The sequence below is a fragment of the Delphinus delphis genome, chromosome 10 (assembly GCF_949987515.2).
Source record: "Delphinus delphis chromosome 10, mDelDel1.2, whole genome shotgun sequence".
In the NCBI taxonomy this organism is placed as follows: Eukaryota; Metazoa; Chordata; class Mammalia; order Artiodactyla; family Delphinidae; genus Delphinus; species Delphinus delphis.
The window spans coordinates 8,646,509-8,790,687 of NC_082692.2; the positions used below are offsets into that span (position 1 = coordinate 8,646,509).

Consider the following 144,179-nt stretch of genomic DNA (forward strand, 5'->3'; position numbering starts at 1 on the left):
GCTCAGTAGTTGTGGCGCACGGGCTTAGTTGCTCCACGGCATGTGGGATCTTCCCGGACCAGGGCCCGAACCCGTGTCCCCTGCGTTGGCAGGCGGATTCTTAACCTCTGCGCCACCAGGGAAGTCCCACAATATCTTTCAAACAATAGGATAGAAAATAATAGGATAGAAAATAAAGTGGTCTATCACACGTGTTAAAAGTGTGTGTGTGTGTGTGTGTGTATGGTGTGTGTGTGTGTGTGTGTGTGTGTGTGTGTGTGTGTGTGTTTCTGCTGAGCCATGATGTAAAATGTATTTCTGAAGGCATCAGAAGCTCTTCAGGAGCCAATGGAATCTATTTTTCTCTTTGCTGTCTCCTCTCTTCTTAGGTATGGTGACAACCCAACAGTAACTTCTCTCCCCAGCCATAAAGCAGGTTTAAATTCTTGTAGTGCCAGCTAGTTAGTCAAGACTGGAATCATAAAGTGTGGCATGTCACAGCTGTGCCTCCTCTTTCCACTCCTATAAAGGGATGCAGAATTTTGCTGACCCATCAGTGGCTAAGATCACTGTCTATTCTATATTGCGGTACTCTAACCATAGATTAGCTCTCTTAGGGAGGGGTGAGAGTCAAGACACACATACCTAGCCATTTCTTGGCAGCCACGTGGTAAAACACTGTGAACTCGGTAAGGTTTGTCCTCCAAGTCTGCAGCTGACCCTTTCTGTACCGTTGCTTTTCTTACAATATCCCCATTTTTATTCTTCCAAGCATGCTTCCTCCCATATTAATACTTGCTTTTAAATAATCAAATAACAGGTATCATCTGTGAGGAAGGGGTTAGCAGGCACCTAAAGGAAAATAAATTCAGGTCTAAACGAGATTTTAAAGATCAGTCTCCCTGATTTAGACCCTAGTGGCCTATAGGCTCTCCTTGGGGTAATCAGGGTCATTCTAATAGTCCAATCTGGAGTGTCACCTGCATGCAGTCTTTATTCTGCAGGCCTTCCCTCATCTTTTTTTTTTTAATCAAAATTTATTTTTCCTGTGTCCCATTCTATCAGTATGCTTTCCACTGCTGGATCACATGAAATTATAATATGATCATCATTGTCAGTAGGATCCTGGGATTTAAGATGGAGAGAGTATCTTAAATGAAACAGTGAGTCTCATGTTGGGAATCTCAGCTTCTGGGAAAGGAGGAAGCTATTTGGTGATTACGCCTGTAAAATTAATAAGTTGTTAGTAATTCTCAAGTCAGCCTGTATGTATTTTCATTGCTTCCTAATGGTATGGAGTTAGGCGTTATTGGGGATACAGACAACTACCTGGCCTCAAGGAGTTTGCAGTTAAGCAAGTGGAATGGGGAATCTTGGATGCCAAGCACTTGCATCCATCACTTTAAATAATATTATTTAATCGCAGTAGGGATTATCTTATGACTTTAAGGAACCAAGGCTAAGAAACGTAAACTGTTTTCCCCAGGTTCTATGTAAATAGTGAGTGGTGGAGTCAGGATTTAAATTCAGATCTGGTCTGGTTCTGATGCCTGTGTTCTTTTCAGCATTCCACATTGTTATGGACACAGAAGCCAAGAGGGAGAGGTGAAGAGAGCAATAGAAGTCTGTGTGGGGTGGATGTGGCCTCCTATGGGAGTTTAGAGGAGGAAGAGCCCAATGCCCTGGACCAGTAAGAGAAAACTTTTTAGGAGAACTGGGAAGTGGCACTCAGATAGGGCCAGAAGCCATGAAGGACAACTTATTTGATAGTAGCTGGAAGAAGAGAGGTCTTTCCAGGTAGGATGACCAATAAAGGAAAGGCTTGGGAGTAGGAATAAGAATGTGCTGAAGAACAGAAGCGGGGGAGATCTGATTAAGGGAATGAAAATTATTCATGTGGGCTGCCTTCTCTTTTACTGTATCTTAATTCAGTTGAGTGAGGGGGAGTCATCGCGGGAGATGGTTTCCCTCTAAAGGACAGGAGCTCAGGAAGCTCAGCCTTCCACACAGTCTTACCTGGAACCACTGCCTCTGAGAAGGATGTTCCGGGTCCCCAAGGAGAGGGGCCTTTCTCTAAAGTCCCTGATGATGCAAGTGGTGAGCTTCCAGGGAGCCAGGGCAAGGGAGCCAGGTGTTTCTTTCTTCCCTTTTTTGGAATCCAGGCCAGTTTCAATTTACATTACACAGCTTAATCCACAGAAACAGGAGCCAGAGGCTGGTTCTTTCTCTCTCTCTCTCTTTTTTTTTTCTTCTCTCCAAGACACAGAAACCTTTATTTTCTCCCTACACCACAAACCAGTGCTGTTAAATAATATTGGATAATTGCACCTGTCGTACTCCCCATATTGTGCTGAAGAAAAATAATTGCTGGTTTTCTGCTTTGCAGTTTAGCTGTGACTCCATCATTTGACTTGGAGCATGTCATTTTCTCCCATTTTAGACTGTGTACAGTCAAACTGTGTGAAAGGACTCATAGATAGCGGCCCTGGGTGTGTGAGTGGGCGTGGGCCTCATTCAGCAATGATTTCTAATTTATACAGCATTGAAAATCCACAGCTATAAATAAACAGTTCTGACTGGCTTTGCTGCCTACTCAAATGCTTTATTAAAAAAAAAAAAAAGGAAGCACCAACTGCATGAGAATGGGAAATAATATCTGGATATGGAATCTGGTTGCTGATACTTGTGCCCTCGCAGGGGGGATACCCAGACTTGGGATGGGTTCAGCACTCATCCAGGCAGCCTTCTGGGAGGCCCAGCCTTCCCACTCTTTCCTTGCCCCGCCTCACACTCCCCATGTGCAGGCGTAGCGTGTTTGGGGATTACAGTATATGAAACTGACTTCCTGTTATGACAAGTATTGCAAGCGAGTAGGTGCAGAGGACCCAAAAATAGCTTGAGAAATGTATGACCCATTTGCAGGGAACATGGGGCTAATGTATTGTTTAGGCAAACAAGGTAAGTCTTCTCTCCAAACTCAAAATTGGTGTCACATGTGAGATAGCAACTCCAGAATATAAGCACAGGTATGGACCAGTCCATGAAGCAGTAGTGTAGCTCCCCCTGCCTGTATGGGTGAGAGTTTCCACCAAGTTGGGGTCCCTAACCCCTTCTTTTGTGTAACCTTGCAGATGTACATACATTTTTGCTTTTGAAAATAAAGGCTTCCAGATGCTCAGTTCCTGCTTTGTTCTGTAATAAAGAGGAAGGAAGGTGGGCTTGGGAATCAACCATCTTTGTGACCTTGGATCGGTTTTTTTCCCTTTCTCTGAACCCAGTAGTATGCTGGAGAGAGTTTGTACAGGCTCACAAGGATTCAGTGGTTCTGTGTCTCTCTTCCCAACTCTGCGTTCACTGACATGTTGGTAGCTTGAAAAAGGTCATGTTGGAGTGTTTACACCATGGCAATGGGCAAACTATAAATCAGGGCCTTAAAGTTTTCTTTTTTCCAGAGAGTTGGATTTTAAACGTTTACAGCACACCAACATCAGAAACTCAGTTTGCTCATTTGTAAAATGAGGACATAATATATTTTCTACTTTTAAGACTTTTGTGAAGATAAAACGAGGTCATGGAGGTGAGAGTGGCTCTAAATTACATGACACTGTACAAGTATTATTGCTGGTTTTCTCATCATTTGGTTTGTATTGTTGTTTTCTAACCACTAAGGGCCAAACATAGCCTTATGTAGGCAGGTAATACTGTCTCCCTTTTAATGAATGTTTAGTCAGTGTTCATTACAGGTGTTTTGTTGCTTCTCCTTTCTTAAGCTATACCAGCACCAAGGAAGCACTGTGTGCTTACGTATACACTCAATGGGAAATGGTTCTGAGGTGTTTCTGGTGTTGGAATAGATATTGCACAGTGGCCAGTCATGCAGCAACCACAGTTTAATTTGCTCCTGGGGATAGTGAAACCACAGATAGAAATCTGCAGGCTCATCACAGCCAAGAGCTTACTATGACTCTGAGAAGTAGGCAGCCCGAGTCATCTTTGGGGTGTGGAAAATTGGGGTGATCCCCTGCGGGCTTCACATTTGGAGAATTTCCACTGTGACAACTGCTTCTGGGCTCCTGCTGAGACAGGTGCTAGGAGCAGTCAAGAAGCAGCAGGTGTGGGAAAAGAGGTGGTGTTCCCAGCTCAATCCAAAGACTTGAGGCTCATATTTGTATAACTGTAGAGGAGTAGGTTTCAAGCAGTTTGCTTGGTGCCTGTCCTAGTCTTGCCTTGGACTACCTGCCCTGTTGGGATAGTCTGCTCTCTTCTCTACGCCTATCAGACTGCCCTTGGTGTCCATTTCAACCAGATTTCTCCTCCATAATGTTAGGTTGGGAAGCCCAAGTACAATTTACTCTGGTGCCCACACCCAACCCACATGGGCCTGTTGACCCATCGATGGACTTGAACATGTTTACCTACTACCAGTCATTTGTGTTCTTTACGGAATGTGTCTGTAAATAAAGACCGAGAAAAATCCTCTAGGAAAATTAAAGCAGGTTCATGAATGTGCTTGTTAATCATCTGACGGTCAGCTTTGTTAAACCGTAAACTATCACAGCAAAGTGCTTTGTACTTACAGCAGTCTCAGCAGTCATCATAATCATATCACCTCCCATCCAGATTATTCCCCAAGTGAAATGTACACTTATTTGACAAATTAATCAATATACCAATGGAAGAGATTTTGACAATATCACTGTGTTCAATGTCTACCTGCCCCAAATACTTGCTCACAAGAGGGACAGATTTACCAATATTTTTTATAACTTATTTTCTCATTGCCCCAGTTAATTTGCTATTATACTAGGTAGACAGACAACTTCAGAAGCAGCCATCTCCCTACGTTTCCATTTAGACTGAGAAAAAAATAGATGAGAAATCCATGAAAATAACTAGCTTATGAAAGTGCCTCTTTTTAGGAAAATTGGGATTTTTCAAAAATGGCCCAGCACTGGGAGTTAGAAGATATGGGAGACAAAAGCTTTTATTTGGGTCCTGACGCTAATTCTTTGGCCTCATGCAGGTAACTTCTCATCTAGGTCCTTAGCATCGTCCTCTGTGAAGTGAATAGTTTGAGTGATCCTAAGTTCCTTTCTCTCTCTAAACATTCTCTAACACCACATTTACGTGAGTTTTTTTTGCTTTTGGCCAGGTGTTGACCACAGACTATCCTCCACAGAGGTCAGACGGATGTAACAAATTCTGTGACAGCAGGAATTGTTTTGGGTGTGTCCAGCAAAAGTTTTAAAAAGACAAGAGTCCTCAAATTCAGCTACCTTCATAACTCTCTTACGAAATTTAAATATCATTCCCTGTCCTTTTTACTTTCCTGTGTTGCTCCACCACCTCCCTGCTCCAGGAAGAAAAAAAGATGAAAAAAACTCTCCTGTTTTCTTCTTCCTTAGTTCTTGGAAGATGGTGTCTAATCACTTCCTCTTCTTCCTTGGCTGCATCCTGTCACCTGCACAAATAAGAACAGAAAGAGACCTTAGCCTTCACGGTTTCCCTAAGGGTATTCTTCTGTGGGTGGACATTCACCCTGACTTGGGACAGTGGAAAGTTGAGGAAGCTTTTCCGAAGGCAAGATGATGTATTTTAAAGAGCTCTGGAAAACCACCAGCACCGCCGCAAGGGCAAGAAGGGGCATCTTGCTGTCCTACTTGGTGCCTGGCTCACAGCCACCCGGCTGACCAGCGGTGCAGTTCGTATCGCGTGGCTCTGAATATGTCCTGTGAACCACTGATGGCTGTTGCTTTTGGCCATGTGTTTGTAGGCTGCACACCGTTCGTCAACAAACTTTGAGACTTTGCAGATGGAGATGAACAAACCGCATCAAATGAGAGAGGAAAGAGAAGAATGGATATTCACCTAACTAGGGGCCATTCTGTGACCTCTCACCAAATCAGTTTATTGGGCTGGGTACTGGCCCAATAAAGAAAAGTACTGGCATATTGATTTAGTTTTTAGTAAGTTTATTACTAATTGTCATAAGTAATAAGCTTATTACTAATTAGGAATTACTAATTACCAATCTAATTGTAGCATTAGATTTCTAGAATGACTTCCGTTTAGCCAACCATGGGTACCTCCATATTTAATGATCACAAATCTTTACATAAACTTTGAAACTTTGAAAACTTCATTAACTCATTGTCCTTCCTGTCTGTTGCCAAATGCAGTCTTTTTTCAGCTCAGCCTCTTCTCATCCATTCTGGAAGTTACAGCCCTATTACTTCTGGCTCGGTATTACCATAGCAATCTCAGCTCCCAAGGCCATGCTTTATGCTTCAGACCCTGCTCCCTCCATCAGTTATATCTTTAATAGTAAATTTTAAATATCTTATAATTTTATTTGCTGGAACTCCCCTTCTCAGAGGCTTTAGTGACTGATGACTTGAAGTCCTCCTGTGGCCCCCTCATCACACTGATTTTCTAGGGCAGACAGCTCCTAATCACACGGCCCCCGTGGCCACACTTGAATTCATGTCTCTCAACATTTTTAGGCACAGTCCTCTCCTTCCTTCTACTCCTCATCAATCCATACTATATCCAGTCACTCCAGTGAAGCCTAGCTGATTTATCCAGCTTTACATGCTTCGTGTTCTTTTCATTTATGCTTCCACTTGTTTTTCATTTTTCCCCAGTTAGGTCTTCTCTACATTGGGTCTATAAGGACAAACACAGTATCTTCTCTTTTCTGAAGTATACACTTAGGACTTTTAATGAATCAGTTTTCAGATAAATAACACATTAATTCTCCTGTGTTCAAGAGCTTGGTCAGTATAAACTTCTCAAAGTTGTTCCCTCTGTGGTCACTCTGAAGGCACCTAAAACTTTGTTTATCCATGTTGCTACCAACCCTCAACACTTTGAATCTAACTGTAATCAAAACCTCACTTCTTCAACCCAGGGTTCCAAGGATTGGAGATTCCTTCTCCAGTTAGGAAACACAACAGAACATGATGGCTTAGAGAGAAACAGCAGAAGCAGGTGCAGAAGTGGTGGTGGGAAGTTCCCCTGGGGGAGGAGAGCAGATGGCTCCTTCCAGTGGATCCAGGGCTCCCCTGTCCAACACCATGAAGCTAGATGGAGCACCAAGGAATTCCCACATGCCCACCTGTGTGCTAGAGAAGGCGCCATCCCCAGATGTGTCTCTGTGTGGAGCTCTAACAGTCATTTCATTCTGTAGAGACTTACACAGTGTGACTATCACAGAAATCACGTTTTTCTTTTTGTTTCTAGCAGGTGGGGATGGTTCCTTAGTCCTAAATTCTTATGAGGCTGCGCAGTCTCTAGACTTCTTCGAGTCTTCAGAATTTATCTCTGACCGTGTTTCCCCAGTGCATGGCTGGAGATGAGGGAATTGTTGACTTCGTAATGGAGCATATTATCTTACCCAGAGTTCACAAAATGCATTTCAAACTGGTTGAGAAATAATGTTCCTTGTTATCACTCTTTTCCTCATTGAAGGGAGTCTTTCCCAGTGGAATACCTCCTAGTTGGTGGTTAGGGGGTTAGGTCCACCCTGATTTCGTTTGTTTTAGTTTTTGTTTTACTGAAGTATATTTGATTTACAATGTTATATTAGTTTTAGGTATACAACATAGTGATTCAATATTTTTATAGATTATACTTCATTCAAAATTATTATGAAATATTGGTTATATTTCCTGCGCTGTACACTACATCCTTGTATCTTATTTATTTTATACATAGTAGTTTGTACCTCTTAATCTCCTTCCCCTTTCTCCTCCCCCACCCCTTTCCCCACTGGTAACCACTAGTTTGTCTTGTGTATCTATGAGTCTTTTTCTGTTTTATTATATTCATTCATTTTATTTTTCAGAGTCCACATATAAGTAAAAATATACAGTATTTGTCTTCTTTGTCTGACTTACTTCACTAATTGTAATACCCTCCAGGTCCATCCATGTTGCTGTAAATGGAAAAATTTCATTCTTTTCTCTGGCCGAGTAATAGTCATATGTTGTCTTCTTTATCCATTCGTCTGATGATGGACACTTAGGTTGCTTCCATATCTTGGCTATTGTAAATAGTGCTTCTATAAATTTTGGGGTGCATATATCTTTTCAAATTAGTGTTTTCCTTTTCTTTGGATGTATACCTAGGAGTGGAATTGCTGGGTCATACGGTAGTTCTATTTTTAATTTTTTGAGGAACCAATTTACATTCTCACCAGTGTGTACTAGGGTTGCCTTTTCTCTCTATCCTTGCCAGCATTTATTATTATTTGTCTTTTTGACAATAATAGCTGTTCTAACAGGTGTGAGGTGATATCTCACTATGGTTTTGATTAGCATTTCCCTGATGATTAGTGATGCTGAGCATCTTTTCATGTGCTGGTTGGCCATCTGTATAACTTCTTTGGAAAAAAGTCTATTCAGGTCTTCTGCCCATTTTTTAATTGGATTGTTTGTTTTCTTGACATTGAGTCGTATGAGCTCTTTAATATTTTGGATATTAACCTGTTATCAGACATATCATTTGCAATTATCTTCACTCATTCAGTAGGTTGTCTTTTCATGTTGTTGTTGGTTTCCTTCACTGTGCAAAAGCTTTCAAGTTTAATTTGATGTAGTCTTATTTATCTATTTTTGCTTTTGTTTCTCTTGCCTGCAGAGACAGATCCAAAAAAAATATTGCTAAGATTTATGTCAAGGAATGTACTGCCTGTGTTTTCTTCTAGGAATTTTATGGTTTCCGGTCTTACATTTAGGTCTTTAATCCATTTTGAGTTTATTTTTCTGTATGGTGTGAGAAAATGTTCTAATTTCATTCTTTCACGTATACCTGTCCAGTTTTCGCAACACCACTTACTGAAGAGACTGTCTTTTTCCCACTTTATATTTTTGCTCCTTTGTTGTAGATTAATTGGCCATATGTGCATGGGCTTATTTCTGGGCTCTTTATTCTGTTCCATTGATCTGTGTGTCTGTTTTTGTGCCAGTATCATACTGTTTTGATGACTGTAGTTTTGTAGTATAGTCTGAAGTCTGGGAGCATTATGCTTCCAGATTTGTTCTTTTTTTCTCAACGATTACTTTGGCTCTTCAGGGACTTTTGTTCTTCCATACAAATTTTGGGAATTTTTGTTCTAGTTCTGTGAAAATGTCATGTGAGTGTTTCGATAGGGATTGTATTGAATCTGTAGATTGCTTTGGGCAGTATGGACATTTTAACAATATTAATCCATGAACACAGAATCTTTCCATTTAATAGTATCATCTTCAGTTTCTTTTATCAGTGCCTTATGTTTTTAGGGTATAGGTCTTTCACTTCACTGGGTGAGTTTATTCCTAGATATTTTATTGTTTTTGATGTGATTGTAAATGGGATGATTTCTTACTTTCTCTGTCTGATAGTTCATTATTTGTGTATAGAAAAGCAACAGATTTCTGTATTAATCTTGTATCCTGAAACTTTAGTGAATTCATTTATTTGTTCTAATAGGTTTTTTTTGGTGGAGACTGTAGTGTTTTCTATATATAGTATCATGTCATCTGCAGATAGTAACAGTTTGACTTCTTCCATTCCAATTTGAATGCCTTTTAATTCTTTTTCTTGTCTGAGTGCTGTGGCTAGGACTTCCAATACTATGTTAAATAGAAATGGTGAGAGTGGGCATCCTTGTCTTGATCCTAATTGTAGAGGAAAAACTTTGCTTTCCACTGTTGTATATGATGTTAGCTGTGGGCCTTTATTATGTTGAGATATGTTCCCTCTGTACCAACTTTGTTGAGAGTTTTAATTGTGAATGAGTGTTGAATTTTGTCAGATGCTTTTGTTTTTGCATCTATTGAGGTTATCATGTGATTTTTATCCTTCATTTTGTTAATGTGGTATATCACATTGATTGATTTGCAGATATTGAATCATTCTTGCATCCCTGGAATAAATCCCACCTGATTATGGTGTATGATCCTTTGTATATGTTATTGAATTCAGTTTGCTAATATTTTGTTGAGAGTTTTTGTGTCTATATTTATCAGGAGTATTGGCCTGTAATTTTCTTTTTGTGTAGTGTCTTTGTCTAGTTTTGGTATCAGAGTAATGGTGGCCTCATAGAATGAATTTGGGAGTGTTCCCTCCTCTTCAATTTTCTGGAATAGTTTGAGAAGGATAGGTATTAACTCTTGTTTATATGTTTGGTAGAATTCCACTGTGAAGTTGTCCAGTCCTGGACTTTTGTTTGTTTTGGGAGTATTTTGATTCCTGATTCAATTACAGTACTAGTAATCAGTCTGTTCAGATGATCTATTTCTTCCTGATTTTGTCTTGGAAGATTGTATGTTTCTAGGAATTTATCCATTTCTTCTACATTGTCCAGTTTGTTGGCATACAACTGTTTGTAGTGATTTCTTCTGGTTTTTTGTATCTCTGTGATATAGTTTGTTATTTCTCCTCTTTCGTTTCTTATTTTATTTGGGTCTTTTCTATTTTCTTGATGAGTCTAGCTAAAAGCTTATAAATTTTGTTTATCTTCTCAAAAACCATCTTTTGCTTTTATCAATCTTTTCTATTTTTTAATCTCTATTTTATTTTCTCTCTGATCTTTATTATTTCTTTCCTTCTGCTGATTTTGGGCTCTTTGTTCTTTGTCTGATCCCTTCAGATGGTAGATTAGGTTGTTTGAGATTTTTTGTTTGTTTCTTTCTTGAGGTATGCCTGTATCACTGTTAACTTTCCTCTTAGGACTGCTTTTGCTGTGTCCCATAGATTTTGGAAAGTTGTTTTTATTTTCATTTGTCTCCAGGCATTTTCTGATTTCCTCTTCAGTTTTTTTGTTGACCCCTTGGGTTTTCAGCAGCATGTTGTTTAGCCTCCATGTGTTTGTGTTTTTCTAAGTTTTCTTCCTGTAATTGGTGTCTAGTTTCATACTGCTGTGGTCAGAAAGGATGCTTGATACAATTTCTATCCTCTTAAATTTTTTTGAGACTCGTTTTGTGACCTGGAATGTGATCTATCCTGGAGTATACTCTATGTGCACTTAAAAGGAATGTGTATTCTGCTTTTTTGGATGGAATGTCCTGTAGTTATAAGTCCAACTACTCTAATGTGTCACTTCAGTCTACTGTTCCCTCATTGATTTTCTTTCTGGATGATCTGTCCATTGATGTACGTGGGATGTTGAAGTCCCCTATTATTGTAATATTGTCAATTTCTCTTTTTATGTCTGTTAATATTTGCTTTATAAATTTAGGTGCTCCTATACTAGATGCATATATGTTTATGAACATTATAGCTTCTTCTTGTATTGATCCCTTTATCATTATGTAATGCTCTTCTTTGTCTTTTATTACAGACTTTGTTTTAAAGTCTACTTTGTCTGATATGAGCATTGCTACCCCAGCTTTCTATTCATTTCCATTTGCATGCAATATCTTTTTCCATCCCCTAACTTGCAGTGTGTGTGTCCTTAGTTCTGAAGTGAGTCTCCTGTAGGCAGCATGTTTTTTTATTCAGTCAGCCACCTATGTCTTGATTGGAGCATTTAGTGCATTTTTATTTAAAGTGATTGTTAATAGGTATGTACTTAATGCCATTTTGTTATTTGTTTTCTGATTGTTTTTGTAGTTCTTCTCTATTCTTTTCTTCTTCTTATGGTCTCTTCCCTTGTGAGTTGATGATTTTCTTTAATGTTATGTTTATGTTCCTTTCTAGTTTTTGTATATATATTGTAGTTTTTTGACTTGTGGTTATCATGCAGTTCATATATATTGATCTATAAGTATATCTATTTATTTTTAACTAGTAGTCCTTTAAGTTCAAACACATTCTAAAAGGTCTACATTTTTTCTCTGCCCCCCCCGCCATGTTTTGTATTTTTGATGTAATATTTTACATCTTCATGTCTGTCCCTTACCTGTTTATTGTAGTTACAGTTGATTTTACATTTTTGTCTTTTAACCTTCATATGAACTTATTTCAGTGGTTGATCCACAGTCTTTACTAGTAGGATTTTTGTCTAGTCTTTACTAGTAGGATATTTGTCTTTACTAGTAGGATTTTCCCTTCCTATAATTTATCTCTTGATATAGCCTTTTCATTTTCATTTAAAGACTCCTTAACACTTCTTGTAAGATTGGTTTAGTATTGATGAATGTTAGTTTTTGCTTGTCTGAGAAACTCTTTATCTCTCCTTCAGTTCTGAATGTTAACCTTGCTGGGAGGAGTATCCCAGGTTGTAAATTTTTTCCTTTCAGCACTTTATCTATATCATGCCACTCCCTTCTAGCCTGCAAAGTTTCTGCTGCAAAATCAGTTGATAGCCTTATGGGGGTTCCCTTGTATGTGACTCTTTGTTTTTCTCTTGCCGCCTTTAGAATTCTCTTTTTATCTTTAACTTTTGCCATTTTAATTATGATTATGTCTTGGTGTGGGTCTCTTTGAGTTCATCTTGTTTGGAACTCTCTGTGCTTCTTGTACCTGGATATCTGTTTCCTTCTTCAGGTTTGGGAAGTTTTGAGTCACAGTTTTATCAAATACATTTTCTACCCTTTATTCTCTCTCTTCTCCTTTTGGGAACGCTATAAGTCAAATGTTAGTACGATTGATGTTGTCCCAGAGGTCCCTTAGACCATTCTCATTTTTTAAAATTTGTTTTCCTTTTTGCTGTTCTGATTGGGTGACTTCCATTATTCTGTCTTTCAGATTGCTTATGCATTGTTCTATATCACCTAATCTGCTGTTCATGACATCTAGTGTATTTTTCATTTCAGTTATTGTGTTCTTCAACTCTGACTGGTTCTTTCCTGTATTTTCTAGTTCTCTGTTGAATTCTCATCGTGTTCATCTATTCTTTTCCCCAGTTCAGTTAATATTTTCATTACTATTTCTTTGTACTCTTTTTCTTTTTTAAGATGTTGGGGGTAGGAGTTTATTAATTTATTTTTGCTGTGTTGGGTCTTCATTTCTGTGCGAGGGCTTTCTCTAGTTGTGGCAAGCGGGGGCCACTCTTATTCGCGGTGCGCGGGCCTCTCACTATCGTGGCCTCTCTTGTTGTGGAGCACAGGCTCCAGACGCGCAGACTCAGTAGTTGTGGCTCATGGGCCCAGTTGCTCCGTGTCATGTGGGATCGTCCCAGACCAGGGCTCGAACCCATGTCCCCTGCATTGGCAGGCAGATTCTCAACCACTGCGCCACCAGGGAAGCCCTCTTTGTACTCTTTGTCAGATAAATTATTTATCTCTGTTTCATTAGCATTTTTTCAGGTATTTTTTTCTTGTTTCATTTTGTCTTCCCATTTTGTTTAACTTTCTTCACCTGTGTGAAATCAGGTGAAACAGTTGCCTGTCCTAGTCTTGATGTCACGTCCTCGTGTGGGACCATTCCTGTGCAGTCTGCGTGAGCCCAGTGGCTTTGGTGGGAGAGCTGGATTTGGGGTGAGCGTGATCTGCATCTTCCCCCAGGCTGTGCTGGTAGCCACTGCCTTGGTGGGAGGTAGGCCTGGAGTTGGAGGGGCTAGAGCCAGAGCCGGATGCAAGCCAGGGTTGTTGCTGTGCTCGATGACTGTCACTGCTCTGTTGGGGGTGAGAGTGAGGGCAGAGGGGCTGGAGCCAGAGCCCTGAGGGAGCTGGGTTTCTCTTGGGTATGATGGCAGTCTCCATCTTGGTTTGGGACAAGGTCAGGGCCTAAGGTCTTGGGGCTGCACTCCTGTGCTGGTTTCACTTTTTCCCCAGTGTGTGCCCTCAGTTAGAGGCTGGGTCAGGGCTGGAGGGGTTAGTGCCATGCCACTGAGCTGCCCCCACCCCTCCTCCCCCAAGTGTGCACAGAGATCTGTGCTCCAGCGATGGCACTCTCCATCCGAGTGTGAGCAGGGATTTGTGAGCTGGTAATGGTTGCCTCTACCCTGGTCAGAGGCAGGGCCAGGGTTCAAGCCAGCTCCGTTCCCTCCAAGTGTGCATATTCTCCTGGGCAGTGGCAGCCTCTGCCTTAGTGGAGAGCAGTGCTGGAGCAAGAGGGGCTGCAGCAGGAGCCTGGGGAAGGCTGGGGTCACACTGGGACGGTCCCTAGGCATTTTTCAGTCAGCTGCCTCTTTGCTGTCATCGGGAGTAAGCAGATCTGTGCGTGTGCTCTTCAAGAGTGGAGTCTCAGTTCCTCACAGCCCTTATTAGTAAATCCCACTGGTTTTCAAGCCAGCCAAGGGGGCTCGTCTTCCCCATGTCAGACCCAAGGGCTGAGGTGCCTAATACATGGCTCGCACCCCTTGTTCCCCAGGGAGGATCCCTTAGCTTGTGATAGCCCCCTCCTCCTCTGTGTCCCCCACCAGCAGTGTGGCTGCTGGCCAGATCGCTTCTTCTCCCTGCCTGCTCAGCTCCGTGTGGGTCTTCCTTCACAGCCTTGGCTGTAGAAGAGCTATTCTGCTAGTCCCCGGGTCAGTTTCAGTGAGAGAAGCTCTATATGCAGTTGTAGTTTTGATGTGTTCATGAGGGAAGGTGAGCCCAGTGTCGTCCTACTACACCATTTTGATCTCCTCCCACCCTGGATTATTTTAGTCCTTTCTTTATCCTATGTTAGTACCAAGGAGTAGAGGTATTTTAGGCCAGACACTTAATGCTCGTCTCGGACGAGATTCAAACATTTTCTGCTGGCATGGTAAGGGAAACCATTCCTTTAGTCCACATCACTATGGATACATATGTAATTATACACCTTATTATTCCAATAGTTGGGACACAGGATAAGTAAAAGCATATTATTAAAAAAAAAAGATTTACACCTATGTATCTACCATCACAAAAGCTACTGCTAGACTTTGAACTGAAAATTTGAAGAACATTTGCCTGGTTTTAGAGGCTTGGCTTGGAAAAGGGTGAGAAGGCAGATTGTTGGGGGGGACATGAGGTGTTAGAAGAATGAGATTTGAACATAGTGAGTACAAGTGAGTACAAGATTTGAATGTAGTTGAGTACAAGAACATGACTACAAGTCACAGTGCAGAAGTAGTAGAAGGAGATGGAGTTGAGAGCTGGCCAGAGAAACCCTAGTGGGAAAAGAGGCTGAGGAAGAGGGAGAAGTGATAATCCCTCGTGGACTCTCTTGGAGCTTAGGGAGATGAAGTTAGGACAAGAAATGCAAAAGGGAGATGTATTTTTCTAATGGACTAAATGATGCCCAGTGAGGCCATGCTTTATAAATACACGTGGAGTCAACTCATGATAAGATTTTTTTTTATGAAATGATTAGGGACAACATGGAAGATAGACCTTATAATAAATTTCTTCATGGGTAAAACTAAGGAGGTAAACTAGATGGCCTCTAAGCAGCTTTCAACAATAAAATCTCCTTTAAATAAATCTGATCTGTAGGAAATAGTATTAAAGGAAGGTTTTAATATCATTCTGTCCAAGGCACTGTCACAAGGTCACTTGGCCAGATTGGAATTTTCAGCTTATAAACTATCCTGGGTGAGAAGGATCTGTGGTTTTGGGCCCTGACAAAGGATACCCCTGGCATATATCCCTCAGTGAATGTAAGGAGAGGGGCCATGGGCCACAGGTAAGCTGACTGCCTCTCCAGCTACACCTACATATAAGAGGCCCTCCATTTTGTCCTGGAGACACTTAGCCCCTTTCAGTGCCTGGTAGATCTTGTAGATTGGGTTTCTCTTCCTGATGGACTTGTGTCCTGGTGTCGGCATCCTTATGTCTTATCAAGAAGGAAAAAAAAAAAGAGAAAATTAAGTAGTTAAGTGGCAGAGAAGGAGGCCTATACTGGGACCCCCTGACAGCCCCTTTCTCCCATTCAGAGTGGAAATAATCTGTCTGGAGTATCCCTAGATGCTCAGACATGGTGAGCCAAGTTTTCAGTGATCTACCAAAGACTGCTTCCCCCTGCTGGCTTCCATCATTGTTTGAAATCAGTGTTTCACCTATAGCTCTGCCTGAAAAGTAGAAATGGGCTCTTTCCTGGTGGGTATCTGGTCCCAGTAACTGACTCAGTGCTTGCCCACCCTTCTGTTCCGTGACACCGAAAAGCTAGCACAGGTCAGGAAATGAGATGCTGTCAGGTCAAGCAGGGTGGCCCTCTGGAACCTCTTGAGAGCTTTTTGAAGGCCAGAAGGACCTCCTGAGGGCTTGACCACAGTTGTCTCCCTGGCGCACAGGGTCAGCTCTCTGCATCTGTATACCCCTGGAGAATGTCACACACTTTCCAAGTCTACATCTGATTCCTGGTATCACTCCTTGTTATTGCCCTTCTCAATCTCTTCTTCACCTTCACCCACTGACATGACACACGAGGAGGTAGAAAGTGGGTAGATGTGACCATCATTTCCAACACCCTTCTCAGCCAAGCAGCTGACTTGGGAGAACACCACATCAGACAAGGATGCTTGTAGGCATAACTGTTTAAACTGAAAGGAGTCCAGGGTCCTGTGGCACATAGGGCCTTGCTCTCAGACTAGCAGTGTCAGTCTCTCTGGGGCACATGTTGGAAGGGCAGAATCCCAAGCTGTCCTCCAGATCTACTGAATGAGAAGCTACATTTTAACAAGATCCTGATTTTAACAAGATTTGCAGGCACATACAAGTTTGAGAAGCGCTGTTCTGTGACAGTGGTTCTTGACCCTGACTGCAAATTCAAATAACTGGGAAGCTTTTAAAAATACTAGTGCTGAGTCCCCATCTCCATAGATAGATTTAATTGGTCTGGGGTGGACCTGGGAGTTAGTATTCTTAAAGTTCCCCTAGTGATTTTGTAATGTGCAGTCAAGATCGAGCATTACTGCTAGAGAGATACTTGCATATTACCTGGGTCTTGACTGATACTTCTTGATCACTTGGTTAGTTGGCTGGTGACTCCCAACCGGGCCACAGTGTGGCTCAGAAATTTCAGAAGCAGAGATTCTAATCAGTTCTAATCTCAATTAGCCTAACCTATTTCACTCTGTAAGTCCTTCAGGAACTACACCACCTCTGTCAGTTTGCACTCAGTTAGGTGGTTGTTACTTTTAATCACCTTCGGCTGGGGAAACTGGTAATTTATGCGTGAAGTTGAAGGGGATGATTGGAATATCCACATAGAAAAGAAGGTTAGTGATTTTTCCTTGGAAAGAATGAAATTAACAGCAGTAGTGACTAACCCTGTGTGCCAGACTCTATACTTGGCAGTTGACACTTCCTAAGTCATTTATGATCCTCCAGAATCCCAGGAGGAGGGTGCTAATATTGTCTCCATGATGTGTAAGAGAAAACTGGAACACGAAGACATTGAGTGCCTCGCCCAGTGAAACAGGTCTATAAGTGGTAAGGCCAAGGTAGGAACCCAGGCAATCAGGCACAGAACTTTTCTCCCAACCGCGGCCGCCCACTGCATCACTAAAGCACTCCTTTGAATTGCTGCTCTCATCCAAGGAAGCTCAGGCTGTGGGAAAAGGTGAGAAAGTAGAATTAGCCCTGAATCTGGACAGAGTAGGTGGCCACTTACATGTTTCCATAGATCCAGAACAGAGGGTTTAGAGAGGGACTCAGAGACAGAGGGACCGCACAATGTGTTGTCCAAGCCTAGGCAATGTAAAATTCTGTTCACACTGGCACAGCAGGCATTAACCAGGACTGTCCTAGGCAAACTGAGCTGTGCAATTGCCTTTCTTATAGGTCATCTCATCAGCGAGGAGTTGAAGTCCATTAGTACAGGATACATGGTTGGTTTGTGGCCGGGTGAAGGACACACCCTAGTTTTCTTGATTCCTGTTCCGATGCCCTTCTCCTGTTTTGTATTGCCTGCCCTAATTTTCATCTCTTTTTCGCCGACTCTCTCACCAGTGTACCATATCATACCCTCCTATGCTCCTAAACTCCCTGTCCAACACTTTAAAACCAACCAGTAGAGTCACTTCTTGACCGCTGTCTCCAGAACAACTTTGCACAAAGTCCCATTTAATGCCTAGAGAGAAGAGGCCTTGAATATTCTCTGTTTGTGTTGATTGATCCATTTAATATTGGGGAAGCTAATGGAAATGGGGGATTCAAAGATGGATAAGACATACTTCTACCCCTTAAGAAACTCAGGGTCTAGTGTAAAAACAAATCTCGGGGCAGACCAGGGGAGGCTTCCTAGAAGAGGTGAGTTGAAATGAATGAGTGGGTGTGAGACAGGCAAAGACTGGGGGAAGTGAGAGAGCCCTTGGAGGTGAGAAACATCAATGTGTACGGAAAACAAGCGGTTCTGTGCTGCTGGGACACAAGTTTAGAAGAAGGAGAGTAAGAGTCAAGGCAGGGACTGGGTCACAGTGTGCCATTCCAAGGGCTTGGATTTTCATCTGACGAGGGAAGCCTTACAGTGCTTTCAGCGGAATAGGACACGGGATAATGTGCTCACATATATAGCTCTGTTTGGTTTTAGGTGATTTAAGTGTTCACTGCCACTGGAATTTTAAATGATCTAATTTCTCTTTTTAATTTCTTAGTTAACCATCTATAATTAAGATCAGTTCAGAATTTAACACATTTATGATCCTATTCTGATGCTATATAGAACTTTCTACCCATTCTATTCTTAAGGTGTTAAAAATCTAGAGAGAAGAGAGAGACGCATAGCCACTGACGGTAGTGTCCGTCGTTCACATGAACATTCACATATGCATGATGCAAATGAGGGTCCACATGCTGATGCCAGCCTGTTTGCTCATTGGGATCCAACTGTAGTGGAAAATTGGATATAGCACTTAAACAATGAAGCTTATTAAAAAGAGCTTTGTGTTGAAAATAGTATTGATTTAAAAAGTTATTGTTCTCTAAGCACTGAGTAATCACTTTTTTTCTCTGCACACTTTCTGCCAAGTTTTAAATGGATTAGTGTCTTGCTTTCTTTCTTTCTTTCTTTCTTTTTAGTATAGACTTGGGGACGCCATCAACAATCTACCCAGAACTTCAAGGAGCCAAAACTAGTTAGAATTAGATGTCAGCACATCTGAAATGTCAACACATTTTTTTCTGGATAATTTCCTGTGATTTGAAATCCTGATTTTTTGAGTCATTTTTAGTATTCCATTTTTTAAGTGTTTGCTTTCAAGGAGGATATTGCCTCTGAGGCTTTCTCAACCAGTTAAATTCTCCAAGAGCAGAAAATATGTGAAAAAGCCAAGTTGCATGCTTATTTCTCCAGGGTCTCAGTCTCCTCTCAGAAATACAGACTCTTTTACTGAACCTTCTGAAACTGTCGGTTTTTTTGCATACACAGGCTTATGTTTTCACACCAGTTCATAGATTGGGCGGAAGATGCCACTTCTATTTTAATAGAACAGAATGGCATGTGGGTGTGTGATGTGGGGGACTGTGTGTGACTCTTGCCTTCCTTATATACAAAATCAGAGTGGAGTTCCTGCACTTCTCCTTGGATAGGTAAAAAAAATCCTGGATATTTTGCAACCTGACTTTTTCATGGTTACTTTTCTGACAGAAAATATTCTGGAGGTGAGGGCAGTAGGAGAAGCAGGGAGAGAATAAAATCTTCCACTTTGAAATCAACTAAGTTAAGATTGCTTTTTTTCTATGAAGAAGAGACGTGGCTCTGCCTACCTATAATTAGAAAGCTTAGCTTACTGGCATATTCACGTTGCCTAAAACCCCAAGTGAGAATTTCAGTCTCAAGTACAGGGTGTGATTCCACCTGGTGAACACTTTACTAAAGGTTGAGAAGCAACCTCGTGAGAGAGGGATGGGAACACATCAGGGAAGGCACTGCTGAGGGTGGAGGAGCTGAGAGGGTCATCTGGATCCATTTCTTTCAAAGAGGAATTCTTGGCATTTAATAACTTGTGAACCTCAAGTCCTCACTTAAGGGAGGGAGAGACCTTGAGTCCGCTTTTTCATGCAGGGGTTGGTGATACCCGTGCTCTCTGGGTCCTAAGCTCTCTACACAAGATGATTTTTAGCCTTAAAGCTAAATGAGGTGTTGTTTGGAGGAGGCGGGGAGATAATTTGATGGGGTCCTTTGAGAAAGTATGAACTTCCCCCAGGCTTTTCCTTTGCCTGCTCTGGACAAAAGCATCAAACATCACTGCCTTCTGCTTTCCTGGTTTCTCCTTCTGTTTCCAGGAGGAGTCAAGAGAGCATAACAAAGAAGTGTTTCTGTAGGTAAGAGAAATGAACTGACCCCATTTCCAGTGGTTGAGCTTCTCTCCAAATAGGTAGATGCCGACGCTAAAGATGTAGCTGAGCGAGAAGAAGGCTGCTAGACCCACTGGGCTGAGTTTGGCAAACACGGGATACACCCATGTACCCGTCTCAGAGTAGATCCATAGAACCCTGCAGAAAATGACAAATCACAGTGATTAGGGCAGCAGGGGAGAAAGCCATAGTCCCTTCAAGGTCACGGGGGTTCTGGAGTCCAGGCAGAGGAAGCGAAGCCACAGGGGACGCTTAACAGCCGAGGTGTTTCCCGAACCTACAGAAGTGAGGATTTTCTGGATAAATAGACTGATTCATTGAGACATTCTGTTTCAGGCGCTGGGCTTGGCTATTTTACCTAATCCATTAAAACTCAGTGATGGTTAAAGAACATGGGAGAACACTGAACACATCATTAACCAAACAAAATGTATAAGAACGTGAATTATTTCTTTCCCTGAAAGACATGACCTGCTGAGACATTGAACTTGCTAAGGTGGTGCCCATTTGCTCACTCTCAGCCAGACAAGTGGGGTTTGCTTTTCTGTGCCTAAGTGTTAAGTATAGCTTTCCATTAGCTCTCCAAGCCTGTTGGGGTAGGAGAGGCAGAGACTGAGCATTATTACTATAATACAGTAGACCTGGGGTTTAATTATGGGCCTAGATTTCAGCTCGTGGAAATAGCCACGGATAGAGTATTAAGTAGGAATAGATGGATCTCCGGGAGGCTCAGATCCTTCTCATGTGAGGATAGAATATAAATCATTTCTGTCAGCCAAGAGAAGGAAAAGAAATGCTAGGAGAGGAGCCACAATGTCTAAGTGAAGCCTAAAAATGCAGTTTGCTGGAAACAAACTGCACCGGAAGATGCCAAAGTCTGAAATAACTTTTAAAATTAAATACGGGGAAGATGATGTATCAGCTACAGTTTATAATCGGTTAAGAGTATGGAATATGGAACCAGGCTTCTGTGATTTGAATCCTAGTTGTGCTACCTACTAGCTGTGTTACCTTCACTAATTTATTCAACTTTTCTCTCCCCCTACCCTCATGTATAAAATAGGGGTACAAACAGCATACAGCTTATAAGGCTATTGTAAAGATTAAGGGAGTTAATTTAGCACATGTAAATTACATAGAACAGTGCCTGGCAGATTGTAATCATTTTATAAGAGTTTAAAAGCTTCTCTCCTCTGAGGGAATACACAGTGGGTGTCGCCTCAGCAATCTTTCTTTGAGGCTATTCATCTCTTATAAAAATTAGGATAGCCTCGGTTATGCTTCAGAAACAACGTTCATATTTGGATATCCCAGGTTGTCAAAGGAGTTCAGATGGAAGAATGAAATTCTGTGCTTAATGAAACTTTCAGAACCCAAGTGCAATCTTGGTTGTTTCAGATCCTTTAAGTTTGTCAAATGCTTTGTTGGAAGAGAGGGGCTAACGTCAGGGCCAAGACTAGGGTGAGGCAAGGGAGGCACCTATGGCATAAAATTTAAGAAGTCATCTCTGTGCATCAAAGGACACCGTCAACAGAATAAAAAGGCAACTTATAGAATGGGGAAAATATTTGCAAATCATGCATCTGATATGGGATTATTATCCAGAATATATAAAGAACTCCTAGAGCTCAACAACAAAAAATAAACAATCCAATTAAAAATGGACACAAGACTTGAAGAGACATTTCTGTGAAGAAGATATACAAGTGACCAACAAACACATGAAAAGATACTTAGTGTCACTAATCGTTAGGGAAATGTGAATCAAAACTATAATGAGATACCACTTCACACCTATTAGGGTATCTTCTATCAAAAAACCCCCAGAGAATATCAAGTGTTGAAGAGGGTGTGGAGAAATTGGAACCCCTGTGCACTGTTGGTAGGAATGTAAGATGGTGTAACTGCTGTGGAAAACAGTATAGCAGTTCCTCAAAAAATTAAACCTAGAATTACCATATGGTCCAGCAATTCCATTTCTGGGTACATACTCCAAAGAATTAAAAGCAAAGACTCAAAGAGATATTTGTACTCTCATGTTCATAGCAGCATTATTCACAGTAGTTAAAATATGAGAGCAACCCAAGTGTCCATTTAAGGACGAACAGATAAATAAAATGTGGTACAGTTATATACACACAATGGAATATTATGCAACCTTTAAAAGGAAGGAAATCCTGGGACTTCCCTGGTGGTGCAGTGGTTAAGAATCGCCTGCCAATGCAGGGGACATGGGTTTGAGCCCTGGTCCGGGAAGATCCCACATGCCACGGAGCAACTAAGCCCGTGCGCCACAACTACTGAGCCTGTGCTCTAGGACCTGCATGCCACAACTCCTGAGCCCACATGCTGCAACTACTGAAGCCTGTGTGCCTAGAGCCCGTGCTCAGCAGCAAGAGAAGCCAGCACACCTCAACGAAGAGTAGCCCCTGCTCGCCGCAACTAGAGAAAGCCCATGCACAGCAACGAAGACCCAACGCAGCCAAAAATAAATTAAAAAAAAAAAAAAAAAAAAAGGAAGGAAATCCTGACATATGCTATAACTTGAATGAAACTTGAGGATATTATGTTAGGTAAAATAAGCCAGTCACAAAAGGACAAATACTGTATGATTTCACTTATATGAAGTACTTAGACTCATCAGATTCATAGAGACAAAGTAGAATGGAGCTGGGGTGAAGGGGCAAGTGGGGAGTTTGGGAAGAAAAACATTCTGGAGAAGGATAGTGGTGATGGCTGCACAACAGTGTTAACATCCTTAATGCCACTAAACTGTACACTTAAAAACTGTAAATTTTATGTTACGTGTATTTTACCACAATAAAAAAGAAAATTTAAGGAGGCGTCAGTCTCAGGGTTCTGCATGTGTAGTATTTATTGTCCCTTGGGCCCTAGTCCTGGCCCTGCTGGTATCACTCTGCTGCCCCAGACTTGTCTAGATGCTACTCTCATGTACTCAAAACTGCACTAGACTGAAAACAAGTAATGATTGTTATCATGGTTACTAATATTAGAGTTCTGTGAGATGTGCATCCACGGGTGCATTTTAGAAGGATGTCCACAGCACTTCTTTCCTGCATGGCTGTCTCTCATGACAGGCCGGAGGAAGTATAAGGGACAGAAAGTAAATATCCTCAGGTAGCTAAGGCCAGGAGTTTGGGGTCAGCGAGGAGATCTAAATACGCTCCAAACGGGTGGCGTTAATTAGTTCACTTTGTTTTCTTTATATACTTGAAATTAGGGCTTCCTAGTTTCCATGCACATTTATGTAAGATAGTCTACAAATAAGGACATTTCTCTGGAAGCCTGGAAAGTTTCTGTTTATTTACTTCATTTTTGTTTCCTCCAGCGTAAGGTTTGTAAAGGGAAGTTCCTGAAGTAAGCTAATGAAGTCTGCACTTTCACGGAGAAGGTGCAAAGAAAGTTATAGGTGTGTTAACTGACAGTGGGAAAATTACTGCAAATACAATTAGAGCGTGAGGCATGATTGCAGTCATTTAATGAAGGGCAGTCAGCAGAGAGGCCTGAGTGCAGAGATAGTCATGGTCAGGTGCTATCACCTCTTTACGGCTTCTGGAATATATGTTAAAAGGGGAGAGAGAGAGAGAGGGAAGGGGAGAAGGAAGGAGGGGGGGAAAGAAGGAAGGGAGTGGGGGAGGGAGAGAGGGAAAGGCACTCAGCACGTGTGCAGCTGAACTGTCCTTGTCCTCCATCTCAGTCAATGTCAGCTCTTCCCTAGCTGCCATATATGATCCCATGGAATCATATTTAAATATTTCTGCAGTGGGGGCTTCCCTGGTGGCGCAGTGGTTGAGAGTCCGCCTGCGGACACAGGGCACACGGGTTCGTGCCCCGGTCCGGGAAGATCCCACGTGCCGCGGAGCAGCTGGGCCCGTGAGCCATGGCCGCTGAGCCTGCGTGTCCGGAGCCTGTGCTCCGCAGCGGGAGAGGCCACAACAGTGAGAGGGCTGCGTACAGCAAAAAAAAAAAAAAAAAAAAAATTTCTGCAGTGCACTCATTTCATGATCTCAATCCAGGCTCCTTCATCTCCTATAGGTTTCTATAATCGTCTGCTCACTGGGCTTTCTTGCTCACATCAATCCACTTTCCACAATGCAGTAACCCAATAATCTCTCTAAAAGAAAAAAATCGTTCATGGTGCTCCCCTGCTTCCAGTGGATCCACGTTGCTTTAGAAAATACCCTAGCTCCTTCCCCTGGCCTACCTGGCCCTGCCCTGCCCACCCATCCACCCTTCCAGTCTCAGATCTGCAGTCTAACCCTTTCTGTTTCTTGAATGAACCCAGCTCTGCAGCTTCTGGTCTTCACCCATGCTGTTGTCTCTGCTTGGAACACCTCTGCCTTTACCCTTCCTAGGACATACTTCCTGCTCTGTCCCTGGCTGAATCTTACTCATGCTTTGAATTTCAGCTTAAAAGTTAATTTCTCCAGAAAAAATTTCCTGACCATTCTTCCCACAACCCACATTTGGTTAGGTTGTTATGTGCTTCCCCTACCATGAGTTTACCCTTGTTGCATAGCTGACTGTCTTTCTCCAGAGCTTCTGGAAGCTCTGTAAGGACTGGGATTTTATCTATTATGTGCATCTGTTTCCCAAATGCTAGGAACATCGCAGGTTCTTTAGTTTTAAATAAACGTCTGTTTGGGTGGCACTACCAGCACCTATGGTTCCTTTTAACTGCTGTTAGCTGTGGCTTCTATAGACAGGTCTCAGCTGCCTGACCCGCCAAGAACACTGCAGCCTCTGAAAACTGGAACGTGTAACCAGTAGCCTTCCAAACTGTAGTTAATCGGATGCTCACATTAATGGAATCACCATCTTCCCAATCCACCAGCTGAAAATTCTGAGAATTATCCTTGATGTTCCCTTTTCATTTGCCCACTACACACCAATTAATCCATAAAACCTATTCTGTTACACCAACAATGTGTCTCAGGTATGTCCCTCATTCCTAATTGTACAGCTATATCCCTCTGCAGGCTCTTCTTATTTCTAACTTGTGTAACAGGCATTTTGGGTAGCTGAGATTTGGGCAGGAAGGATGAAAAGTGTAGATAAGCATTTCCATTCTTAGCCCTCCACCTCCACCCCTCTTCAGTTTGCATGCTGGCTGGCCTGGACCCCAGATACTGATAATAGGGGAAGTTGTGTGGCATCTTCATGTTTATTTTCATATATTAATTTACATGAGGACTAGGGAGTCCTTCTGTGGAAAATGAGGCTGGGGTTCTGATCCTCACTAAGATTTTAGGTTGTAAGACAATGGTGCCATCTAGATGGTCCCAGACTAAGGTCATATTTCAGGAAAGGGCAACAGTGGCTCTGGGGGTGAATTCATATAGTGCGCTAGCGGTAGTAGGAGAGGGTTGTTGGTACCGCATGTAACAAGGTGTCTGGTCCTGGAACTCAGCTGAATCTGCCCCTCTGGCAGTTTCTAATGGCTTCTGGGCGTAAGATGTGTATATGTGTAAGTGTGCATGTGTAAACGGGTGCACGAATTTAGAGGGTTATTACACTTGGGGTGTCCAGGCAGCTTTGCTCTGGGGCCTCACCTGAGTGAGCATAGAATAGAAGAAAGAAATCATCTCTCTTGCCCCATTGGAACTGCTATCGAGAGGTGACTTTAAAAATATCTTTCCCCAGGCTGGGTTACAGCTGTATATCTGTATGATACTTGCACTTGGCATGCAATACCTTACACGCTAGCAGAGACAAATACAGCATCAGCTGATTTCTGGTCTACCAAGAGCAAGGCGGTGGTGCACTGCAGGCCAACTGGGGCTGTTGCAATAGCCAGTAGCATTGTTCTACTTGCACCAACGTAGGAGACTAATGGGCAGTGGCATTGTTGGCAGTGACAGCAGCGGGGGAGGCATGCTAACCTTAAAGCAAGCCCCGTGGAGGTGCTGGAGCCAGGAGACTGGGTATTGTGGCTTTACAGTCTGTGTGGGAGAGTGATTCTCAGGACTGTGTACTACATGGGCATGTGTGAGCACTCACTGGATTATTAGAATATTTTAGAGATGGAGGTCCTGGCGGACTGGACCACCTGCAGAAGGGTGTTCCAAGCATCCAGATATGGGATGACACTGGAGCTATGAAATATCCGTGGATGAAGAATAAACCATTGTGATTGAACTAGATGACTTACGAGCATCCCGGCTAACCTTTATTCGTGTGTTGCTTTATTCTGTTGTGCTTCCCATGTCTTGCCACTTCAATCTATTTTAAGCACTATTGTCAAGATAGTCATTTTAAAGCATAATTGTCTGGCCATGTTACTAAGAATTCTCACTCCTACCTCCATGGCAAACAAACAACAGCAGCAAACACACCTCACATTGTCTGTACCATGTCCAGCCTCCTCCAGCCTGCTGCCTGCAGGACTCTGTGAGCGGGCAGTTTCAGGGTGATTTCCTGTTCGTCTCTTTCACTAGTAGGTCCAGCTAAAGTGAATTGCTAGCCATTGCTTCAACGTGATGTGTGCCCCCTGGCTTTGCGATTGTGCAGTGTTCGCTTTCTCCCAGTTTTTGCTGCTCCAATCCAGCCAGTCCTTCAGGGCCCAGATCCAATGACACCTTTCATGAAGTCCTTCCCACGCTGCCCAGTCAGATGTAACTGCTTCCTCCTTGTGTTCCCTTTGGCACCTCGTATTTGTTATGACATTTTATTCCTTCCCATCTCGTGTTCTTATAATTTGTATGCATGGCTCATCTCCACTTACGAGGTACAAACCCCCTACGGGCTGGGGCTTGGCCTTATATAACTTTGCTTTTCCCAGCAGGACCAGCCCTGTGTTAGGGGAAATATTTGTTCAATAAAAGAATGAGTAAGAGCCAGCAGTAGGAACGTTTCTATTTTCCTGCTCCTTAGGAAGAGCTAGGCGATGTGTTTTGGGGTGAGAGAGAAGCGGGGAGTAAGTGAGCTACCATATATATAGATGACTAATGCTTTCCAAAGGAAACGAAAGATTTACAGTTATTACTACTTTGCAAAGCTTTATTTTCCCGCTTAGGGGCCAGCCCTCCAATTTTGCAATCTGATAAATAATAAAAAGCAAGTGCCACATATGAGGCGGTCCCCATGGTCTCGGTGGATATTTTTAGGTCACTGTAACATGGTTCCAGCAGTGAAGTACTTCTCCAGCTCAGGGTTATTGCCGTTTTTTTGACTCATGTTTGTTTCTCACGCTCTCTGTGGCCCGGGACTGTATTCTTTACCTCATTCCTGCTATGCTGTTTCCCCATTTGAGCATCCAAACTGGCACGCCTAACAGCTGACCTATAGCCGCTTCCCTAAAATATCTCCATGGACATCCCCAGCTTGTGGAACTTGTTGCTGACCATCCGTGGCCATGAAGGTGCCTGTGCCCCCAGAGTATTGTGTAAGGGTAGAGGCAGCTGGCAGCAAGGAGTCTGAGCTCCCCTAATTAGGCAACGGACAGGGAGGGAAGCTTCAATCAATAGGGCAGCATAAAACGCCTGCGTACAGGTGTATTTGCTTCACTCCAGCAAACATGAGGCCCTACTGGACAGAACGCTGACTCTGTACTTCACTAGTGATAAGAAAGTCCAAATCCCAAACCACTTCAGCTCCCTGCCAGGGTCTACCCAGTCACATTCCTGCTAGTGATAGGTCTCCATCCCTTCCCTTCATTTGCCCCATTACATCACTGTAACATACAATCAGAGCACAGAGCTGGAAGGAGCAACATGGTGAAAGCATTTAGACTGTAGAGATCATGGTAAAGCTGTTTTGCGTTCTCACCCCTTCAGCATTCAGCAGAGTGTGTTTTACACAAACAGGGAGCTGAACAAATACCTGACCATCTGAATACATGGAAAAGAGAACTGGATTTGGAAATAGAAGTCCTTGAGTTAAGTCTCAGCTTTCATTTTCCCCGGCCACGTGACCTTGGACACGTCATTTAGCCCAGTGGGGCTTCAGGTCTCCGAAGCTGGATGACCTCTGAGTTGCCTTCCACCACCCACCCTCTCTGACTCTTTGCAGATTGATTGATATTGTCATCTGTGGACCAACATCAACTCTCTTGAGTTACCACAAATGCCACCAACTGATCTCCCTGTCTGATTCCTCTTTAATTTCCGTACTTCAGCCAGCATCATCTTTCTAATCATCTTTCTTACATAAGCCATGTTATTTCACTTCTCTGCTTATAACTTTTGCATAGAAAAGCCCTCATTTTCAAAGTCCAAATTCACTAACTTCTCCCCGTCCTACAGTTCAGCCACGCCCTCAGCTCCTCCAGCCTTTCACAGATGCTATTCCCTCTGCCTGAAGGTCTTTTCCATATCTCTTTTGACTTATTTCTACTTATTCTTTGCATCTCAGCTTAGACACCACTTCCTTTAAGAAGCCAGTCCTCCACATCGCCCAGCACCCTGCGCTTATCCCCGTTAGAGTCTCACCACCCTGTCTTCCCATTGTTTCTGTACTTTCCTCTCTCCCAGGCAGTCCCTAAAGGCAGCATGGTGTCTTGTACATCTCTATATCCTCATACCTTAGCACAGTGCCTGGCACTGAGGAATAATTGACTGGACGTGTGATGTGTTCACTCCTGACCATCTTGCTGCACTTCCTTTCTCCAGCACCCCAGTTCCCTGCATTGTCAGAGCTCACGCCCAGGCACCAATGAGCCAGACCCTCTCGACCACTACTTTTCATCCTTATGGGTACCACAATTTTCCCCCAATACCAGTCACCTTAGGTGCTCTGTTACCTTCTTGGTTTCTGAGGAGGAAAAGAGCAAGGGTAGATATGAGGATTGATGATCAACTTCCAAGTCCTTAGGTAGAAGAAAATTAATAGACCAAAAGTGCTATCTCATATATGAACTCTGAAAGTTATACTTGGCAAGAAAGAATAAATCAGATTAAAGCCCACCAAAAACACAGAGTATGGAAATTCATGTGCATAATCAACCAGCTACCACCCTGCTTCTCCTCAACACATACAAGAGGAAAAAAATATATCTTTTGTGTATATCTTACCCGACCCCAGGTCCTAGATATTCTGTCTTTAGGGATTTATTCCTTTGGGTTAAGCCAGACTTGGAATATACATGGCGCATGTCCCACCACTCTCCATTCACATGCTAAAGGCAGATATTGCTAAATGATAGCACAACTCTTTTGGTAGGGCCACAGAATCTTCTCAACACAGTGCTCCAGACCTCAACTACCAGTAGGTCCCCAATTTATGCCTTATTCTCTAAAAGTGTCCTTTGTTAAAATGCAAAGGCCCCAGGCTAGTGAACAGTGTAAATCAATTGAGTCTTGGGGTGGATTTACTGAACAAGTGCTTTCTTTTAAGACAGGTGAAACTCAAACGACTTTAGGCACTCGGGGAAAGAAGGGTGCAGAAGGGTGGGAGGAACATACCTTGCAAAAGGGAAGGAAAGGCTAGGCAGGAACCATCACCTGAGCTCTGGGCACAAAGGTTACTGGCTCTAAGACAGAGGCTGCTGAAGCACATGAAGCAGGCACCGCTGGAGACCAGTCCTTTGGAATGCGTTCTTTTCCTGGGTTCTGTCTCCTGCAGAGCACTGCCCTGAGTGAAACTACCCCTCACATAGGGAGTGGGGGATTATCCGGATTGGCAGATGTGAAAAGCTTATGTGAGGCTAGGCTAGAGTAGGAACATCATGATTCGCTTCCAACTGCAGGTATTATGCTTGGCATGCCCCTCCCAGTAGAGCAAGAGCATGCTGTAGGGGTGAAGGCTGTAGAGTAGAAAGGGGGGGTTCTCCAGTTGCTAGGTGGAAGGCCAAGCACTTTCCCTTGATTACAGACATTGGGCACAATTCCAGAGAATTAGTGTCACCAGGTGGTTGAATGATGAAATCTAGGCCAGCTACTTAAATTCTCTCTCATGCCTCCAGTTAGGCTGTTCTACAGGCCCCTGGGCAATTGCCCAAATGCCCTTTCAGGGCTCCAGTGCCAGATGTTGATGCAACTAAGCCCATAATAATACAGGCAACAGGAATGAACCAAACCTTGCCTGATCAGCCTGTCAAGTGCCCTTTTAGATGGAATATATTTAGATGCCTTAGATCATTCAGCCATTCAAACATGTTAATTACAAATGAAACCAAAGATTAATGTTTTCCTAGGGAAAGTAACATGTGTAGCTTTACAACGATTAATTCTTCATGAGAGGGAGGGGGAACTCATGACTTGCTCTGTGTGTGCACGCATACCTGTGTATTCTTGGGCATTTGATGTTTCTATGAGTATCAAAAGGAAACACTAAGGTTCCTTTTTTCCTGAAATTTAAAGATGGCAAAATCCCTGTTAACCCAAGATAAAGGCACTCTTATAGAGCAGTGCGCTTCTTCTGGAATATTCCTCAGAGTCTGGAATGACAAGTCTAAGTTGATTTTCTCTCTGCAACTCTTACCTGCTGACATAAGCAAGGCTAGCAACAGCCAACAAGGTGAGTCCTTTCTTCTTCAGTGGATAGCAGTGTGGCCTGAGGATGACTTCAGCCAGAGAGAAGGGCAATATAGATGTGTGCTGCAGGAGAAAAGATGACAAATCATCAATCCAACGTGCCCCGGCTGCCTCCAGCACCCCTAATTCTCTCTTCCCCTCCAGTCTACCTTCTTACACAAATACCAGATGAAACTTTCCAAAACCTGGCTTGGATCGTACTCCTTGGATGCCAAGCACCTACAGCAGGTCCCTACTGCCTACCATATTGATCCAGACTCCTTTGTCTGGCTACCAAGGCTCTTTATAATATGCTCTCACCCCCTTCCTAACACACACACACTCACACACACACTCACACACACACACACACACACACACTCCTTCATAGAACAAGGCTGTCTCCTTCATTCTTTGCACTTGGCATGTTTGCTCCCCCTTCACACTTCTGTTCATGCTTCGACTGTATGGAGTGTGTCTTTTCTCCCTGTATTCACATGGTCCATGGTGTTCACAGCCAGTACAATCTTCCATGATGCTGTCTCTGTATTTTCCTCTTGCTAATTTCTCCCACTCAGTTCTGCTGCATTTATATCCTGTGCCATGTAGTCTAACACTCACGGTGCGTATTGGTAAGCTCGGTGCGGGGAGAGGCCGAGGACACATTTAGCGGTGCACTTGGCACCGTGGAACTGTCCTGTCGACAGGTGATGGGTGCTGTAGGGGCTGTGAGAGTCTCCCTCTGAAACCTCTGTGTTCTCCCCCACTTCCTTCCCTGCTTCACCTCCTTCTTTATAACCATCTGTTTTCTCACATCTTTCAGACTCTTAACACTAGATTTTTTGCAAATGACATAATCAAGGAATAGTGGTGTTTTTGGGTGTGAAGACTTCTGAGTCCCACTCCTCTCTTGGTTCTGGGAACTGATCTGGCAAAGGTGAATTGAGTCTCTTTGCAATGTCCTTTCCTTTCTTAAACACATTTATTAAGTTCCTCTGCCACACTCTGTGCTTATTGGTAACATCTCATAGTGTTAGTATTTTATACTTTTTACGTTTACATCATTCCTCTTTCATCCCTGCTCCGCAGTTTCCTTAGCTCTTGGAAGCCTCTTGCATCCATAGCTTCCACTTGCAAGCTCCTTCCCAGTCCCATTCTTGAGCCCCGAGACAGCTGTGTCAGCACCTCAATTACAATAGGGGCTGGGGCTTAGGAATGTCACAGTGCCCACGTCACCATGCTCCCATGCCCAGCTGTGCTGCTGGAACCCTGGGTACTGACTCTGGCTGGCCTTTGCTGTCAGTCATACCAGTCTGGTGCTCAGAGGCATCCAAGGAGGTGGAAGCTTCTTCTTGCTCTACCTGTGCTAGCTTGGGTCCAGTCAGGAGATCAGAACCCTCTGATGACAAGAAATGCGACAAGTTTTAATGGAGCAGGGGTGGGATGAGGAAGCACAGGTCTTAAATATAGGGCAGTACTGGGCAGAGGGAGCCTGCAGTTCAGTGGCACAGAGCAGTCAGGCTTCTTGAAGGCCCTGGGTACCCACATTTTAGAAGCAAAGCTCGGAGGAAGAGCATTGTGGACAAACCACAGCTTTTACAGACTTTCTACAAGGTTGGTCCTGAATATACTGACTGGTTGACCACACAATGGAAAGACTTCCAGGCCCACTGTCATATCCTGCATCTTTCTTTGGCCTAATTTTAGGGATCAAAGTCTCCAGTTTCTCTGTCTCTCCCTCCAGTAAAGGAGCGTGGTGTGTAAGGGCACGTATTTTTGAATCTGACCCTGGACTAGTTACTCAATCTGTCTGAACTTCAGCCTCCTCGGTTGTAAAACGTGGCAGTAAATAGTACACGTGTCACAGAGGTACTACCCCGAGGATTGGGATTAGTGCATGTAAAGGGCTTAATGCTTAGCCCAGGAGAGCGTCCAGTGAGCATTAGCTGTGATGATCACTGTTGTTCTTGATTCTCATCCTTCCCCTCATTGGTGGCCCAGTGTGGAGTGGGGTGAGGCAAGCGGCTGGGGTGTCCACAGCACCAGGTGTCTGTTTGCACCCTTGCCTGTGGCCTGCAGGCGGCTGGAGTGTGGGAGCAGGGCCATCCCCGTGGCCGTCCCATGGGTCCCTCTCCCGCCCACAGCTGGTGCCTACGCTCCCGGTGGTGGCCACCTCAGAGCCCTAGCAATACCCTGTGACAGACACTGACGCTCCTTTAATCCAGAGGCCACTTCAGGAGGCCAGGGAGGGGGCTGTCTACCCAGTACAGCTGCCTGCCTTTCTGCCCACCGTCGCTCTATCAGGAAGGTCCGACTTCTGTCAGGAACCACTAACAGCCCCATTATGCTGGCCATTGACCTGACAGACTCTATTATCCCTGCTCACAGCAGCTTCCGTTCTCTACATTAATGATCATTGGGAACAGAATTCCTGTGGAATAGTGTAGCGCGTTTGCATTAGGAGCAAATGAGTTCACAGTGATTAATGCTTTTATAACAAATAACTCAGGAATGCATGACGGGTCACCTCTTCTAGGAGCCTGCCCTTTGCAAGTGACATTCAGTTGCGTTTCCAAATGAATTCTCCCTGATGGCTTCTGGGAAGTTTACTTCAGTGATGTCATTAGTGATGGGCCATATACTGTGGCTTAATACCAGCTAAAAGGTCTCTAAAAGAATCACATTGTTTTGGCCAGGGCTGGGGGTACGAATGAGGAAAGGAGGAAGATTGTATTCTGTGAGGTTTCTAAATGTTGAGCTACTGTGAAGAGCCAAGCATGACACAGTGAACCCCCTGGTATTTCAAACCTGCTGGTATTTCACCTCACGTTGATATAAATTATATAACCTTTGTCAGGCAGCACATATTTTTCAAAAGAGGAGGAAAAATTTAGTAAGAGGAAAATCAAATATGCTTTCTGCTTCCAAAAAATCTAATAATTAGGCTGGGATTGACACAAATTAGAATGCTGCCAAAAATTACTGAAAACAGTGACTCATTCTGTATTTCAGTTAACAGTTTTTCAGTTTCCCTTATAAACAGTGAAGCTGACAAAAATTAATTATCTCAGAGGGGGTAAAATATTTCCTTCCAAAGTAAACAAAACATCAGGGACTGAAACAATAGTATGTGTAAACAGAGGGGATGGAAGGAAGCTATCTTTCCTTGTTAACTGAGCCATCGTTTTGGTAGATTTTTCTTTAAATACTCATTCCGAAAGCATTGGTTAAAAGGAAAAGTGTTGTTCTTTTTTCATCCTTTTCTACTAAATTACACCTTTCCTCCTGTCCTTTGTGTGATGCCTACTTCCATCGGAATATCTTGGAGAGAGAACTATAAGCATGAAAGATTGATTTAAGTGTTAGTATAATAGTTGCCCTGTAGATTCCTTGGTTGCAAAACAGCCTTGTAGATAAGTACTACAATTTACCAGCCCATAGAGAATTCCTATAAGGTTATATGAGTGGCAACATAGAAAGTAATGAGCACTTATTTTTACTAGCCTCATGCCAGTAGATAAGTAGCTGCTCTAAACAGCTTCCCTGTGTCTGAGGCTCAAATTAACATGAGATGCATTTGCCTGACTCTTGAGAAAGAGGCAAACCTCCATCACTCAGGTAACCCACGGAGCCGACAGTCTTCCATCCTTGCTGTGCAGCCTCCAGAGACTGACTCCAGAAGGCGAGGATGGCCACACTCTTATCTCTAAGATCCTTGGAGGTCCAAGAGCACTTAATTGTCTTCAGTGAAAGAAATTCAGAGAGCCTCCACATTGTAAAAATCAGACGATAACACTTTAAAATAACTTCTCTGCCTCTCTCCTCTGATTCATTTCCTTATTGCACCAGCTCTTATGTTGAGTGGAGCGATATAAATAGGTCAGCTTTTGCCTTCTCGGGCTGGTCATTGCAAGGCTTTCTCCTTCACGTGCTGTTCCTAATCATGAGCTTATGTAGTATTGCCCACTTCACAGCTGCTTCAGTCTTCTCCTTCCTTCCTCTGTTCAGGCAATGCCTGGATCTGAGAATTCATTCCTTACACTGGCTCTTCCCAAGCTGAGTTTCCTTCTCTCAAGTCTCTAAGATAACGTCTTTGGTTCGTTTATGGTGCTACTGGGTAGATATTTTAACATGAAGTTTTAGTACACGGACAAGAGTTTACTTCTGGGTACATTAAGGAGGATATTTTTGCTTACTGTACATTAAATATATCATTTTAAAAATTTATTTAAAGATGAAGGCCTTCACAAAACCTCCTCGGGGCAAACACATGGTCAAAACATCAATTAAAACTTAAACATAAATACAACAACAGACATGAAAATGGAGGCAAAACAAACCTTAATAGCACGCCATTGTACCCAGGCTTGTTATTACAATGGCGGATCATGTTCCTTAAGCTTGAAAACTACACACAGTAAAAAGATGCAGTAATAGTTGTTTTGTAAATCCTAGTAAGGCAATCTCTGGTTTTGATAATATCCATTTACCAGCTAAAAAACTTTACCTCACTCCTCACCAACTTCCCCCACTGCAGTTTCTGCCTCTAGCTCTTACAGTTTGGGACAGTGGTGATGGTCTTTCTGGGAATACTTTGTATCCAAAAGCAGAGACCATCTGTATTCTCTGTGGCCCCTGCTATGTTACTAAAGGTGCAGTTTTGCTTTAAGTCAGTCCAATATATGGTAATCTGGATATGTAGACACAGGTTATATTGCTTACATGTCTAGGGGACTTTTTTTTTCACTCTTCCACCTGCACTACCTGCAGGAGTCTTTTCCATCTCAAATTCTAGAGTTTAGAAGATAACTGGATTTGTAAAAACTTCCTTTTCTACTTTCTAGGAACTTAAGTGCACAGACTAAGCATCACTGTAATTAAAGAGTCAGCACCTGGGGATGAGGGATTGCGAGGATAAAGCACCCATAGAAAGAGCCAAAGGCTTCTCTTTGATCTCCAGTCTGCCTAGGTGGGCTGACACAGCCCAGTCAGGTAAAAGTTCAGAGGACAGAAGTCAAAAACCAATAGTTTTATTTATTGCAGAAGAGTAGTAATGTTTGCAACTTACTCTGATACGCACCACAAATAAGATGAGTTGTTGGATGGATAGATGCATAGATTTGTGATAAAGCGAATACAGTAAACTATTAATAGCAGAACCTAAGTGGCAGGCAATACAGGTGTTCACTGTAAAATTCTTTCAACTGTGCTTTATGTTTGAAAATGTTCATAATAAAATGTTGGGAGAAATATGAATAGTCCTACTGACCTGGCAAGAGAAACGAATGCTCCACTGGGCTGAGGAAGAAAAGCATGCCATTGTTTATGAACTTGTATGTGAAACGAACAGGTGGTTAAATGATAACTTTCTGAATCTTTTATGGTTAAATGATAACTTTCTGAATCTCTGAACTTTCTATGTGATTTTTTACTTGCTACACTATTGTCCTTTGGGTTAATATGTAGTTTAGCCAACATTTCAAAGCAGCATCCTTCTAGGAAGCTAGTCGGCTTTGACGGTGTCCAGCCTGGTGAAGAAGTGAGTTAGATTCTATTCAGTTAAGGGTAAGACAAAAGAAAGATCTGGGCTCTTGAGAGCCTGCAGTCTGGAATATATCCGCCTCTTCCCATTCTTCTCCTCTCTGTCCCTGCCTCTCCAAAGCACCAAACCCCTTCCTCTAATTTAACTCTCTCCAGCAATAATAACACCCTAGACACCAGCTGTAATCAGTGACTCATTTCTTTCCTTCTCAATCCAAACTTGATTCACTTTCCTCCTCAGATGCTTCCCATAGCTGTCTATTCTTTTATCTTCCCCAGCATCACCTCCCTAGCTTTCTTCTATTTTTGTCCATACTCAACATTGCAATTAGACCAACCTTCTTCAAACAAGTTTCATGTTACTACTCCCCCCAAAACCTTCTGTGGCTCCCTGTTGCCTCAGTCCACTGTCTACTCCTCTAATCTTATCTCTCTCCCATTTTCCACAATATCTCCACAGGCTCCACCCCTTCCACTCAATCCAGTCTCCTCATTATTCCGGTGTTTCATTCTGTTTCCTTCCCTAGAACTCCTCCCTCTTTTCATACACCTAACTCTCTTCTTTAATTCTTCTCTCCCAGTCAGACCCACACACTTTTGAGATGCCTTCCAACCAAAAGCGCACACATTAACATGAGGAGACGTGAAAGAACATCAGGACCCAGGAGAACACTGAAACAGAAACACGCCAACCAGAGGCTTGCTGGGTTGCTGCTGTCGAGATTTAATTTTAGCAATTTCTTTCCAGACAGCCAAAATGAAAAGAGAGAGATGGAATGTATACAGTTCCTGCTTTTTTTTGTTTTTTTTAAAGGGGAAATTAAGTTTTTCCACTAGGAAGTAGGCCTCAAAGAAATTTTCACTGTTGCATCTCATTTAGGGAACACTCAGTAATAGTAGGCAGTGCTCTCACCAGTGTCCCCATAGCAAAACATTTCAGAGATCTAAGTTCCATAAAATGATAATATCTGATAAAATTTGAAGGCAAAATAATAAAACATATTTTGAAGGGGATTCTGCCAGTAAGGAGATAACATTGTATGATTATGTAGGCTTCTGCTGATCAGAGCAGTAGAGGGACTCCAGAAATAACATTTCCCCCCACGAGAGTTTTTGTTTGTTTTTACTCTAATTGTGCGTCATAAAACAGCCAGTATTTTATTCTGTGTTGAGAGCCTAGAGTGTAGGTATTATACACTGTTGATGACACGGAGATATAAAAGCTTGCAGGAATTCAGAGAGTCAGTGGTAATGTTGACACCCTTTCACTGCAGATCAGAAGCCTCACCAAGAAAACCATCCTGCCTCCAGGAGCTGAGCACCCAGCGCCTTCTGCAACCTCTGGGGCCCGTGTCACATGCATGGCACACCCGTGTCACATCCTGCCTTTGCATTAGATGCTGACTCTCCCCTGTCCTTCCTGCAGCTCTTTTGGTTTGCATTAGACTCTTCTGTGCTTAATTACGTTCAGTTTTCACTTTTACACTGTCAATTTCGTGTACTTTTTCTTCTGTTCTCAGTTAGATTATAAACAAGTTGAGGTCAAAGCTTTCACCTCCTATTTTTTTCAGGACTCCCCTCCACCCTCTGATTAATAACTACTTTTCGACCCATCTTCTTCATTCAAACCTAAGTGTTACAAAGTATTATAGAATTAAGCCCTTAATATGGCCTGCAAAGCCCCTGGTGATCTGGTTACCTGTCCCATCTTCATTTCCATGGCCTGCTCCGCATCCTGTGGCCTTCACCCAGCCCTCAGCCCCTGATTACGCTGTCCTCCACCCACAGTTCCCTTTCCCACCACTGGTACATTACACACACTTATGTCTCCCCTTCCTCAGCCCCCTCCACCTTCTTCTCACCTTACAGGGCTCAAGGTAGATATCCCTGCCTCCAGGGCAGAATCTGGACCTCCGGCAGGTGCCCTTCCTTGGCACGGCGGGATCTCCCTTTGCTCGTCCCCATCCCAGCGTCACATTATTGTGTTCACCCAGCACCGGCCAAACCTTCCACAGATGGAAGCAACTCGAGGCTAGGGCTGTCACCATTTCATCTCCAGTGCTTAGAACGGTGCTTAACCTCTCTGGCCACTTACTGTCTGTGGCGTTAATGAATGAATCAGTGAAACAGTGGAGTGGGGCAGAAGAGGAAGAAGAGTTCCTCTGCATAGCCTGGGAAGATAATCAGTGTCCCAGAGTGAGAAGACAACAGCTGCAGGCCAGACTCACCTGGCTTGGCAGCCACATGTCGGGCTGTGCCCGTGGTTAGCAGGGCCACAGAGTCAATCCCACTTCAGGCTAGTCACCTATACCCTTTGTCATGGCTATAGATGGCTCCCCAAATCTGAAAATGGGTGTTGTGGGTCACGGGGAAACCTGTGAGAAAATGTGACTCCTGGGAACAATCTCTGGGTGCCAACATTACAGCAACTAAACTATAGACTCAATAAAGGGGTGTCACCATCCCTGCAGCCCTGCAGGAGTTGGCAGCCCTGGAAGAAGAAGTCAGGAAATTTTTATCCAGCAAAGGCTGTTCTTTGGGACGCACTGGCCTGTGGCCCTCCATTCTGAGATTGGGCCAGGTGTAAACAAACTCCCCAGGTTTTGTTCGGTATCTTCTTTGTACCCCCTCCTCTATATCAATCTGTAATCCACGCTTCCTCTGTGCTTCTGTGCCTGGCTCCACAGAGCACACATGGAGACTTGTTTTTAAGACATAGACAGATGGGCAGCTCTCTAGAAAGCTGCTCTGAGTTGGAGAAAGGAGACTGTTCTTTTCAAGAAAGAGAAAGTTTCAGAAGCATAGGAATCTGCTCTTGCTTTAGAGCCACCACCTCTCAGGGCACCTTCCGCTCCTCTCAGCTATCTTGTCTCCATGTCAATAAAGGACTCAATATGTAGGCAGCTGGTTTCCCTGGGAGCTAAAGCAGTGAATCAGGAAAGTACCCTGCAAGCACAAGCACCAGGGCAGAGTTCCAGATTCTCCATGTGACGGATCCCATGATGGACCAGTTTCCACACTTTCTCCTTCCTGCCTCTGGCTTTCCCTTGCTGACCCATCAGGGTATTCCTAGAAGGACTCACCAGCTGTTCTGCAAGAATGGCAGTTGCCCACTGGTGATTTTCCCAGATGTGTGTACTTGGTTGAGTTAGGGTTTGTCTGCATGAGGGGCACATGAGCTCACTGTGGGGTTTTGGTGGGGGGGGGGGTCTTCCCGGTAGAGGGAGGAGATGGATGGGAGTGGCGCCTAGAGGCAAAAGAAAAGTTTGCTTGGGAAATGACCTCATTTGCTATCCATCAAATATCTTATGAAAAGCAGTTATGTTTCAGCACTCCAGGCAATTAAAAGGTCCATAAGACATGGTCTTGGAACTCAAAAAAATATTAATGAATTTCAACTTACATTTACTGTAACCCTACAGGTTTCACACTACGCCTGGGTTAGTTCTAAAGCATTATGTAGTGGAGGCTCTGAAAGTGTTAGACAGCAGTAGGCAGCACTGGGTTGAGCCCTTGAAGTCCACAACCAAAGAGAACAAGTTCTCATTTACTGCAAAGACCTGCTTCTCCTTCACGCACTTCATAAAAATCCTTCACACCTAAGAGACTCAAGGGTTTCTCCTCATCAGCTTTTGTGGCATCCCAAACTGTCTTAATACCTCATAGGCAGTCACTAAGCTGTGTTTTGTTCTTTCAAAATAAAAGTCAATTTTAATTCCCTTTTATTAAAAGCAGGTAGCTATAATCGCAGACTACTTTTTCAATTATGAACAATTATTTTTCTTGCTGAGAATCAAAAAGCAAAACAAAATGAAAACAAAAGGGCATCTGTAGGATATCAAACAAGTTCTGTTAGATAGTAGATACACAAGTTTGGTGCTCAGAAGAGAAATCTAGCTGGAGAGAGAGATATGGGAGCAGAGTGCAGAACTTTTTTTAGTGGTAGTAGATGAGATGACCCAAAGGGAGTGTGTGAGTGAGAAGAATAATAAAGGATCTAGAAGTAAACACTGTGAAAGGCAGGGTTTCTCAGTCTCTGAACGATTGATGTTGAAGAATAGATAATTCTTTGTTGTGGAGGGCTGCCTCTGCCTTGTAGGATGTGTGGCATCATCCTTGGCTTCTACTCACTAGAAGCCAGGAGCACCTACCCACCCACAGTTGTGACAATCAAAACTGTCTCCAGATATTGCCATGCGTTCCCTGGAGAGCAAAAGCAATCCCAGTTGAAAATCCCTGATTTAAGTGATGGACAAAAAAAGAACATCTTGCAAAGGTAGTTGACAAGGAGTGTCAGAGAGTCTGGAGGTAAAGGAAGATAATATTTTGAGAAAAAGATGTGGTAAATTTGTGTCAAAGATCAAGGAAAGGTATTAAGACGTGAGCACCAGCATCCCTGGTTTTAGGGACGAGAATGTGTGGTGAGCAGAGAGGAGCTTGCTCCTTGTGTCCCCGATTGTTCCTTCTTCCTTCTAGGCTGACTCCCGTGTTCCTTGTCCAGTCTCCTGCATCTCTGGGTTTCAACCTCCTGTTCGTAGTATTTTTAGACCTGGACCTTGGAGCCCCTGGGGCTCCAAACCCCAACAGTTGGGTGGACATCTAGACAAGTTTTTAAGTGTAAAATTTGGGAACCTACATGTGGCACAAGTTGATTACAAGTCCACTTGCTCAGAGCCCTCTACACTCCTGGGAATGCAAGCCTGTGGCATTGAAATTCTCCCATTGCCAAGAAATTTGGCTTACTTCCTTATCGTGGTCCTCTTAGGAGAAATAAAACAGAATTTCTCAAAAGGTCACAAAATTCCGTCTCACCAGAGAATAGTAAAAACGTGGCTTTTATGAGTTCCTAGATGTGTTTGGAGAGAGATGTCAAAAACACACAAGCTTTTATTCCCAAGCAGTTTGTACTAGGAGAGCTCTCCAGAATACCCCTCTGAAATGATTGTGCATTTTTTGGTCTCCAAACTCAGGGAGGAAAAGCACAAAGGTTTTTGTTTTGTTTTAGTTTGGTTTTTATGGCTTTCAGATCTGAATTTTCACTGGTAAAATCTCTTCTGATTAAGGGAAGTGAAATGCTGAAATCTCCCCTGGCTTTATGAGGGTTTTTTTTTGGTTTTTTGTTTGTTTGTTTTCCAATTCTGCCCTCAACATAAGACTCCTGATTCCTACTGAACTCTTAAAACATTAGGTTCTGGCTTTATGGAAGCGGGGCTATAAGAAGTTGCTTCTGCAGGTGGCCTGGCTTTAGGAAGACCAGTATAAATGCCATGAAGCCACACATTCTTGACTGCTTTTTAGTACTGAAATCCACGGATCTACATTAGTTCCTGGTTCATAATTTTCAGAAGGACTGGAGAAGAGCAGAGATTAGAATGACTCTCAGAATTATAGCAGCCTGGAAATCCTGAACAGAAGCCAGTCTGACAAGGTAGAAAGGTTTGCTTTTACCATTTGTCCTAGGGTTCTGACTGGGGGTTTTTTGTTGTTGTTTTCTTTTTATGAGTGTGTGTATGTATATTTCTTTGTGTGATTTTTTTTTTCTGTTTGGTTTTGCTTTTACCATTTGGCTTGGGGTTCTATCTTTTTGTTTTCTTTTTTTTTTTTCCTTTTTTTCCTTCCTTTTCTTCCAAGCCTTGTGACTGGCAGGGTCTTGGTGCTCTGGCCAGCTGTCAGGCCTGAGACTCCGAGGTGGGAGAGCCGAGTCCAGGACATTGGACCACCAGAGACCTTCTGGCCCCATGTAAAATCAATCAGTGAGAGCTCGCCCAGAGATCTCCGTCTCAGTGCTAAGACCCAGCTCCACCCAATGGGCAGCAAACTCCAGCACTGGACACCCCATGCCAAACAACTAGCAAGATAGGAACACAGCCCCACCTATTAGCAGAGAGGCTGCCTAAAGTCATACTAAGTTCACAGACACCCCAAAACACACCACTGGACGTGGTGCAGGCCCACCAGAAGGACAAGATCCAGCCCCACCCACCAGAACACAGACACAAGTTCACTCCACCAGGAAGACTACACAAGCCACTGAACCAACCTAACCCACTGGAGGCAAACACCAAAAACAACAGGAACTGCAAACCTGCAGCCTGCGAAAAGGAGACCCCAAACACAGTAAGTTAAACAAAACACAGTAAGTTAAAAAAAAGACAGAGAAATATGCAGCAGATGAAGGAGTAAGGTAAAAACCCACCAGACCAAACAAATGAAGAGGAAATAGGCAGTCTACCTGAAAAAGAATTCAGAGTAATGATAGTAAAGATGATCCAAAATCTTGGAAGTAGAATGGAGAAAATGCAAGAAATGTTTAACAAGGACCTAGAAGAACTAAAGAGCAAACAAACAGTGACGAACAACACAATAAATGAAATTAAAAATTCTCTAGAAGGAATCAGTAGCAGAATAACTGAGGCAGAAGAACGGATAAGTGACCTGGAAGATAAAATAGTGGAAATAACTGCCGCAGAGCAGAATAAAGAAAAAAGAATGAAAAGAATTGAAGACAGTCTCAGAGACCTCTGGGACAACATTAAATGCACCAACATTCAAATAATAGGGGTCCCAGAAGAAGGAGAGAAAAAGAAAGGGTCTGAGAAAATATTTGAAGAGATAATAGTTGAAAACTTCCATAACACGGGAAAGGAAAGAGTCAAGTCCAGAAAGCACAGAGAGTCCCATACAGGATAAATCCAAGGAGAAACACATGAAGGCACATATTAATCAAACTATCAAAAATTAAATACAAAGAAAAAATATTAAGAGCAGTAAGGGAAAAGCAATGAATAACATGCAAGGGAATGCCCATAAGGTTAACAGCTGATCTTTCAGCGAAAACTCTGCAAGCCAGAAGGGAGTAGCAGGACATATTTAAAGTGATGAAAGGGAAAAACCTACAACCAAGATTACTCTGCCCAGCAAGGATCTCATTCAGATTCCACAGAGAAATTAAAACCTTTACAGACAAGCAAAAGTTAAGAGAATTCAGCACCACCAAACCAGCATTACAACAAATACTAAAGGAACTTCTCTAAGCAGGAGACACAGAGAGGTAAAAGACCTACAAAAACAAACCCAAAACAATTAAGAAAATAGTAATAGGAACATACGTATTGATAATTACCTTAAATGTAAATGGATTAAATGCTCCAACCAAAAGACACAGACTGGCTGAGTGGATACAAAAACAGGACCCATATATGTGCTGTCTACAAGAGACTCACTTCAGACCTAGGGACATGCACAGACTGAAAGTGAGGGGATGGAAAAAGATATTCCATGCAAATGGACATCAAAAGAAAGCTGGAATAGCAATACTCATATCAGACAAAACAGACTTTAAAATAAAGACTATTACAAGAGACAAAGAAGGACACTACATAATGATCAAGGGATCAGTCCAAGAAGAAGATATAACAATTGAAAATATTTATGCACTCAACATAGGAGCACCTCAATACATAAGACAAATGCTAACAGCCATAAAAGGGGAAATTGACAGTAACACAATAATAGTAGGGGACTTTTAACACCCCACTTTCACCAATGGACAGATCATCCAAAATGAAAATAAATAAGGAAAAACAAGCTTTAAATGACACATTAGACCAGACGGACTTAATTGATATTTATAGGACATTCCATCCAAAAACAACAGAATACACTTTCTTCTCAAGTGCTCATGGAACTTTCTCCAGGATAGATAATATCTTGGGTCACAAATCAAGCCTCGGTAAATTTAAGAAAATAGAAATCGTATCAAGTATCTTTTCCAACCACAGCACTATGATACTAGATATCAATTACAGGAAAAAAACTGTAAAAATTACAAACACATGGAGGCTAAATAATACGATACTAAATAACCAAGAGATCACTGAAGAAATCAAAGAGGAAAACAAAAAATACCTAGAGACAAATGACAACGAAAACACGATGATCCAAAATCTGTGGGATGCAGCAAAAGCAGTCGTAAGAGGGAAGTTTATAGCAATACAATCCTACCTCAAGAAACAAGAAAAATCTCAAATAAATGACCTAACCTTACACCTAAAACAATTAGAGAAAGAAGAACAAATAATCCCCCGAAGTTAGCAGAAGGAAAGAAATCATAAAGATCAGATCAGAAATAAATGAAAAAGAAATGAAGGAAATGATAGCAAAGATCAATAAAACTAAAAGCTGGTTCTTTGAAAGGATAAAAAAAATTGATAAACCATTAGCCATACTCATCAAGAAAAAAAGGGAGAAGACTCAAATCAATAGAATTAGAAATGAAAAAGGAGAAGTAACAACTGACACTGCAGAAATACAAAAGATCATGAGAGATTACTACAAGCAACTCTATGCCAATAAAATGGACAACCTGGAAGACATGGACAAATTCTTAGAAAAGTACAACCTTCCAAGACTGAACCAGGAAGAAAGAGTAAATATGAACAGACCAATCACAAGCACTGAAATTGAAACTGTGATTAAAAATCTTCCAACAAACAAAAGCCCAGGACCAGATGGCTTCACAGGTGAATTCTATCAAACCTTTAGAGAAGAGCTAACACCTACCTTTCTCAAACTATGCCAAAATATAGCAGAGGGAGAAACAGTCCCAAACTCATTCTGCAAGGCCACCATCACCCTGATACCAAAACCAGACAAAGATGTCACAAAGAAAGAAAACTACAGGTTAATATCACTGATGAACATAGATGCAAAAATCCTCAACAAAATACTAGCAAACAGAACCCAACAGCACATTAAAAAGATCATACACCAGGATCAAGTGGGGTTTATCCCAGGAATGCAAGGATTCTTCAGTGTACGCAAATCAGTCAATGTGATACACCATATTAACAAATTGAAGGATAAAAACCACATGGTAATCTCAGTAGATGCCGGAAAAGCTTTCGACAAAATTCAACACCCATGGGGCTTCCCTGGTGGCGCAGTGGTTGAGAGTCCGCCTGCAATGCAGGGGACACGGGTTCGTGCCCCGGTCCGGGAAGATCCCACATGCTGCGGAGTGGCTAGGCCCGTAAGCCATGGCCGCTGAGCGTGCGTGTCCGGAGCCTGTGCTCCGCAGCGGGAGAGGCCACAACAGTGAGAGGCCCGTGTACCACAAAAAAAAAAAAAAAGAAAAAAAGAAAAAATAATTCAACACCCATTTATGGTAAAAACTCTCCAGAAGGTAGGCATAGATGGAACCTACCTCAACATAATAAAGGCCATATATGACAAACCCACCGCCAACATCGTGCTCAATGGTGAAAAACTGAAACCATTTCCTCTAAGATCAGGAAGAAGTCAAGGTTGCCCACTCTCACCACAATTATACAATACTTTTTTGGATGTTTTAGCCACAGCAATCAGAGAAGAAAAAGAAATAAAAGGAATGCAAATTGGAAAAGAAGAAGTAAAACTGTCACTGTTTGCAGATGACATGATGCTATACATAGAGAATCCTAAAGATGCTACCAGAAAACTACTAGAGCTAATCAATGAATTTGGTAGAGTAGCAGGGTATAAAATTAATGCACAGAAATCTCTTGCATTCCTATACACTAATGGCAAAAATTCTGAAAGAGAAATTAAGGAAACACTTCCTTTTACCATTGCAACAAAAAGAATAAAATACCTAGGAATAAACCTACCTAAGGAGACAAAAGACATGTATGCAGAAAATTATAAGACACTGATGAAAAAAATTAAAGATGATACAAACAGATGGAGAGATATACCATGTTCTTGGATTGAAAGACTCAACATTGTGAAAATGACTCTACTACCCAAGGCAATCTACAGATTCGGTGCAGTCCCTATCAAGCTACCAGTGGCATTTTTCGCAGAACTAGAACAAAAAATTTCACAATTTGTATGGGAACACAAAAGACCCCAAATAGCCAAAGCAATCTTGAGAAAGAAAAATGGAGCTGGAGGAATCAGGCTCCAGGACTTCAGACTCTACTACAAAGCTACAGTAACCAAGACAGTATGGTACTGGCACAAAAACCAGAATACAGATCAGTGGAACAGGGTCGAAAGCCCCCAGGTAAATCCACACATATATGGTCACCTTATCTTTGATAAAGGAGACAAGAATATACAATGGAGAAAAGACAGCCTCTTCAATAAGTGACGCTGGGAAAACCGGACAGCTACCTATAAAAGAATGAAATTAGAACACTTCCTAACACCATACACAAAAATAAACTCAAAACGGATTAAAGACCTAAATTTAAGGCCAGACACTATAAAACTCTTAGAGGAAAACATAGGCAGAACGCTGTATGACATAAATCACAGCAAGATCCTTTTTGACCTACCTACTAGAGAAATGGAAATAAAAACAAAAATTAACAAATGGGACCTAATTAAACTTAAAAGCTTTTGCATAGCAAAGGAAACCATACACAAGACGAAAAGACAACCCACAAAATGGGAGAAAATATTTGCAAATGAAGCAACTGACAAAGCATTAATCTCCAAAATATACAAGCAGCTCATACAGCTCAACATCAAAAAAACAAACAACCCAATCCAAAAATGGGCAGAAGACCTAAATAGGCATTTCTCCGAAGAAGACGTACAGATTGCCAACAAACACATGAAAGGATGCTCAACATCGATAATCATTAGAGAAATGCAAATCAAAACCACAATGAGTTATCACCTCAAACCAGTCAGAATGGCCATCATCACAAAATCTACAAACAAATGCTGGAGTGGGTGTGGAGAAAAGGGAACTCTGTTTTGAGAGTTCCCACTGTTGGTGGGAATGTAAATTGATACAGCCACTATGGAGAACAGTATGGAGGTTCCTTAAAAAACTAGAAATTGAACTACCATATGATCCAGCAATCCCACTACTGGGCATATACCCTGAGAAAACCATAATTCAAAAAGACACATGTACCCCAATGTTCATTGCAGCTCTATTTACAATAGCCAGAACATGGAAGCAACCTAAGTGTCCATTGACAGATGAATGGATAAAGAAGATGCAGCACATATATACAATGGAATATTACTCAGCCATAAAAAGAAACAAAACTGAGTTATTTGTAGTGAGGTGCATGGACCTAGAGTCTGTCATACAGAGTGAAGTAAGTCAGAAAGAGAAAAACAAATACCGTATGCTAACCATATATATGGAATCTAAAAAAAAGAAAAAAAATGGTCATGAAGAACCTAGGGGCAGGACAGGAATAAAGACAGAGACAGAGAGAATGGTCTTGATGACACGGGGAGAGGGAAGGGTAAGCTGGGATGAAGTGAGAGAGTAGCATGTACATATATACACCACCAAATGAAGAATAGATAGCTAGTGGGAAGCAGCTGCATAGCACAGGGAGATCAGCTCAGTGCTTTGTGACCACCTAGAGGGGTGGGATAGGGAAGGTGGGAGGGAGACGCAAGAGGGAGGAGATATGGGAATGGATATATATATATACATACGGCTGATTCACTTTGTTATATAGCAGGAACTAACACAACATTGTAAAGCAGTTATACTCCAATAAAGATGTTAAAGGAAAGAAAAAACATTAGGTTCAGTGGTAGCCACCGAAGTAGTTATTCTCTTTCTATTGGTGGAATTCCATATTCGTGGGTTCACTTTTCACAAATACTAATGCACCCCATTACTAGCTTCTGCTCATCAGTAGGAATCCTTGGTTGTGTGTTATCAAGAATCTCTCTCAGAGGGATTTCCCTGGTGGTCCAGTGGTTAAGACTTCACCTTCCAATGCAGGGGGTGTGGGTTCGATCCCTGGTTGGGGAACTAAGATCCCACATGCCTTGGGGCCAAAAAACTAAAACATAAAACAGAAGCAATATTGTAACAAATTCAATAAAGACTTTGAAAAAAATGGTCTTAAAAAAGGGCCGCCTAGGGCCACCGGGTCGCAGTCGGGCCTCCTTTTGCAGCTCGGTTCAGTCATTAAAAAAAAAAAAACAAGAGAGAATCTCTTTCAGAGCCACTGCTAGCCCACCAACAAAAATGGGGGAAATTGGCCTTCCACACACTTTCACAGAGATAAAAGGAGGCTGGTTTTCCAACCAATTCTTCTCCTCTTTCTTTTGACCACTTTTCTTTCATCTGGTTTTTTCTGTGGTCATGTCTTCATTCCTTTTCTTAAATTCAGCCTCTGCCACCCTTCTTCCTTGATTTGATGGTTGTTTGAACTCTCTTTGGCTACATGAATACTCAGTTCCCTAATTAACATCTGAGAATGGTGATAACAGAGGAAAGTGTAAGCCTGGAAATGGTTTTTCCAGAACCGCTTTTGAGCCACAGTCCAGTCCAAATCAGAATAAACATCATCTCTCCTTTAACAAAATATATGTAATTACTATGACTCTGTGCGTCTCTTTGAACATAAATCAGTCACTAATATAGCATATGTCTCAGATACAACAACGAAAAGCCCCATAGATATTTCAAGGTACCAATAATCTCTCTAGAATTTTCCTCACTTGTAACTTTCTGTACAAAAGAACACCTCAACGTTTCAAACGTATCATGTCATCCACAGATTGTAAAGGCAGGGCTGCTAAAGGCTTTCTCTCTGCCTCCAATGCCCTTTGGTCCCAGCACACCTCACTCTACCCCTGAGGAGGAACTCTGGGGTCAGTCTAGGGCACAGAGAAGCTACCAGAGCAAGAGGAAAAGACTTCATTCTTCCATGCAGCCATCTTCATTAGGCGCCTACCCCATGCCAGGTGCTGTGTGAGGTGCTGGGGATTAAACAGTAAACAAATATGGGCCCTGCCCTTGTAGACCTTACAGTCTAATCAGCAAGATTTTCTATAAACAAGTAAACAGCCACATAGATACCAGTCACGATATGGGCTATAAAGGAAACAAACAGGAATCTACTCATCGGAAGGAACGCGGAGGCACATGCTTTACGTAAGGCAGTCAGGGAAGGTCATTCTGAGGAGGTCATTTTTAAGCTGGGACCTAAATGTACAAGCAAAGGCAGGGAAGAGCAAAAGGAGAACATTCCAGGCAAAGGGGACACCATATGCAGAGGTCCTGGTGTGGGAAGGAGCTCTCATAGTTACAGAAACAAAGCAGAGGCCGGAAGAGCTGTAACATAGTGTAATGGGGAGACAGGCTCCACTGGGGTCTGGAGCATTAAGCAGGGGCCAGGTTCATCTGGCCTGTAGGCCATGGGAAGGAGTTCCCATAAGTGTAGTTTCCACTACACTTATTCTAAGTGTAGTGGAGAGCCACTGCAGAGCACTGGGAAGGGGGACACTATTTCCTGTGTATCGTGCTGCTGTATGGAAAAGGTTGAGAATGGAAGCAGGAAGACCAGTTTGGAGGTATTGTGTGGTTTAGAGGAGAAGTGAAGGTGGACACCAGGGTGTTGGCAGTGAACAGAAAGCAAACTAGAAAGCAAACAGATTTGCTACATATTTTGGAGGTAGCATCGACGACATTAGTTCATAGATGGGATGTGAGGGTGGTGGGATGGAGGGAGGTGGGAAGGTCAATGCTGGTTTCTGTCTTGAGCAGTTGGGAGGATGGAGACTCCATTTTCTGAGATGGAGGTGCCCAGGACAGGTTTGGCAGTGAGTATAACAGGTCCACTTCTGGACACGTTGATTCAGAGATGTCTGTGGCACGCCTATAGGTGTGCCTGTAACAGTGGTGTCAGGTAGGCAGTTGAGAAACAAGTCTGGAACTCAAAGGCTATCTGAGCTATAGACCCAGCACATGGATAGAATTAAACCCATGGGGATGGATGTGAGTAGTTACTGGGAAAAGAGTACTGGCAAAGAGGGTCCAGGACAAGCCTTAAAGAGGACATCACTTAGAGGGCAGGTAGAGGACACAGCCAGAGACTGAGGTAGGAGGAAAACTAGTCAGTCTGCTATCAACAGAACCAAAAAAAGCACAGCTTCAGGGAGCGAGAAGTGTAGTGTGCTGAATGCTGCTGAGAGCAAGATGGGGGCAGAAACAGGAGCCCTGGGTTTGGCAGTTTGGAGGTAGTTGGTGGCTAGAAAAAGAGGAATGAGCAGAATGTATAGATAATTCCGTATGGGTCTGGGGCAATGCTCTTGGACTTTGTTCCGTTCGGAAAGGCATACCTGCTTGTTTTGCGTGTGGGGCAAATAGCCCCTTCTGCCCTGAAGGAAACTCCTAATCAGCCAACCCCACAACCACCAGAATAGAATAGAATAGAAGAACAGAAGGGATTGGGAAATTGGGGAAAAGAAAAGCAGTGCCTGTGTTGGCAAAGTCTCCATTTTGGGGCATTGCTGAGCTGGGGAGAGCTGAGAACTTGGTTTCCAGTTGGATCTCTCAGTGGGGGAAATCTCGGGTAACAAATAGAACTTGCATTTCACCCCTCCCCTCACTAGTAGGTCCAGGTTGTTCTGTAGATTTGTGTGCAGAACTCCCATGTTGACATTAACAGGAAAGTAAATCAGACAATCCTGAGACCTTAAAACCCAGCCCTGAAACTTTAATTATATACAAACGAATACACAGCATGCAGCACAATATAAAAAAGATACAAACCTTGTGCTTAATGGTTACATTGCCTAGCATGGAAGGCAGGCGATTTGATCACCTCCAGAGATCACTTTATGATCAAGAGCCTTTTCTTTTCTATTTTTTTTTTTTTTTTTTTGCGGTACGCGGGCCTCTCACTGTTGTGGCCTCTCCCGTCGCGGAGCACAGGCTCCGGACGCGCAGGCTCAGCGGCCATGGCTCACGGGTCCAGCAGCTCCGCGGCATGTGCGATCCTCCCGGACCGGGGCACGGACCCGTGTCCCCTGCATCGGCAGGCGGACTCTCAACCACTGCGCCACCAGGGAAGCCCGAGAGCCTCTTCTTAATTGCCAGAGAACTCTACGGGCCTCCTCTCCAGGGACAGCTGCCAGGATTAGAAAGGAGAACACGGCACCCAATTCATCTATCATCACAATTTAGTATTTTTAAATAGTGGCCTGTGGAATAAGCCTTCGGGAACAGGGCTCTTGTCCCTACTAAAGGGATGAACAAAAAGGATGATTTAATCATTAACTCCCTTTTCTTTTGCCTACCCCTTTAAAATGAGTACTTCAGAAGCTTAGCATTTTACTCTCAAATATGTCCTGACCTTCCCATCCTGCACCCCAACCCCCATCATATCACCTACTTTATTAACTGGAACAGCTCAATTAGGGGTTGGTTGCATAATAGAGATCTGTGCCTGCAGGAACAGTAGAAATGATTCTCGGGGGATGGTAACTTACTCCTGCAGGAAAGGCCTTTCCACCATAAGCCACTTCCCATATTCATGGGTTTGAATCTACCTCATACCAGGTCCTGTTCACATGCTTTTCTCCACACCTTAGAACAGTCTCTGACCATGGATTCGAACTCTCATCAGTTTATTTTTTTTTCTGTTTATTTTTTCCTTTTCTACTGATGCATAAGTCATACACTCCATTTGTATGTGGCTATTCTAGACATTAAAACACGTGTATTTAATGTAGTAACGGCTAATGTAAGTCATTATTTCTAGCCCCTCCCCACCAGCAATCCAGGGGGGCTTAGCGTGCCTTAATTCTAATCAGGCCTCTCTCAACTTACATTCTGTTTGCATCCAGGATTTTAATTCATACTTTTTTAAAGTCACCATAAACTGAACACATTGCTTGCCATTGTTTTTGGTATCTCGTACCTCCCTTCTGAGATCATTTTCCTTCTTCCTGAAGTACGACCTTTAGCATTTTCCATTACTGAGGGTCTGTGGGTGATAACGTCTGTTTTCGTGTGTCTGAAAATGTCTTTACTTTGTCCCTGTTTCACAAGATACTTTCGGAGAGTAAATAGGTTGGCTCTTTTTTTCTTCAGTACTTTGAAGCTGTTATTCCACTTCTTCTGGCTTCTTTGTTGGTATTGAGAAATCAGCTATCAGTGTAACAGTGGTTACTTTTTGGGAAATCCATTTTATTAATCTGGCTGGTTCTAGGATCTTTTTGTCTAAGGTGTCTGTGATGTCATACAAGTGACTAGATGTCTGCCCTGTGTCCTGTGTGTCTTTTTTTTTTTTTTTTTTTTGGCACTTCTTGACTCTGAGGATTAATTTTTCATAAATTCCAAGAAATAATCAGTGATGCTCTCTTCAGATATTGCCTGCATCTATCTCACTCTCTTTTTTAGCTCCTCTTCTGTTTTATTTTAACTTTGGGGAATTTCCATTATTTTCTTGTTCGTAAGTCAAATGTTTACAAATATTTTTAAAATATTTTTTTCAGCGTTTGAGGTGTCTTGTGATGTTTGTATGTTTGTTTGTTTCAGGCTACTGTTGCTCTCTATGGCCAGAAATGGACGGCACTCGGGACCTTGTTTCCTTTGGGTGGATAACTTTCTCCTCCTGCTAAGGGTTGTGGGCATGATTTGGAAGGATGCAGGAATTTATGGTCATTATCAGTCGGGATCCCATCAGGAACAGGGAAGCCCACTGAGGGATTCCAAGGATGAAGGTTTTAGAGGCTTTGGCAGTTATTGGAAAGGTCAAAGCAGTAAAAGTGAGGGAAACTTCTACTACAAGGGGATGCTTTGAGGGAGCTGGCTCAGAAATGGTAAATCTCAGAAGTCTCTGCCCCCTCGCTGCCTGTAGTATAAAGCCTGTGATTCCTGGGTGCTTGTCCAGAAGTTGATGCTAACCTCGTGTCTGCACATCTGCTCTCAACTGCCACTAGAGAAAAAGGCGTCCTCACTTTCACGTCTCATGAGAGTGCCTGTCATTGGCTGACTCTCACCTGGAACCATATGGAGAAAGGGATTCTAGGACCTTGTGTGTGATTCCAGGCTTATCCCTTGCTATGCAGAGGAGAATGGAGGAGGGGTGACGGTGATTCCAAGTTGACAACAATTTGGCATAGGTTGTTACGGATCACGGATAGCACTTTATGTTGCACACATATTATTTTATGTGCTCCTAATAGCATCACTGAGAATTAAGAACAGTAAACACACCTATTTCAAGGAACCAATACCCAGTGTAGGTCTGTTAGCTTTTCCAAAAATCACACAGCAAGACAATGGCAGAAATGGGACCAGAATCGAGGTTTTCTGGCACTTGTCAATTGTTTTCATGAAATCAAAAATTAACTTGTAGAAAACATCTGAGATCAATTATTTTTGCAACTGAGACACAGGGCTAAGACATTTTGCTTCCACTCATCCCAAACCAACTCTTAGGCATCAAGCTGCAGCACTTTTCTTCCTAATAATTTATCCCGTCCAACTTTTTAGCCCAAGAAGAACCTTAACAGATGTGAAAGGACTTTTGTGAAGATAGACTATGATTCACCAGATGGTCCATTTCCTGATGACCTGTACCTGGAGATGTCTTGGACTGTCTGCACCATGCTCTAAAAGTCACCACCTCAAAAGATACCACTAAGATTGTGTCATTCCCTGTGGATATGCAGCTTAATATTCCAGTTGTCAAATATCATTCAACAAATATTTCTTAAGCACCTTTTTTTCTAGGCTTACAATTTCTGTGATCATCATGATATTTTAATGCCGCTAACTCTGACATTATTAGGTTAGCAAAGTATTTTAAAATATGTCAGAAAAAGTATGCATATTAATTAAAATGTTCCCACATATAAGGCTTAAACTGAAGTCCCTGGGTTGATAGGAGACAAAAGACTTTTATTAAATACTATTTGATAAGTTAAGTATTTTAGTGTCTCTGCCAATCATTGCTACAAAAGAATATTTATCGTCAAACATGAATTGGGTAAAAAGGGAAATATCACTATATTATTGTCTGTTAGTCATATGTACTAAGGCAATAGCAAGAACAGCATTTTCAAGCAATGGCCATGCCCTCTTGCGCCCTGATCAGCAAGCTTGTTTCTAACATCAGGTTTTTACTGTTTCTCAGCATTCAGAATGAGATAGCTGATTCTTTGAGTGAGTACATGGAGTGTGCACCAACATGCCTATAGATTTTTGTATTCATGGAGATGCTCTTTAAATGGCATCTGGGCCCTTTTATCAGACCACTGTTAAAAGACTGCAAGTATACACTCAGTGTAGAATCACTGAGCATAAAAGCAGGAGCTCCACTTTGAGCAAACCTTTTGCTCACACGCTCACAGACTCTGGCAGTGGCCCCTGTCTCACATGGCTCAGCATGCATGAAGTCCCTAGAGAAAGAGCTCATTCTTGTTCCCATGTTCTCACTCTTCTTTAGCTTTGCTCTAATTATAAACTTTTAGAGAAAATAAATGAGTCTAGTGAATACATGAAGGTGATAGAAAAAGGATGAAGCTGATAAGTAAGGCTGGTGGTAGGTTGGAAGAGTTGTTGAGATTTAGGAAGCAGTTGAGAACGCAGGTACCTATATATTAATGACTGTGCCCATCGGATTGAGAGGAATGAAGGGCAGGGCTGAGAATTCAAAACTTAGGACATAAGCATGTGAGAGCTAGGAATCCATGTGATGGGTGGATAATATGTGGGCAAGTGGAATAAAGCAGACTAGAAATCATCTACTGGCTGATAATCCAAGGACCTGGAGGTGAGAGTAAGATTAGAGGACTTGGAAAAGCTCAATTCCCAATTAGGCACAAGTGGTTGCTCTGTAGGCAGAGAAGATAAAAGAGACCAGGGAAAAAGATGTGGAGCTGGTTGAGAGCCTGTCAGCAGCTCCCTGTTCAAGGACGGGACTCTGCAGCTGTCAGAGTGTCTGCCTGTGGGGTTATGAAGTAACTAGAAGCATGAAGGGGGCTTTTCTGTGCTGGCTCCCTAATCAGGAAGGGGATGTCCATTCAAATCTGTGGAGAAGGCTCTCACACCCTCCACCAGGCTTCTCGTGGGCATTTTCACTTCTGCTCTGAGATCATGGGACTTTTGCCCTCTCCTACCCACTTAGATTTTATTTCTTTTGGTATATCAGAGAGGCTTAGGATCTTCTCTTGTGAGTTTCTCCACCTTGGTTATTCTCCAGCATAAAGTCATTCTTCCTGTTGGTAGTATTACCCGTGGTTGCCATGGAAGTGGGGACTAATTACATCACACAGGAGGGTAGACCTGCTAGGGAACCCTCAAGGACACCGAATGATTTCAATTATTCAAATTCCCAGTAACTTCTTAGAAGACATGTATAGGTTTTGATCATTAAAAACCTTTGACTTTGATTTTGAAATTGGGATGTATTTACTGGATAATGGAATCGTAAAAGCAAGCTGCTCTTCAGCACACACTGGAAATTCTCAGAACTGGGATTTTTTTTTTAAAAAAGATATACTTCCACCATTCTGGTTTCTGCCCTCAAGAGATGAAGAAAGCGGGCACTGTGATTGCTTGGTTCTAGTTACATAAAACCTTAAGTGGACTGGTAATCCTTTGGCAGTTCATTATCAGAATCTCCTGTGTTTACCTTAAGACTTCCTGAGGGGCAAGATGGCTTTGTTGTCCTTACCCAGCTAACTCTGCTTCCTAATCCAGCTTAACTTCTGACTTCTCTGCTGAGCTTTAAGCATTCATTTAACCCAGTGTTTCTCCAGTGCCACTGGAGAGTCTAACCTACCTTAGATTAGGAAGCGAATGGAATGAATAAAGTGTTTTAAAACAAGAGGGCAACTCTTTATAACACTGTAGTGATTAAACCTGAAAAAAAAATCCAAGTAAATATCAGGGTCTGATAAATGATTCTATCTTCATTCTTGCTCAGAGATTTAGAGCAATGCTCTGAGAAAGGATCTTTCCTGTGGTACGCGGTCGGCTTAGCTAGGGCAGCTCTTCCCTCTCTAGAGTCACGTGACAAGTTATTTCCCAGCACCATTTTCTGGTCATTGTTGGCAGTCATCGTTTCTCTTTCTAATGTGGACTTGGTCTAGGGTAGAAAACGGCCAGAGAAGATTTTAGAATTTAATGGTACAACAGATATGAAGGAGGAAGAGACCGTGAATCAAAGAAGGCAGACAGACTGTAGATGGAAGAGGGAAGGAAACAGATTCTCCTCTAGAGCTTCCAGAAGGAATGCTGCTCTGCTGACACCTTGATTTTATCCCATGAGACCCATTTTGAACTTCTGACATCTACAACTGTAAGATAATTTGTATTGCTTTAAGCCATTTAAGTTTGCGTTTATTTGTTACAGTAGCGGCAGGAAACTAATACATACAGCACTACCAAGGCTCTCCCCTCCCCCCAGTCAGACTGCTCTTGTTGGGCTTCCCTGGTGGCGCAGTGGTTGAGGGTCCGCCTGCCGACGCAGGGGACACGGGTTCGTACCCCGGTCCGGGAAGATCCCACATGCCGCGGAGTGGCTGGGCCCGTGAGCCATGGCCGCTGAGCCTGCGTGTCTGGAGCCTGTGCTCCGCGGCAGGAGAGGCCACAACAGTGAGAGGCCCGCGTACAGCAAAACAAACAAACAAACAAACTGCTCTTGTACAAGTCACCAGAGAGTTCATTACTGCAAATGCAGTGATCATCTTACAGTGTCGTTCTTACTTGACCTCTCAGCAGCTTTTGACGTAGAAGACTTCCTCTTGAAACATTTATATACTTGACTTCCAGGAGACTAAACTGCACTGGATTTCCTCCTAACTCACTGGCATCTCCTTTTCAATCTCCTCTGTTGAATTCTCCTGTTTTTCCTCCCAAGTACTGAAAGTTGGAATGTTCTAAGGCTTAGCTCTGGGATATCTTCTCTAACCATACTTACTCCCTAGGTGATCTTATTTAACTTTAAAAACAATCTTTGTAATGAAGACAGCCAAATTTACGTCACCAGTCCAGCAATCTCCCCTAGGCTTATATGTCCAGCTGCCTATTCTGCATCTAAAGTTTGTTGTCTAATTGACATCTCAAACATGTCCAGACAAAACAATTTCCTTCTCCACAATCCTTGCACCTCCCCTGCCATCTCTATCCATACCTCCCCTGTGTCTTAAGCTAATAATCTTATCTCCCTTTTTTTTCTTGCCAGATATTCAGTAAATCCTGATGGCTCTGCATTCCAGATCTATACCGAGCACAAGCACAGCACGTCTGCAGACTTAGACCAAGCCTCCAAAGGATTTCACTTACCACCCTGTGAGTGACATGGGCCGGGACGCTGCTGTATCAGCAGAACATACTCTGGCTGTTGTCTTATATCATGTGGAAACAGAAGTAGATGGGAGGTGGAGTTCCCCATAGGAACCCTGACCAGGACCCTCTTCCTTTTCAGACATGGACTTTCTGGGGGATAATACTGGAGGGGCGGGGGGCTGTTTTTAACTGTGGCAAATGTTCTGCCAGAGTTCCTTCAGAACACAGCCTCTACTTACAGCAAGTTAAAAGACTGGGTGGGAGTATGTATATAGATAAAACTATAATTTAAGCTTCTTGAGGTTGGGAATCATATCTCAAATTTCTCTTGTCACCCCATGAATAATTCTTGATTGTGTATTTTTTATTTGAACTCAGCATTAGAACTCATCTGGGGGCCCAGTTTTCAAGTATATGTTCAGTTATGTCAGGAGATTTTAACCTGTGGTCCATAAATGGAATTTTGAGGGTCTATGAACCTGCTAAGATTGTACACAAAATTTTATGGTTATTTGTGCTTTCCTTGGGAAAGTGTTCATAGATTTCCTCAGATTCACAAAGTGTTCTGTTTCCTAAAGGCTGAAAACCACTGAGCTATCCAGAGATATCTAGACTGTGGGTCCTCTCTGCCCAGAAGCGCTGGGGTAAAGAACCAAGGAGGCATGGGCGAGGGGTTTGTAACGTTGAGGACAAAGGGGGGCCTTTTGGTGCTGATGTCCCCACAGGTGACCTTCTTTACTCATTAGGACTCACCTACCTCTGCCTAGCCGCCCAACAGTTTCACACCAAGCTTACGGGTGGGAGAGAAAAATCTGAGACTGGGGCCTGAATTTAGTGATGGACAACATGTGGCATACTGTGAGTGAGGAAGAAACTGGAAGGTTTAGAGTTTCCCTTGACATTTTGACTCCCCAGCAAGCCCCCAGAGAGGGCTAAAAGGCCTTCCAGGTTGTCCAATCGTGACCCACATGCCTGTCACAGCCAGGCTGGGACACAAGGGGCATAGCAGCCCTCCTGTCTATGTCATTCACTTGGCAATAATAACATACCGCTGCATGACACCATCTATGTCAATGTCTTGTATTAGCATTAACTGTTATTTGTATTATTTCAACGTTGTGTGTGTAAACTAGGCTCCACCAGATTTAAGGTTGCCAGAAGTCAAAACCCTTGTCAAATGTCCATCTTGGTGTTAACCCTTATAGCCGGTACTTAATCATTATTTTATTTCAAGTGAATAAATGACAACACATTCAATAACTAGGTGGCTGGATTTGGTATTTGCTCCGATTTAAAGAGCCAAGGCCTGTCTCTTAAGAGCAGATTGTTTTGAAATCTCCATTAATATAAATGAAGCCTTTCCAGTTCTAAAGCTCTGTGATCATGGATTGAGAGTCTTACGTGATCGTAACTATTTATGCAGTCCTCGGTAGTTTATAAGGTGCTCGTATGCACTTGCTCAATAATCGTGTACTGATCTCAAATGTAGAGGGCCTCTGGGGGGGTTCTCTGATCTCTTCCCTCTCCTTTAGGGAAACCTGAATGGTTTAGGTTGACTTCCGGAGAAATAAGTTCCCCCAGCTCCCTTCAGGTTAGGATCTGAGCGTTTCCTCCGTTACTGAGTCCTCTTCCTGCTGTTTGAATCTGTCTGTTCTGGTTCTATCTTGAGTAGTCATTTAGATAATGCCTGAGGAGTTAACGTTTTCCTGGCAAAACCTGGAGGAGTACTTTGCTATTCTTTCCCTTCTTTCTTGAAGACTGGAGAACAGCTTAGCAATAAAACAGTCCGGTTGATCTACTTTAAATAAGGCAGCCTGCCCACGGTTGATGCAAATATTACACTGATGTTACTGTTTGGTTTGAATATATAACAAGGATAGAAAAATGTCCATTAGAGTTGATAGTCAGCTTTGAACGATCTACTGCAATGGCAAGTCTAGAATGAGCTAGAAGGGTTGGGTTGGGAGGAGCCCAAAGACTTGATGAATCATGAAGGTTTTAGAACTACACTGTGTCAAAGGGGAGAGTGGTATTTCTTAATCTGACAAATCCTACTCATAAAACCCAGGGCAGCAATGCAAATGGCAACAGGGAGAATATTCCAGAGCTAAGGCTAGAATAGTAAACATAAAGACTGTTGTGAAATGAAAGAACCTTCAGGAAAGTATGACGCTGGCTGTGTACAGCAATAATTCTTATATTGTGGAAGAAAAAAAGGAGCAATACAGGAAGTGATTCATTTTAAGATCAGGCCCAGCCCTACATGGAAGCAACTAGTACCAGTGACCTCCCATCCTCACTTTGGCTGCCACAGTGGTGGTTTCTGGGTATTTACTCATTTGAGTTGTCGTGGAAGGACACTGTTAAAATGCAGAAAGTGTCAACAAATTAACCCAGTAACAGCCATTTCCATATTCTTTTATACTAGTATTTAAAAAGTCAACAGAGAGCATTCCTTGAGGTAATAGACCAGGAGTATTTGATAGTGAGGACAGAAAATGTCCAGAGTAAGGGACACAGTTTGGGGAAGAGAGATGAGATGCAGTCATGAGCACACTGGATTTGGAGCAGACACCATACGGAAGCATGGACGTTTGGGGATGACCCCGTTAGGAGCACCCAATGCTGGTTTTGCTGATGCCAACATTTTCACTAGAAATGGCTCCATTGGGAGCTTCTCCAGTTAAATTAACAGAATCACAGAAGAGTCTGTGTCTGACCCAACGCAGGTTGCCTCTTCTTTTCTCTTTTTCACTGTCGTTCCACATTTTTGGACCCTAGCCCCTTCTCTCTAAGGGATTCAGGTTACTTGATTGACCAAAAGGCAGAGAGCAGGGTCAAAAGAAACCCCCAGGTTGTGAAGGCACACGAATATTTTATGTTCTCTGTTGTATATTATCTGCCTTGCTAATTAACTGATCGATATGACATACATTATCAAGCTATCTGCTTCCAAAATTACCAAAAGTCCATATGGCTGTTTAGCAAGGTCACAAATGCTGGGCATCACCATCACAACTATTTGGAAGAAATCTAATCTTACTTCCATGTGGAAAATGGTACCCCAAGGAGGTAGGAAGCTTGTAATAGTTGTAGGAAAACTACTAGCTGAGCTAACAAAACCTTGAAAAGGTATTTGATATATGTGTTTGGCTCCAAATAAAAGACACTTTCAATACTCTGCCTTTTTATTTTAGTAACATCCAGCTCAGTCAGTTGTCCCAAATCACTTCATTTTCTTAAGTAGGGTTTTGGCTTATTAGCATACAGATGGGGATTTTGGATTTTTTTAAGTGAGAATTCTCACTTTGCTTTGTTAATCAAGCAGTGACATCCTTTTTGATTGCCTGGTGAATTATGAAACTAGACTGAACCACAAGTTCTGCACTTACTATAGTACAAGGCAAGGAAGAGTGAATTATGAGCTCAGTGGCCCCAGGCAAATCACTTAACCTTTTAGAGTTTTTATTTTTTTAATTTGGAAAAATTCAGGATTGTAATTGTTATCTAAAGAAAGTTGTATGAATTAAATGGGCTCCTATTTGAGGAACATACTTAATATAGTCTAAGTGCCATAAAAAGCCACAATATTCCCTGTGTAGGGGTTTCAGATCAACGTTAATGGGAAACTGGGAAGATGAGGAGGTGATCTGACAAAAAGAAGCTGGTAGGACGGGTCTCGGGGAGGTAGGACTTATTAAATATATAGTTTTTGGTCCTGAACTCTAAATGAGATCGGAACTTGTATACCTTAGTTAATTAATTAGTATCTCACTGAGCACATATTTAAAGTGAAAGTACATTTTTCTGAGGGGTGGGGGGCAGGGCACATGGTGGACTGAGCTGCTTTTCCAAATTGGTAACAATGTGAGTTTTAAGACAGTGGAAAAGTTGGAGGTAGAAGAAAGTCTGTGAACCTGAGGAGCCTTGATATGCTACTCCCTTGTGACTTCCCCCTGGTTTTTTTTTTTTTTTGCGGTACGCGGGCCTCTCACTGCTGTGGCCTCCCCCGTTGCAGAGCACAGGCTCCGGACGCGCAGGCTCAGCGGCCATGGCTCACGGGCCCAGCCGCTCCGCGGCATGTGGGATCTTCCCAGACCGGGGCACGAACCCGTGTCCCCTGCATCGGCAGGCGGATCCTCAACCACTGCGCCACCAGGGAAGCCCCCCCCTGGTTTTTAAATGTCATTGGCTTCACAGACTCTCAGACCTCCTTCTGAATTCCTGACTAATGTGGAAATACATTTGTAAATATTGAGAAGCGGAGCAAGTACTTTGATTACTCTGTGCGTGTGGTGCTGATGACTCAGACCTCCTTCATCCAAGGCCTGGACAATCCTGCTCCAGCTCTGCTTGTCCAGGCCACTGTTACTGGTATTCAGATACAGTGCCCTGAATAACTCAGAACAGGTTCTGGTTACTCTTCAGCCCCTCAAAAATAAATACATGAATAAAAACCCAAATGGGAAACAGAAATGTGTAAATCATCTGTGATAAATAGTTGTGATCAAGTGTTAGCTAAGAAGCTGCTTCTGAGCCGTGAGTTATTCTTTGGACATTTGGGTGGATTTTTTTGAGCTATAATTGACACGTATAGCATATTAGTTTCAGGTGTACAACATAATGATTTGATATTTGTATGTATTGCAAAATGTTCACCACCACAAGTCTAGTTAACATCCAGGGTGGATTATTTTTAAAGCTTGCTTGATTCCATTCCTAGATAGGAATTCATTACATGTTATTTGCTGAAGTTACTTCTCTTTCAGGACTGCAGGCTCCAAGAGTTTGCTTGCCCTTATGGTTTCATGTCTTTTCAATAACTTCATAAGCAACTTGGCAAAGAGTCTTGCCTGGACATCCCATCTGCTCTCTGTATCTCCAGTTACAGCACCGCTTTTTGTTCATTTCGTATTCTCAAAGTGTTCTTTAAATAAATAGCGACGGGATGAAGAGGGAGGAGTGAACGGGATTTTGGGGGTTGAGGAGCAGTCTGGAAACATAAATAAGGCACTTGGAGTTCTCAGAACAGAGGTTATTGCCGTTCTGTATTCACTAAATTTTCCTTTCACTCACCATTGCATGATTCAACCACACTGGAAAGATACCATCTAGGGCCTTAGGGTAAACGAGTTCTCGATCGTAGAGAAAGAGGATCCAGAATGACAAAAATACAAACTGGAAAATAGAACACAACAATAGTATCATTAGGTTTATCTTCAGTGAGTGCTTCCTAAGATAATCAAGGAAACGTAGCAAAATAAAAATAGATGCCAGTTTTAAAGATACATTCCTATATATACATAATGAAATACTAAATGAAGGAAAAAATTATTTATTGTAGAATTACAATACCCAGTCTCTGGGGATTTCAGAGAGTTAGGGATCAATTATTTGTCATTGTGGCAGGCAGAGAGGATGTAGATAAATAGGATTCGCAGACCATTTCATTTTAACCAATGACTTCTCTCTTCTCTGAGCTTTACCAGGAGTGCTGAGAGCAGCCACATGGCATGGCTTGAGTCTTCCACTTGCGTTGCCCACTCTCTAAATAGGCATGGCAAGGGGAAGCAGGAAGGCTGGGGCGAGGATAGGTGACAAGCTCCCAGGGTAATTCACAAGCTAGTTAACAGAGAGTTGGATCTCCCTATTGCTCAGAACTTTGGATTGATCCCCATCCTCTTGTACCCCTTGGCTGTCTTTTCAAAGTGTCTGTCTTCCATGCTACAAAATCAGTGGAGAGATGGGAAAAAATAACTATTAATCTTCTAACGATCTTCTTAAATTCCAAAGGCTCAATTTCTAAGTCTTAAACAATGAATAAACTCCACTGATACAGAAAAAACTTAGCCTCTTTAGAAGATTTTTGGGGGTGGAGGAGGAGGTGTCCTGCAGAGTAAAACTGGAATGCCAGTACTCACTCCGTTATCTGAGAGCTCATTATTAGTGTTTGGAGAGTTTCATTTTGGATTTAAGTTTGAGGTCTCAATACCATGGGAAGTGGAATGATGACGGGTAGAAAGAGGTAATCATTTCTAATTATAGGCCCTGCTGGGCAGCCCATGTGCCTGGTCTCAGTTTGTTTCCATTCTAACTAATGAATGAAAACATGCGCAATGTTGTAGAAATGTGGACAGTATCAGCAACAAGCCGACTGTCCCTTGCATATATATGTCTTGCTTCTTCCCAATGTCCATTCGTTCCACAAAATGCGTGAATCACCCGCCATGTGTCCCACACCAGATATTTCAAACAGCCTCTCTCTCCTCCATTTCAAAGTGTCAACTTTGAAAGTTTTCATACCTTTTTTTTTAATGGTTTCCACTTGCAGAAGTAACAAATGCTTATTGCAGCAAGTGAAACAAGATGTATGAAAGGGATATTAGTCATCTGCCTCCTCAGCAGCCTCCATTCCCATCACCCTGATGGAGCCAAGGTCATCGCAGTTGTATTTTGGTTAAGAAAAGTCCTTCAGACTTCCCTGTTAGGCAGTAATAAGGATCTTGTATCAAACGTTCACAAAGGTACAAAAGCTAATGATAAATCTTGTCAGTTAATGTGCCTTATTTCCCGAAGACACTGGGCAGTGCTATGCAGTCCTCAGGCCATTTATGCAAATGCAGTTGCCCTGGATTATAATAATGGGCTCCTCGCTGCCCAGGAGAAGTGTCAGTCCATATGACATGTGTATTATATTACCTGCACATCTTTGTAAACTTACTGCAGATATCGGAAAAGCCAGCGTGGTGAAAAGCAGGTCTCTGAAGGCTGTTATGAACTTAATGTCTTTTTTCCCTTTAGCTCTTTTCAGCACATCTTCCAGACAGGCCACCCCGTAGAAAAGGGCCTGCAAGAGCTAAATTCATTACAACAAATGAGGACCTTTTCATTTCCTTTAATTAATACATTCTTCACTGACATGAAGCACCATCCCTCTGGGAGCAGTGTTGATTTGAGAAGGAGGGGCCGCTGGCTGTTTCGGTTGGGAGCCAGTTCGAAGGTTGGTCTTGCAACTTGCTGGGCCCTGACCTTGATCACTAAAACCGATTGTGTAAAGTTGTTTAGGGGATAATAATGTGTACAGTATTTAGCATAATGGACTTGAGCTAAAATGGAAACAGAATAGAGTCAGCTTAAAAGGAGAATGTAATGAGATAGATAGCTTGGCTGCCCAGAGGTGGGAAAAGCCAGATAAACAGCACAAGGGCAGAGCACCAGACACAATGGTAGATATATTCTGGCCTCTTCCTAGGAAGAAAAAAATGTTTAAGTGCCTAGTGTTGCAATCTCATTAGAGAAGCCAGAATCAGCGTCAAGAGCCCCATGAAGGAGCTCTGTGCTCTCCTGAGGGAGACCCACAACATGGCACCTTGCCTTGCTGAGGGAGAAGCCAGAGGAGAAGGCCTCTGAGGACCTCACAGAGACAGTCTGTGTGAGGGAGTGATGTAAATCCACAGGGCTACACAGCAAGCCGTGGGCTCGGGTGCATCTCTAGGTGTCTGAGGGCCTTGCAGGTAAAAAAGAAGCAGGGCCTTTTTCAAGGACACAAGATCACAATCAGAACAGACTTTGTGCATTCTTACAGTGTTCCACAAACCCACGGCTTCTAATTTAAGGGTCACAAGAGTACAGAGTTGGAGTTGGTTTTGAGTTACTGCTTCAGAATCAATCCTATTCCTTGAAAGCTCTGACTGGTATAAAAGGAACAGCCTGGACTCTGCTGTGAGTCTGAGTCAGACAAGTTCTGGAACCTGGGCATCTGGACTAATGATCAACCAAGTCGGCTTTTGGGGAACAAGCTCTGAGCTCTGAACCCTAGGAAACCTCTCGCAGGGTTGGCCTCCTGCCACTCCTCAGGCTGAAGGGTGGGCAGGAGAGGACACAGAGGTGGATTAGGCCAGCGAGGTCCCCACGGGGGTCCTCAGACCAGCAGTACCAGCATCACCCCAAAGCTTGTTAGAAATGCAGGCCCTCAGCCCCACCCCAGACTATGGAATCAGAATCTCTGGGAATGGGGCCCAGGAATTTGTTTTTCAATAAACTCCCAGGTGCTCTGTGTATATGCTAAAGTTCTAGAACCACTGCATTAGACATAAATTTATCACTTAAAAATCTTACTGACTACTCAAAACTATAATAGCTGACTTTTTTTTTTTTGTAATAGCTGGCTTTTATTGGTTTCTTGTTATGTGCTGGCCACTGATCTAAGCTTTTAATTTCTTATAACAACCTTATGAGGTAAGTCCTATTATTCCTTCCCCACTTCCCATTTTACAGATGAGGAAACTGAGGCACAGAGAGATAAATAAACTTGTCTAAAGTCTAATGGTTGATAAATATCAAGGCCAGGATTTGAAACCCAAAGTCTGCTTCTTGAGCCAGACTTTAAAAAAACCACACACACCATGTGACGTGTCAGGTTTCTAAGAATAAGGATAAAGCACTGTGGGAGTTCAGAAAAAGAGACCATTATCTCCAGGTGGGAGAATTAAAAATGACTTCAAAAAATACCGATGCCTGATTCTCACTCCCAAAGATTCTAATTTAATGAGTCTGGGGGTGCAGCCTAGCCTTCAGGATCTTAAAACATTCTCCCAGGTGATTGTAATCAGGGCAGCCAAGGTTGAGAACCACTTGCCTAGAGGAACTTCCATTTGGAAATGCAGACCTGGTAGCCTCCAGGGAGGCGGGGCTGCGGAGATGAGCCCACATGGTGGGATGAGGTTTCTAAAGAGAGGACAAAGGGAAGAGGAGAGAAGTGGGAAGCGAATGCTGAGGAAATGCCCTCCTCTAAGGGACAGAAGGGCTAAGGGGGAAGCAAAGTAGCAAAGAATGATCAGATGGTAGAAAATCAGGAATGTGCAAGAACCCCATGGCCCTGAGGGAGGAGGAAGCTTCAAGCCAGAAGGGGCCATTCCAGGGAGGGTGGGCTACAGTTTTAAATGCCATGAAGAGGCTGCCACCCCAATACTCGTCGTTTACTTTTGCCGTTGAGCGCTGAGCGCTGCAGAATTGGAGTGCAGTCTTTGCACTGAATGCTAGGAGAAGTCTCCTTCTCTCCCCTTCTTCCCCAGCAGCTCTCAGCTCACCCCTGAGGCCATAGCAGGCAGCTGCTGGAGCTAGGAAGGGCAGACGAGGGGCCTGGGCCCCAGTGAGGAGGCCTGCACCTTTCTATCAACACAGCAATTAATCCACACAGCAATTAATCTCCCACTGAGCGCTGAGTGCCTGCCAGGTTTTCCCTCCTTGGGGAGAGGCCGCCTCCACCCAGCATGTGAAGTCCCTGTGACCGCTTTCCTTAGCGAGAGCTTCCTAGCGTCAGCATGAGTCAAGCTCGTCCTGACTTTCTCTTGCCTTTCCCAGTCGCAGAATGTGGAAATTGGACTGGGGAAAGAACACATTACTCAGAGCCTCCGTGGCTTCTCCTTCACCGATAAAAATTTGCTCCACACCACAAACTTGCCAATCACTTCTCCCCCTCTCCCCTCAGCTCACACGTTATTTCACAGGCATATGTCACTTTGGAGAGATGCCAGCTGTGTGCGTGAGGCAGCCTTGTCTTCATCGATGTTAACCCACGTTGATGCGCCATCATCTGTGTCAACAAGGAATATTTATGAGCCCCTGCATAGGAGCCCGGGGGGGGGCGCTAGGGTGTTGCCAAAAGAAATAAACAGGCGAGAACTAGGGCATAGAGGATCCACACAGCAGAGCTGGCGAGCAAGGAGAGGGAGGTGGCATGGGCTTACTCAATGGGGAGGCCTCCTGCAGGGCCTCAAGGGCAGGTTTGCATCAGCTCACAAAACCAGACACTGGTCTGCTCATTCTCTAAGGACAGTACACGGGGATGTTTATAAGACACTCACAGAAGGAATAGTCAAGGGGGAAAATGGCAGCTGTTAGGGACTGAATTGTATGCCCCCAAAATTCATATTTGAAGTTATAACCCTCAGTACCTCAGGAAGTGGCTGTATTTGGAGACAGGATCTTTAAAGAGGTGATTAAGTTAAAATGAGGACAGTAGGGTGGGCCCTAATCCAGTAGGACTGGTGTCCTTAGAAGAAGAGGAGATTAGGACCCAGACCCACACAGAGGGTAGACCACGTGAAGACACAGGGAGAAGGCAGCCATCCACAAGCCAAGGAGAGAGGCTTGTAGAAACCAGCCCTGCTAACAACTTGATCTTGGACTGCTGGCCTCTAGAACTCTGAGGAAGTTTCTGTTGTGTAAGCTCCCCAGTCTGTGGTACGTTTTTATGGCAGCCCCAGCAAACTAATAGAGTAGCATTGAAAGAAGATAGCAACAACTGGCCTTCTTTTACGACTCTTACAGCAAAATTACTGTTTACATTTCTCAACTATCTGGGCCGCTCAGAAAAGCAGAGTTAACGGTATCTTCTTGGTCAGGGTTTACTTCAGAGTTGCTGCTGTCTAATTTAATTTTTTTCTACCAGTTCTTCCCTAATTCCATCTATCCTTTCTTCTGAAATACTGCTGATCTAAGATTGTTAGCTGTCTTCCATTTTTGTTGCTAGCTGACAAACTTCCCACCTGGGAGAGCTTAATTTACATTTTTTTAATAACTAGTGCAACTTGAGAAACCATAGCTAAAGGATGTTTCGTTTTTACATTCATATGTCTTCACAAAATTCACAACAATCTTGAAAACACAGAAGCTTAACCTTTCTAAGTCGTCAAGTTTATTTTCCTTGCTCTAAGCCAGAATCCTCTTAAACTATCCCAGGAAATGAGAATTTCTTCATTTAAAAATAATTCCAGAGAGGGAGATTCCACAAGTTTCCTGAGCAAGACATTACAACTCTGACTGAATGAGTCAAGTAATCCAACGCCCAGCTTAGCTCTCTGTGCCTGACTCAGACAGGCCGGGACTTTCTCAGGTCTCGCCTTCAGAATGATGCAACACTTGCAGTGGAGATTAATTCAGAATAAAATAGCAAATGGGGACTCATTGTGATGAGCATTTTGTATAACTGTGGTGGTAAGGGTGGTGGCATCTGGGACAGGTAGAGGAAGTTTGTCAAATATATCTATATTATATGTAATATTATATTTCAGACATTATTCACGTGCATTGAGCTTATGAAACAGATGAAAGAATGAGATCAAGAACATGGGAGAAGAACTGATATGAAGAACACAAGAAAATAAAGAGAAGAAACTAAGAACATTGAGGGACAGGTTGGAAGGAAGATTCGTAAGAATGCTTAGCCAGTGTTGTATAGCTGATAACAGCTGGCTTCAGTGTAGCAGTAGGATGGCCGTGCGGTAGGCTGTCTTACGGGTGGGATGGGGTTCTCTAGAAAGTGGCTCTTACCAGTTAAGAGTTACGTTCTGATCATTTATTCATGCAGCCAACATTCACAGAATGTCTCTTAGGTGCCAGAAGTTAGGCATAATACAGACCAGGGCAGGTTCTATGTTAATATGTCTTTATTAGGAAGAAGAAGAGGCAGCAGAAGAGGAGGAACCTTTTCGGTACATTTACCATTTTACGTTTTGTAGGCCAGGTTCCTTGGGAAACAGAATCTGAGATGCTGAGATCTGCCTGAAGGGTGTTCATGGAGGAGTGCTCTCAGAACATCCATGAGAAGAGAGAGGGAGGGAGGGAGAAGGACTGAGCACCAGGAAAACCGGAAGGGCAGTACAGTTGCATGGGATCAGCTAATCCCCGAAGGAGCCCTGGAGTTGAGCTGTCCCTTCAGAGTTGTCCTGGAGCCCAGCCTTTGTAGCCCAGGTCAACCAGTCTTTGCACGCAGCAACCTCAGGGAGGTCTCAAGCCTTGGTCCAGGTAGCTCCCTTCTGCTGAGGACAGTTGTGGGATGAGGGCTCAGTTATGAGTCACCAGCAGCCAGCACCCCTTCTCCCAGGAGCTGGGGAATGAGTACCTTGATGCTGAGGAGGTAGGGGAACCTGTGTGCCACACCACAGATCCACTACATATGAGGCACAGAGGAGTTAGGTAACTCACTCAAGAGCATATGGCAAGTGAGTGGCACCCAGGCAGTCTGGCTCCAGAAGCTAGGCCTTCGATCACTAATCTTTATACTGTGCACAATGAACCTACCAAAATGCTGTCATGGTTACTCAGTAAACCACAGCTGTTTTATTTCGGGTGCTGGTGGTGACTCTTCCCTTCTCTCAGCCCTCATCCTTTCAACTATCTGAGAGGTAAAAACAGTGATCTTAAGCATTTTTGTGGAATAGACAGTTAAGTGTATTTCTGAGTCTGCTGAGCTTAAGAGTTCCACAGATGAATATATTAACCCGATGATGGAAATTAAAGGTTGGCCCCAAGTATCGCAGTGGGTTCTATATACTATAAATGGATCTCTGTCTTCTCACTGTTCATGGGCTACCTTGGAGTTTGAACGATGGAACGTCCCCAAGGATCTCTCTTCCCCTGGCCCTGCTTTGCCATCCCTGAGGACCTATGTAATGAAGTGGCTGTTGTCATCCTGAGAGCTTGACGATAATAAGATCAGAGCTGCCTGCGGCTTGGGCAACTTTATATGAAGAGGGGAGGGCAATGTCATGCCTCTGTTGGTGAAGTGGGGGGAGGGAAACAGGGAGGGGCCCGCCCAGAATCTCCCCTGGAGATCCCAGTTATGAGGCACCACCTTTAACCATGTTTCAGAAGGAAGTTTACTTTTAAAAAGAGGAAAACCCAGCAAACTCTTATGAATTCTGCAAGCCGATTTCAATTGTAGCTGAAAAATTCCTCTATCCCCTCTCCCCAGCTTGCATTCCCTGGGGTCAGGGACAGTCCCTGGGTGGAAGTGGAGTGGATGGAGAGGAGGGAACACAACATTGTGGAAGACCCAGGCACTGGAAGCCTGAGCCAACGTGAGCACCCGAGGATGTCCACAGCACTGCCTTGTCTCCTTGCCCAGCTCCTGGGGGCTACCGCATTCAGCAGGATTCACTGCCCTCTGCCTGAGCTTGCAGACTCTAGCTCTAGGGCTTCCCCAGTGCCTGAGGGCATCCACCTAGGCAACTATTATATAGGGAAAGCATTGACTCCACAGTGGTCCTCCTCTAGCTGGGAAGCTGAAGTGTGAAGCCTGTGGAGGGAAGTACTTGAGCAGTGAGGCAGTTGGGTGACCCTTGCCTGAATCCATGACCTACCACCCATGGTGCTCAGTGAGGGGACTGATGTCCCCCAAAATTACCCTCCCCTCTGCACCATCCCTTCTGTACTGAAAGACGAGATGGCTAGAAGCTCACCAGCACTCTCCTATCTCCTCATTCCGTTTTCCACTTCTTACACCATTCTGAGTGCTTCCCTTACGTCCTTTTGTCCCTTACGGTCACTCTGTGGTTATGCACTATTTGACAGATTTGTAAATAGAAGACAAAGAAATACCCAGACCAGGGTCAGTAGGAGGTGGAACTGAGGAACCATCCCAGAGAGCTCATGACCCTAGAGCTCCTGCTTATGCCCACTAAGCTATACTGCCTTCCCTCCCAGCAGGGAATTGGCTGCCTCTTCCCTGGGGTCAGTTTACTCCCTCATTAGACAGAGACTCACCTCTCTCCTCTTCTTCCTTTACTCTCCTTAGGCACTAGGCAGGAATTGGTCGCCATTCCTCAGTGGCACCCCCACTAACTCACCTCATGCCCCAGGCATCAATCCTTTGAAGCCCCTGGGGTAGCTTCAGGAGGAAATGGGGCCCACTTAGAATGCTGACTTGGATTAAGTTGGACTTTGTTCTTAGGGGCCATGACAGATATTCAGCCAACTAGAAATGAAAGCTGTTTAAAGGGGCGGGATGTAAATTTCCTGGAAAGCAGGATGGGGTACTGACTTCAACATGTTTACATAAAATAAATTTAAGAGTGTTATAGCAAGTTATGAGACCTCTGTGACTTTATAAACGCAACCATTAACTAATTATTCGTTAGTTAACACTAATTAGTCATTAGGAAACACAACCATTAATCAGCCCACAAGACCTCAAGAGCTAGAAATTTTAAGGCGCAGTATTTCACGTGATGTCACGTATTTGAAGTCTGACCTTAAATCGATCCTCTAAAACACATTCAACCCATCTACACCAGTTGGAAAACGTTGCATTAAGTCACAATTTCAGGATGACACCTAACAGCAGAAAGGAAACAGCCATAGGGAAGCCCCTCTCTGCCCATTTCAAGGGCCAGAAGATGTCAGAAGAGACTATACTGCTGAGGAATACAGAAAAGTGAGGTCAAGTCCAGTCAACATACCAAGGCACCCAGCTTTTATTATGAGGATAATCTGCGCCAGCCACTGTGGCAAATACAGTGTAGAATCCTAGAACGTCAGGGCTGGCAAAGACTTAGGAGACAAAACTCCTGTTTGGGAGCCACTTACAATTTGATTGAAATGTTGAGAATCACATGTGGGTGGAAATGAGAAAACAATACTCTACATAAATAAGCGGAGACTGAGAGAAGCCGTAAAAATTCAGGGAAAGGAAAAAACGAATTTGGGCTAGAGTTGCTCAGCAGAGATTTTAAGGAGAATATGGGATTTCAGGTGGTCTGTGAAAGCAGCAAGGTGGTGTAGAAGCAGGTAGGCCTTTCATTCAAGGATAGTGTGAATATGGGTAGAACAGTGACAGCAAAAGCCTAGGGACCAACACTGGAGAAGACACAGGCCTTCCTGGAGAATAGACCAACCTTCCTAGGGAGGCGAGCGCCCGACGGCCAAGTAGGCAGGTGAGCTCTTAAATCAGGAGTTTAGATTGGTCCTGTAAGGTAGGAGGGAGCCCCTGTGGTTTCTTGAGTAGCTGACCACACTTCTCAAGCAGGCTTATGATGTTTGAAGCGAAACAAAACCCAGAACAGTTCTTTGGGAAGATTAATCTGAAATCTGAGTGATGGATGGACTGTTAATGGGAGGACAGTGAAGAGGTGATCTGGTCATCTAGGTACCAACTAATAAACACCTACAATGAGAGGGGCAGTAAGATTGGGGAAGAAGGGATGAACCTAGTAAGAGGGAAGACATAGGATTTGGTGGCTATTAGTCAGGGAGTTAACACTAGGAAATAAGTATCCTGGACAGATGAGTGTCTTTTTCCATTCTTGGAAATATGGTGCCTCTGGGACATGTAACCGAGCTATAATTAAGAAGCCAGGGTGATGGGGTTTGGGAGTCAGTGATGAATCTGCTCTTAGCCATGCTTAGTGTGAGGGAGGACAACCATACTAGAATTTGGATTTGATTAGATCATCAGTCCTGGCTGACACTGCTTTCTTTACCTTGACTATTCTTAATGTGAAGCTAATAGATACATCAAGCTGAGACTTTTACTGTGTGATTCTAATTCCACAAAATCATTTTTTGTTATTTTCTATTTACTTGTTTTCTCATAAAATTCTATTATTGAAACAAGCCATCACCTTGATATTTTTCAGGCACAGTAGAACTGTATTCAGGGCTCAAATCTCAAAATCAAAAGCCAGCAAGTTACCAGAGAGGAGGAAGCTGAGCTTCCAGGCTGCTTTGATTTGAACCTTCTGAATTTCCTCTCCTTAGCATTACAGAGAGTCATCTTCTTTTTTTTTTTTTTTTTTTTGCCATGCATTACCTCTGCCTAGGATTATGATGCCAAAGAACTGGAATATTTTGTCTAGTTTCTGAAATCAGATGTTTATACGGTACCCTGCATTTAGGTTAAAAATCTCAAAACTTTAATTAGCATCCCCAAAGGCTGCAGCATGTTTAGCTTTTAACTCTAAAAATAATTTTACATATTTCCAAAACATTTTTTAAAAACCTATTTTTCTCCCATTCATTCACACTTCATCACTTCATTCATCAGATTGTGGTCAGCTGGGCTAGGGAGACAAGAAAGGATCAAGTGATGTGATTGGTTTGTAAATAGTTGAAAATGTGTATTTGCCATTTGGTTGGGTGATTTGTCCTTTAAGATGGAGCCTGAGCCTATAAAAAATTGAAGTGGGATCCGAACATGGCAAAATGTATTTGCTTTTCTTAGATAAATCTGTTAGTCTGTGTGTGCTGTAAAAGGGCATTATTCCTCCACTGGAAACTGCACTTCCCACGCAACATGCACCACTCTGCCTTCCCTCACAGACTTCCCCAAGCAAAGTTCAAAATTCCTCCTGCATATGTAGTCAGTCCCATGGTGAAACCATTAGTTTAGTTCCCCACTTGGGCTCATCTGAGAAGAACTTCAAGACAAGATTCTTTTCAAAAGAGCATTTAACAAGTAGCACAAAAGGTAGCTATGGATAACTCCCAAATGGGGTTTCTCAGAGCAAATTGTCAAGTAAAAGAGAATGCCAAAACTCACAAACAAACAGTGAAGAAGAAAGACAAATATTGGAATGTTGTACTTGATAAAATCCAAAGGTGTTATGTGTAGAGGCACTGATATTACAGGCAAATAGCTTGCTTCCTGATACAGCCGAATGGACTTACCAGGTTAAGGAATGTTAAGTACTTCCATTGTCCACCATTCAGAAAGACTGTGGATTTCCGCGGATCCTCTCCTTGTTGTGAGATATAAAAATTGAGGAAAATATACCAGCTCAAAACAAAAAAGTGGTATATGCACGTAGAAGTCCTCGTCATGGCTAGCTCTGACCAGGGGACTGTAACGGTCTCAAAGTAGCTTCCCTCTGGCGTACTTCCGCAGGTGACAGCGGAAGTCCTATGGCAGGCCGGGCCAGAGAAGGAGAACTGTGTAACACACCCCTCTGGGATTGAGAGTTCCAACATGGCTGAATTTTGCTTCTCTCATAGGCTCCTTTCCTGATAAACGTGGGAGACAGGATTATTGCTGATTTTCAGATGCCTTCACTTAGATAATAGCAGGTAATCCGCAAATTTGCATATGTTTCAGTATTTAGGCTTTGAAGAGGGCAGGGAGCAATGTAAGAAGTGCACTTTGCACTATTTGACTGGGTCGGGGCATGATTAAATGACCTTATCGTTAAGTACCAGAGAACTCTAATGAAAATACCTACCGTCATGGTCGTATTTTCTTTTCTTGGGGGCAGAATAAGGAAGTTGCCATAATATATCTTGAGAGAATGAGAAGCAGGTTGACAGACCAGGAGGGAGAGATTGTGGGTGTGTTTATCGCATGGAGGGAAGTAAATATTTAGAAAGGGGAAGGGTGTTGTAATCTTGCTCCTAAGGTCTCTGAGGCCCTATCAAATCTGAAACAACCTTTGATCCTCTAGGGAGCAGCCCCAGCGTTTCAGTTAGTTGTTTCCCCCCCCCCCACCCCCACCCCCCACAGTTTTTTATCTATACTCTAGAGAGCCAAGAGTTACTGAGAGCTGTCCCAGACACTCCATTTAAACAGGCATTTCTGTTCCCTTGGAGGGAAGAAGCATAGCAAGTGGTCTGTGGCCAAAGAATCAGGAAGAGGTGTGTGGTCACTACCCCAATATACCTGAGTTCAGACACTGCTGAGAGAGGATGAGGGTCTCTGCATTGCCTTGGAGAGGACAAGAGTATGCTTAGGCTGGGCAAAGTTGTCAGAACCGGGCCCTGCCTCAGGCTCGACAGAAGGGACCTTGTGACATCACCAGCTTGTTTCCCTGGGCAACTGACTCAGAGGGTTTTGAGCAGATCCCCAAGGGAAATGCTCCTGATGCAGTTATGTAAGTCTGTAGGTGGTGCTGTTCAGTGATTTAATCAGGGTTTACAAGTACTGGGAGAAAGAACTGCAGGCTACACATGGAGTACAAAACAAAAACAAACCTACCTCCTAAGTCACTGGATCCCAAACATCAGGAACTGTAAACGGGGGTAGAGCAAGCCTGAGCCAACAATATAGGGTCTGCATTGTAACCATTCCCAAAGGAGAGGATGGTCTGGGAAATGAGAGACGGAAAATGCTGTACACAACTCCACGGCCTAAGTTAAAATGGTAAATAACAAGAGCGGCTGATACTTTTACAGTACTTACTATGAGGCAGGCGATGTTCCAGATGCTTTGCGCATATGAACTCAGTTAACGCTCTAAACACTACTATGAAGTAAGTACTATTGTAATCCTCATTTAGATGAGGAAATTGAAGCCCAAGCTGGATGCATTCAAAAGCTGTAAGAGGCAGGCAGAGCTGCAGGCTGCACTCATAACCAGTGCGCCTGGCCACAAAGAAACACACCCTCAGACTCCCTTTGCAATGTGTCTCCACTCCCTGCCGAGCCCCTTTTATTCCTCTACCTCTCCCATCAGAAAATTCTCTCAGGAAAGGATCAGATATGTTTTAAAACTTGGTGCATATATGAGGTACTGTGCTATATGTCTCCCAGGGTGTTTTCATGGTAAGCATCATTATAGATTTAGGGATTTGTATCCCTTTAGACAAAATCCCAAGCATAGGTCTGCAGATGGGTAAAGAATTGAGGAAATATTGGGAAAGGAGAGGAGACAAAGACCTAAATCTCCCTGGTGTTTCCCAGGGACCTGGCCCAGCTGTTTGTCCATCGCACACTACATACTCACCATAGCGATTTTGCTGACTCTCATGATTTCTACCACTGCTTTCTAGTTTAGGACCCAAAACTTTATACCTCTAATCCCAGCCCTCTCCCCATCTCCATCAAGCTTCAAACATATCTTTGACTGCTTGTTAGACATTTCCTCAATTAGTTAGATGCACCTCAAACTCAAGATGTTTAAAATGAATTCAGCACCTTGCCCCAAACCTGACTATTTACCTCTATTCTCCGTCTGTGAGTATGGCCCTGTCTTCTAACTGGGAGTCTTCCTTGTTTCCTCTCTCTCCCTTACTCCTCAAATCCAACTAACCACCAGATCCTGCTAAGTTCATCTCCCAAGTCAAGCTCAAGTCAGTGCTCTTCTTTCCATTCCTTCTACAACTGACCTAGTTCAGGTCTTCTTCATCTCTTTCCAGTACTTTAGTAACTATCTTCTAACTGGTTTTCCTAATTCTAGTCTTATCCCCCAACTCTGTTCTTCACAAGGTCAGGGAGTGATTCTACCTAAAATGCCAGTCTTACCACATCTCTCCCCCGCTTAAGTCCCTTTACTGCATCAGTATCATTAACAGAATAACATCCAAGTTCCATAACGTGGTGAACTGGCCACTCTCAGCTAGCTTTGATAGTCTTTCCTGCCTTACTCTTGTCTCATAGTTGATGTTCGTCCTACAGCACCAAATTGGCATAGTTTTCCAGTCACAACTGGCTATGTCATGTCCTAGTGCCTTTACTCTTATTATTTCCTCTCCCTGATGGCCTCCTCACAGCATGTCTTTGACTGGTTATTTCATAACCATGTTCAAAAATGCAGCTCAGCAGTTTCCTTCTCTAGAAACCCTTACCTGAACCTCTCCTCAACCAGGCCATATTAATTAGCCACTTCTAGTCTCCCATAATACCCTGTGCGTCTCTGCAAATTGCATGATGATTAGTGTCTTAGTCCATTCAGGGTGCTATAACAAAAACGCCATAGATTGAGTAGCTTGTAAACAACAGAAACTTATTTGTCCCAGTTTTGGAGGCTGGGAAGTCCAGGATCAAGTTGCTGGTAGATTCTGTCTGGTGAGAGCCTGCTTCCTAGACAGTCATCTTCTTGCTATGTCCTCACATGTGGGAAGGGGCCAGAGATCTCCCTGGGACCTCTTTTGTAATGACACTAATCCCATCATGAATGCTCCAGCCTCATGACCTAATCACCTTCCCTCCTCCTAATATCAATACTTTGGGGATTAAGATTTCAATTCATGAATTTTGGAGAAACACAGTCTGTAGCCATTGGGATTTTATCTTTTTTTATGTGCCATTATCTCCCATTATATCCCAAACACACAGAGGTGGTATGTTTGGATTCCTAGAGCTTAGCATATTGCTAGGCACACAGTAAGAACTTCATAAATATCTGTTGAATAAATGAATGTGTGCAAACCAGGTGTGGTCGTCTACTGAGCCTTACTATAAATAGCTGCCTCATTCATTAAAAACCTACGACATTCAAAATGTTCAGCTGCTGGGTTCTGGGGAGGAGGTGGAATACTAACATGAGAAAGACATAGGCTAATCCCCGTAGGAACTCACAGTCAAGTGGCAGAGACAGATATGTAAACAAAAAATTACAGCACAATGTGATAAGTACTGTAATAGAGGCATGTATAACATACTAATGGAGCCTAAATTATCCTGCAAATTATTCTGTCATTCTAAATATGCAGAAGATGGAGTTAAAGATGAATGCATTGAGTAAATCATAGGAGACTCTCGATGTCATGTAGGAGAAGGTAAGAATTAATGTAATCTCACTGAGTAAAGTTGTGGTAACCACCAGCACAGGTAACAGTTTTGTCTGATGGAGATTGTAACCCATTCCTTCTTTGGCCAGTCACAGAATGATGAGGTACAAAGAGCAGGGGCTCAAACCTGGGCTTGAGTCTGCTGCATGACCTTGAGCTGGTCAGACATCAGCCTCATTGGGATGTTAGTTAGTTCCCTCAGGTGTGAAATGGGGCTCAGGGAATCTGGAATGGTGATTGTCTCACTTCCTAAAGCCAGGACATCTACTGGGCTAAAGGAGTAATTGATGTGGGCTAGCCTCTGAAGAGATTGGCTGGGAGTCCCAAGCCCACACTGATACACACCCACTCCAGCACATACTGTAGAGCCAACCATAGTGGAAGGTGTTGGAAGCCCCTTCACAGTGATGACTGCAGGTGGCACAGTGGAGAGAAGGAATTAAGGATGATGGAGCCCAGAATTCTTGAGGTTATGGTGAAAAGGTTGAGGGAGTGTGGTTTCATTCTGGCACAAGGGAGAGACCCCTCCCACTGATGGTGCTGAACAAACTAACCGGTAAATCCCAGTCATTTTAAGCTTCAAGACAAGACGTGTTGGTGGGACTTACCTGTATTCCACTTACCTTCTTAACCTACAGAGAACCATGTTGAGACGGCTCCTTCCCTTTAAAGTTGATATATACCTCCCCAGCCCTTACAGGCTCCTTTAGCTTCACCCACCCTTTGGTAAATAGTCCCATTATTAAATTCCCAGCTGGGTGGGGCTACCTTTTTCTGCTGGAACTCTAACTGATGGAGCCAGTCAGACTGTGTGCCCCTCCAGGAGTATCTGATGCAACTCTGGGCCCTCAGCACTGTTTATGGTAGCGGGTAAATTCTAGATGCTAATGAAGATTTGTTTGCATGGATCAATTCTGGTATCGTGGTATTCTTAATATCTACCTGGGGCGGGGGAAGGTTCTCTAACTGTTGGGTTTCCAGATTATTACCACTCTCATAACCCAGTGCTGTTTGTATATCCCTGGAAGCACTGCTGCCTCTGAACCAATATCACCCCCACTGTCTTCTAAAGGCCCTCTCCCCAGTAAAAGGTACCTACCTTTTATTCTGGAAATAATTAAATGTGTGAGATGCCCAGTTGAAGTCAAGGTTCAGGGAGACTAGGATCTTCCTTCCAGGGGACTTTGCATCCCTAGGATCCTTTGTCCATTTGCCGTACATGTGGCTGAAAACTGAGTTAGAATGAAGCGTTTCACCCATTGGGTTATTTATACCACATCTAACAGCACTTGATTTTCTCAGAGGCCACTGTGACTGCCCTGCTTTTCAAAAACTAGAACATTTATTAAAGGCTCGCATCTGAAGTCTGCTTGGTGAGACCATGTGTGGGTTTCCAGCCACCAAACCAAGCCAGCTCAGAAAGGCATTGGAACCTGTTTTTTTCAGTCTATGAAAACTTTCCTGGCCCATCACTTTGCTGGTTGCATTGGGAAACCTGATTCAGATCTGCCTTACTTTTTGATCTCCAGTTCTGCTTTTGCAGTGGAATGCAATGTCTGTGTTAATCTTCTCAGACTCACTTAGAGCAGCAGAGTTCTCTGTTGGTAGTTTTGATGGTGCATTTTCAATTGGGAGGCCAAACAACTCTACCTGTTTACAAGCATGAAATTGACTCACATTGTCTTAAAAGTTTAGAGCAGGAAAGAAGAGTTTGAGGTCAGTTAAATCAACCTCTTCATCTTTCAGATGAGAAAATTAAAGCTCAGAGAGGTTAAAGGACTTGCCCCAAATCACACAGCTGTTAATGGGGGAGCAATGACCAGAACACAAGTGTCTTAACAATCAGACCAGTGAGCTTTCACTGTTTCTTGAATTGCTTTGTTTTGTACCCAAGCTCTGAAATTTTCAGGTGAATTTCTCTTGCTTTAATTAGTTTGTGTGTCACTTCATTATGTGAGGTCTGATGAAGTTATTAAAGAGAAACTCTACCTAGAAATGACTTTTTTAGATGCCATGTCAGATTTCATGTTTTGCAAAATTGTGTTAATGAGAAATACATGCGTTTTCTCATGAAAGAACTCAGATATTTCAGATAGAATTTTATATGCTGAACGAATCAGCAGTTAAAAAACAGAGTCAGTGCTGACCAATCAGCAATTCCAGTTTCAGTCTTTTAAAACTCTCATGTAAATGCCTGTTTTCTTGGGAAATTCACCACAAGAAGATCAGCAGTTAAGCTCTGGTTATCTTGTTTTAGTAGTCTGTATAGTACCATGTGTGAATCATGTATATTCATATACCTAAACTGCACTTTGCTGATTTTCTATCTAATAATTATGTCATTTGCTGAAAGAGCAGTGCTGAAGTCCCTAACAATGATTGTGGATTAGTCTATTTCTCCTTTCAGCTCTATCAGTTTTTGCTTTATGTGTTTGAGACTCTGTTATTTGGTACATATATCTTTAGGATCGCTACGTCTTCCTGGTGATTAATCCTTTTCACATTATGTAATGTCTCTCATTGTCTCTAGTAAGTTTCTTTGCTCAGATAAAGTCTACCTTATCTGATAGTAATATTATTATTTCTTCTTTTTTAAATTAATGCTGATATGGTACATATTTTTAATCTTTTTACGGTCAATCTACCTATTTTGTTGAAATTAAAGCAAGTTTCTTGTAAACAGCATAGATGAGTTGTGAGGTTTTTCTTAACCCACTGTGCCAATCTCTGCCTTTTAATAGTTGTGTTTATTTATTTACTTAGTTAGTTAGTTATATATTTCTTCGGTACGCGGGCCTCTTACTGTTGTGGCCGCTCCCGTTGCGGAGCACAGGCTCCGGACGCGCAGGCTCAGCGGCCATGGCTCACGGGCCCAGCCGCTCCGTGGCATGTGGGATCTTCCCAGACTGGGGCACGAACCCGTGTCCCCTGCATCGGCAGGCGGACTCTCAACCACTGCGCCACCAGGGAAACCCAATAGTCGTGTTTAGACACTTACATTTAAGGTAGTTGTTGGTATGTTAGGACTTAAGTTCTTCCATTTAGTTGTTTGCTTTCTCCTTGTTTCCTCTGGTGTTTTTTGTTTTGTTTTGTTTTGTTTGTTACACCTCTGTTCCTCCTTTCTTGCCTCCCATGTATTAATTAAACACTTAGGATTCCATCTTGATTTAATTATAGTATTTTTGAGTGTATCTCTTTGTGTAGTTTTCTTAACAGTTGCTCTGGGTATGACAATATACATATGTGACTTATTACAGCCTACTGGCATTACAGTTTACTGCTTGGACTCCTTACTTCCATTTTAGTCCCTTTACTTTTCCCATTTTTAAATATCATAGTCTTGGAAATCAGATAGTGTTGCAATTTTTGTTCTACTTATTAAATGATTTATAAAACTCATGGGAAGAGGTAGTGTATTGTATATACCATATTTCTGCTCTTTACATTTGTTCTTTCATCCTTTCTGATGCTTCAAGTTTCATCCTTTTGTCATTGTCTTCCAGTTTGAATTAAGTCATCCTTCAGGATCCTTGGGGGATTGGTTCCAAGACCTCTTTCAGATACCAAAATCCAAAGATGCTCAAGTCCCTTATATAAAATGGTGTCGTATTTGCCTATAACCTAGGTACATCCTGCTGTGTATTTTAAATCTCTAGATTACTTACAATACCTAAAACAATGTAAATGCTATGTACAGGCAGACCTCGGAGATATTGCAGGTTCAGTTTCAGGCCACCACAATAAAGCAAATATCATAATAAAGTGAGTCACTTGAGATTTTTTGGTTTTCCAGTGCATATAAAAGTTATATTTAGGGCTTCCCTGGTGGCGCAGTGGTTGAGAGTCTGCCTGCTGATGCAGGGAACGCGGGTTCGTGCCCCGGTCCGGGGGGATCCCACATGCCGCGGAGCAGCTGGGCCCATGAGCCATGGCCGCTGAGCCTGCGCATCCGGGGCCTGTGTGCTCTGCAACAGGAGAGGCCACAGCAGTGAGAGGCCCGCGTACCGCAAAAAAAAAAAAAAAGTTATATTTACAGTATTCTATAGTTGATTTAGTGTGCAATAATGTTATTTCTAAAATGTACATAACTTAATTAAAAAATACGTTATTGCTAAAAAATGCTAACCATCATCTGAACCTTCAGTGAGTTGTAGAAACATCAAAGATAACTGATCACGGGACACCAAACAAATAAAATAATGAAAAAGTTTGAAATATTGTGAGAATTATCAAAATGTAATGCAGAGACACACAGTGAGCAAGTGCTGTTGGAAAAATGGCACTGATAGACTTGCTTGATGCAGGGTTGCCACAGACCTTCCATTTGTAAAAAAGTGCAATATCTGTGAAGTGCAATGAAGCAAAGTGCAATAAAATGAGGTATGCCTGTGAATAGTTGTAAATACAGTATAAATGTTATGTAAATAGTTGCTGTGTGGCAAATTCAAGTTTTGCTTTTTGGAACTTTCTGGAATTTTTTCTTGGAATATCTTTGATCTGCAGTTGGTTGAATCTGTGGATGTGGAGATATGGAGGGCTGACTGTATTTCCTTTAGCCATTTTTTAAGGGTGATTCTGCTAGTAACAAAATTCTTTAAGTTTTCCTTCATCTGAGAATGTCTTTTATTTCCCTTTCATTCCTGAAGAATAGCTTTGTAAGATATAGAATTCACTGTTGACAGTTCTTTTCTTTCAGCACTTGAAAAATACTGTGCAACTTCCTTCTGGCCTCCATGGTTTCAGATAAGAAATATGCTTTTATTTGAATTTGTGCTCCCTTACGGTTAATGCGTCGTTTCTCTCTGGTTGCTTTGAAGACTATCTTTAGTATTCAGAAGTTTATTTATGATGTGTTGTGGCTTGAATTTCTTTGGGCTCATCATATTTGGAGATTGTGCAATTTCTTCAATCTGTAGATTTACACCTTTCACCAAATTTGAGAAATTTTCAGCCATTTTAAAAGAATATTCTTTCAATCTAATTCTGTTTTTCATGTGTTTCAAGAGAATTTTTAATTGTTCATTAAAGCATTTTTATAATAAGTGCTTTGCAGTCTTTGTCAGATAATTCCAGTATATGACTCATCTTTGTGCTGGTTGATTGTCCTTTTTTATTCAAGCTGTGCTTTTTCTGGTTCCTGGTATGGCTGGGATTTTCAGTTGTATCCTAGAGATTTCGATTATTATCTTAAGAGTCTCTGAGTTTTATTTAAATCTTTTAGCAATCAGTCACCCTGTTTAGGGTTAGCACACGGGTCCTGGCCTGACTTTTGTAGGCTGTGGTTCCAATGGCAATTTAATTTCCTGAGCCTTTGTGATGCTACTTTGATTTGCTTTGTTTATTTGGTATCACTGGGGGTCCCAATATTCCAACCAGAAATATCTATGGACATTACCAAAAGTCCCTGGGGAGAAAATCACCCCCAGGTGAAGACCATTACTCTATAGAAACCAGAAGAGTTCAATGCACTCCATATAGAACAGGCCATGATCCTGTAGGGAGATGGGAATATGTTCTCCCCTAAAGCTTTGTGGAAGCACTTTAGGATCCCATCTGTGTTTACGTGCGCTGACTCCTTCAGCCTGGGATGAGGGAAGACTTTATTTGCCTCTTACTACATCCCAAATTTGTACTCAGGGAGGATATTGATAATGGCTCCTATAATGGAACAGAATTTGATTTCCTGTATAACCCAGCTCAGAAGTTAATCTAGCCCTTGACAAACAAGTGGTCTTTATTAAGGAATTACAGCTATCAAGTTTCAAGGTGAAATCCTCTTAGCCTTACATATATAGCATGCATGTTTATATATTCTGTTTTAAGACATCTGCCAAAGGTCGTTATCAAATACATCCTTTTCTTCATGTTAGTTGGTTTTCTTGTTATTTCTGCATTGCTGAAATGACATCACATGACCTTTTGAAAGTTTTTGCTTTTCTGCCTGGAAACATAAGGCAGTGTTTCATAAAAGCAAGGAAAAGGTTGCTGTGCTTTAAAAAAAAAAAAAATCCCCTTAACACAAAAAGTAAACCCCCAAATCAAAAAAACACACAGACTGCCAGATTGTTTATTGCAGAGTTGACTCATTTGGTCAAAAGGAGTTGCTTTGGCTAATCCTTTACTTGACTGACCTCTGAATAGAAATGCCATCCTCAACGTGTATGAAAATGAGATGAAACCTCACAGAACACTTATTTACAAAATGGCTGAAGTTTAAGGTCAAATCTGTTAGCCTCCTTGGCATTTTCTTCCTGCCAAGCACGTCTGAATCACTACATACTAATTATTCATCTAGAATTGCTTCACCTTATCCGGTTGGTTGAGGTGCAGTTTCCACCATTCTCCTCCAGAAGGTTCATAGCCTTTGGAGCTACTCAAAGTGATTCTAGTTTTTGTTGGTGCCTAAAATAAATCACATGGCAATACAGAATAAACTCAGCATCTCTCTCTTACCTTCAACAACAATAGATCTCTTTGAAACCTGGCCTCTCAGGATAAGAATGTTTTACAGATTGTAAGCTCCTAGGGACAGAAGTACAGCTGCTGCTCGGCTGCTTAGAGGGAATGTCTCCTCCTGAGCCTCTACTCAAGTACCAGCCCTTTGCATTCTTGTCTTCAAAGATGTCAGAACTTTTTCCATGATATTCTGCCTTTTCCCCTTCTCTGTCCCCCTTCCAAAATTCAGAGAGAGTAATGTTGAAATGATTCGGAAAAGGCCTACATAGGGAGTAGATGAAGCATAGTCGGTTGTCTTCAAGATTGTCCTCAAACCATGAGGCCTCTTTGCCAGTGAACTTACTTGAAATGCTGAGGTGCTGACTTTTTTGTGTTCTTGGAAACAATGATTGTTTCACTGCAGGCCTAATGACACCCTCCCCTACCGCTGTAATACGATAGAACAGTTTTTACAAAGTTATTGGCTCTTTAGTGGTGTTAGTATGAGCATCCCTGGTTCCATAAATCTGGCTGTAGCTTTCAAAGTGAGCACCGGTTCAGGAGCTAAGAGAGAAGCCACTGGGCCTAGAAGCCACTGGGCCAAGTGCCACCTAGGAAAATGCAGTGCTCAGTCCTGGCACTGCCATTTTTCTACCATCAGTGACATCATTATGGGGATACGAAGAGGGGATGAGTAAGGAAATGTTTGCAAGATGCTGGATGATTTGAGTGGTCCTCAGGTTGCTTTCTGTTTGGTGAGGCTGCTGGTCTGCAGCTAAATGTTGGCTTCCAAAGAAGCCTGGACTCCAAAGTGAAGTGAGGCAAAGCCTGGTCACTTAGTGGCCAAGACTGTGGGCTCCAAAGTCAGCATGCCCTGCTTCAAATCCTAGTTTCACTTCTTTCTACCTGCGTGACAGTGAGCAAGTTAATGAAACTCTGAGTCTCGGTTTCTTCAGCTGTAAAATGGGGATAATAATAGTGCCCAACTCATAGTATGGCCATGCACGTTGAATGAGACAGTACATGTGAAGTGTTAAGGATAGAACTTGTAAGGTAGTAAGTACTCAATAAGTGTTAGGTTTTATGATAGGAATTACTCACAGCCTGTCTGTCCTCATAGCCACCACCTGATCAGAATGCCCATCTGGCCGACAACAAGTACCCCACCACTAGAAAGAATGGTCACAGGAACAACTTTTGCAGTGTGTCTTTGGTGAATGGCATGTTGAGGTGCTAAATCTATCAATAGGTTCTTCATTGCAAAAAGCCTGAATTCTTTCCAGAAAACATTTGATGGGAACAATTTTCACACATATTTCAGAGTTCTCTTAAGGTCAACATTAGCTTTTAAACTGAAGAAAAGCTGTTACTCTTGACCTGGGGCTTTCCATTAAGACTGCAACTCAGAATTTCCCAATGCCCCCTGCTTAGTTTCTTAGAAATTGAAAAGACCAACTGAAATAGACCTAAAGTCCAAGGTTTGTGGATTATTATCACCTCTTTCTTTGTGTGTGAGCGTGTATGTGTGTGTGTGTGTGTGTGTGTGTGTGTGTACATAGTGGGGGCAGGTTCATGTGGGCAAGGGTGGGTAAGAAGAAAAGTAAACACTCAGTGTTGAGTTGGTGTCTTTGTTTTAATCAAGGGGATGCTAAGCAATGATTAGAAGTGTCTTCTGGTAGCAGAGAGAAATATGGAAAAATTAGAGTATGTTCAACTGTTTACCAAATTTTGAAGCCTCAGAAAACTGATTTTGAATTCATAACCCAAATATTGTCGAGTTAAAAGTATTTTCTTCTAAAGAAATCAGACAGCAGGAGTGACTGTTTCTCAGAGATGGAGATAAACGTGCATGGCTCTGATGGGCCACACAGAGGCCTAAGGATCCTGGGAGTTCTCTGTGTTCGAGAAGTAGAGACACAGCCTTCAGTACCTCAGAGGTCATAGAACGAGAAGAAAAGGGGGAAGAAGGTGCTTGGTCCTCCAGTTTCTCTGCCCTTCCACTTCCATCCCCAGCTCAGCAGGGAGACAACAGGACGCTGAGTTATGGATCATTCACCAACCCCACAGAAGAAGGAGTCCCTGTACCCATGCCTAGAGCTCCTCAGAAGGTGCTCTGTGAGCCCCCTCAGTGAGCCCCGATTGCACAGACCAGAGCAGAATGTTTCAGCTTCCCATCCTGGATGGGTGCTGTGGACTGTTGGTGTCCTCTCAAAATTCACATGTTGAAACCCTAATCCCCCATTTGATAGTATTTGGAGATGGGAGCCTTTGGCAGGTAATTAGGTCATGAGGATGGAGCCCTCAAGATGGGATTACTGCTCTTATAAGATATACAGGAGAGTTTGCTTCCTCTCTCTGCTCTCTGCCTTGTGAAGATACAATGAGAAGACAGCCATCTACGAGCCAGAGAATGGGCTCTCACCAGACACCGGATCTGCTGGCACCTTGATCGTGGACTTCCAGCCTCCAGACAATGAGGAATAAATATCTGTGTTTAAGCCGCCCAGTCTATGGTATTTTTGTTATACCAGCCTGAAATGTCTAAGACAGTGGGTATACCCACTCCACCTTCCCTCCATTTCTTTAGGTGGGGAGAGACACGTTTACGATGTGAGACCAAAATGGTCGTGCATCCATCTGGCCTGGTATAGACTGAGCCTGGGTGAAGGTTAGAACTGAGAGCCCCCTCAGCTGCCTGAGAAAAGGAACAAGATAAGGAAATGGAACTTGTCCTTTGAAGTGCTAAAACTATAGTTATTAGATATTGGCCACTTAAAATTATTATAACATTTAAATTTAACAAATTTCATTAATTTGTTAAAGATGTCATCCACATAAATAATAATGTGCTAATGTTGATTAAACACAACAGTGGCCCAAGCATGTACAAACCACTTTACACAAATTCTCTCATTTATTTTCTTTCCCACAACCCTCTAAAGCAAGTTCAGTTGTGCCATTTTACAATTGAGGAAGCCACATCTGAGGGTATGAGTGGTTAAATAACTTATCCAAGGACACAATAATAAATAACAGAACTTGGGACTTGAAGCCATTTCTGTCTGACTCAGAAACCAGTCATCATATGGGGATTCTGCATACTTTCTTTGAAACTGTTCCATGAATCTAAAGTCATTCCAAAATAAAAAAGGTTATTTAAAACATAAAATCCATTATCTAAATTGCTTTACTGGGCTACTTTTTCAAGCAGCTTGTGAGAGGTTTGCTTTGTTTATCTGCTAGATTTCCTGGAAATTTTGAAAAATAGTGTGTTATATTTTCACCTGGGGATCCTTCCAGCGCCTGTATTCCTAAAGTATTCTTCTTGTATTTCTTCATGTAAAGCACTCAGAGTAGAGCTTGCCACCTGGAAAGCTCCCAGTAAATGTTAGTTGTCATCATCATCATCACTATCTTCACAAGTAACCATTTGTTACATTATACTTTAAAAATCAATGAACATTGTTAATCTCCCCTACTAGACTGTGAATGGCCCACGAGTAGGGACCTATTGAGTAGGTGCTCAATAACGTCTATAAAACAAATAAAGCCCTGTGCTCACAATTAGATCTTTCAGCAATGAATCTTCAAACCGACAGCAATTTGTTCCTGTTTCTGTTTCTAATTCTCCTTTGCCCTGGAGGAATAGGGGTGTTGCCAAAGTGCTGTCCTCTGCGTGACTCCTGGCCACTTTGTAAGAGGAGAAGCCCCGTTGCTCCATCCACCTGATGCTTGGGGTAGGGATGCGACCGACTTAAAGGCACCCATTCCTAAGGTGGTTTTCCTATGCATGTCCTCTTCAGTTCTAACTCAGCTAGGTCCGGCTATCCTCTCTGCTATGCTGCGCATCAAAGGAAAATCCACAGATGGGAACAAAATGAGTGTGACCCTCATGCCTCATGGACACAATTTAAAAGGAGTCAAATTGTCTTTTCTTGCTGTCATGTTAAATGTTTCTTAATGCCATATTCCCATTTTCACTAAATGCGAACAGCTGTTTATACATCCCTGGGAGCTGGGAAGATTGAGGGCATGGTTCCAGAAGCCTGATGCATCAGGAAATGTGAACTCTGAAAAACAAAAGTTTTCACTGAGGCTTTGATGAGCCAGCATACGCTGTGTGTTCACTGAGATGGCAGGCCCCATCACATGAGTTTGCCCAACCAACTGGTGACACTTGACCAGGGTACTGTTTTAAAAGATGTTAGTTCTAGGTACTTGCTGGAAAAACCCTCTAGCTCAGCACTGTCCAACGGAACTTTCTGCAATGATGGAGGTTTTTACATCTACTCTGGCCAGTAAGGTAGCCAGAAGCCACATGTAGTTATTAAGCCCTTGAAATACAGATAGTGCAACTGAGGAACTGTTTTATCTATTTTAACTTACAGAGATTTAATTCACCCCATGTGGCTAGTGGCTACCATATTGGATAGAGCGATTCTGGGTGAAGAGGACTGAGGGGCTTCCTGGGATACAGGACGTTCAGTGTTAAAACAAGACAATCCCAGGCAAACTAGGATAGTTGGTCACTCTAAAGCAGATTCCTTTGTAAAATATGTTTGGCATGTTTGGAAGTGAGAATTAGACATGTGCTAGCTACATGTAGAGTGAAAGGGAGAGAAACGCAGAGGCAAGATAAAGGATTGAGTTTTCCCTCCCAAGCAGAACACCTATAAAATATCCTTTCAAATGAATGAATTGATGTGATCACAGAGTTGATTATTAAAACTGAGGTGGGGCTTCCCTGGTGGCGCTGTGGTTGAGAGTCCGCCTGCGAATGCAGGGGACACGGGTTCGAGCCCTGGTCTGGGAGGATCCCACATGCCGCAGAGCAACTAAGCCCGTGAGCCACAACTACTGAGCCTGCGCATCTGGAGCCTGTGCTCCGCAATAAGAGAGGCCGCAATAGTGAGAGGCCCGCGCACTGCGATGAAGAGTGGCCCCCGCTTGCCACAACTAGAGGAAGCCCTCGCACAGAAACGAAGACCCAACACAGCCATAAATAAACAAATTAAAAAAAAAAAACTGAGGTAGTCTATGTAAAACTGCAATAAAAATATGAATATGGAAAACACCAACAAGACATTTATCCTCAGACTACCTGAAGAAACTGCCAGTAACCTACTTGACCATAGTTTGAATCCCACTCAGGTGGGAAAATAGAAGGTAATTAGTGAGTTCACTGAAAAATCATAAGTGCCTTGATTTCCTCATCCCAGACAAGGATGTGGTTAAGAACCCTTAGAAGTTTCTTCTTGGATATGCTTCTTCTGGGAAAGGCTTCTGTACCCCAACATCTCATCTACCTGCCAACCAGAGAGCCAGAAGCTCTCCTTGAGTGGATTCCTCTGGAGTAAGCATTGTCCTCTATGAAAATACAGATATCTTCTCAGAGGGGGCACATGGGACCATATATTAGTATCCTGTTTTATTTTTAAAGTTTATCAGATTCATCTCAACTATCGCGATCCTGAAGGAATGAAATAAAGCAGTGGTTCCCAAACACTTTTGATTATGTCTCCTTATCAGCAAAAATTTTGAGCTCTGTCCCCAGTATATGTATATTTATTGGTAACTACTGTCTATCCATACATTTTAATAAAGGATTTTTTTTATATTTTGAAGAAGCAGCCCACTTTTTATTTTGCTTTGCTTTACTGTTCTCATGTCTCTAGTTCAATTGATCTAAATCAGCATCCATATTAAAATGTATACGTAATTTCAGTCATATTGGTTACCTGAATCACGATGACTTTAGAAGTAGTGATGTCTTGGGTGTCTTTGTGTCATTAAAGAGAGTTAAAAATTACCTATTTCAGGGCTTCCCTGGTGGCGCAGTGGTTGAGAGTCCACCTGCCGATGCAGGGGACACGAGTTCGTGCCCCGGTCCGGGAAGATCCCACATGCCGCGGAGCGGCTGGGCCTGTGAGCCATGGCCGCTGAGCCTGTGCGTCCGGAGCCTGTGCTCCGCAACAGATTTCCTTGCCATCTTGCTGTCAGTGGTTACTAAACTTTATTGTGCATAAGCATTAGCTGGGGATCTTTTTTTAAAAAATAAAACAGAATTCCTGATTCCAACCCAAGAGATTCTGTTTCAGTAGGTCTGGGGAAGAATCAGTGTTTGGAATAGGGCCCCCTCCATGCAGGCAGCCCACAGCTGGACTGTACTCATATCTGTAGAAGTACTGGAGGAGACAGTGGGAATGGGCGATCACCAGGGCACCCTCAGGAGTGAGTAAAACAGTCTTGACTTTATTACTGGGTGGCAACTGCTCAGAAGCATGATCTTTTTCACAGAATTGCTAGGAATGGGGAAATGGGTGGGGGAGTGGATGTGGGTGTAGATGTGTGCAGATGTAACACCAGGTTCTGTCTATGAAGCTAAACACTTAGAATTGGTTTTCTTTCCCTCTCTCAAGAAGCAAGCTTGTTTTGAATGGATCCATTTTCAATACACTAAATCCTTCAGAAATCACTTAGTCTTACACCTCGAAATAATTATTTGTAAATTCATGTGTCATTAACAACTCTGCCATTCCCCACCCCCTCAGAAAACAATTGTTTAAATTGGTCATCTTGATTCATGGTTCACAATGAGACTTAGGTCAGGTGTGGATCTTGGTCCCAAAGTAAACTTATTACTGGGGCACCAAAAGAACACAAGCATCATATGACATCCAACTATACACTTTCTTGATTGCCACAGATAAGTTATGTAATCGGGAGGGCAGAGGCAGCTGAATAATTTACTTCTAGAAACCTCTTAAGCCCCAGAAAATAGACCCTAAATAGGTGAGCCTGCTCCCGGGATCCTAAGCGTATACAGACCTGTCTGTAGCCAGCATGAACACAGGGCGTGGTTCTGAAGATAGGATTCTAGATATGCTCCCTGATTAAGAGAATGGTAGTTATTGCTGAAATAGAAATAAAACATCATTTCAGATTCAGGCTCTTCATAAAGCCTTGTTGCAATGTTCAGTATTCACCTTCACCTTCACCATTTTCTTTTCTTTGTTTTGAGGCATGCATGACCTTGAAAAATCATTGAGCATAATTAGTCAGAAAATTGAACTTTTTCTTTGCTTATAGGAATTAATTTGGCAAGCCATGGTTAATTTAGCAAGAATGTTTGCACTAACTATATTCTGTGTATCTAACCCTCTGTATACGATTGTGCCCTGTGATCACTTTGAAATGCTGCCTACAGTTTATGTTTTGAAGGTTGAGAGTTGCAGGAGGGCTTTAGGGAGACCCTTCTGGTGTGAGAAAGGAGGGTTTCTTGTTTCTTATTTCACATAAGGCATATCCTCAAGCATAATTCTGTTATTTGCTGCTCATTGAAATCATGTCAGTCCTGAGAGAAGAGTATTCTGGAAATCATTCTAAATCAAATTCATGGGATTTCTGATCCAGGATCCCTGAGATTTGCTAGTTTAGTTCAGAAGGAAGATCTAACAGCAAAGACACCCCTAGCCATCAAGGGTACACTGGGATATAGAGGGTTTACATGAATTTAGCGCCTCATCTTACTGCCTCCCCTCCAGAGCCACCTTGCTACCTGAGATCCCATCCCTGCTCTCTTGTATACCTTCAGAACGTTTTTCAGTGTTTCCCAAGTGCTTGTCAATTTCATCCCTTGTAAATGGAGAGGCTAAAGAACTGTGATGGGGTAGAGCAGACCACATCAGGCTGGACTGAATGACGCAACTCAGTGGCCAGTAATGTGTGTGGGGATGGCCTTTTCTTCCCCTCTGCCACTCCCATCTGGAAACTTGGCCACCAAAAGGTCTCCCTCACTGGTAGGTGGTAATTTACTTTGCTGATTGAAAAATAAAAGAACCGCACCACAGCGCATATAAATATCTGAGGCATTGGGAAATAACACCGGCTAGACAGTACTAAGCTCCTCTTAGTTTTATTCTTTCTCAGGGTATAGGGAAAACTTTTTCTGATTGTAAAGAAGAGAATAAATTACAGCTGGAACCCTAGGCTCTGAAAGAAAGAAGGATGAAGGAAAGGGGCATTTTCTCAACTTCCAGACATCCAGTGTTCCAGAGATGATTCACTGAGTATTCAAATGGCTGGTGCCTGGGCCCCCGGCCCGCTGCTGCTTATCTGGGTAGGTGAGTTGGGTGTTGCCCAGCAAGGGTGTGCACACCAAAACAGCAAGTGGCAGGACAAACCTGGGCTTGCTCTTATCTGTGTCTCATTGGATTCGTGTGGTCTAGATCTTCCAGAGACGGGCCACTGAGCAGCTGTCTGCAATGCCAGGTGTACTTTGCCAGGCGCCTTCCGGCAGCAAACGTGCCATATTGGTAGGCTAACCTGCTAGTGACTTCAGTGGTTTAAAATTTAGGAAAGTTTTGGCTAGATTAGAGGAGAAGGGGTAGTACTTGAGGAAGGCATTGGGAGGATGTGGGGGTGAGGGAGGCCTTTCAGTGTTTTGGAAAACACATCTTGCTGACATCCTGCTGACACCCTTTACCCTATAGGAGTACGATAATTAATACCCACTATCAGTTGGGTAACTTTTAAGAACAGAAGGAAACAAGATGCCCTGCGTAGTGTTTAAGTGGAGAAAACTAAAAGTGGAGGATGAAAGGGCATTCTGCTCTTAGATCTCGATTCAACCCATGGGCAGGAAGGTTCCTCATCACCCCTTCTCACCCCTCCATTATCTTTGACCAAAGCAGTAAATGGCATTAAACCTGTCCGTGTGATTTCACACTAGAACTGTAATTGAGCAGGCATCTGGCAACGCTTCATTGGCACAGAGAATAAATGGTCAGAAACGCAAGCTGCAGTTCTGAGAAGCTGCCCAAACCCATGTCCCCTGTCCACCCACTGCAAGGCCCCTTACCCTCTCTGCAACGCTTCATCCTCACACAGTGGTGAAGCTCAAATGCCAGCTCTAATGTGCATGTAGCTCACCTCAGGCTGCCCGAGTTTCCTAAGAACGGAAGGCAGGGAGCTCGAGACCAAGCCCAGCTTCCTGCACACGGCATTTCCGGCCCAGAGCTCTGCCTGCTGCTGGCCGCCTCTTCCCCTAAGATCAGAAATGCTGTGTGGGAAAGGCAGTCCCCTCGCCTCCTTCCTTACCTGGCCACACAGCCACCTGTCCATCCAAGCCAGCTGTCAGCCTGGGAAGATAGGCACCTGCAAGCTGTTTTTCTTAAGATTTGGCCTCACCTTGTGTGGTTTCCACAGGATGGCTCTGTTCCTAAACACGGTCCTCATGCTAAGTTACACGGTCCTCATGCTAAGTTTGCAAAATAAAAATCAAGAAAGGTGGCTCTGGATTGGTTGCTTGGCTGTGAGAATGCCCTCAAAGGTAAGCAGGCAGCATACCTGACTGATGACTGGTGACAATTGTGGCTGCCAGGCAGTGTGGGTGCACTCGCCAGCAAGAGCCACTTTTATTTTTTTTTTGGTGAGTGGGAGTTCAGAGGTAACTCCCCCCGGAGCTGGCATCACCCACCTGAAGTAGGAAAGTACAGGAATGGGGCGATGAGGGAGAGTGTGTGCATCTTTGGGGGTGGGTGTGTGCAAGTGCAACACAAAAGGTTTCTATCAATGAAGCCAAGGAGTGGTTTTCCTTTTTTTTGAAATTGCTTCATTATAAGCGATATACAGAGAACTGAACTGCACATATCTAATGTGTACAAATTGATGAGTTCAGACATATGCAAAGTCTTATGATACCATCGCTGTAATCAAGGTAATAGACATTTCCAACTTTTCCTTGTATCCCTTAGGCTTTTTTTTTTAATTGTTTTTGTTTTCTTTTTGTGGTAAGAACATTTAACATGAGATCTGTACTCTTAACAAAATGTTAAGCGCACAACACTATATTGTTAACTATAGGCAAGTACAGCAGATCTCTAGAGCTTATTAATTTAACATAACTGAAACTTTATACCTATGGAACAACAACTCCCCATTTAGAACTGATTTTCCTTTAACTAAACCTCTGTTTTACAAGAAGCTACAAGAGCTTTGGGTTTTCCTCCCATGAAGCAACATGATTTAGCAGTGGTTTTCAAACTTTTTTTTTAAATCACTGGAAGCCTCTTTTTTATCAAAGTTCTACCCCTGAGCCCCAAATTATAAAAGAGATCAAAGCAGAGCTGCTCTGGTTGGAGTGGGTGCTAGCCCCAGAGACCCAAACCCTCTACTGATCCTCCTCTCTATGTCCAGGAAGGCCCCAGAGGCACCCACATGGAGGCCCTAAAGCTCCCCAGAACAAAATTTAACAAACCTGTGGGTGAGCAGGAAGGGGTCTGGCAGACCCGGCTTTGGAGTCTGACTCTGTCGTTTGTGAGCATTGAGACCTTTGGTCATTCATTAATACCTCTGCACCTCAGTTTCCTCATCTGTAAAATGGGAGTAATAACACTTATGTTGCAGGGTAGCTACAAGGATGGGAGAAAGTGCAGTTAAGGCACTCGGCACCCTGTCTGGCACATGCAGTCTTTACACAACTTACTGTTGCTCTAGTTATTTCAGGGGGACGTCGGAGGCCTCCTACTGGAAGCCAGGAGAGTAAAAAAGTGACAGCATGGAGACTTTCCTTAGCTCAGAACTGTTGTGACCGTTACTGTCTTATTTGGTACTCCTTTCTTCAAAGCATCTGAGTGCTTTGTTTGGTATCTTCTCTTTAAAAACAGGACAGTGAAGAGGGTACATAAGCAACCCATTAAATGGGAGAAAATTACTTGTAAATCACATATCTGATGAGTCTAATATTTAGAATATATTTTTAAAAAACTCCTACAACTCAACAACAAAAAATGTTTTTTAAATAGGCAAAGGATTTGAGCAGTTATTTGTGTATCTCCAAAGAAGACGTACAAATGGCCAGCAAGTGCGTGAAAACATGCGCAGCATCCTTAGTCATTAGGGAAATGCAAATCAAAACCGTGATGAGACACCATTTCAGATTCACAAGGATGGCAGTAATAAACAGAAAATAACAAGTGTTGTGAGAATGTGGAGAAATTGGAAACTTCCTGTATTGCTGGTGGGAATGTAAAATGGTACAGCATCTATAGAAAATAGTTTAGTAGGCCCTTAAAAAGTTAAATATAGAATTGTCATATGGACCTAGCAATTCCACTTGTAGGCATACACTCAAAGGAATTGAAAACAAATGTTCAAACAAAAACTTGTACACAAATGTTCACAGCAGCATTATTCACAGTATGCAAAAGGTGGAAGCGACCCAAGTGTCCATCCACTGATGGGTGGATAAACCAAATAGGCTTTATCCACACAACGGAATATTAGCGATCCATAAAAGGAATAAAGTACATGCCAAAACGTGGATGGGCCTTGAAAACATTATGCATAGTGAAAGAAGCCAGACGCCAAAGGCCAGATATGTGTAATTCTATTTATATGAAACATAGGAAGAGGCAAACTATAGAAATAGAATTCAGATTAGTGAATGCCAGGGGTGGGGGAGGTAGGAACGAGGGAGTTATTGCCAGTGGGTACAAGTTTCCTTTCGTGGTGACGAAAAAGTTCTGAAACCAGATGGTGGTGTTGGTTGAGCAACAATATGAATGTACTTGATGCCGCTGAATTGTACACTTCAAAAGGATTAAAATTTAAGTTTTCTGTTATGTGTATTTTACCACAATAAAAAAAAAATAGGACAAGTGTTCATCCAGGCAAAATACAGCCTGTGCATTTTTAAAGTGATTTTGAAGGCTTGGTTTTCCTTTTTTCTTTGACCTAGCATAGACATAGCAAAACACAGCCCGAAAATGCCAGGACATTTGCGCTAAAGAAGGCTCCTTCTTTTTGGGGGCTCATCTCCCTCCAGAGGGCCAAGGAGAACTGTACTGGAGAATATGAGCGCCCATTCCTCCCTCGAAAGACAACTTAAAAGGGAAACTTCCCAGGATCGCAGCCAAGAGCCTGATTGGGGCATGACCAAGCTCCCCAGCTTGTTTGCTTGGACACAGCCAGCCTCGGCTTGGTGGGAGCTGCCACCGTTCAGGTCTTGCCTTGTCACGTTGCCCTATTAAACTCAGAATCCTTTCCCCGGGCTCCTTCCCTAGGAAGGGGACATATCAGGAACTGTAGTCTCAGGGACATTCTTTGGGATTTCCAGTGAGATCCAGCCCTAGGGCAGGTTTTGGAATCCTGTGGGCTGTGTTTGGCCCAGATACCTCCCCTTTGGCCACTTCTGCTGTTGCTATTTTTTTTTTTTTTTTTTGCGGTACGCAGGCCTCTCACTGCTGTGGCCTCTCCCATAGCGGAGCACAGGCTCCGGACACGCAGGTTCAGCGGCCATGGCTCACGGGCCCAGCTGCTCCGCGGCATGTGGGATCCTCCCGGACCGGGGCATGAACCCACGTCCCCTGCATCAGCAGGCGGACTCTCAACCACAGCGCCACCAGAGAAGCCCTGTTGCTATTATTTTTAATTGGTGGGGCAATCACTGTACCCCTTTGCATGGCTTTCATCTGGAGAATATTAAAGCTCTTTACCTCCACTCCATTCTATCACAGCCCTTTTAGCAATGATCATTCTTTTGCATTCCAAACTATAAAAACAAAATTCTTGGTGAGGCAAACAAACTCCCTTCAGCCAAGTAAAGGACATTCTTTGGGGAGGGAAGCTCCTGCCCACTCACCTGGGATGACCTTAACTCACATCAGCCCATTACACACAAATGCTGGTCCTGTTCTGAACCAATCTCTTGGGTCCCAAGCTCTTCTCTTTAAGAGAGAGTTGGATTTGATTTTGTTCTTTTGTCTTTTTTTTTTTTTTGGAGTATAATTGCTTTACAATGTTGTGTTAGTTTCTGCTGTACAATGAAGCAAATCAGCTATATGTATACCTGTATCCCCTCTCTTGGACCTCCCTCCCACCCCACCCCCCATCCCACCCACCTAGGTCATCACAGAGCACCAAGCTGAGCTTCCTGTTCTTTATAGCATGTTCCCACTAGCTGTCTATTTTATACATGGTAGTGTATATATGTCAATCCTAATCTCTCAATTCATCCCACTCTCTCCTTCCCCCCGTGTCCACATGTCTGTTCCCTACGTCTGCATCTTATTGCTGCCCTGCAAATAGGTTCACCTGTACCATTTTTCTACATTCCACATATATGCATTAATATACGATATATTTCTTTTCTCTTTCTGGCTTAACTTTGCTCTGTATGACAGACTCTAGGTCCATCCACATGTCTACAGATGACCCAATTTCATTCCTTTTTATGGCTGACTGATATTCCATTGTATATATGTACCACACATTCTTTATCCATTCATCTGTCATTGGACATTTAGGTTGTTTCCATGTCCTGGCTATTGTAAATAGTGCTGCAATGAACATTGGGGTACATGTGCCCTTTTGAATTATGGTTTTCTCAGAGTATATGCCCAGTAGTGGGATTGCTGGGTCATATGGTAGTTCTATTTTTAGCTTCTAAGGAACCTCCATACTGTTCTCCACAGAGGCTGTATCAATTTACATTCCCACCAACAGTGCAGGAGGGTTCCATTTTCTCCACACCCTCTCCAGCATTTATTGTTTGTAGATTTTTTGATGATGGCCATTCTGACCCGTGTGAGGTGATACCTCACTGTAGTTTTGATTTGCATTTCTCTAATAATTAGTGATGCTGAGCATCCTTTCATGTGCCCCTTGGCCATCTGTATGTCCTCCTTGGAGAGATGTCTATTTAGGTCTTCTGCCCATTTTTTGGTTGGGTTGTTTGTTTTTTTTTGATATTAAGCTCCATGAGCTGTTTGTATATTTTGGAAATTAATCCTTTGTCTGTTGCTTTGTTTGCAAATATTTTCTCCCATTTTGTGGGTTGTCTTTTCGTCTTGTGTATGGTTTCCTTTGCTGTTCAAAAGCCTTTAAGTTTAATTAGGTCCCTTTTGTTTTTATTTTCATTTCTCTAGGAGGTGGGTTGAAAAAGATCTTGCTGTGGTTTATGTCAACAAGTGTTTTTCCTATGTTTTCCTCTAAGAGTTTTATATTGTCCAGTCTTACATTTAGGTCTTTAATCCATTTTGAGTTTATTTTTGTGTATGGTGTTATGGAGTGTTCTAATTTCATTCTTTTACATATAGCTGTCCAGTTCTTCCAGCACCACTTATTAAAGTGGCTGTCTTTTCTCTATTGTATGTTCTTGCCTCCTTTGTGATTAATTAGGTGGCCATATATGTGTGTGTAATCTCTGGGCTTTCTATCCTGTACCATTGATCTATATCTCTCTTTTTGTGCCAGTACCATACTGTCTTGATTACTGTAGCTTTGTAGTATAGTTTGAAGTTGGGGAGCCTGATTCCTCCAGCTCCGTTTTTCTTTCTCAGGATTGCTTTGGCTATTCAGGGTCTTTTGTGTTTCCATACAAATTGTAAAATTTTTTGTTCTAATTCTGTGAAGAATGCCATTGGTAGTTTGATAGAGATTGCATTGAATCTGTAGATTGCTTTGGGTAGTATAGTCATTTTCATAATATTGATTCTTCCCGTCTAAGAACATGGTATATTTCTCCATCTGTTTATGTCATCTTTGATTTCTTTCATCAGTGTTTTATAGTTTTCTGAATACAGGTCTTTTGCCTCCTTAGGTAGGTTTATTCCTAGGCGTTTTGTTCTTTTTGTTGCGATGGTAGCTGGGATTGTTTCCTTAATTTCTCTTTCTGATCTTGCCTTGTTAGTGTATAGGAATGCAAGAGATTTCTGTGCATTACTTTTGTATCCTGTAACTTTAACAAATTCATTGATTAGCTCTAGTAGTTTTCTGGTGCCATCTTTAGGATTTTCTATGTATAGTGTCATGTCATCTGCAGACAGTGACAGTTTTACTTCTTCTTTTCCAATTTGGATTCCTTTTTCTTTTGTATTCCTTTTTCTTCTCTGATTGCCACGGCTAGGATTTCCAAAACTATGTTGAATAAGAGTGGCGAGAGTGGACATCCTTGTCTTGTTCCTGATCTTAGAGGAAATGCTTTCAGTTTTTCACCATTAAGGATGATGTTTGGGGCTTCCCTGGTGGCGCAGTGGTTGAGAGTCCGCCTGCCGATGCAGGGGACACGGGTTCGTGCCCCGGTCCGGGAAGATCCCACATGCCGCAGAGTGTCTGGGCCTGTGAGCCATGGCTGCTGAGCCTGCGTGTCCGGAGCCTGTGCTCTGCAACTGGAGAGGCCACAACAATGAGAGGCCCGCGTACTGGAAAAAAAAAAAAAGAAAAAGAATGATGTTTGCTGTGGGTTTGTCGTATATGGCCTTTATTATGTTGAGGTAGCTTCCCTCTATGCTCACTTTCTGGAGAGTTTTGATCATAAATGGGTGTTGAATTTTGTCAAAAGCTTTTTCTGCATCTATTGAGATGATCTTATGGTTTTTATTCTTCAATTTGTTAATATGGTGTATCACATTGATTGATTTGCATATATTGAAGAATCCTTGCATTCCTGGGACAAATCCCACTTGATTATGGTGTATGATCCTTTTAATGTGTTGTTGGATTCTGTTTGCTAGTATTTTGTTGAGGATTTTCAGATTATGTTCATCAGTGATATTGGTCTGTAATTTTATTTTTTTAGTGATATCTTTGTCTGGTTTTGGTATCAGGGTGTTGGTCTTGTAGAACGAATTTGGGAGTGTTCCTTCTCCTGCAATTTTTTGGAAGAGTTGGAGAAGGATAGATGTTAGCTCTTCTCTAAATGTTTGATAGGATTCACCTGTGAAGCCATCTGGTCCTGGACTTTTGTTTGTTGGAAGATTCTTCATTACAGTTTCAATTTCATTACTTATGATAGGTCTGTTTATATTTTCTAATTCTTCCTGGTTCAGTCTTGGAAAATTGTACCTTTCCAAGAATTTGTCAATTTCTTCCAGGTTGTCTGTTTTATTGGCATATAGTTGTTTGTAGTAGTCTCTTATAATCCTTTGTATTTTGGTGGTGTCAGTTGTAATTTCTCCTTTTTCATTTCTAATTTTATTGATTTGCATCCTCTCCCTTTTTCTCTTGATGAGTCTGGCTAAAGGTTTATCAAGTTTGTTCATCTTCTCAAAGAACCAACTTTTCGTTTCATTGATCTTTGCTATTGTTTTCTTCATCTCTATTTCATTTATTTCTGCTCTGATCTTTATGATTTCTTTCCTTCTACTGACTTGTTCTTTTGTCTTTAGCTAATTCCTGCTTTATCATTTAACAGCCTAAATTTAGTTCAACACTCCATCTTTATCGTACACATTTCCAGTGTGCTCTCAGGAGCAGCAGTAACTGTGAGTGAGAGGCATTGGAGAGGGATGGGTGTGGGGCATGGGGGCGTGGGGAGTGCAGGTACATAAGGTTCAGTAAGTCAGAGCGGAAGCTACCATACTAGCAGAGCTGCTTCTGACATTCTTAGGTTGCCCTCAGACACATAACGGACCCAAGTACCACAGAAGTCCTCTGATTCAGCTGAAAGGAGGTACAGAGCTGCCTGCAATGAAATAACTCATTAGTTCCATCCTTCCTACAGCCATTCAGCAGTAGGTGTATCGGCACAATGCACAGTACGTGTTAACCACTCCAAGAAAAGAAAGAGCCACTCACTCTGATTAGCTGTCAGAACTAATTTTCAGCCATGTTATTATATGGTAAAGAGGAAAAAGGAAATCCAAGGAAACTGTGCTTAAGGCCAGTACCTAATCAGGGTTTTTCCCCTTCCTCTGTTTCGTACAAAAGCTGCCTAGAATCACTGGTGTGAGCCATTAGGTTCCTCTCTTCAAGCGTTAATTAAATGTGATATTTTAAAATATACACTCCTCTCTCCAGGTAGAACACACTGAGCCTTTTGTGAATTGTTCAGTGCCCATGGTCTCCCTTGCAGCTCTACCTCATTGCCCTTTGTACCTTCTGTTCCCCTGTTGAGCCACAACTCCAGCAGCAATAAGTATAGGGCAATTATTTCTGCCAGAAGTGTTCCGCCTTTCAGTGCCTGAGAGGGGCTTCCCTTATTTTGGTTGTGTGTATGTGTGTGCTTGAAAGAAAGGCATGGTATAATATCAGGCCTCTTTGTCTTCCCTCTTTTAATACCCACTGGTTCTCCAAGATGTCATTGGCAAACACAACACCATTTTCTTTGTGTTCCCTTTATAAATATTTTCCACTTGAGCCCTATTTCTTACTTATAACCACTGAGTGTCTTGCTCTGGAAAGCAACTGTTCCAAAGTAGTAGACTGAATGAATGCGGTCTGTGTGGTTTTGATTTAGCAATATTTACTATGTTTTTGGTTTGAAATGCCTCAGAATCTGAAGCGGCTTATAGTCTCTTGGGCCTTTGAAGGCAACTCAAATGGTAGGTATGTGTGCATAAGATGGGAGCTGGGGGCAGATGGGGAGACCTGGGAAATCCAATTAATCAGTCGTGTCTGTTCTAATCATGAAATTATCCATTCAGTAGCAATTGCTGAATGCCTATTATGTGTTTGCTGTTCCCACGCAAGTTAGGATGCCCAAGGGTGACCATTCAATCCAAGTAGGAAGCTTGTACTAGACACTCCATGTCAGGAAGTTCAAGGGACCAAATCTCATCATTGTCATAAATCTATGTAAGATATAAACTCTACCCAGAAATCTGGAGACATGGAGTCTTTCCCTATCTTGGAAGAATGCTTACCATAAGGCACTTACATAATTATATACTTTTTAATTTTAAAAAATGAATAGATTTTATATTATGCCAACAGCAAATCATATTATTGTCTCTTACTCTGCTAAAAATGTCCAGATTACTTTACAGAGTGCCAGCTGTACTCTTGCCAGAGTATATTGTAACAAGGTGCTTGAAAATGTTCATTTTGTCCAGGTTCAGATCATCCAACAAAGCTTCTGATCCTACACCAGGTTGTTAATGGCAAGGAGCCAGGCAATTGGGAGTCACATGCCTGGGCAACATCTTCAAGATTCTGCCTTCTCCCTCTGAACCCGCATAGCGCCTCCAATTTTAATTTGATCATGCTACTATGATTTGTTCCTCCAGAAGAGTGGTCTGTACCTCACCCTAGATCAGGTTCCACCAACCATTCCTTTTTAAAGCATTGTAGCAAGACAAGCAGTGATTCCTTAAGTGATTCAAGAGTTTGTTAAACTCAGAAGTATGTGACTAGGTAGACTTTTGGGAGCTCCATCCTAATGGGATTCTCAAACATACATACATACAAACATACATTTAAGTGTGCAAGTGCTAGAGGGCAAGGACTGGCCCTTTTCTTCCTATGCAACCCACAATACTTAGTCTAGTGCTGGCAGTGGGGCGTGCACACCACGTATTGCTATAGGGTAATACACTTGCAGTGCTCCATTAATTGGCAATACCAACTGATAATTTCAATCAAGTCGTGAGAATGAACCCTGACCTTTCTTCACCCCATACGCTGATTAGGAATGTGTTGGATCCATTGAGTAGGAATCCTCAACCACTGCGCCACCAGGGAAGCCTGCAAGAGGACTTTTAAAATGGCCGGTGGTAGATCATGTTTTCAAGGTGTCTCCAGCAGTCTCTCTCATTCTGCAGCTCTCTTGCACTGTGATCTTGGTACTCTCTCATAAAGAGGTGGAGCTTATTTCCCTCTCTATTTGGATCTAGGCTGTGTCAGTGACCTCTTTTTACTGATATGATGTTTCATAATTACACTGTGTACCTCCAAGGCAAGGTCTTAAATTTTACTTGCCTTTACTTTTTGGAAGGTGCCTTGTTAGAATCCAAGAACCATACTGTTAGGAAGCCCAAGCAGACACGTGGACAAACCCGTATGGAAGAGAACTGAAGCTCCCAGCTAATAGCCCAGTTGAGCTCCCAGGCAGCCACCAGCACCAACTAGCATCCGTGTGACTGAGGCCAGTTTGAATCTTCTAGCTGTCCCAACACCCTACCCAAAATCATGAAAAGGAGAACTATTCCAATCGTGAGAAATAAAAAAATTACCTTGAGCAGAAACACTAATTAATAGAATTCCTGGAATTGGAGGACAGGTGATGGCAGGGGCGTGGGGTACATTTTGCATAATTGGACTTTCCCAATCTCTGAAATCATGCCGTTTGGTTTCCTGACTACTTCTTTGGGAAAGTGGGAAGGATAGAAGGTGAAAAGACTCCGTAAACATTTTTATTTGGATTATGACACCTTAATGGCAGGCCCTAAGTGGCCTGTTCAGCCCTCTCTGGTAGGGGATGCTCAGTGAGCAGGAGAATGAAGTCAGAGGCAGCTTTCGTCCTTGTTCCTGTGGGAGTCTTTACAGCCCTCTCCCCCAAACCCTTTCCCATTCCCTACAGCTACCAGTTAACTTTTGTTCAAGCAAAAATCACTGTTGGGCTTCCCTGGTGGCGCAGTGGTTGAGAGTCCGCCTGCCGATGCAGGGGACACAGGTCCGTGCCCCGGTCCGGGAAGATCCCACATGCCGCGGAGCAGCTAGGCCCGTGAGCCATGGCCGCTGAGCCTGCGCGTCCGGAGCCTGTGTTCTGCAACGGGAAAGGCCACAGCAGTGAGAGGCCCGCGTACCACAAAAAAAAAAAAAAAAAAAAAAAAAGAAAATCACTATTGCTTATCTGTGAATATCTCCAACAGTATTCAAGCTAAATGGGTTTTCTTAAAAGTGACATCAACTAGGACTCCATATTAGCAGGAGTGATGAGCCTCTGTTCATTAGGGATCTTCAAAAAGATTCACATGAAAACATTGCTTCCCATCCCCCCCCATCACAAGCAGAGGCATTGAGCAGAGGTCCATCTGCTCCGTAGAGGGTGAGATTCTGTTTTACTAGACTTGGAAGAGCTGGAGGGATTTAAATTTTGGGATTAACTACAGATGAATAATACAAAATTAGCATGAGCTTGCCGTAATGTTCCTCCTAGCGGCACATCCCTCTCATTTGGTTACTCTGCATTTGGAGCTTCAGCTGAGCTTCCCCTTGGCTGGAGATAGTTATTTTGTAGAGCAGTACTTCTTACACTTTACTGTGCATACAAACTTCCTGGGATCTAGATAAAATGCAGATTCAGTAGTTCTGGGAGTGCCTAAGACTCTGCATTTCTAGCAAACTCCCAGGGGATGCTGATGCTGCTGGTCCACAGAACATGCTTTGAAGGATGTGGTGAATTTATTCCATTGTCACCGAGTCATGAGACATGGGTTCAGTCCAAGTTCTACCTGACTTTGTGCAAGTTACTTTTTTTTTCTTTAATAAATTTATTTTATTTATTTATTTTTGGCTGTATTGGGTCTTCCTTGCTGCATGTGCGCTTCCTCTAGTTGCAGCAAGCGGGGGCTACTCTTCGTTGCGGTGCGCAGCCTTCTCATTACAATGCTTCTCTCGTTGCGGAGCACGGGCTCTAGGCACGCGGGCTTCAGTAGTTGCGGCACGCGGGCTCAGTAGTTGTGGCTTGCGGGCTCCAGAGTGCAGGTTCAGCAGCTGTGGTGCACAGGCCTAGCTGTTCCATGGCATGTGGGATCTTCCCGGACCAGGGCTTGAACCTGTGTCCCCTGCATTGGCAGGCGGACTCTCAACCACTGCGCCACCAGGGAAGACTGCAGGTTACTTTCAATCTCGCTAAAATTCTGACTTTTCATCTGTAAAATGACAAGTAATAATGTCTGCCCCAAAGCATTGTTTTAAGAGTTCAGTGATGTAACCAGTAAAGCACTTTATAAGTCTGAATTGGCTAGTGATCTTGAGGCTTGCTTGGTTTCTCCACCAAGTGTGTGTTGGATAACTGTGGGCTTTTCACAGCAGAACGAAGAAGAGGCAGGTGGAGGGAGCCCCGCTTCTCAGTGACTGACAGTCCTCGTGGCTGCTCCCTTGGGTCTGAGTGGAAGGGTAAACAAAAGTGAAAACTGATCAGGGTGACATCACCAAGGGCTGGTTGAGACTTCAGCCCTTTGAAGGATGCAACAGCTAGCTGTGTCCCCTCTGCATTTCTGAAGGGATGACCAGAGTACATATTTCCCTTTTGGTTCTTTTTCTTATTAAAGGGAAAGGATGGAAAATAGAAAATATTTCTTTTACTGAGATATTAGAATCCATGAATTTATTGGACAGTTAGAGCAGTTCTCTCCTAGGATTAAAAGTGATAAATCATGTCGAAGTCTTTTGAAATCTCCGACGCTCATACAGTTCTAAGGTTTTATTATTGTAGAAGGTCATTGCTGCAAAAGGACTCCTACGCCACATGCCGATCGTGTTGAATTGGTGAAAGTCTTATAATTCATCCAGATAAAAGTGGTTTGCCTGGGTCTTGGCTGATTAAGCTGAATTATAGCTAAGTGTGAGTGCTGGGATTGGGGAGAAACTGCTTAGATAAAGGTCAAACAAAAATCACATTCCCTTGAACAATCATTAAATTTCTAAAGGAAATTCATATCAAGCCCCTTACGATATTTGGAAGGTTTCTCCAAATTCTTTTTTACTTTGGTTTTCTGCCAGAAATGGGTGCAGATGCATCAGCTACCTCGCAAGGCAAACCTGTTCTCACAAGTTTTATCGCATCACTTGGCAGAGAAAAAGGCTTGGGTAGAGGCTGAGAACTTTCACATAGATCCAGAAGGCTTGGGAATTCAGCCACTTGACTTCCCGCCCACCACTAAAAAGAAACGGGCAAACTCTGAGACCAGGATCTAAGATTCCCCTCATCAGAAAAGGAGAAAACTCTCCAACTTTCTCTTTGAGGCAAATTCCATAGATTGTTACAAAGATAGGCCATTTCAGAACTTTTCAGGGTAGTGAGGGAGTTGCCATGGTTCCCTTGCTTTCTATTCCCTCACCCCTCTCCTCCCAACCTCCATTGGCCCAGGGCAAGTTCCCTCAGGAGACTGTAACCCCAGGAAAAGGTGCTAGAAGGGATGAGGGGTAGGGCAGAAAGCGGGGTAGGAAGAGTGATTATTTTTCTTGGGCCATTCTGAGTATTTGGGAGTCCGTGAGACATAAGGGATGGACCCACTTTAATTAAAGAGTAAACAATGAAGACCACTGGATATGTAACTGGAAATCTATTGAGAATGTCTTCACATTACTCACAAGTTAGTAATTTCCCCAAGAGTGGGAGTTTCTTTAGGATATTTGCGATTTATTTTTAAGCCTTTTAGAGTGTTAGAATAACACACACAGTTTCTCTTTTACTATTTTCATGGTATTAAAAGGTTTCAAACCCAGGCATTTTAGAGCCCACCCAGGCATTTTAGAGCATTTTAGATTGACTACGATGATGTAGTCAAATTAGTTAGAAACACACAGGGACCTCTCAAACTCATTTCAGGGCTTATTTGAAAATGTAAATTTTCATATATATATATATATATATATATATATATATATATATCCCTCATGATCTTCCTGACACTTATAAATTTGAAGTGGTAGCATGTTCACTGTGTATAACCCACAGCAGCTCAGTCTATCATCATTGCTTATGCTAAGTCACTTTTCATAATTGGTGCTGTGGAATATGTAAGTCAAGGGCATTTTCTAAGAACCTATTAGGTAGCTACCACTGCAGTAGGGACTTGGAGGAAACTGTGTCATCAGAAGATGTGACCCTTCCTGCCTGATAGAAGAGACTTCTGAAAATTTCAAAGGAGGAGAAAAACCAGTCATGTATTTGGATCTCAATCAAATCTGCCCATATGCCCAGGTTACTCAAAGGGAAAATAAACAACTGAACTTGCTTACTATTTGTTGATTTCACAGATAGTTTTATTCTAGTACTATTAGGCCTAATGGACATACAAAGATGAGTGCATCGTGATTAAGTGAATCTGATTCAATGAAACCCAGTAAAGCATGGCACATAGTAAAAGTATAATAAATGTTAGCTTTTATTATATCATCATCATCCTTGTCATCATTATTTCTGTCATTAAGGACCTCTAAACCTTGTAGGGCAAATGACATGCACATATTTATAATAAAAGGCACAGAGTACACAGATTATTTACTATATTGTTGGTACAGATAAAATTCTGTAGGAATCCAGGGAAAGAAAAAAAAAATTCAAACTGGAGGTAAAGATTTTTTTTTTTTTTTTTTTTTTTTTGTGGTACGTGGGCCTCTCGCTGCTGTGGCCTCTCCCGTTGCGGAGCACAGGCTCCAGACGCGCAGGCTCGGCGGCCATGGCTCACGGGCCCAGCCGCTCCACTGCATGTGGGATCTTCCCGGACCGGGGCACGAACCCGTGTCCCCTGCATCGGCAGGCGGACTCTCAACCACTGCGCCACCAGGGAAGCCCCTGGAGGTAAAGATTTTAAAACATATAATAATAGCAAAGCACAATACCCTCATCGCCTCAATATTGTATGTCTGAGGAGGCCCTCATCACCTCAATATTGCATGTCTGAGGAGGCCCTCATCACCTCAATATTGCATGTCTGAGGAGGCCCTCATCACCTCAATATTGCATGTCTGAGGAGGCCCTCATCGCCTCAATATTGTATGTCTGAGGAGGCCCTCATCACCTCAATATTGCATGTCTGAGGAGGCCCTCATCACCTCAATATTGTATGTCTGAGGAGGCCCTCATCACCTCAATATTGCATGTCTGAGGAGGCCCTCATCACCTCAATATTGCATGTCTGAGGAGGCCAGCAAGTGAGATTTTTGTGAGAAGACATGGTAATTTGGCTTTCAGCACGAGAACCTCACGTGTTCCTGATTTCCTTAAATAATATATTGTGGTTCTGTGCACCATTAATTGATTCCAATCCTTCTAAGGTCTATATATGTCTTTAATCACATGATCACTAAATGAGGGATTTTCCAAGCCTGCTGTTTGTCAAGTGTCTTTAGATGGCAGAATTATAGCTTTTGGTAGGTAATTCTGTGGTCACTCAATTTTTGTCTTTGTGATTTTATCAACTTTGTATATGTTATTATCCTTTTTGTAGTCTGAATAAAGAATTGTAGTATGTCAACTGGTTTTCTTAAAGCAGTGCATCCAATCTCTTTACTCTTGGAAAATGCTTTCCCACAGGTCTCTGTAGCTCTCAGTTATTTTTCTTAAGGTTTGACAACAGAATGACACACAGAATTCCTCAGGTAGATGTATCCTGGTTAGGTTCAAGAATGTGATGCTGTTTTAGTCCTGTTGTTAAAAACAATCCCATGTTAGCACAGGCTAGGGGACCAGCTTCAGGTTGACGGGAAACTGCATTTGTCATTGATCACGGAACATTGTTTGTTATCTAGGTTACAAAAAGAAATACTGTTAAGTTATAAATTGGTGATACCTTCTTATAAAGTTGCCTAAAAAGAAGTTGACATAATATGATTAATCTTCTCTCACACATCCTTTTTATATCTTGTGTCTAGAAATGTGTCAATCGAATTATTTATTGAGCATGATGTATGTACTTAGCATTGTGCTAGGCACTCTAGGGGTTACCAAAGACGTACATGGTGGGTCCTCTGTCCTTCAGAAGTTTTAAATCTACCTGAAACACTATGAAACATAAGAGGAGAGCACATGACCCGTAATAAATGTTCTGCAGTACGCTTCAGGCGGAAAGAGCTTTTAAGAGTCCAGAGAGTAGAGAGGAATGTCGACCAGAGTAGTTAGGTTGGGGGCATGTCTGGGGGCCTGAGAAGAGCTCTTTTGGTCTGCGTCATAGAGAAGAAATGACCTCTTGTCGTAGCTCCCAGGACTCAAGCGCCTTTAGGAACAAAACTCATAAGTGGGCTCCTTGTCTAATGAAGAACATCCTGTGTGTTCTCACATGTGTTCAAAGGAGGCAGCTATAGAGTGGGGCCTGTGAGCGCTTTTATACACTTTACATTATCCTTGAGCAGAACCAAATGAGCAGTTGCCATTCCCTGAGGAAAATGTCTGAGTTACCTTGTCAGGGAAGATGAACGTTTGCTGTCGTCCTCCTACTTTCCACAAAGGAGAGGGGAATATTTCTCACCTGAGAGGGAACATGTCTGGTCGTATCCTCAACATTGCTGGACTTTCAAAACAACATCATTTCTGCCCCCTTTTAGGACTGTGCCTTGATGGAATGGTGTGCAGTCACCAGTTTCATATAATCATCAATTGTGTGTTTTCTCTTAAATTAGCCTGCACAGCAAGGCAAATTAGTCAGAACGACAAAGCCAGGGTGACAGTGGGTGAGGCTGATGCAAAGGCTAGCATCTCAGATTTAAACCTCTTAGTCTTTTGCAGAGGATGATCTCCTGGGGACCTCCTGGTCACCGACCTACTACTCCAAGTTACTGGTACCAGCAGAGGACGGTTTTGTGGCTGAAAAGATATAACCTATACAATGAGCATTCATGGACAGTTTCTCCTTTGCTTGCAGTGGCAGACACAGGGCCATGGAACTGTCTGTAACCAGCATGAACACCCAGGCAAAGAAGCTTGGATCAAAGCCTGGTGGCCGAGCAGACACCTCCAGCCACTCACTCTGTAAGCTCATTCGTCCAACTACCAGTTGCTGAAACACCTATGATGTGCTGGCTGCCTCTCTAGGAACCACCTGTGCAAAGACAAAGCCTCTCTGTACGTCTGAGGTCTCTGTACATCTGAGCTCTCTGTACGTCTGGGGAGCCCTAGACATGGAAACACCTAATCAAAATGCAGTATGGGAAGAGAGTTTTAAACAAGGTGTCGTTGATCTCAGTAGAAGGCACGAATCACTCTAAATGAGGTGTGATGGTCAAGACAGTTTTTGAGCTGCTGTGACTTGAAGGGTAGGTTGGGGTTCTGGTGGAAAAATGGAGGCGGGCCTGGAGTACTTAAGGAATTGCAAACAGTCCCATATGGATGGAGTGTAGAGTCTGAAGGGTTGCGTTGTGGAGCTGGTTGTAAGTGATGGAAAGGAAGCTGGAAAGATGGGCTGAAGACAGACTCCCAAAGGGGCCTTGGATGTTATGCCAAACTTTGGAGTCAAGTGGAGGATCTCTGGAGGTTTGTCATTGGGAGAATAACATGGTGACTAGGTGTCTGTTTTAGACACGTTACCTCGCTTGTGGCTAGAGATTAGCAGGAAGTGACACTGAGGCTGCAAGAGAGTCATTAGGCTGTTACTAACTCTCTCATTCTGGAGAGTGTGTGAGGGAGAGCTCATGCTCCGGGTTTAAAGAACGAGTCTCATCAGCAAGAGAAAGACTACCAGCCAATTCTTACTACCACCGCAGAAGTAAATTCTCTGCAGTTCTTCCCATTTATTCAGCCAGTCACTCAGGCACTCCCACATTTACTCATCAGACCTTTATTGAGAAGTTGCTATGTGATAGACACTGGAGATATAGTAGACATAGTTCTACCCTCTTGGAGTTTAAACTGTAGTGGAAATGACAGTTAAATCAGTAGTTATAATTGGGTGTAAGTCACCTGGACCCCAATTAAATACAGCATCTGAAGATCCACAGTTGATGGCATGCTAAAATAATGCCCTTTAGATCTCCTCTAAACTGACCAACCTGTAACCCCTAATGATTTGTTGAATGGAGGAGTAAATAAACGAATGAATGCAAAGAGGAGATGTCAGCCCCTCCGAGTTGCCTGCCCCCCTGGACCTTTTCTGGCTGTGGGGCTCCCATCCCCACATGTTAGTCCACAGGGAAAGAGAGTTTTACATAGTGGGAAGTGTTTGGACACCGAAATCAGGAAAACCTACTTAGGTACCTGGTTCTACATCTGCTTATCTGGGGGAAGAAGAGCAAGTTTCTTAACCTGTCTTTGTCTCAGTTTCCTCATCTTGAAAATAGGGATGATAAGGTCAACCTTGTAAGGGTAATATATAAAGTATTAAAAAGATTTAAGTCTAGGGCTTCCCTGGTGGCACAGTGGTTAAAAATCCGCCTGCCAGTGCAGGGGACACGGGTTCGAGCCCTGGTCCGGGAAGATCCCACATGCCGTGGAGCAACTAAGCCCGTGTGCCACAACTACTGAGCCTGCACTCTAGAGCCTGTGAGCCACAACTCCTGAGCCTGAGTGCCACAACTGCTGAAGCCCACACGCCTAGAGCCTGCGCTATGCAACAAGAGAAGCCACTGCAATGAGAAGCCTGTGCACCGCAAGGAAGAGTCGCCACCGCTCGCCACAAGTATAGAAAGCCCGCACGCAGCAACGAAGACCCAACACAGCCAAAGATAAATAAAATAAGAAATAAATTTATTAAAAAAAGATTTAAGTCTAGAAGATTAAATAAAATTATATATTTCAGTGCCAGGCACAAAGGAACACAGTTAAGGGGTAAGTGTTAAGATTCTTGGGTCCCCCTGTGACCTTTCTATGTACAGAGAACTTGAAAGTGCTTCAGAGCACACTCCTGATCATGCCACTCTTCTGCTTAAATCCTCAGAAGACTCCCTATTACTTCTTTTTCTTGGTATAGCATTTAAGGCCCTCTGTGATTGAGTCACAGTCTCTCTTTCCAATCTTATTTGCCTTTGCCAATCTGGCATCACTTCCACCCTCCTAGGGCCTCTGCATTGCAGAGAAGCCAGGGATTGCATTTCCTCAAACCCTTATTCTGTATTGCTCCAGGTTAGAATTTGCCAATGTGAGTTATTTGCACAAGATTTGGAAGAGAGCAGGAGAGGCCATTATTTTGTGGAGGCAGTTACAGTCTGACTGGTGCTAATTTGGTTTCCATGATCAAACATGGACATGCTACAGACCCTTCTCTTGTTTTCAACCCCTGGCAAAACTGTCTGGCTTAAAGATAATTCACTAAATCGATTAGAACAGCACACTTGCTGTGACATGTGCTGCCTCCAGAATCCAGATTCCCATCAGCCCCTGTGCCTCTCAGTGGTAGGAGGCACAAGATGATGCAACTTCAGCTGCATCTCGAGGGAATACCTCAACATCCCCTAGCCCACCGGGCCCTTAGAAACTTCACCATAGGTTTGGGTTTCTGCTCTTTTCCACAAGAGGAGCATATCCCAGGTAGGAGATGCTCCTTCAGCCTGGTTCCCAGAGGAAGAAGACACCTGAAGAAGGGCCAAACACAGCTACAGACAACCGGCAGATCTGTGGCAAGACAAAAATTGTTGTGGTTATAAACTTCTGAAATGTGGGGCTTATTTGTTATCATAGCAAAACCTGACTGATAAACCTTTTGTCTCAGCCCCATGTATCTTGTAACTTTGCGTATGTCCCATTCTTCCCCATTGCCGTTTCATGACTGGCAAATTTAAATGGTTTTTTTCATTCTCTTGTCCCTAATTCCAGGCTTCAGTTCAGAAGTGTTTTCTTTATTAATCCCCAGATAGAAATAAGCTCTCCAGGTTTAACACCCAGAACACTTCAGTTACGTCACTTTTATGGTCCAGCACTCTCTGTCTTGCAGTTTATGATTTGTTTACATGCCTGCTGCAGCTCTTCTGGCTGATTTCTCAATATCTGCTCCTTCTGAAAGGGTTAGTCTAAGCCAAACATTGTAGTCCCATTCTTTCATTGGTGATAGTTTTAGCAATGGTCTTAGAACCAAATGCTGGCTAATGGAAAAAAAAATAGTGGAAAGCTCTGGTGGATTTCTAGGAAAAGTTTCCTTGCTCCCCCAATTTTTTTTTAAAAGAGGGACTGAAGGAAAGAGGCAGAGGCCGTCCTTCCCGCATCGCATCCTCTCTTTCTCTTCTTTGCTAACAGTGTGAGGGTTAAGCAAACAAAAGAGAGGAGCACCAAGCTGAAACAAGCACAGAGAAGGAGTGTCCTGCATAGCCTGAGGCCATGTGCCACTGCCCCAGAGACTGTCAATCTGCATCAGTGCAGGCCTTCTCCACGGCACCCAGTGTACGCCTCGCCCAAGGCAGCCACTCGAATAATTTATTACACGAATAAATAGAAAGAGAGCCTTTCAGGTTATTTATGTTTGGGATATAAGATCATTGAATAAACCATGAGACAGCCTGGAAAGTTGGTAGAGAAGCTGCTTAATCAAGGTTCTCATGTACATTTGTTAAAAAGCAAAAGAACAAACAAACAAAAACTTTAAGGAAATAAAAATCACTGAAAAGAAGAAAAAAATAGGGAAACAACCTTCTGGAACAAAAATCTCTCTTTCTGAGGTCTTTGTAAACTAGACAAGAGATTGTACAGATTTTCATCTGTACAGGAAGTCTAGATTTAATTCTGCCCATAGGATTCCAGTAAGTGCGGCCAAACTAAATAAGGATGTGAACCAGAATTCACTAGTGTTACTGACCAAAGACCACATTTTAAATATAGTAATTTATTATATGAAATAAAATTGACAGATTTATTTTCAGTATTCATATATCTCTGTGTAGTAGTTTCATGTCAAGTCTTTTAGAGAGCACAGTGTGACATCTAGTCACCACAATTTAGAGTAGCCATTTTCAAACTTGCTGCAGAGGGTTGTACATAACGATCTGATTGCTGCCTGCAAGCTGTGTTTTGACCATTTCTCTACTGAACAAAATAATGGGTGACACATCTTAGGGACCTTGCTAGGACCGTGAGTTCCTGACCTTGAGGCTCCAGAATAGGGATGGTCTTTTTGAAGACCTGAGAAAATTGTTTTAACTCCTCTGAATTGCTCAACTTCTTAGCATGGGGTAAGCTCCCAGTAAATGAACACTTTCAGTAAGGTGAGTGAGGTTTTCCAGAGTTTTTGTTTCATCTGTAGAAACAGTAGATGTTGGTGTCAGTGCTACATGGATAGGGACCATTGAGCTTTCAATTCTTAGAAGAAAAAGGAAAATTACAAAATCCATTTTATAGTTATTAATTCCTGACGTCCTTCACACTCGAAGAAAAGAAAAACCCAGTTTTCCCGGATCTGTGATCCTCTTTCCTCCCCACCTTAAGTCCTAAATGCATAGATATTCCTGGGGAGAATGACAAAAGCAGGGACTAATATGGTTACTGGTAAATTAAAAACAGAAGTTCTCATTTAAGTAATAGAGGTGGGAAAGTCTGTCTTGTACCTGTGCTTTTCCTCTGCAACACTGAAAAAAAAATTGCTTCATTCAAGTGAAATGGCATGTCTAGTATGACAGACCACTGAAAAATCAATATTCAGTTTCAAAAGTACAGTTATTTATCCTGTCATGCACAAGGCATGATTCTCAGGTATTGACACGCTCAGCCTATAGAGGTAGTGTGATCTCGGTGCCCTGATGGAGTGTAGTGCAGGAGTAGAAAATCTAATGTAAGGGTTCTGATTTCGGTATCAACTCAGAAGAAAATGTAAAAATAAAATAATTCTTTATCCCATGACTCAGTTTACTTCTTTGGAAAATGAACACATTATATTACAAAAATCTTAGCGCACAGTGTTGAGAAGAGCAGGCCAGATGTTCTCTTTTAGGCTTTCCTTTATTAAAAAAATGATTAACTTTTGACTAGTCAATTCCAATCTTAACAAGAAATGTGTTCTCAGTACATGGTTGTTGAATCACCTTTTTATAAAAACACAAGTGTGCGTTTATGGGTGGAAGGTTTCCTTCAAAAACTAGATTCTGAACAATTGGCTTTGTTTGACTTTCTGGGGCAGGTGCTGACCAGCAGTCCAAGCAGTAACCTTGCCAGGAACTTGTGTGTGGGGAGAAGACTGGAATGGAAGAGGAGGAGGCAGGCTGGGATCTGAGCTAATTCAAGGTTAGTAACTAACAGAATAAATGGAAAGCAGAATGGAGAGCATGTTCTGTCTTTTTCATTTACCTTGTCTTCTATTAAAAGATATGAAATCAGGGCTTCCCTGGTGGTGCAGTGGTTGAGAGTCCGCCTGCCGATGCAGGGGACACGGGTTCGTGCCCCGGTCCAGGAAGATCCCACATGCCGCGGAGCGGCTGGGCCCGTGAGCCATGGCCGCTGAGCCTGCGTGTCCGGAGCCTGTGCTCCACAGCGGGAGAGGCCACAACAGTGAGAGGCCCGCGTACTGCAAAAAAAAAAAAAAAAAAAAAAAAAGATAAGAAATCAGCACTTAATGAGATAGTGATAATGTTTTAGATGTTGATGACCAAAGATTAATCGTATACCAATTGTAAGTTGCCTGAATTATGGTTTGTTTTCGTTGCTTGACTTATTTAACCAAGTAATGTTATGGACGTTCAGGTAGTTGACTAGAAACTCTGAAAAAGACAGTTTTTCAAATTTTCTTTGGAGTTTTATTTCTATTCACTCATTTATATAAAATATTGAGTAGGAAGCCAAAAATAGACATGGGATGTGAAGTGGCTGTGAAAAGGACCTCTCAGATCTTGGCTGTAGGTGGCATAATGGACGAATAGCCCCAGCTACTGCGCTCAGAAATACACCATCGCTTTGGCACCACGGACATGCTTCCCATGGGCTGCTCCCAGCCAGTGACTGAGTGAGGCAGGGTTATAAATCAGGCTCTTTCCTGGAAGACAAGGACTCTTCTGATGGGCATTCGTGGCCCAATAAATTTGCCAATACTTTCTTAAAACTGCACTACAGTCTAAGATGCTTCTTCTCAATCATCCTTCCTTCCTTCTCTTCTCCAAGATCTGATGGTTGTTCCAACCTCTGCTGCGTCTTTCTCTATCTTTCTCCCAAAGGCATTTCCCTTTGGGAAATCTCATCTTGAGGTCTCTCATTGGAGGGTCCATATTAACACAGAGTAGAAGAAGAAAACTAGTCATTTGTTGGCTGATCTCTACTTACCCAACAGCGTTCATTTTTTTAATCCATTCATTTGATAATTATTGGTCGTCTAGCATGTGCCAGGCACTGTGGTAGCACTTAATGACAACAGAAACAACAATTTGAGGTCTACAGAGATTTCAGAGACCTTAAAAGGCCAAGTGTTGACTGCACGTCCAATCTTATCATTGAGACACCAGAGACATTGTTGTGGTTTGGGAAAGAGGCAGCAGATTACCTAGGGAGGGCAGTTGGACAGGTAGGAAGGCCATGAGGGTTATATTTTCCTTGGCGTTGTCCTCTCTGCAGTTTGCTCCACAAACTCAGCTTTTCAGTGCCCCAGAGTTGATTAAGCTCGTAAGCACTGACTCACATTAAGCAAACAAATATTGGGTCACCAGTGACCTCCACACTGCTGAATCTAGTGCTCAGATCTCAGTCCTGGTCTTCCTGAACTATCCATAGCATTTGGCAAACGTTCTCTGCTCTGGAAACTATGACATCCCCTGGCTTCCAGGCACCATAATTTTCTGCGTTTCCTCTTACCTCTCTGGCCATTGATTCTTTGTCTTTTTTGCTTGTTCTTCCTCATGCATTTGACCTCTTATCGTTGTTGTGCTCCAGAGCTCGACCCTTGGACTTTTTTTTCTGTCCGCACCCCTCAGCAGTTTCATACAGCCTCTTGTTTCTTTTAATATTGTCTATATAACAATGACTCCAAAATTTATGTGTCCAGCCCACACCTCTATACACATTCCAGAATTGTGTTCAAATGCCTACTTGACATCTCTATTTAGATGTCTAACTAGCATCTCAAACTTAATATGTCCTAAACAGAATTCCTATCCTCCCACCCTAGTTTGCCTATTCCATAATCTGCCCATCTCTGGCAATGGCAACTCCATCCTTCCAGCTACTCAGGCCAAAAGCCCTGGAGTTATTCTTTAACTTCTTTCTTTTGTAGCCTACACTCAATTCAAGAGCATTTTCTTTCAGCTCAACTTTTAAAATACTTCCCAAGTGCAAACTCTTACTACCACCTCAACAATACTGCCACCTTGGACTGAGCCACCTCCATTGCTCTCCCTTCTTGCACCTTGCATCCATACTGCTTTGTTATCTATTCTTATCAGCCCAGTGATCATGTTAAAAATCCAGTTGAAGTGTTATGAACTAAATTATGTCCCCTCAAAATTTGTGTGTTGATGCCCTAATCCTCAGTTCCTCAGAAAATGTCTGTATTTGGGGATAGGGTCTGGAGAGGTAATTCAGTTAAAATGTAGTCGTGAGCATGGGCCCTAATCCAGTATGACTGGTGTCCTTCTAAGAAGACAAGATTAGGACACAGACAATACCCAGACCGAGGGATGACGGCTTGAGGACACAGCAAGAAGGCGGCCATCGTCGAGCCAAGGGGAGAGGTCTCAGGAGATGACCACGCAGCTGGCACCTTGATTTTGGACTTGCAACTGCCAGAACTATAAGAAGATAAGTTTCTGTTGTTTAAGCCATCCAGTGTGTGATAGTTTGTCTTGGCAGCCCTAGCAGACTTTTATGAGATGATAAAATTCGTCTGCTTAAAACCCTCCAATTGCTTTCCAATCTCCTGAGAGTTCATACAGGCGTCTACAAGGTCCACAACTGATCCCCAGATCCCAGGTAGGGGGTGAACGGTGGAATGAACTCAGTCACCAGAAGCCTGAAACCTCCCGCACCTTCTCCCAAGAGCTGGTTGTTCTCTCCAATGCCAATAGCACCACTGACCTGTATCCTTTCCCCTAGACAGCAGTATAAAAGCACACTCAGTTTTTACCCTTCTAAAGTCTCATTTTATTTTCACTTAGGGTATTTTCCTTTGGATATGTCTACATTATTGATTAGACTTCAGGGCCACATAAACCTTGGATAAGTTATTTAAACTATGTGAGTCTTAATTTCCTTAAATATAAATGGGGACTAAATTGGGAATAATAATAATATCTATTTTATAGAGTCTTTCTTATTCAGTCAGAAAAGTGTATTGAATACGTGGTAGGTGGCAGGCGCTATGCTATGAAGATAAAACTATATAAAATCTATAAAGCATGACACTCATAACTTGGCTTATATAAGTTGCTTGATAAATGATATTATTTTTGCTTTATCACTATTTTATTATTGTTGCTGTTATCACCATATTCTAACTGTGCTCTTTAATCTAAGAGATATTTTGTCTTTTTAATGTGGCTTTTGCATAGATAATCTCATACATTATTTGCTAATTTTAAAGTTTAATCCTCATAATCCTGAAACCCCACATTTCCCCAGTTTATCACCCTATCTCTCTTTTTCATCTTCACATTCAAATTACTTTTTTTTTCCGCATTCAAATTGCTTAAAAGAGTTGAATCTGCTCCCTGTCTCTCTTTATTCATCTCCTGCTTATTTCTCAACATGCTCCAATCCAGTTTTTAACTTCCATCTCCCCCCAAAGCAACTTTGTCATCGGTAATCTAAGACCCTTGTTGCTTGTCTTAGTCTCCTAGGGCTGCCATAACAAAATAGCTAAGCGGCTTAAACAACCCAAATTTATTTTCTGGAGGCTGGAAGTCTGAGATCAAGGTTCTAACAAGTTTGTTTTCTTCCGAGGCCTCTCTCCTTGGCTTGTAGATGGCCACCTTCTCCCCGTGTCCTCACATGGTCTTTATTCTATGTGTCTGCATCCCTGGACTCTCTCCCTCTTCTTATAAGGACACCAGGCATTTTGGATGAGGTCCCACCCTTATGACCTCATTTAATCTTAAATACCTCTGTAAAGACCCTATCTCCAAAAACAGTTACATAGGGCAGTAAGGCTTCAACATTTCAGTTTGGAGGGGAATAGCTCAGTCCATAATATGCTAAGTAATTTTTTCCTTTTGCTTATTTTACTTGACCTTACATGAGAATTCAAGAGTATTGTCCACACTTACCTTCTTGAAACCCTTTCTTCTCTGGGTTTCTGGAAGCCCACATGCTCCTGATTTTTCTCCTACTCCTCTGACCACTTCTTGGAGACCTATTTTCAAGCTTATCTTTCACTCTCCAACAATTACATGTTGGAGTTCCTTAAGACTTTGACCTTGATTCCTTCCTTTCTCACTCCGTACTCTCTTTCTTCGTGAGTTCATCCACCCAAAGGACTTCATCCCACTAATATACAGGAAACTCTTCAGTTTTTTATCGGTAGCTCAGAAGTGTTGACTTGCCTTTTCCATGCACTTGCCACTGTCTGAAATATAACAGACCTTGAGAAAAACTGTTAGTGCTATTTTTGCTATTTTTTTGGTGCTACTCTTTTTCTTGTTTAGAATGTTTGTTGTGTTGAAACACATTTACCCCGTAAAATCACCTGTCATTCCACTGTACCACCACACACATAGGAGGGAATTTCCAGGGTAATCTCAGATTAACTTGTGTGGCCCTTTATAGAGCTGACCCCCATGTGTAGCTCCTCTTGACATCAAGGTGGTGGGGGGAAGGGGGGAATTCCAAGCTGCAGAGTGCATGAAAATAATTTTTTAAAGTTAACTGATAACCATCTCTGTTGCAAGCATTCTGTGGCTCTGTCGTTTTATGATTAAAGACTGTGATGTTATTACCACACACTGCCAGTGTGAAAGGGGGATTTTTTTAGTCTGAGCTGAGTTGTTAATTTGCTGGGCTATGGTGAACAGTTTCAAGATATTACAGCTCTCCAAAATTTAAATGTAGTTAGACAGTTCCTGAGATAATACATTACTAATTATTACTAATTATAAATGAAAGGGATAAAATCAAATCATTCACAAAGAACACATCCTTTGAGCATCTGTACTAGATATCGAGGGTTGTGCTTATAAGTGAGGGAGAGAGGCAGGGATAACAGAAGATGGGAAGTTCCCAACACAAGCTCATGGACCTCAACAGTGAGGTGATTGTGTCTGGGCCGCCTGTTTATTCTACTCAGAACCAGTCCATGTGCATCTTGGACACGGGGACGGACACACACACACACACACACACACACACACACACACACACATACCCTTAGCTTGCCAGCCTGAAGGCAGCCTAACTCCACTTTGACTTAGATGTGCAATTCTGACCATTCAAGCTCCTTTCACCAGGAACTGTTTAACTCCACACAGTTCATGTTTGTCCTGAGGTAATTTAGCCTAGGTGATAATTGTATCAAAACCTCCAACTGAATTTTGCTCAAAGGCATCAAACTTATCAAATGTCATATAATTAACATTTCTGTACTTATATACCTATATTCTTTCAAAGAATCTAACCCAAAATAGTGCCAGTAGATATTGGTTGACTGTTTCTTGGATTTTTGGTTTTTCTCTTTGCCTCACAAGTTTGATTTTATTTAAGAAAAAGAAAAAAAACACTTAAAAATCTTCCTTTCTTTAGGAGATGCAGAGTTCCCTGTGTCAACTCTGTCCACTATGAGTGACATAACCTCACTCAACCTTATCTAAAACTTGAGGATGAATGGGATTTCCACAGAAGTGCCCAAACTGCTGGGGCGCGGGGGACCATTAGGAATAATGGAGAAACAGATACGTTAGGTAACCTAGCTGTGAAGAAAAAATAAAAGGAACAACTTCACCCTATTTCAAGTGGACTTCAGTGGGTTTCAGTAAAATGCAGATTAATGTGCTGGAATGATTTGTTCCTCCCATGCCTGCTCCCTTTCCCTTGAATGCCTCTGTGTTTTTCCTATATATGGGGCTCTCGCCGAGGAACTCAGGGAAGTGAAGACTTCCAAGAAAGAGGAAATGAGAGGGGGATGAAAAAAGAACTCCTGATTTCAGCTGAGCTCACCCAGATGGTAAAAAGGAAAAAAAAAAAGTGACAATTTTAACCTTAGAAAGCAGTACAGTAGTAAGAAAAGTCAACTTGAGCTCAATGTCAATTTCCTCTTTGATGGCTAAATAAATGTTAAATCACTTTGTAAATATTTTTAAATGAGTGGTTTTGGAGTGGGAGTGGTGAAGAAAGAAAGGGAAAAAAAGTTAACTAGCACACATAAAAGACCCAGCTCACACAGCCGATGGCCAACTTTTACAGCTGCGTTTTTATAAACTCCTTGAAGAGCTGGGCGAGGGACAGGTTTATGATGTTCCCATGGCAGTGCTACAGTTTTTTGACACAATATTGTGACACTGAAGCAGATGTACGACGGGGAGGTAGGCATATAGCGGTTGGGACAAGTATGAAGGAATTTAAGACCCTCATTAAATATTTCAGCGGAGAATGTCTCACCGAAATGTCACTGGATTTAATTAGCTGTAGAGTGAAAGGTGAAGGGTTAATCCAAGGTCAGTGTCGGGGAAAATGAAGCTCGTGACACACGCAGCTATGATATTTGCTGAATACATACTCTAGGCGATTAGAACAGTAAATTAGCACAGTGTGGGAAAGAATAGGCAATAGTTTCTTTAAGTCAGTTTGATGTGCCGGTGTTCAATTATTTTATTTCCCTATGCGTTTCTCTGAGGTTCTTTCTGTCAATGCAGTCATTTCTTCTGAAGTGTTGAAAGTGACTGCCAAGTGAATAAGGAGTGTTCTCTGATTTTTAAAGTGAGAAACAATTTGACTGAACTAAATTAGACAATTGAATTTTGTTTAATAGTGTTTGATGTCTGTATTTGCCTGTTTACACTACAAAAAAATTTTGTTCCCTTATTCACTGGGGAAAAAAAATCTGTTGTGCTGACATTATTTTCCTTCCCACAGAATCCACAACAAACTTGTTTGAGTAGAACAGACTGTGTAACTCTGTGTAGAATAAGGGAGGATCTCTCAGGCATACAGAGCACCTCCAGCATTCATTAACTGATTCAACAGATATTCCTTGAACATCGGGCCAGGCATTGTGCACCGTGTTCCCACTAAACAACAGGACAGAAGTGTTCTTGTCTTCATAGAGCCCGATGGGCTGGGACCCAGCACAGTGGCTTCTCTCCAGAGCAGAGCTCTCAGGTGGGCAAAGGGTAGTCTTAATCTACTAACCGTAAGAATGATTAAATGGTTAGTCACCTTTGCAACAAAAAGTTACTGAGACACCGATTCGCCAAAGATCACACGCTATTCTAGTGTGTATAGACATACTGAATGGTTCTCTGATTTCTGTTGTCTGACTTATCACTAGATAGATGCTTCATAGTATTTCTCATATAAATTCCTCATGTATACTTTTATATACTATTAAAGACATATTTGAACTTAAAAATTTTTTTCTGGATTCGCACCTATAGTATAACTTAAATACACAACTAAAAATGAGTATTTACTCTGGCTTGAGTGATGTGAATGAGGAAATATCCCCTGTTCACCACTATTCACCCTATTCACCACTAGTAAAAGAGGAAAATCAAGTGGCTTTTACAAAGTCATAAAATAGTAAACTCCCAAGAGGGTCCTGAAGAAGGTTAAGATAAAAGAAGATGTGAGCCGACATTTAACCATGTTACCACATTAGGCATAGACATCAATCCAAGCCAAAGTCCACTGCAGCGTTAGCCAAGGAACACTAGCTTTAGCAGAAAGCACTGGACAATTCTAAGTGCACAGATATCTGTGGAAGGTTTTAGAAGGTGCTCCGTTGAGCGACAGGCTTAGAGGGAATGGCCAAAGATTAAGCATAAGCCTGGGTGAACACTGCAGCCTCCATCAGCTGCCCTTCCAGGGCTGACCTTGGAGCTTAAGGACCTGACAGCTGGGAACTTTAGCAGCTGTGGAAATAAGATATTGGAGTTTCTTTACTCCCAACCCCGACAGCTCGTGCAAGTCATCCGGTTGAAGTCTGTTTACTGAGAGCCTGTCTGCAGCGGACATTGTACTGGGTGCTAAAGTACTGTCGTGGACAAGAAGATACCGTCCTTGTGTAGCTCAGTAGAATCGGTGCTGTGAGAATGTGAGTTGGTGATCTGGACATTTCAGTAAACTGACTCTTTAATTGCATTGAGTTGAGTACCCCTTGCTCTGGTCCTGCTGGCGATCTGTCATCCAGGTAGACACAAGGACAAGGACCTCTACTCCATGAAGGTCAGGTGTGGCTGCCACAAAGGGGAAAGTATCTTGGAAGTCTCTGCCTCTTAAGAGTCCTGCAGGTGGCAGGAGGTCACAGAGGGCTGTGGTCAGGGTCCCCAGCGCCTCCTCTGTACTTGGAGGGTCTGCACTACCTTCATAGCAGCTACTCAGAACTGTTAACTTGGTGCAGCCAAACTGGCAATTTACGTTCTACCTCCCTTAACTGCTGAAAGCCCAACACTCCATGGGAACCATCCCGTTCTATAAGTGGTGTGTAGAAGCCCATTAACATACGTGTCTGTGTCTAGAAGAGACATTGGAAGAACGAAAACAAGGGATATGGTACTCACAGTCTAATGACAAATTTTCATGGGATTCTCAGTTGATTGCCTCATAAACGCTCAAACCAAACTGACGCTAATTGCTCTTATTCATGGATTTTCATCTTCTACTCAAGGAATAGATGCACTTAATTTGAACTAATTGAAAGCAAAACAACATCAAAAATTCTGCCAGAAATAATGACTATCACTGTTAAATACTACTTAAAACCAGTTTTGGAAATTAGTTGTTTGCTCCTAGAAAGAAAGGATGTAGGACCCCAGTTCAGAAGTATACATGTTTCTATGATATCAAGAGTCAATGGCACAGTTAATCTGTTTCACTGACCCTTGGTTAACCAGACAATTATCAGAAAATCCTCCCTTGCAGTTTGTTAATAGCAAAAACACTTCCATGACCATAATTCTCTTCTTATATAAAGTCAAGTAGAATGGTAGTGTGAATATGCTTAGTATCTTTTAAAGCTGTAAAATGTATGTCCAGCATAAAAGAAAAGCAATTTAAAAAAAGGCTGAACCTGAAACTCCAAAGCCATTAAGATCTTCCTGAAATCTATGGAAGAAGAAAGCCAAGGTAAGGTTGAATTTGTATTTCCTACTGGGAAATCAAATAGCAAGTAACGGTTCCCACTAAGGTCTGCTATGCTTGTTGATAATCACTTAGATTTCCTGTGAGCTAAATTCTCCATGACTGCTTCAACAAACATTTGTTGAGTGCCTTCTTAAGGACAAGACTCTGTACTAGGATAGTTTAAAGATGATATGAATCTCATTGAAGATTTGATATATAGTGATTAAATCTTATTCACAGAAGCGGAGTATAAATGGTACCTGAGCTTATATGTAAAGGCATTTCTGTGTTTTGGTTTTCTTATCTGCAAATGTCCATATTGGGAGAAACATGCCAGTCAAAGCCCCCAAATTGTTGTACACTGGCACATTTTTTCTTTTTCTGAAAAGGGTTTTAGCAACAAAGTTTTCCAACTCCGAGAGTTAAACAATATAGAGGGCATTATGCTAAGTGAAATAAATCAGACTGAGAAAGACAAATACCGTATGATCTCACTTATATGTGGAATAAAAAAAAAAAAAACGAGAAAAAAGAAAAAGAACTCAGATACAGGGAACAAAGTGGTGGCTGCCAGAGGCAGGCGGTGTGAGACGGGGCGGGTGAAATGGTTGGAGGTGGTCAGAGGTGCCAATTTCCAGTTATAAAATAAATAAGTCATGGGGATGCAGTGTGCGTCATGGTGACTCAGTTATTAATACTATATTGTGTAGTTGAAAGTTACTAAAATAGTAGATCTTAAAAGTTCTCAAGGAAAAAATCTGTGTGTGTGGTGATGGATGCTAATTGGACTTACTGTGGTGATCATTTTGGAATACATACAAATATCAAATCATTATGTTATATACCTGAAACTAATATAATGTTATATTTCAATTATATCTCAAAAAAAAGAGATCAATAGGGCTTCCCTGGTGGCGCAGTGGTTGAGAGTCCGCCTGCCGATGCAGGGGACGCGGGTTCATGCCCCGGTCCGGGAAGATCCCACATGCCGCGGAGCGGCTGGGCCTGTGAGCCATGGCCGCTGAGCCTGCGCGTCTGGAGCCTGTGCTCTGCAACGGGAGAGGCCACAGCGGTGAGAGGCCCGCGTACCGCAAAAATAAAAAAAGAGAGAGATAAATAAAAGGTACTTGAGCCTCCTTCTGAAAGAACCTTATTTTGCTGACTTGTCAGGGCAAGTCATTGGGGCAGCCTTGAAGCTCTCACTTGGATATGGGTGTTTGTGTTGCTGTTTTAATGCTAGTCTTAAGGGTGGATTCATTCATGTCATGGTTTTGAATGACTCGAGTTTTCTCTAGCACTGGGCAGTGAGCCTACCTACAAATGGCCATGGCGTAGAAAACACACGCATACATATACACACCTAACATATGGGTGTATTATGCACACCCAGCTTCAGATTCTTCCAGTATGCGTGACAGGGAGGCCTTTGGGGAGGAAGGCGATGCTGAGCTCATCTTGGTAATGAGAAAGCCATTGGTCGGTGGACCAAGAGTCAGGTGCCAATCAAGAAGGAGGCGACGCCTTCAGGAGGCTGGAGGCTGCGAACTCTGGTGGAGCTTCAGATACCAAGATTAGGGTTTTTGAGGTTAAAATTAATGGTAATGAGGAGCTATTGGAAGCTTTTTGAAAGTGGGTGGGTTTAATCATTTAATAGAGTTATGTAAATGACCTCGATGGTCACAGTGATTATTCTTGTGCAGTTGCTGTTCTTCTGACCCTCCAACAGCAGAAAGTCCTTTGAAGCCAATAGCCAGCTTGTGAGTGGCAAGGGCTAATGGGAAGAAAGTGCTGGTGGCCACCAAGCAGCCTCTGTCATTTTCTTTGGCTCTGGAGAGGACGGTCACCTGAGGCATTTCCAAATTCAAGGTCTCTTAGAATGATGTGACGAGAAGGGCTCAATGTTAGAACATTGGTGTGCAAGTTATTTATGGCGGAGTCCCAGCTGCTGCCAGAATCCCCCTTCCTAAAATAACCAACAGGTGGGTGACCTGGCCTTTGGACACACTGTGTCACAGCATGCATGGGATACATTACGGCTTGCTTTCTCTTCTTGCTTAGATAGCACCACGTTTTTCTACTTGTAAATCCACCTTAATTTTGGAATTCAGATATCACAAAAACTGCTAGTGTAGCGTCATTCAATAGGTATTTAAGAAACGTCCACATCCCGATTAGTTAAAAACTCCTGCAAGTAAGCGTGTTTTGGGGGCGGGGGTGGAAACTGTCTTTATTCTGTTTGGATCAGTATGGTCATCCATTTCTCTTCTTCTTGTTGTAGTTTATTGACTTGTTTTCCGTAATGTATGTACCAAGTATTTGCTGCTTCATCTTCTTAAGGGAATGCAGACCAGGGCCACATTTTCTCTTTCTCAGAAAATGAGGGTGACTTTCCAGAAATCATTTTAATTAAAATCTGTGCCCCTTGTACGTGGAAAAGGTAGGTGGAGCAGCATTCATTTACCCTCTTGTGGGTGGACCGTTCACTGTTAGAGGAGGCAGCTGGTGCTGTAGCTCAGGCTGCAGGCTGGTCACCTTCCGTGCCTGTCTTTCAGCATGCCCTCTTTAGAGCAGGGAAACATTAAAAGGGCTGGGCCAGGCCCCAACTCAACCAAAGGCATTACCAGCTGAGCACAGGGGACTGTCTCTGGCCTTCATGACTCCACTGATGGCTCTGACATTTGTTCCACAGAGATGGCATCCAAATCTTAAGAGATGCCTGAAAACACAAAAAATAACCTATGATGAGGAAACAACTTTCCTAACTGACTGGTTCTTCAGCACTCTTGCTTTGTGTTGAACTTGGATGCATTTGGTTGAAAACAGGGACACTGTTAGGCCAAAAAAAGAAAAAAAGGAAAGAAAAAGCCAGACAGTAAAAGAAATGGGATTTCCAGAGACCGGGCACAGAGGCCGTCCAGCAAGGGAGGCACCCACAGAGTGAGTGCTAAGTGACCTGAAGACGTGGTGGTAAATGTAAGGATGAGTAAGGAAATCCTCCTTCCTCTCCAGAACTGAGGAACCAGAGCAGACTGCAGGAGAGACTGGGGTCGCTTTGGAATATGTACAGTTTAAAGACAAATGGTGCAATCTGGGGTGGGTAACAAGGTGATGGAGATAGAGAGCCCCAGAGCCTGGGAATCAGAGAATCTGAAATCTGGTCTTGGCCTGCTTCCAACCAGCTGAGGGTTCTTGGCCAAAACATTTTATCCTACCTGAGCCTCAATTTCCTCATCTCTGGAGTGTAGGCATTGGATCAAATGACATCTAAAGTGCCTTTCCTTTTTATAATGATAGGCCTGAGAGGCGTTGTCATTTGGATTTGGTTCTATTAGGATCATGTTTTTTAAAGCTGGATAACAAGGAAAGTTTGCATGACAACGTGTGGTTTTCTGTTTTAGAATTATTATTTCCTTTAATGTTTCGCAGTTCGCACCCCTTGGCGAGGTTCATTAAATTTGCCATGTGCAATGGACCTAGGCATTCGGATCCTGATATGATAAGACATCTGACAGGAAGAGCTTGGCTGTGTTAAGCTTCCCAGGTTGGTTATCAGCCTATTCTTCAGTGCCTGTGGGACAGCAACAGAGAACCCAGGGTTATATTCACTCGAGCAAGGCCCTTACATCAGATTTCCCAAGAAAATTACAAGTACAGCAGTGACCAATGGCCAAGAAATAAATTTACTGGAAAAAATAGGTAGGCAATGAACTTCACCCTTTGGAAATATTCAGGGAAAACTGCATTTTGGACTTTAGACTTGAAAGGGTTAACTGAGGTATTAGACAAATACTTTGATGTAAAAGTATAAAACTGGTAAAGACCACAGAAGTCACCTATTCTGCCCTTGTTTTTTTGCAGAGGAGGAAACTGAGGCTCAGAAAAGTTGAGTGAATTCTCCAGAGACACATAATTGATCAAGCAGAACTGAGACTCCATTTAGGGCATTGGACTCCCAATCCACTACTTTTTCTCGTTTCCCAGTTAGTTTCTTCTGAACAAAACCAGCCCTATTTATAGATGAATACATCACTCTCCTAGGTAGTAGGCATCCAACCTACACACTGCCCCCAGAGTCTCCCACAACAGCCTGTCCCGAGACCTAGAAGCTTCCCACAGCATCGCAGGCTGCCCTGGCAAAGCCTGCATCACACGGATGGACCGTCTCTATCTGGATGTCTATTTCCAAGCCAGCTTAATGGGGGCCCGGACCATGCTCCTCTCGTTCTCAGTCCCATTTCCAATTTTAGCACATTACCTGGCCACATAGTCAACACTCAATAAATATTTGTTGAATCAATGATCAAAAACTTGAAGAACACAGTAATGAATGAATGAATAGGAACCCAAGATCTCTGTCATTAGAGTCATTGTTATGGATTAAGACACTGTTCCATGTTAAGATGCAAAAAAAGGGCCGGGTGAGAATGACATGTGAAACCATTATCACGACATCTTCAAATTGCTTTGAAGAGTCATGAGAAAAACACAGCTTTAAAGGGCAACAGGGACAAGTGGTGGCCGATGAGTGGGAGATACTCTGCTGCATCTGTGTGCGGCGGGGCAGAGTGGAATGAGCGGCGCTCACTAGGAGGCCTTCCAGAAGTGACACCCAAAATAATGCCTCATTGCTTCCCACTTGGCCTAAGGCTGGCGCTACTTGTAATCATTCCAGCATCCAGAATGGGTTTCTTCATCACAGATCGCTTGCAGTCTTACAGACACAGAAGTCTTATGGCTGTTCACCCTTCTTAACTGTATGTTAATTAAAATTTTCCAGAGAATCATTACTTTTTTTACCTTATTTAATTTCTTTGCACTTTGGAGAGACCCAGGGCAGGTGATATTATCTGCATTGCTGTTGGGAAAACAGAGGCAGGGGAGCAGGTCTTCGGCCTCGCAACCCTGTGCTCTGACCGCTAGGGCAAACTGTGTTTTTCTTCCATTTGTTAAGACCAATCCTGAATTTTTTAAATTTTTTTTATTTTTCCTAGGCAAATGCTTTCAGGGAAATGGTCTCGATTTTCATTAATGAGGGCATCGACTCCTAACGCTCTTGCAAAGCCAGCCTGCAGCCTAAACTATCACTCCACTACATATAACTGTCAACCTGGCTGACAGGGTCCCTCCTGGAATTCCCCAGAGAGGCTGAAAAGAAGAGGAAAGGAGGGAGAGCCACACAATAATTCTTGAAATAATTCAGTTATGACAGCACTGCTCCTGATGCCTACACAGTTTATATCTTCTACCTGAATTGAAACATTATATCATTAGACAGGAGATAAAAGGCAAAAGAGTAACATTAGAATAATAATGATAAATTTGTTGCTGCTATTTCGTTATACTTCTGCAAGTTATATTTCTTGCTCTTCGTTCGCACTGACCTAGATTTGTAGAACTGCCATTATTTTATATAAACAAGCTTGTTATTCTTAAATATTAGGTCTAACGATTGCTGCATCACCATCAACTCCCTCTTTCCCTCGAAATCATTCGGTAGATGAAAGATGTTATAAAAGGTGAGAAGACGGATAGTACTGGAAACAGCTTTTCCTCGAAAACTTTTTTTTTCAAGATCAAAATCAGAACCCATCCTTTTAAGGAATAGACCTGAATTTAATTTCCTTTCCTTTGTTCTTAGTTTTAATTTCCCCCCAAACTACAGTTGATCTTCTGGTGTTCTTCTTTCCCATTTAATGCCATAATTTGCACTTCTGTTATCTCTTTCATCTGGGAAATCACAAGCCCATTTGAAACTTTCTCTGCAGGACTTCAGAGAGGTGCTCTAAAAGGTAAATCCTTTGATGACCTTCTTTTCAAAATGTATAGCAAGAGCAGACTTGGCAATCATAGACATCACTTCTGGAGTCTAGGCTTAGGGGAATTTTAAATAGCAGCTGGTCTTGAATGACGCAGGTGATCACATGGGATGCAGGGAGAGTGGATGCACCATGGAAGAGCTCATGAAGTCAGATGTGCCTGCATGACACACCCTCTTCTAAGAACAAATGGCCCTAAATACTTTGTCCTGTCTCAGTGGTTCTGACTTGCACAAATCCTTGGCTTGAGAAGTAAAATCAGTTACATGTGTTCTCTGGACACAGTTGATTAGAATTGGATGAGAACTAGTGTGCTGCCAAAGTCACGAGCCTTGAGAGATATCTGCTACTTTATAGGTAGGTGGTCAGCATCACCCAGCCAATAAAAGTATTTGACACTGAGATCATCTAATCTGATTAATTTTGGGGAAAGTTCAAGTACAAGGTGAGCAAAGAAAAGGTCTGGCCACTTGAGCTCAAGTTGATTTCACTAGCAACCCTGAGATAAAATATACTAAAATATACTGCAGACCCCAGGATGAAAAGGACTAAAGCCCAAAGTGACAGTGGATGGAAAATTATCCTTCTGTCTCATGTTTCCGTGGATATTCTAAATCAGTTTTCATTTTACAGTTATGTGATGTATGGGTGCGTTGTCCTTACAGCCTCAAAGAACTTGAACAGCAGGACCAGTTCTGTTGAGAAAGAATGAAAGAATACAATACTTTCACAAGTTCAGGTTATGTGGACATAGACCTGGAGCAGCCTACTGGTAAACCTGAGGTGGTCAATAGTTCCTTAGAGACTAAAACAAGCTTGAAGAAATAAATTTGCAATGTGTATGGTATTGTCATATTGTGTCTTTTGAAAGAACTAAAACGCTATTGTGAGGTAGAAGGATGAGTAACAAACATTTATCTCTCGTCTTCAACATTAAAAAAATGATGTATTCACTTTAAAAAGGAAAAATATTGTATTGCAACCCTTTACCAATGGTGCAGGTGGCTTGTGGCATCTGGATTCAGATGTCTTTGTCGGAGAACCTTTGATGGGGCTATAAGCCAACAGCAGAGCAGGAAGTAAGAGTTGAGGACCCTAGCTTCCCACTTCCACTCTCACTTTCAAATTACTGGCTTTAATACCAAATCACTTACAGCAAGAACATCCTAGGTGACGGGGTGAGGGTGGGGGAAGTGGTGGAGGTGTCACATTCCCCCCTTCCCAAATCTGGATAATTCTTCATATTAGAGAGCCAAGCTTGTTTCATTTCAGTTGTCCTAATGGGGAAGTAACATTTAAAGGATGGAAACTCAATGGCTGCTGTCTGTTTCGCAGAGGGCACATGCAAATGCCATAGTGTTTCCTGGTCCCACAAGCATACTCCAATGTCCCAGAGTGAAGGAGCTTCAACAGAGGGCAATCAGTATGATTCCTGGCATCACATCCTGATACTGGATGCTGACATTATTTCCTGGCCCTCTGGGGACCGAGATCTCCAGTGGCATGGCCAACTCATAGCTCTCCTGTCAGAGTCAGTTACAACATCTCCTTCAGGCAGGGTGGCTGGTATCTTCTAGATGGAGCTCTTTCTCCTCAGGAACAGTGGTTGGAAGCCACCCTTGCAGCCTGGTTGGGTGTGACAGCTCGTTTGGCAATACTCATAGTGCAACCAGTGACAGGCCGGAGCATGGCACGTGGATCACCTTGTGGGTCACCCCCACCTGCTGAAGGCTCCATGGCTTCTACACAAAGCCTTGCCAGGCACAGGCTCTATGGGACCCCTCTCTCTATTGGAGCTATTTTTATTTATTTACTTTACTATTTTTTATTTTTTTGCTAGATAGAGTTGGTACCTTGCTTCCAGGGAGCACTTGTAAAAGGGGACTTTCCGGAACTCCCCTGAAACAAACCTGACCACAAAGCACTGGTTCAAGTTTAGATATGAACAAGGATAAAAACTTGGGCTTGATTCACTTTCTTTTAGTTTACTACTGAACCAGATAAAGCAGGGCCAAAGGAAACGGACACGATCACTGACGCAGTGAGTGGACACAGCTCTCAATGCTACCATGGGTTTTCACATAGTTCTCTCCAGTGGTCAGTGCAACCTCTGAGAACCCCTAGGAAAGCTGTTGGGTCAAAGAGCTGTGGGCTCCTTAGACTGAAAAATGTAGCTGGCTACATCAGTACCCAAGAATCTACCTATTACTATATAAGGACATCTTCACAGCATCACACAATCATACACTTCTATGTTATATTCTTAGTGTGTCATTGGGCTCCTGCAGTGCTGGATGTGGAATACCCTACATTCTTTACTTAAGTCCTAGTGTCTGACTTTCTGCCAAGGGAAAAACATAATACATATTTTGGCTAAACGTCAGGAGACATATGTTCTAGCCCTGGCTATGCCCCTAACTAACCAGTTGTGCAGGCTTACACAAATCACATAATCTTTCTGGACTTTAGTTTACTTAACTGCAAAGGGAGCAGTAGGTGGGATCTCCAGTTCCTTCTCGGCCTGAAATTCTAAAAGTCTGATCCAGTGTCTCCCCCCAGATATATAAGTGATGGAATTGTATCCCACAGACTTCTTGGCCAGGTGTAGGGAATGGATAATGTGCTTTTGAAATAAATCATAAAATTGACATAAAAGCAAGGCGCATAAGCAAGTGATGACAGGCTTTTAAGCATCAGCGCAGCTCTAAACCTCATTCAGCAAAAAGGCACAGCATCTGAGAAATTCCAGACTGGCTGCTTTTCATGTCCTAGAAAGTTAGGAAGGAGGTAATCTGTATCTTCTTTAGATTTAGAGAAATCTACTGGTGAAGTGAATGTGATGGAAACTTCAAGAGAAAGTGAATTCTTGGTAACCAGGATGAGGAAGGTAGAAGATGGTCAAGTGAAAGACTTCAAAATTTCTAAGAAAAATATTAAGCTATATCAACCAAGTGAGATACTAAAGGGGCAAATAATTCAAGAGTTTTAGGATATTCTAGAATATTTTCACCTGATTATACAATCACAAGAGATGCCAAGTAGTAAGAAAAAAAGAGACGTAGGAAATTATTGTGACTACCTAGGAAATTCTCAAAATAATTCAAATTTAATAAAATATGTGTAACCCAGAACGTGGTAACATAAAATCAATAACCTACTCCCTTTCTTAGTAAATGTCCAACCATCTATCCAATTAATTGAGCCAGAAGCTAAGGACAGTTATCCTAGAACCTTGTTTCTCACTCTCATTCAATCAGTTGCTAAGACCTTTCCATCCTTAAATGTATTCCATTGCTGAATGGGTCTCGTTTTTGTCTCCACTGCCACTGCTTTAATTCAGCTCTTCACTATATGTCTCTTAGTTTACTACAAGAGTCCTCTCACTTGCACCCTTACATCATCCTCTGAACTCTTTCTAGACAGATCTATTTCAAGATCTCTAAAGATTTGATTATCTCACTTTCCTACTTTGAAATTAGTCATCAGATCTCCACTCTGTATAGAATTCCAAACGCCAAAGCATGGCATAAAAAGCAATTCTTTGGCTTTATTTCTAGGCATGCTCGTTCACAAATGGCCCTCTAGCTAAAGGCTCCAGTGCCTAAGACATAGTAGGTGTTTAATAAATGCAACTTGGATGGAGTAATGAATTTGTGTGTGCATTTTGATATCTGAGCTAAGCAAAGAGTACATATAGCTGCCTAATGAGCAATAACTGGGTCTGTTAGCCTAGAAGAAGAATATATTTCCCAGGAGATAGAGAGCCAGCTTAATGAAGAGTCATCTGAACCCATTGTCAATGTTCTTTGGGGAATAAACTGTGGAGCACAGGAAAAGTACAAGGGAATCAGATAAGTACCATGGTTTTTAATATAGACTTGTGAGATTAATGTCAATCTCAGAAATAATTAGGACTGTCTTACGGAGATTTGGTAAAAAGAAGTTGTTTTCACCAGGAATCACACTGATCTCACTTCTTGTGGGGCAAGGTAACTAGTCTGGTGAATGAAAGAATGAGATAGACACCATGTAACTAGATTTTAGTGATGAAGTTGACAAAGTGTTCACGGCTCCACGCTGGAGTGAGGTAGACACATAAAAGGTAGACAAAAGATGGCGGCACCATTAGACCAATTGTCTTGGCGCCGGTTAGTTGCAAAGTAAGTTCCTAGTGGCCTCCCCTAGAATATTGTCCTCAACCCTGTTCTCTTCAGTAGTTTATCCAACACTTGAATTAAAATCCAGAAAGCACATTGACTGAATTCATGGATTTCATCTGTGTCATCAAAATACTTTGCAAGCCATTATAAGGATCCCGAAAGGACTCAGCAATAGTGAAAAATGGGGTCAATATAGTAAAATGAAATTTAACAAGAATATACGGATCTGTATCTTCTTCCACAACAGTATCTGTATATAGGTTGGGGAAACTTGTGGCTGCCCGTACAATCTGAGTTAACGAGTGATCGAAGGCTTCCTTAATGGAAGTAAAGAATGTGGGTTGAAGAGGAGGACAGTCCCCTTTTCTGCATGCTGGTGGATCACATCTGGCCTACTGCTTTGGCTTAGGTGGGCATCCGATTTTCAAGCTGAGGCAAAGGTGGAGGAGAGCAAGTAGAGTATTTAAGGTGTTACAACAATATCCAGTTTAAAACAGTGGAAGGACCTGAGATGAACAGCCTGTAAAAGGGATGGCCCAAGGGCCAAGGCAGCCATCTTTCCCGTCAGAAGGGATGTCGTGTGAAAGTGAGACCTTGCTTGGTCCACGTGTCTTGTCTCACAGGTAGAACTGAGACAAATAGCTGGACATTATGTAGACACAATCACATTTTATTCTAAGTAAGGGATTTACAATAATCACAGCAATGATGGGAACACCACTTAGGATATATTGTTGATTCAATCTTTTGATGGGAGATTGGCCGGAAAGAACTTCTAATGGCCTTCTAGCCTCCATTTAAAAAAAAATACGCCAGTAACCATATGTGGTAAATTGCAGAAAATGGCCAAAATCTTTTCTCATTCCTTGTGCACATGCTTTTGCACTATGACTTGTCAACATCTCCTATTAAGTGTTTATTTCTCAACCTCTTGAATGTGGACTTGGCTACCGAACTTCCTTTGACCAAAGTAGAGGCTTGAAGAGTACTTGCCTGTCAGGGCTTTCTCTATTGCTGCCCTGGGAATCCAGAAATTGCCGTGAGCCTAGGCTATCTTGCTGGAGACATCTGACCCAGTGAGCTTCTCACTCCAGCCTACAGTGAGCACCAATAAGCAACATGTGAGTTAGGCCATCCTAGACCAAGCAGCCCCGACACCACCTGCCCACTGACCAAAGGTGAACGAGTGAGCCCTGATGAGCCTAGCGGAACTGCTCTGCTGAACCCAGTCCATATTGCTGTGTCAGAATCATCAGCTAATAAATGATTGTTGTTTTAAGCCGCTAAGTTTGGGGAGGGTTTATAACAGTAAAAAAACTGGTAGGTCATAGGCTATACTCTGCTTTTCCTGAAATATTTGCTTGTTTGATTCACAAAGTGTTTTCAAGAGGGAATCTGAGCATTGTTCTCTTTTTAGTCAAAGATGGAATCTACTCTTAACCTAATCGTGTAGAGAAAGTGGTGGGTTGAGATGGGGTGGGAATGGTAGGAGGTATGGGAGGACCAGCGAGAATTCTGTTGACCTAAAGATTTTTTAAAGTTATTTATAGATGTGGGTAATCGATTACATGGTTGAATATCCAGATGACTGCATGACTGAAAACAATCACCAAAGACATGAACATAGAAAATGTGCTGCATCTTTGGGTTTCTTTCAGAAGCATTTCCCACTAACGATAAGAGGCAGATTTAAACTTTCATTTATCAGGCTTTTAGGTGGGTTATTCCTGATATTAATAACTCTACTTTGCATAGCACATTTTAGTTTAAAAAATATTTTACATCCGTTCCTTCATATATTTATAGTTAGCATTTCACACCTAGGATATTAGAGGTATGTAAAACAGATGCTTTTTTTTTTTTTTTTGCGGTACGCGGGCCTCTCACTGTTGTGGCCTCTCCCGTTGCGGAGCACAGGCTCCGGACGCACAGGCTCAACGGCCATGGCTCACGGGCCCAGCCGCTCCGCGGCATGTGGGATCTTCCCGGACCGGGGCACGAACCCGTGTCCCCTGCATCGGCAGGCGGACTCTCAACCACTGCGCCACCAGGGAAGCCCCAACAGATGCATTTTAGTTGGGGTTTCCAGAGAGAATCAAATTCCTTGCATTCTGCTGCAGCAGTGCTGAGTGGGTGTGAACGAGAAGCGGGAGCAGGATTAAGAGATGAAGGTGAATCACCTTCCTCCCTTGTCCTCCACCTCCCGGGGGCGGGGAAGTGAGGTGCTCTCCCTTCCTGGCTTGCAGAAGACAGCTTGAAGGGTTCTCAGACAGCTGTAGTTTGAAAGACCAATATCAAACACACTGTTTCCTTTGTCTACTTTCCTTGATGCAATAGCATCTCAAGGAAATGTTATTTATTTATTTTTAGGAACATTTCTGGATTTCCTTCACAAGGCTTCACTTGAAGCTACTATATTATGAAAGAAGGAGTATAACCTTTGCTGCTGCTACATTTCAAGTTTCCTTTTGAATTTTCTGTTTTCTGAGCTGAGAGAAGGGAAAGGATGCCCTTTCCCTTTCTAACAGGTTAGGCAGGGCAGAGGACTGAAAATGGAATCTTTGGAGTTTATCACAGCCTTGAACTTCTTCTGTCAGGCACCCCTTCCTTTCATTTCGCACTGGCTTTCTTCCTTACTTTTGCTTCTCATCTTCTTTGTCCTGCTATTAGAAAGGTGCCTTTTGTGTTTCTCCATTCTCTTGGGGAATATACATATTCCTTGTTTATCCCTCCTCTAAAAAGGAGTCTCTAATAAATGTTCCGAAATGCCAGCCAAAGAAGAGACTTTTAATCCTGATTCCTGGGTTGGTGGGTTTTTTTCCCAAATAAGCTTTGGACACATATTCCTTCAGGAAGCTCAGGAGCCTTGTTCTCCTACAGACCTGCAGGCCCTCTGAGGCCAACTGGGTGACTGATGAATTGACTGACCCACTGACTTAGCAGATAGCACTACGGAAGTGCTATCGAAGTATTAATTAACAGGTAGAACAGTTTTACTCACAGTCCCATTACCCCACAAATTAAACGATGTCCATCTTCCATGGTGCTCTGTAATGGTGGTTTTTCAGCACTAGGTATTGTTAAAGTGATCAAATATATACACACCCGTGTGTGTGTATATGTATGTATATATATATATATGTATGTATGTATGTTATATATGTGTATACTTTTATATGCATATGCATCCACTTTTTTATGTGTAAGGAACTAAGGCTCTTAGAAAGCTTGATGTAGCTTTGAACTTAACAAATAGCCATTTTCACTTAAAGATTCCCCTTCTTTCACTAGGAACCTTTTACATTTTATTGCTTCCTCACCACCCCGCCCCCCTGTGCTCCCATCTAGGAAAGATAGATTGGGTCAGTGTTAAAATAACAGAAAATTCCTTTTATAGGCATCCTAGGCAACATTCCATTGTCAATATCAGTATTAGGCAACAGTCAAAAACTTCAAATGCTTCTCTGGAAGTTGTCTATTTCAGCCTCCTGGTTCCACTGAGTAATTCCTTCATTCACCTTCCAAACATTTGGCACAAGATTGTTTTTCAGGGCATAAGTTATGACCATTAAGCAAATTTATTCAAGCAAAAATGTGCAGCAAAACTGGTTTAACGCTTTCTAAAGTTCAGTGTCTCTTTTTTAAGGCAGCCGCTCCTCTCAACAAAAATAGAATTTAGGGAGCGCCAACCAGAGCATCCTGCTGACTGAATCATCTTTACAAATAGTTGTTCTATTTTCAAAGTAAGAGTATATTTTTTCAAATCATGTTTAGACATTATGTAGCATAAAGGCATGAATAGAAAGATTAATCACGTGTTTGTGTTATTAGTAACACAGGCTGAGATTAATAATCTGCTCAGAAAATTATTTCTCCTGCCTGCCACACACAGAATTTTATTTTGTGTATTTCAGTATTGCAATCTTATGGTCCCAACAGTTCACTGTATTTATATAAAGATTCTTTGCCTCTTTCCAGAGCCTGAAATGTTTATGTTTTAACACATACTCTTCAAAGACTTCAGTGTGAAAAGCAGAATGTATTTTAGAAAACTTATTATGTATTTTCCAGAGTTATTTACTAAAAAACGTTTTCTGTTGAATCTGTGCATATGAGTGGTCCTCAACCAGGGGCAGTTTTTCCCACCAGGGGGGACATTTGGCACATCTGAAAGACGTTTGTCGTTCTCACCACTGTCATCTAGTGAGTAAAGGCCAGGGGTGTTGCAAAACATTCTGCGATGCCCAGGACAGCCTCCCACAGAACAGAATTACCTGGCCCCAAATTTCAATAGTGCCGGGACTCAGGGACCCTGGTATAGAATATCTTGGTTGTGTATCATGACACTACGTTTTATTCCATCCAATAGAGAATTCCGCCCATAATAATACCAGAATGACTACCAGTGGTCTTTGGATTTATGATCCTTTTGCTCTGAGTATACAACATCTCCTCTTTCTGCGTGTGTCTAGTCAGGGGGCTGACCACCAGTTGGAGTGGGAGACTCTAGCTCATATTACTTATGGTTCAAAAAGCTCAGTATGATGAAAGGGAATTTGGTGCTTTCCTTATTAGTCATGGCAACTTTCCTGACTGCCTATGGAGAAATGAGGCAAGGAAATGTCTTCAGTTGATATGATAGGAAAGGAATTTGATATTTAAGAAAAAATACTTATTATTTACTCTACCACTGGTTTGCACCATGACCTTGGGGAGCTCCCTGGCTTGAAAACATTATGACTCATAAATTCTTGATGATCTGTCACATGTTGAGAGCACGTGGTCTTGCCTCTATCAGTTTCTTGTTCTAATTCATTTTTTAAAAATCAGCTATGAATTCTTGACATATATAATATATATTTTAGCCTACCTTTTCCCTCTACCAACAGGGAAGGTTTGATTAGAAGAGAAACCCCAAATTCTATTAATCCTATTGCTTTCTCCAGCAAATCCTATTTCTACTACTTCTACTTCCTTCTCATGTTTAAGGCCCTACAGAAGAAGTGATTTTCTTGAAGTATAGTCAGGGGAGGGTCCCATGGGGATGTAACTATTCAAGTATTTCTCATTTTTAAAGATAGTAAATAGAATTTACAAATATGAACTTATCAATTTATTAATCATTTATTGTCATGGACACCAAAATTTCAAGGCAACAGCTATTCAGCTTTCTAAATCTAAAACCAAAGTGTTTTATACTTTGTGCCAAGAGTAATCTCAAGTATGGCATTCAGGTATATTTTAAGTCACTATGAGTATAACACAGTAGAGAAACCAGGCAGTGACCTGGGACAGATCGGTTTCTCTCTCTAAACTTTATTTGTAAATTGGGAATAATAATCATACTTTACACAGTTGTTGTGAGTTGAAAAAATTTAGAAGTCTTCATATCAAAACTATCTGCTGAGGGTTAAATAGGTGGATGAACAACAACAACAAAAACCACACCTGGATCCAAATTGATGAACGACGTCAGAATTCCAAAGAACTAATAGAAAAGTCTAAAAACGTCCCAAGAGAGGAAGAAAAACTGGCCACATGCCAAGGGATGAAAATCAAATTGGTATCAGATTTTCCAGTAGCAACAGGAAACTCTAAAAGGCAAGGTGGCAAATCATTCAAAGTTCTGATGGAAATTGACTGTGGTCCTTGAATTATATACCCAGCCAAATGATCAGTAAAGCACAAGGATAAAATAGAAACATTTCCTATTATGCAATGACACAAAAAATACACTACTCGTGCATCCCATATGAAAATATTATCTGAGGGGTTACTTCAGACATCAAGGAATTTTCAAAAGAGAATAACATGAGCCATAAGACAGAATAACAATGAAGTGTGACCTAGAAGAGGTTGAACGAGGCTGGAGGCAAATTTGAAAAGAATCAAGTCATTGTTAATTGGACATTCTCTTTGGAGCAGCAAAAATTAGTGGCACATTTATTAGCATTTATATAATAGCATTTATAGTAGCTATAAATGCTATTTTATATATAGTAGCATTTATAGTAGCTATAAATGCTATTTATAGCATTTATAGCATAGCATTTATATACTCATAATACTTGCTCTTTTAGAATAAATATCTAACAAAGTATGTAAGACTTAATTAAAGGTTACTATTTGGCAATAAAAGATAACGTGACTAATCAAAAGATAGTCATGAAACAGTACATTGAAGCAAGATAGTGTGTTTAAGCAAAAGTCTTAATTTTTTATGATAGAAATCAATAGATACTGTCTGAAATAGGTAATTCAAGAAATATAGAATTACAGAACTTGATACAGATCCCCTTTAACTATTACTGTTAATATTTTCCTGGAGGCATTAAACAGTGCAATTTGATATGACAAATATATTAGAGGTGTAAATAGGAAAGGAGGTCTAAGAACTATCAGTATTTGTAGATCTCATGTTTATCTAATTGTAAAACCCCAGAGAATCTTCTAAGGAAAAAAAAAACTATTGCAAACAATAAATTAGCTCAGTAATTTAGTAGAAAATATCAGAAATAAATTGCCTTAATAAAATATAAAAATGACAAAGTGTAAAGTATAAATATTTATAAAAATAACAGAAGTCAAATTACCAAGAAACTTAACTATAAACATGTATAATCTTTATGAGGAAATTTTTAAATAATTCCTGATGGATACAAAAGTGAAAACAAAGACTTAATGTGTTAAGTTAGAAGACTCAACATCATGATGTCAATTCCACCAAAGTTAATTTACAGATATAAAATGATACAAATAAAAATGACATCCGGCCAGAAAAATTCTGATAAAGAAGAGCAGTTATTGTTCATGCTAAGTATTGAAGTACCGTATAAAACTTCAATAATTAAAACAGTGTGGTGGTCTGGTGTGAATACGGAATGACAAAATGAAAAGAACAGAGACTCATACATAGTCCAAAGTGCATCCTAAAATTAGTACACGGTAAAGATGATATTTCAAATGGTTGGAGTAAGGGAGGACTTTTTAACAAATGTTTTGGGGACAACTCAGTAGCCATCTGAAATGATACAGAGAATCTGTATCTTTCCCTGTATTCCAGATAACTCCAAAAAGGTGGTCTAGAAGTGAAAGGTTAAAAAGAAGAATCATCCATTAAAGTACTAAAAGAAAATATAGACAGTATCCTTTATAACCTTGGAACTCAGAAGCCCTTTCTAACTGTGACTCAAAATACAGGCACCAAAAAAAAGATAAACAAGTTCAACTCTAAAAATAGTCAGTATTTTTTCAGTGTAAAAAATGGTAAGCAAAGTCACAAGACAAATGACAAACTGGGACAAACATTTCTAAATCATTTCACAAACAGCTAATCTCCCACGTATATAAGGAGTTCCTAGATGGCTGTAAGGAAACAGCCAGTAATCAGTAGAAAAATGGCCAGAGGCTATCAATAGGAAGTTTGCAGAAAAATAAAAAAGCCTTTAAACATGAACCGTTGCTTAGCCTCACTAGTAATAAGGGAAATGCAAATTCCAACAATACTGAGTTATCAGTTTTCATCTAGCAGATTAGCAAAAGTCTGAAATCCGTGGTAACTATGTGAAATGACAGAAACTGTTTTATTGCCAGTGAGGAGTATAAATTCAGCATAGAATTACCATATGACCTAGCAATTCCACTTCTGGGCGTACACCCTAAAGAATTAAAAGCAGGATCTCGAACAGTTATTTGTGTCCCAGTGCTCACAGCAACCTTATTCACAGTAGCCAAAAGGTGGAAACAACCCAGAGTCCACTGATGGATAAATGGGTAAATAAAATGTGGTATATTCTCACAGTAGAAATTTATTCAGTCTTAAAAAGGAATGAAATTCTGACACAGTTGCAACCTGAATGAACCTTAAAAATATTATGCTAACTGAAATAAGCCAGACACAAAGGGACATGATTCCATGTCCACTTTGACGAGGTTCCTAAAATAGTCAAAAACTCATTGAGACACAAAGCAGAATAGGGACTGAGAAAGTTGCTAGGGCCTGAGGAGGGAGGGTGGGGACTCATGGTTTAATGAATAGTTTCAGTTTGAGGTGATGAAAGAGTTCTGGAGATACATGGTGCTGATGGTCGCAAAACAGCGTGAATGTGCTTAATGCCACAGACCTGCACGCTTAGAATGGTAAATTCGTGTTACATATATTCACCACGATAAAACATAGCTACCTATAGAGCCCGGGTAAAAGATGCAGGGCTAAGAGTGACACTACTGAAAACAACGTGTATGTGCTTAATGCCACAGAACTGCACACTTAGGATGGTAAATCCATGTTACATATATTCACCACAATGAAACATAGCTACCTATAGAGCCCGGGTAAAAGGTGCAGGGGTAAGAGTGACACTACTCAAAATTATGCCTTTTGAACTATGTAAATATATTACCTAATTACCTAGTAAGATCAATAAATAAATTCATATGAAAGATCTGGAATTTCCCTTTGGATCACTTTTGTAATTTGCTTTATTTCTATATGCAAATATTACTTCATTCTGTTTCAATATTTTAAAAGCACTTTCATCAATTGTAGATTGATTAAACGTCCACACACCAGAACACCAAGCAGCAACAGTTAAGAATAAGGTAGATCTATATTTCCCTCATTTCAATGTGTAGACCTACCGGTTCTGGCCTCCAGAGAAGTGCTCTCGATTCTGGTCTTTGTGGGGCTGGTTAATTAAATGCTTTGCACCTGCCCTACAGTCTCAGTCATCTACTGGAGAAAAGAGAAGGGAAAGCTGACCGCTTCATTTACTGTATGCCTCATGCTCCAAGATTACTTGTCAAAGCAACTCTGCCTAGAGCATGATGGTGTCCTTGCTCAGCCATTAACAAATCAATCCCTCCTTTCCTCTGGTGGTTTTCCCTTGTGTGGGTAGCTCCCCTGGTAGGAAAGCTGAGGCCCCGAGAGAGTGACAGCAGGAATAGGCTTCCAAATTTCACCTCTACCCCCAACTCTATCTTCAGCTACCCAGCCTCCACCTGAACAAATCTGTTGCAGTCAGGCATCCCACTTTTGGGATACCCGTTCCACTGACCAACAGCTCCACGGGCCAGAAAATACTTCCTTACAAAGTTTGGAAATTTGCCTCTTAGTAATTTCCACCCATTGGTCCTGTTTTTATTTCCAGGAATCAGAAAACAAAAATATAGTTTCTCTTCTGTATGATATCATTTAAGACATTTAAAAACCATTAATATATCCCTTCCAACAACATGTCTCTTCTCTAGGCGTTGAGAACGCTTCTCCATGGGACCGTATTTTTTCAATGGCAAGAATTCCAGTAACTCCTGAATCCCACAAGCTCTCCTTTCTCAGCATGCATTGGGTCTGTAGCCCATTTCCATGGATATACCTTTGATTCTCCACTTACCTCGTACAAGTCTTTTACCTTCTTTAGAGATCAGATAGAAATGTAAGCCCAAGTAAAACACGTCTGTGTAAAAGCTGGTGTGGTAGGTGTCTATAAAATGGTTCCCAGTTGTACTCATGCCCTGTATAATCCCTTCCCCTTGACTGTGGGCTGGACCTAGTGACTTGCTTCTAATGAATTGAATAAAGCAAGAGTGATGGGTTGCACTTCCAAGATTAAGTGTAAAAAACTATGACTTCCATCTCCTGGCTTTCTCTTTCAGGCTCTGATAGTTCCAGCTCCCATGTGAGCTGCCCTAATGGAGAGACCCACATATCAAGAACTGAGGGCATCTCTATCCAACAGCCAGCAAGGAACTGAATCCTTCCAACAATCACGTAAGTGATCTTGAGAGCAAATCCTACCCGGTCAAGACTTGAGTTGACAACAACCCCAGCTGCCCCTTGACTGCAGCCTGAAGCAGAAAACCCAGCTAAGTTATGGACCAGGATTTCCTGGCCCACAGAAACTGTGAATTAATAATGTTGTTTTAAGCCACAAAGTTCTGGGGTAATTTGTTGTGCAGCAATAGATAACTAATATCGCCAAGGATGAGGGAAATAGTAAAGAACTAACCATGACCCACCTGAGCCATTAGATTCCTAAGCAGAGCCAGTTGAATGAACTTTTCCTCATTCTTTCTTAGGATTATATTTTCCTGACACATAGAAATTAGCTTCATGAAATTTATTCCAAGAGTGAGAGTTACTTTAGATTATCTTAATGTCACTATTTTGAAGAAAGCCAAGAATTCTAATTACTGGTATTGCTTTAAAATTTCTCCAGAGGGAATTCCCTGGTGGTCCAGTGGTTAGGATTCCGTGCGTCCACTGCCCAGAGCCTGGGCTCAATCCCTGGTGGGGGGACTAAGATCTCACAAACTGTGTGTCGTGGCCAAAAGAATTTTTTTTTCCCAAATAACAGGGACCTAACTAAGTACTTGGATGTTCTCTCTGAAGAAAACAGTATTATGTTGGTAGTAAGACATTGCAGACTAAGATTGTATAGCAATTTTAAATTTCTTTTAAATAAATTGGCATTGCTTTGATGTCATTATGAACAATAAGTTAGTATGAAGATAATTTCTGAATACTACACCAAAACATGAAGGAAAAAACTTAAAGTCGGAATGATTATAGATGATGATGCTGATCTAAAGATCGCAGATTCCCATCATCCATTCGTGACTAAATCCTTCATAAAAGTTTCCTACCAACTGACCTTTTAGCCCGTTTTTGACCATCCCCAGTAAACAGTGACTCAGTTTTTATTATATTGACTGAAACTGTTTCTTCCCTCATGTAAGGAAATTTTGTCTAAGGGTCAAGG

The 144,179-nt window shown here is 42.4% G+C and overlaps 1 protein-coding gene across 2 annotated transcripts; it reads right to left on the reverse strand.

Annotated features, from left to right (window-relative positions):
• Positions 1–2,000: 2,000 nt before the first annotated feature.
• Positions 2,001–73,937, reverse strand: ADTRP (androgen dependent TFPI regulating protein). Of its 2 annotated transcripts, XM_060023639.2 has the most exons (6): positions 73,632–73,932; positions 63,904–64,038; positions 62,259–62,360; positions 30,552–30,667; positions 20,098–20,249; positions 2,001–5,440 (listed from the first exon to the last, which is right to left on the reverse strand). In XM_060023639.2, exons 1-6 carry the CDS (start codon positions 73,929–73,931, stop codon positions 5,406–5,408), a joined length of 840 nt encoding a protein of 279 aa, XP_059879622.1. In that variant the 5' UTR covers position 73,932; the 3' UTR covers positions 2,001–5,405. The 2 variants fall into 2 exon arrangements, with proteins under 2 accessions (XP_059879622.1, XP_059879623.1); XM_060023640.2 differs by lacking the exon at positions 63,904–64,038 and having other exon boundaries at positions 73,632–73,937.
• Positions 73,938–144,179: the final 70,242 nt, after the last annotated feature.

Bases quoted from the DNA above. Each gene is read 5' to 3' on its own strand.
- ADTRP (XM_060023639.2), bottom strand. From the start codon at position 73,931: ATGTTGGAACTCTCAATCCCAGAGGGGTGTGTTACACAGTTCTCCTTC. The intron at 62,361-63,903 runs GTAAGTTTACAA...TCTATTTTCCAG, and splicing joins TGGCTTTTCCGATATCTGCA to TTTGTATTTTTGTCATTCTG. The intron at 5,441-20,097 runs GTCAGTTCATTT...TTATTTGTGCAG, and splicing joins GCTCAACCACTGGAAATGGG to GTGACAGGATGCAGCCAAGG.